Below are 139,584 nucleotides of genomic sequence, written 5' to 3'. Positions count from 1 at the left end.
ACTCCCGACTTGCTGCCCCTTGCCCCCGGGTTGTGTGGCAGGGGGTGGGTATGTGGGGCACGGGGGACCCCAAGCAGCCCCTCGCACACTGGATCTCTGCCAGCCTGCAAGGGAAAACCCACATTTTTCTCCTTTAAAGGAGAATCCATTTTTAAAGTTTATTTGCAACCCTTTCATATATTTCTTGCGACTCATTTTTGGGTCCCAACCCACGGGTTGTGAAACGCTGCCCTAAAGCACATCCCCATACAAAATAAATAGCTGCTCATTTCCCCAGAGTTTCACTGGTCCTGTTTCCCCAGCTGGCCAAGCTGGGTCCACTTCCCCAGCTGCCACGATAGTCCAGATTCTGCGCTAAATCATTTCTGCCCTCATTTGAACCTCATTTGAAGTTCAAGCCGTGCTGAGCGTTGTCAGGACATACGTGGCAGGTCAGAGGTAACATTTCAGTTCCCTGATCAGTCACCACTGCTGGGTTGTGCAGACACATCTGGGACACACAAAGCCACAACTGGCTTGCTGGCATCATGTCCAGGTACATCCCACTTTCACTCGGGGTCTGCAGAAAATTCTCCCAGAAAGCACCGTGGAGCATTTCTAGAGCAGCACAGCTGATGACAGTGCTGCGAGTCACAGGACATGACTCCAGACTTCCCGGTGCCAGGAACACACAATACAGACATGGCCAACCTGTAGCACACGTACTAGGGCAGCCTGTATGCACATGGCAGACCAGAGAGGGGACAGGCAGCATTGCAATGGGGCAGGGGGCACAGGGCAGGGTTCTGTTCAGCCCATTGGGAAGGTAAGAGCTGTCTGAATCCAGGCTTGGGATTTTGACTACCCTCAAAAAATAGGCCCCATTCTGCTCTGTGATTTCAGTGCTGATCAGTCTTTGATAAAAGATGCTTTCAGAGAGGAGAGAGAAAAAAAATATATATAAAAATCAGAAAGCAAGAGACCATGGAGATAGAAAGCATATATATAAATCAGAATGCACAAACTGTTCCAGGACTGTACTGGATTTGTGTGGACACACAGAGGGTCTAAGAGCAGTAGCCGGTTGCTCCCTCTCGTGGCCAGTCTGGGAAGCAGTCCAAAAGCACGAAGCTAATTCCCCGTTTCCTAGAACTAGCTGGAGTTTTGTTTAGGTGCCTCCTCTATTGCTTATGCTTCCCAGTGCCCAAGGAGTGATCCTCCTTCTTAAGGAGATGAAGCCTGAACAATGAGGTTATGAGCCACCATCATCTTCCTATTCAGTTCACAAGAAAGAAACAAGAATAGATCTAGAGCTATACAAGAGATGCTACATGATAACTTTACTGGTCCATCTATTGACGCTTCCCTTCGCCTTGATAGATGGCATGAAGAACAGACTCCCTCCCCCCATCCTCCCACCCCGCTTTCTGTGCATGTCTGTATATATAAGCACCTAGGACAACCCACACCCTTTCTTGGCTGAAGTCTCTAGTTTAATCACAGGGAGCTAGACTTCTCTAAAACTCTGACCTTATAACTGAACAGCAGCCCGTCCCTTCAAAACCAGATGTAGCCAACACCCATAAATGAAAGGGTGCAGGTGGTAAGGTGCACAGTTGATAGCCCAGAATTCACAAGTTTGAGGCCCTAGCGGGGCTCAAGGGCAGGCCCTGTCAGATTCCAACTAATTTGCAAATTCTGCTAAATACCTTGTCACAAGAAGAGTAAATAAAAAGATATTTTGCATCCAAAATGTATTTTCAATGCAACAAGGAGACATGACATCAACAGATGGGCACATGGACAAGAATGGAAAGAAGCACCAAAACAGCAGACATGGGCAAGCAGAAAGGAGGAGGACCCCCCTCAGTCTCTTGATTCCAAACATACCGATGGAAGAACCTAGTATATCAAAGTTTAATGGGGAAAAAAAGCAAGCAGCAAGCAAGGATCATTGTTCCCAAATTGCCTATCAGACCACAACAGTAACAGAGACCTGGGATACTTCCTTCCTTTTCCTAGAAAGGAAGAGGTATATTGTGTGCTTGACTCATCTGTTTTCCTTTTCCCCCTCCAGGTGGATCTTCAAGTACCTAGAAGGTGATTTGAATCCCACACAGTCTTGTGAACCTAAAATGTCTTTGAATAGAGGAAAGAGTATTCTCACATTACCCTTTCCTGCACAAGGACAGGTGTTCTTCCAATGAAGATGTGGACAGATCATTCAAGAAAAGGAAGAGACTAAAGGCTTGTTTATACTGGGAAGCTGAACTGAATTATGCAATAGCATGAATTTAAAGCATGATAACTGCCTGGTTCAGATTAGTTCCCCAGTTGGACTCTCATTCTGCACGTGGAGTGCCTGTCTGTTTTAGATTAACCCACTTCCAAAATGGGCCAAGTAAGCACACTTTAGAGAGTGGACGCACAAATGCTTGAAGGTTTCAGACAAAGGACAGCTTCTGGTTGTTCTGCTATGTGTGAACAAGCTGAGAACCATTCAGATGCAGCAAACTCACTCCAACTTTAATCCTGGGTGAAGGAGTTTCCCTTTTGCTAGGGCTGTCTCCTGTAGGCAGCTGAAGTATGTTCTTAGGTACATAGCTCTATGGAATAGCTATTCGGGGCTCTTCCTCTGTGTAGACAAGGCCTATGCAAAGAAATTTGGTCCAAGAGAAGGGGGACAGAGCGGGGGACAAGGTCTGCTCTGCACCTGAACATTTTTTCCATCATAAGCGTGTCAATTTGTGGCATGAAAAAGGTCACAGATGAACCCTCAGCAATGCTAGTAAGAGCCTTGATGTAAATGCAAGTATTCTGAACAACAAAAAAGCCCTTATGTCAGTATATACCATTCAGGAAGCTGTATCGAAGAGCGTTCCTGAGTACTATCATCAAAGTTTCCATCCCAAACAACAGCCAGAGCGAGATGATTTAGAGACACTGCAAAGAATAAAAAAAGGCAGCTTATGTTCTGAAAAACACAACTATGCTTGCAGAACAGGAACCATCACGTTAGCGATGAACCGAAAAGTGTAAGGTAACATAACTCCCACTGCACTGACGTGGACTTTTCTGGGAAGGGTACAAAAGGTAGTATTTAAAGCTTTGGAGGTCACCTTGTTTTCAGAACAAGCCATGCATGGTGTTATATTAACGCTTTACTAAAAACAGCTTTGGCTCCTACACGTCTACAATACAAGCGCAGTTTAATTATTTTCACTTTATCCCACTGAGACACCGCAGTAGCAAAAACACTCATTAAGCACAACCCACACGGAAGCAATTGCCCCTTTGTCTGGGGCGTGATGGTCCACTGGTCTTGCATTGGGAATGATTTGGCCTGGGGAATAATGGTAGACAAGATTGTTCTTGTTCAGTCGCAACGTGGCAATGAGCAGCACAGAGTGGGGTTTTTTGCCCCCCTCACCAGAACTTGCTGGGCTGGTATGTTTTATAAACTGTTGCTTCCCTCCACTTTCATTGAGTCCTGTTAATATTTAATTGGAGACTTCTCTGGAACCTAAGCAGATGGTTCTTGTTACTGAGCTTGGGAGAAAGGATTAATTAGAAACTGGCAGATGTCAGCTAAACGGGAAAAGCGCTTAATAAATAAGTAATCAGGTAAGGAGGGGTATTGGAGAGGCCAGAGCTGGCTCAGCTCTATCCAGTGCAGGAAGAATGGGGCACAGTAGAGGAACCCCAGCAAGGTCCTTCCAAAACTTGGGCATAAATGACCTGAGCCAGAAACTTGTGAGAAGTGGCTTCAAGCATAATACAACAGCAAATCATGCAGTCATAGAGAAGTGGGGCTGGAAGGGACCTCCAGAGGTCATCTAGTCCAACCCCTTGCCTGGGGCAGGATCATCCCTATCCAAACCACCCTGTACAAATCCATAATCTAAACTCTACATAAGATTACCTCCTTTGTGGCCACTCCTGCCTCCAGTGAGGGGCTCGGGCTCTTGAAGACATCTGCTGTAGAGCTCACAATCCAGGCTTCTCGGCTTCATTATCTACCGGGCGGAGGGAGTCACATTACCCCAGGCTGGAATGATGAAAACTGGTGATTTCAAATTACTGATCTGAAAATCAGCAAAATGGGAACCCTCAAATGTTAGTAACTGGCTTTGATTTATACATTAGTTATTTTTCCAAAGAAAGGTTGATTCTCTTTGGTTGCTATCATATGGGACTTCTCCTCCACCCAGCCAGGAGGATATGCTGCATCTAAGCCATTTGTTTAAGCAATTATAGCTTAATACACATGTAAATCCGTTTCATTTTTATGTTTTAAGATGTTAGAAAGTAATTCTGTTTCTTAATTATTCTAGTACCAAACGTTTTACTTGCAATGTGGAAAGCTGCTTTTGGGATGCAAAAATACCCAAAAAGAGCATTTTCAAATTATTTCATTAGTTAACTAAGACTACATTTAATGTTTCAACAATTTTTTTTATGCATCCAACACACCATTTAAAATGCATGTAATAAACAAAGGAAACGTTATCTCAACTTAAGGAAGTGAACTGTTTCAGGTCACAATGCCCTTTGAGATTTCTGAAACAGTAAACCTCATCTTTTTACACCTCATTTTTTCCATGGATTGCAATGAGCTTTCAAATGTTGTTCAACTTTAAAATGTACAAATCAGCACCTTGAACATATTGAACAGAAAAGAAGGGAAGAGTCTCTCTGCCACTGCAAAAAAGAGTCTGATGCTGTGAAAAGCTAGTTTAAAACTTCAGGCAGCTCAGGTGCCAAGTGCTTCCAGCGGGTCAGTGGTTTCTCTTTAACCTCTCAGCACCCGAAGAAACATGTACTGTTTGAATGTTTTGCATTGAGCTTCAAGGATTGTGTTAGGTTATAACAGACGTTGGCCTTCCTCCATGTGGTCAATTTACATTTTTAAAAGAATTTCTGTTTTAAATGAAATGTATGTGAACAAAATTCCATTTAAATACAGTATAATTATTTTTAAAAAGCTATTTTTTTTTAATCCAACCTCAAAGAAAAGCTCTGCCTTCTACAAGCAGGGAAGCTTGGTATCTCCAGATGGAGAGTTTGCTGCAGATAGACAAAGTAAGATTACGAGTGCTTCCTGCAGCTTTATTCCTTTGAGGTCTCATATAGGGGGGAGAAGGGGGCTTTCAGGGCCACCAATCTGTCTGGAAAGCCATGATACACACTTGGCCTCTTTTATTGTTGTGAAACTTGGGCTTCTCTGCAGATTTCCATCAGCCTTGGACAGCTGCCATCAGACACATCTGAGGCAAATACTGGGAACTTGCTGGCGGCTTTGGCCGTCCAACAACAGGGTCCTACATGGAGCCAAGTCATTGCACCTGGAAGCAATGATCCATATGGCCAGGGCATATGGATCGTGTGTGTGATGGCAGGTACCCAAAGTACTTGCATGTTCTGATGACAGACAGCAGTAGAGGTAGACCTGCATTGAACATGTTGGGCTCCCTCGGGTCTGCCTCAACAGCTGGCAGGCACTGGCATCTGATCACAGCACTTGGCATTTACTGGCTGGACAAGTGCATCTGCAGGCAGTTGCTGAGAGATGCAGACATAGAGATCTTCAGCACCATCATTACTGGTGAAGAGGACCAGTCAGTTATCCACCTAAAGCATGAGACGCCATTCCCTTTGCTTTCAGAGAACAGGCCCATGCATACTCACTTAAGCGCATCCTTTTCATTTTGGCTTTGCACCTGTACCCGTTCTGTTTGCTTGTGTGCGCGCATGTACAATTGCCACGTGTGCATGTATCTGCATGTGTGCACATGTAACCTCATATGCACAAACTCATACCTCCCTCCATCAACACATGTACTACTTGCAAAGACTCCTCACCCGACGGCACGTAAAGACATCATTCCTGATTCTAAAGAGAAGCCCAAGGCATGGAAGACCATGATGACAAGGTCTGTTTTTAGTTGGTATACAGGATGGGCAGAATCTGTAGGATTCTCTTTTTTATCTACTAGTGATAGACAAGCAAGAAATGTAGACATGTGGAGGGCCCTGTCCTTGAAGCATGCTTCGAAAAGCAGAGAGCAGCCAGTTCATGACAACCCAGATAGAGTCTAGGTTACTATTGCTACAGAGAGCCAGGGAGCACATTGCCTCAGCAGTGATCGCTGTGGTATGCTGTTATAATGCCTGCAGGGAAGTGTCAAGGTTTATTTGGGGAACAGGATGGCTGCTGTTTCAGGCCAAGTTTCTCGCAACATCAAGGGGAAACTTGGGGTTTGTTTACAGGGCCTAATTATAGCCATTTGGTGCCGTCAGACTGGGAGAGGTGAAGGATACACCGGGGTCAGGGGTGTAGTAAATAGATGAGATGGATGGAGTTTGCAGTTAAACAGCAATGTCAGTGCTCTGAGAGAATACATGTGGGGATGGACCTCCGCTCTCCTCCGCTGCCGTCAGGAAAGGAGATGGCCCCAGTATTGTATGAATAGGGTCCAGAGTAAGAGATAACTCATAGGTGATATATGGGAGTAAGCTTTGAAGGCAGGAATTCAACCCAGGAGCAAACTGGCAAGTGGCTGAGAAATGAGCCACTCTTTGGTTCTACTAGGTGAGCTGCAGAGAGGAGAGAAACCAAGGGCTGGGAGGAGGAGGAGACGGCCATGAAATACAACTTCCCTAGCCCATCAAAACGGACAGTACTTAAAAATAGAGGCCCTTAAACAAATCAAGTGGTGGCATGTGCCAGCAGAAGAAATACGAGTCCTCTCTGGCTGCAGTCGAAGGGCTGTGGGGGCTGCTCCATGTGCAACCCAGGCATCTTCCAGGCTTTGGGTCCCTGCTGTTAACATGAATTGGATGAGAACCAAGACTCCTCCAGCTCCAGAGGCACAGGGCTCTTCTGGATGGGCCACGCCTGCTACGTGCTGGCCAGGAGCTCAACAGGATGGGCCGCTAGCATGCTTGGCTCTTGGTTCAGCCGTGTCCCCTAGAGTTGGAAGTCACACCCAGGTTTTCTGCTACACAGGCCTCATGGAGGAGCAGCGCCGCTTCACTCCATTCTCCCCCCGTGGCATAGACAGGGACCCACCATGACTCAAGCTCGGTCAATCCATGGAAGGGTTTCCAATGTGGAGGCCTCTTTCCTGGCCATGTGTTGGTGACCTTCTTCCTTCAAAACAACTCAAGATTGGGACCTCAGGGCGCTGATTCTTCATGGCTGGCCCCTTGAAAAACAGCGCTCCCCTGCCCTACCAGAAGTACCAGCTAGTTTGAATCATTACTGAGTGGACAGAAAGGAAGGCTCAGAATATAACTATCCCCAAACCACTCTTGAGTGCTGGGCTGCCGAACACCTGCCAGATCTGTAGGCATCTCAGCTATCAGCTTACACAACCGCGTTACACCAGCTATCATTGCTGCTGCGTGACGCACAGAAGGAAGGATGCTGCTAGGGGGTGGGGGAAGTATCATGTGACTTGGGGACTATAATTTTTCTTGGCTCCGTTTAGACACCAGATGACAGCGTCAGCAAACCTGAAACAGGCATGCGCACGTACGCTCACTTGCGCACAGTTGCGCATAGCCTGGATTTTTAAGTGTGTGGTCAGCCACCACTGGCCCAGACTTTTCAGATGAGCTCAAATTCTCATTTGGGGACCTATATAGAGGGCCAAGATTTTCCAAAAAAACCTTGAGTACCCAAAGTGTAGACTCTGGGCCCTGGAGAATGGGACCCCTAGCATGCACAGCGTCTTGCCCACCTTTAGAGGAAGTAACAGAGAACTTTCTTTAAGCATGTTCAGTGCACCTAACTGATCCATCAGCACATGGATTACATTTTGAACTGTTTTCAGCTTGCACGGTAGCCCAGGGCAAGTAGCTTCCTACTGCGCTAACATTTTTCCCATCTGGAAATGGTGAATGAGTCACGCACAACCCGACTCTTCCAATATGGTCTAATAAAGTTCCTTAAAACACAAGCAGACAGGTTTCCATCTGCCCGATACTGTTCCCACCTTGGATTTTTTCTTTTTTGGAGAAAGGAGGCTTTGCTAATAAGGCTTTTCTCATCACTGCCTTGCCAATATCCTCTGGTATTTTTTTTTAATCTATTTGATCTTTGTAATTTTCTCTTAGATATTTCTGGGGGGAAAAAGCAACATATAGTTGTCTTTAACTATATGGGGTCCTATAGCAGCAATGTTTGGTTTCTGATTCTAGTATGCTGGTGAGTGATCAGACCAATTGATCACACCCGCAGACGTTGAGACAGCCTGATTTATTAGGTGTTGGAAATACGGAACAGATCAGTCCTAGACTATGAATTGCGTGACACAGAACAATAATCATTGTCCCCATGTTCAGCGTTCTTTGTTCTCTAAATATCATTCGGCTCCTGTTCTTTTAGGAAGTGTACTAGCCTTTCAATCACCGTCCTTCCCACAACTTTCCACCATGCTGCCCCATTAAGGGCTGAATTCATGACCTCATTAAAATCCCGATGCAAGATAACACTCCCCTCCCTAAATCTTTTGAAAACTCTCAAAACCTGTAAAAAGAAAGAAAGAGCCAAACCTGGTTGGGGACATACAGCTACTGTTAAGTTTCCTTTTAGATATCCTTGGATCAAAAGGTACCTACCACGATGTCTTCTACTGTCCTGTCCTAACACCAAAGGAATAATGTTTAGCTATTAAACGTCACCACTGCTTTTCTATTTGACTGTCCCGAGGAGCAACATGGTAGCTGTGCCCATGTTGTTTTCAGATATTTTGTGCGTTTGGTCTGCATGTTTTTTGTAAAAGCACAAGGATAGGTCTCTCTCCTTTTACTGCTTGCAAAACCCTCTATTTTTAAACAGGCCTTTTAACACAGATGGAAATCATTTTTACTGGCTCACCCATTCCTCCACACCTTACCAATCTGCATCCTTTTTATTCTTTTAGTCCTCTCAGTAACATTGCATGCTGTGAGCCAAAGCCTTACTGACATTCTTGAGAGCTGTTTCCAAGATCGGCGATAATAGTAAGTATAGTCAGGGGAAGCTAGTGGCTGGGTTATAAACACAGCAAATTAGGTGTGCTGTGAGGCAAGGAAAGCCTGAAAGACACTGCCTTGTACTCCTCTAGATAGCTGCATGTAGCTTTGGGCTCTGACTGGTAAAAAAAAAAAAAAGAAATCAAAGGAGGGCTGAATAGTTAAACCATTTAAATCATTACTGTAACAAGTGCAGTCAGCAATGCGTGTTTGCATGAATGCTCTGGGCACATTCATTTTAACTAGTCTACTCCCTTGAAATTCAATAAGGGTCATTAATGCAGGGGTTGGGGAAGCAGAAACACTTCTCCGTACCAGGACACATTGCATGAGAGTCATTTTCCAGAAGTGATCAGCTCTGGACAGATAAGGGCAAAGCTGAAGGGGACAACTGCAACCAGCAAGGGGCAGTGACTATAAGTCACACCTGTGACCTTAAAAGCTGTACCAATGTTTCTCATACCTTGCCTTGGCACAGCTCCAATATACTGCTTCGAGCCTGCAGCTCTCGTGTTGGAGCCCCCTGGGTCCCGTGCCAGTAAGACTTAACTTGTGACCTGCTAGGCAATAGATTGGAACTCCTTTGAAGAGTAGGTGGGCTTCTCAGGCAGGCAGGCCCCTCTCCTCTGGGTACCTAGGTTTGAACTTCTACTCTTTGCCATCCTTGGGATTTCCAGGAGCTCTCCAATTTTGCATGGAGTTTGCCAACCTAGGTAGGACCCGATCTTCTCAAGTCAACATAAATGGCTAGAAGTAGAGAACATCCTTTTGAGCCTTCTTTACACAGCACCAGGGATCCTGGTTTTGTCTAATAAAAAAATCCCCATGTTTTGGATATAAAAATGTAACCCAAAACCCACATTTTTCCATGATTAAAATGAAACCCCACTTACACACACACACACACACACACACACAGATTCATAGATGTGAACATTGGAAGGGACCTCAGTAGGTCATCGAGTCTGATCCCCTGCCCTGGGCAGGAAAGAGCGCTGGGGTCAGATGACCCCAGCTAGGTGTTTGTCCAGTCTCCAGTCCATCTACACACACACACACACACACACACACACACACACACAGGCAACCCTCGCTTAGCGCTCTTAATTTGTTCCTAAGAAAACGAGCATTAAACAAAAATGAGCGTTAAGCAAAACCGAAAATATTTGATGACCCAAGACGATGAGCACAACATGGTGACAGCAAGCATTATAACAAAACTCGCTAAGCCTGAAGAGGAATCAGGTATCAATTTAAAATGAGTGTTATAATGAAATAGCGCTAAGTGAAACAGCGTTAAGCAGGGGTTGCCTGTATAGTGGCATTTGATTCTAAATCACAGAAAAATGTGGATTTGGGGTTACTTTTTTATATGCGAAAAATGGAGATTTTTGTTTTCTATCAGAGAAAACCAGGATCCCTGCACATTAGAAAGAAAAAGAACGGTCAAGCTGATTGCCCACCAGTCACCCCCGTATGAACACATGCTGGCCAGTTTTAAAAGCTATTCCCTAGCTCCACCAAAAGTCAGCTACTTCTAAAAAGATTGTAGAGAATTTGGGCTGAGGTTATCCAGTGCAATCCCCTGCTCGAGAAAGAATCATCCCTCATTAATTCAGAGGAATTGCAACTGGGAAGGAGGGATTCAGTTTAAACAGCTAGAGAGCAGAGCACTTCTCCAGAAGCAGCTCGCAGTGAGCGCTGCTCTAGAGATCCAATTATCCAGCACTGGCTTGTAGCACTTGACTTCCAGAATCCTTAATCTCGACTGAGCTCCATTGCTAATTGGGTGGGACTTTGGGAAAACCCTGCTTTGTGTCTTATTTAGCTCAGCATGACAAGCGTGCACCAAGCAGAAATCTTGGAAGAACACCATGTTCCCAAGCTGGCCTCTCCTGGCTGAGTAGATGCAATCCCTTGGCTGGCCAAGGACCATTTCAATATTTGCTTTCACTGCGACTCCCCTGAACACCCGGTAGATGGTGCTACGGGTAAAGGGAATAATTTCTTTGCACATGCAGGTCCCACCAGCAGGCTGGAGGATTGCACTGAAGACAGCTGTCACTTGATTGCATTCGAAACATCCTTCCAATAATTCACACACCATCTTCACAAAAGACGACCCAGGTAGCAGAGCTTGGGAACTGAAACACATTTCTAGAAACTTATTTATTTAAAAGGGTGGGCTACTGTTTAAGTGATGCTCCCTCTATCTTTTGGAATATCAATTCCTACACAGCTTGTGTTAACATGGGTGACACGGGTGTGGTATTAGGATCAACAGAAGACCTAACACAAAGGATGGTACATAAATTAAAATAATAAGCTCTTAATTAGTGCCATTTAACTTCAGGAAACTGTGTGTGAGCTGGAACATCTTTGGAAGCAATCCAATAATGTGTGTTATTTGAATGTATTGCATGCATGTGACCCTAGAATCAATGCTTATTATACTTTACAATGACCTAATCAAAACATAAAAGGCAACAGGTTAAAACACATGCACCATGGCTCCTGTCAATGTACTGCAAGGGGAGGAAAAAACCAAAAAGCCATGCAGAAGATGAGAGGGTTACACAGGCCCGCAGATTAGAGGGGGGCTATTTTTGAATGAATTAGTCAACTGGCTTTTCCTTCCAATTGATTTTTCTTTTTTGTAAAAGCCCACCAATATCAAAATGTAACAATACTGACCAGCTAAAGAAGAAATACACTTTTGTTAACTCTTTTCCTCTCTTTCCCACTTTTCCAATCCTTTGGGAGAAAAAGGGGAAACTGAAAAGCTGCGGGGTGCAGGGAAAACACAAAAATCACAAAAAAACCCCAAAAAACCTTTTCTGTATTGAAAACGGGTGTTTTTTTCTAAACTTGTATAACTAACACCAATCCGAGCAGTTGTTTTTTGCTTTTTTGGGGGGTGAGGAGGGATGGATTTGATAAGCTTTTTCCCCCTGGAGTTTTGCTCAAGCATTAGAAATGGTGTATGACAAGGACATGCCTGGTTCCTTTATAGTGCCCCTTCAGCTGAGCAGGTACAAGAGCCCCGCCACAAGCACAGTCCTTAAGAAGTTCAAGGTTTTCTAGTCATCATCTTGAGACTTTATTTTTGCACCAGCCACCCCTCTGAGTCACCAGTGTTTTGCCAGCCAAGTGACTGGGAAGGTCACAGTCCTATTCAATAGATATCAAGGGCAACCAGCACAGTTTCATTAAGGGCAGGTCCTGTCAGACCAACCTGATTGCCTTTTACGATCAGGTCACAAAAGCCTTGGATACAAGTGTCGCTGTGGATGTAGTCTTTCTGGACTTCAGCAAGGCCTTTGACACTGTCTCCCACCCCATCCTCATTAAAAAACTAGGCGACTGCAGCATCAATACCTACACGGTCAGATGGATTGCGAATTGGCTGAAGGGTCGTACTCAGAGGGTGGTGGTGGACGGGTCATATTCGACCTGGGGGGAAGTGGGCAGCGGAGTCCCCCAGGGCTCGGTCCTTGGGCCCGCGCTGTTCAATTTCTTTATCAGCGATTTGGATGACAGAGTGAAAAGCAATCTGTTCAAATTTGCTAGTGATACCAAAATGTGGGGTGAGGTGGGCATGTTAGCAGGGAGGGAGAGACTGCAGAGAGACCTGGATAGGTTGCAGGGGTGGGCTAACAAAAGCAGGACGCGTTTCAATACAGACAAGTGCAGGGTGCTGCACTTGGGCAGTAGTAACCGGCAGCACACTTATAAGATGGGAAACTCCCTTCTTGAGAACATGAAGGCAGAAAGGGATCTTGGAGTCATTATTGACTCCAGGATGAACATGGGCCGACAATGCGAGGTCACGGTCGGCAGGGCTTACCGGACCTTATCGTGCATCCACAGGTGCATCTCAAGTAGGGCCAAGGAGGTGATCCTCCCTCTCTATGTGACACTGGTCAGGCCGCAGCTGGAGTACTGTGTCCAGTTCTGGGCACCCCACTTCAAGAGGGATGTGGACAACATTGAGAGGGTCCAGAGGAGGGCCACCCGCATGATCCGGGGACAGCAGGGCAGACCCTACGAGGAGGGGCTACGGGACCTGAACCTGTTCAGTCTTCACAAGAGAAGGCTGAGGGGGAAACTGGTGACCATCTATAAACTCATTAGGGGGGACCAGAAGGGTTTGGGGAGACCTTGTTTCCCCTAGAGCCCCTGGGATAACAAGGAATAACGGCCACAAGTTGTTGGAGAGTAGGTTTAGACTAGACATCCGTAGGAACTACGTCACAGTCTGGGCAGCTAGGATCTGGAACCAACTTCCAAGGGAAGTGGTGCTGGCTCCTACCCTGGGGGTCTTTAAGAAGCGGCTTGATGCCTACCTGGCTGGGGTCATTTGAGCCCAGTTTTCTTTCTGCCCAGGCAGGGGGTCGGACTTGAAGATCTACAAGGTCCCTTCCGACCCAACTTCTATGATTCGATGATATTTCTGCTCCTTGCATACTTGAAGAGTCACTGCTTGCTCTCCTGAGAAGTTCCCCTTTCCTCGCCTCGACAAAGCCAGCCAAGTCGTGGGCTCGGCCCAGAGAATGGTCAGCTGGGTTCTCACTGTGATGTCAGATACAGAGAATCTAGCTGGAGAGTCAGACCCCGGAGCAAGTGGGTGACCCTGGCAGACGGTCAAAGCATCTTTCTAGTCGGAAACTGAACAATTTTGAGCCTGAAGCGCTTAGTAAATATGTAACTCCGCTTTACAGATGTGGGCCAGGCATTGTTTTCATTCACCCCACCGGGACAAGCAGGGACACGGACGTTACAGAGAGGCAAATCCAGCCGTAAACACTGAGCTTTGAATTTTTTTTTGCAAAGTCTGGCCAATCTGTAGTAGTTAATTAGGAGACAAAAAAAAAAGAAGGAAGATAAGTTGTACTTCAGGGTATAATCCAGTCACCAGTTGATGAGGGTAAGGAAGAAACTTTCCCAACAGGCAGGTTGCATTGATCGTCTAGTAGGGAGTGTCTTACATTTCCCCGTTTTGTACTGCTTCTGGCCATTTAAGAGCTAGACAGCCCCTTAACGTGATCCAGTCTAGCATGACTTAAGTACTACTGTCCCATTAACGCAAACGTATTTTGCCTATAAATAGATTTGGCTCAATGGATGGCAACGTTACATTGATCCTAAGGTGAATTCCTCACCCTCGTTGCTTGTTTCAAGTTCATTCTTCCAGCCCTGCTACATAAGGCCCACGTTGCAGATGAGTAGTTGTGGTTAAATGTTGGAGGGCAATCCTTTCTACAGTGCCTTTCACTGGAAAGCATTTCACAATCAGTGTGTAAACCCCATCAGCGACACGTAGCTACCTCTGCAGCGTAGGATAGTGGCTGACCATACACAATGGGTGAAATTTCAGCTAGACATATGGGAAGATACCTGTGCCTTTTATGGAAAGAGCCATGAGATCATTATGTCTCGATTTTTAGCCGGGTTGTCATGTGGTTTCTAATATTTTTGTAACCGATTCAGTTGGAGGGACCCCCAAAGCACCAATCTTTACTAAACGAATGGTTGAATTCTCAGGGAATGAATCGTGAGAGCTGCCTGTTTGGGATTTAACAGCGGAATGGCTCACGTGCTCTATAGAAGGGAGCCGTTTCTGTATTTCTAAGTAGTTACTACGGCAAGGGCTTATAATTGGGAAATTCCAGGAGTAATGCAACTTGCTGTTCACTCTGCTTTGCACACATGGCTCTTTACAGCAGCAAGGTTTCTGTATCCTAGCTGCAAATGAGAAGTATGAATTAGTCAAACAGAACATGTGCTTCAAAAATACCAGCTTAGATAACCCTGGTGAATCCTTGTGATTCCACAAACAAACATCACTTTGATTGCAAAATCTGCCCCTCCATTTAGACATTTCTGCAAAACCCTACACACCAGCTGGCAAAGGTGCACCAATCTGAGATCAACAGCAGTTCTGTGTGGGTGTGGAGAGGTATAAAGAAAGAAAGACAGAGCCCAGGCAAATGCTGGGTACGGATCAGCAGCCACAGGCACGTGCCAAGCATCCAGAACCTAGACCAGAGCATCTGCAGCCGGCATGGGGCAGGCCATCATTTGGGCTGGTAAGTTTGACGCTAGAGCTGGATTTGTGGGACTGACCAGGACTGTTGGTTGTTACTGGATTTGCATACAAGACTGTATAATGCCTTCTGCAATCAGGAAGGCAAAAGATGTCAATTTATGCAAATATTAGTCTTCAAAAGAAACTATACCCGCTACTCAAAAGTTGGCCATAGAAAGTTGCAATGGTCCGACAGCTACTGCTATTCCAGGGGCTGTGCCAGGATGCGTTTCTGTAGCAGTGTTGGTGGAAAGAGGATGAATGTCATTCATGGGAGGCAAGGAGTATTATCCCCAGAGTTTCAGATGGAGAGACTGAGGCCACTTAGTGAAGAGACCTCTCTGAAAGCCAAAGAGGGAGACAAGGGATGGAGCTACACGTCCCCATCTCCTAGTCTGCTGCTCGCAACCTAAATAATTTAAAATAATAATAATAATAATAATAATCTTCAAGCACCCGGGATGAATTAAGAGGCACATGTTCCGCATGGCTATAACTGTGCTGCAGAAAGGTGCTCCTATGTGTCAATTGAGCTATAACTTGCTGCTGTGGGCCACCTAAAGGACTGAAGCTTGTGGTAGTTTCTAGTTTTATGTTTGTGGTGCAGTAGTGCTTAAGGGCTCCAATCATGAAGCAAGGCTCTATGATATCAGGCACTGCATGTCAGTACCAAACAGAGAGATCCCTTTCCCCAGAAGATTCACCCTCGAGGGTTTTAAATACAAGAAGCAACATGGAAACACGTGGGAGCCCAGGGACAGGACAGAGTTGCACAAGTCAGTCCGTGGTCTGAGTGGGAATTTGCCCTGGTTTGGGTTTGTAACCCATTACAGAGCACACATCTGTGTCCATTAGGTTACGAAAAGCTTTAAGCATCTTTGCAGAAGGGGAGTTCCTGCATTTCTATGTTTTTATCCTCAATGTCGTACTCATTGCTGTTCATGAACTTGAGAGACAGGAAGCTTGTGGACCGGGAAGGATCATTAAATAACCAGTTTTTTCTATTCTTGTGTAGGCTTAGCAGTCTTGCTGCTTCTGCAGTGTGGTAAGTACTCTTCTCCTAATCACCTGTTTTCTAGAGGTTCATAGGAATCTGTGTGCTGGGTAGGAAAAAAACATCCGTCCTTTTAGGGAGCAGGATAAGGCTCAGCTGGAATTCTGGAACAAAGGAGAAGTAATGGCCACTATCCTTCCTCGCGGGCAGGAAAGGAATTGGAAGACATAAGTCCCAGTCCCAACCTTTCTGTCCCAATAGCAACCCAGTAATGGCCAGTGTGGACTCAAGAACAGGAACACTGTCCAGTACAACCTCAAAAAAGAGTCTGGGGGAGCCCTTATCTCCAGTCACTTGGAGGCAGGCATTGCATTTTAAGTTAATCCTTTCACTCAACCTCTCTTAGCTTCTGAAGAACCTCATTCCTGTCTCCGCAGGCTCTGCTTGCAAGCTGGTGTGTTATTTCACCAACTGGTCCCAGTACAGACCTGCCCAGGGGCGTTTCTTCCCCGAGAACATTGACACCAACCTGTGCACTCATCTCATTTATGCCTTTGCTGGCATGAATGAGAACAGGATCACCACCATCGAGTGGAATGATGAGCAGTTCTACAAGACTTTCAATGGACTAAAAAGCAAGTGAGTAAACTGAGAGGGGCCTGTTCCTAGAGCTGAGGTCTCATAGCAATCAAATGCAGCCTCTTATATCAAAATAGTAGTGTGGAGACGGTTAGGATACATGCCTGGAGGTCAAACTAGTCTTCTTTTCATCATCACCGAGGAAGAAAACTCCCCTGGAATCATCTTGTGTTCAATGCCCCGCAAGACAAAACCCAATCCACCCGTGATGCAGAAATCTTGGATTGGCTAGCTTATCTTCATAAGTAGAGTGAGATGTGACATCTCTCTTTGAAGACTCCCCAAAACCTGGCTCAGACAAGGACAGAAAACAGGTTTTCAGGGTTAAGTGAAGGAGAATATAAGCAGCTAAACTAGAGCCAGAAAGTGCACCATTTGATGTCTTGGCCCATGGTTTTTGGGAAAGGTCCTTAAACTTCAGGGACGTCCCAAGTTCTGCTCCTTCAACTTGATCCGTAGCAAGTCTAGATGGAAAGGTGTGAGGGTGTTTCCATTCCAGAATGAGAGAGACCTTTCCCCCACTTGTACAAAGAGGAATGCTTCCAAGCCCAGATGTAAAAAAGTATTTTGAAGCAGAACGTCTTTCTGTTCTTGTAACACGGTTTTCCTCCTACCCAGGAACCCCAGCCTGAAGACCCTTTTGTCCATCGGGGGATGGAATTTTGGCTCCCAAAAGTAAGACAAAATATTTGCTTTCTAAATGCACAAATGCATAGAAAAGTGTGATGCCAAAAAAATCTCTGACATATCCAGGGAAGTCAGAACAGTAGGACATCGAAAGAATATGAGTGTCTTGTATATAGTCCACAAAATGATTTTTTCTCTTAGGTGTTTATATAAGTCTCCCATAGCTGTAAGGTGTGAGCATCTCAGACTCAACAATACAATACCTTGGTCCTCAACGTCTCTGATAGGGCACTAGCTACTATTCCCATTTTACAGAGATGGCAGCAATTGCCAGAGCGAAGCAGCATCGATAAGGGTCACAGAGACAGCAGGGAGCTGAGCCTGGTTCTCCTACATCCTAGGCTCCTTGCCCCAACCTCAGTGCTGGACTTTAAAGCCCTGTGTCTAGGGGTTTCCAGTACCTGGGTGCATCTCATGGAGTTTAAATAAGAGCATGCTATAGCACAGGGGTGGGCAAAATGCAGCCCTCAGGCCAGATGCGGCCCGCCAGGCCATTTTTTCCAGCCTCTAAAAAATTTAGAAAATTAATATTTATCGGCTCCTGGCTGCCTGTCATGCAGCCCTTGATGTCTTGCCAAAACTCAGTAAGTGGTCCTCTGCCCGAAATAATTGCCTGCCCCTGCTATAGCAGGAATCAATACAGCCGCTCCTGTCATACACTGGGGTGAAATTAAGTTAACTACATGGATGTTCCCAGGCTTTTGTCTTTGGGCACTTAGACCCTAGTGGGCTACAAGGCTGTCACAGTTAAGAATTGCCCCCAGAGTTTCCTTGTTTCTCACGAGGAGACAGCTTTGGCAGCTGGAATTTCAACGCCGGCGTGTTTGTTACTCAAAACTGAAGCATAAGTTTTCTGGGAGATTTTCTCTGTGATTATTGTTCTAGCTCAAGTGAAGTTCTGGGTAAAATGACAATGACCTCTCTGGTGGGAGTCATGTAAAATGACGTTTTAAGGGCAATCTTAAATCGAGAGAGCACTAATCCTTGGCAATTGCTTCCCACAATCATTTGTAAAGCTTTAAACCTGGAGCTCTCCATGAAAATTTCCTCCAAAAAACAATATTTGAGGCAGTGCTTTTAAGTAAGAGATTAACCTTCAGTCTATGCTGTATATACAGAGCAGGACGGTGAGGAAGAGAGAATCCCTGAAAACAAACGGGGGCTATTGCACTTTTCCAGTCAAGCAGTTACATATGTCCTTACAAGACTAGAGCAGTACAGGCATCTCCATGGTCTCTTTGAAGGTGGGGGACACCCCAGTGCTGGGAGACAGGAGACAGTAGGTGTTTATTCTCAGCTCTGCCACTGGCTTGCTGTATAACCTTGGGCGAGTCACCTAATTTCCTCTTTTTAAAATGGTGTTAATAATCCCCTAGGTCAGAAATCAGCTATAGGAGGTGCTCTGACATCCTGGTGAAAAACACCACTGAAATGCCTGTAATACATATATGTCAGATGCTGTTTGGCAACCAATAGTCTGGAGAAGCAGAGCAAAACTCGAATACAACGCAGATCAGCTAAACATTGATTTGCCCCGCGTAGGGAGGCATACAGCTTTTATATCAGCACTGAGCAGGACTCTGGGTGCACACATTTCCTCCTAGCTGTATTTGGCCTTCTTTGCAGCCACAGACTAGATCCAGCCCCTGTGACAGACTATCAGCTACTGCCTTCCTGCTGCTGACTGGCCAACTTTCATGCTAGGTTCTCCACCATGGTGTCCACTCCTGCCACCCGTTGGACATTCATCCTCTCTGTGCTTCAGTTCCTGCGCCAGTATGGCTTCGACGGCCTGGACATAGACTGGGAGTATCCGGCAGCGAGAGGAAGCCCTCCTGAGGATAAACAGCGTTTCACGGCTCTAGTCCAGGTGTGGCATGCCTCAGGAGCGCAGCCCCCTCTCTCCAGGGTCTGGCAGGAGGAGTAAGGAAATAGGAAATGAGCCTAGGCTGCATCTGCAAACACTGCAGCATGCAGGGTAGAAGCTGGTGAGGGGTGGAGGAACCTTGTGATAGGAGCTAGAGGTGCTGTAGAGACAGAGCCAATGTGCAACTGAAAATTTCCATTAGAGAGGTGGAATAGAGCAAAACCAGCCTTTGGCGACCTGGATGGAGGCTTTCATCCAAGCTTTGGGCTCATCTCCAGCTTGGCCATCCTGAAGAATGGAAGAGGTTGTTTGAGAGGCATATGGGTAAGGCCAGGCTAGGATTGGCCTTCCTAGCCTGTGGTGCCTGGATCCCCTTTTAGAGACATCCCACTCAGGTGACAGCAGGGATCGTAAGGCCCAGGGCATCAAAACTCTGACCAGCCACTTTACTTTTGTGCTTCCTGGGGTCCGACTTGTCTTTTAGCACTGTCAAGGACAGCATGGTCCCCATGTGAAATCATTCAAGGCTTGGCCCTGAATATATGAATTAATTGGAGAGACCCCAAACTACCAGCCTGATCAGGAACTTACTGGAGTTGTGCATCTCTTATGGATGGGCAGCCCCTCTTTAGTTTAAAACTGACCTTTTTTAAAGCAAATTGAAGGCTCAGTTAATGCATTGATGCTTACTTCCTTCTGTTCTGACCCAAAGGAAATGGCTAAAGAATTCACGGAGGAAGGGAAGAGGACACAGAAAGAGAGGCTGCTGTTGACTGCTGCTGTGGCTGCTGGGAGGGAAAAGATCAATGCAGGCTACGAAGTCAGCGACATCCTAAAGTGAGTCTTGTCCAGCCACACTATGCTATAGAATAGCCGTTTTCAATCTTTTTTCATTTCCGGACCCCTAAAAAATTTTGAATGGAGGTGCGGACCCCTTTGAATTGTAAGTGTGGGTATTCGAATACTTTTGATTGATCATAGTCATCTTTTACGGACCCCTTAGATATAGTCTCTGGGTGCCCAGGGGTCTGTGGACCGGAGGCTGAAACCCACTGCCAGTGCCATACCTAGACTCCTGGTGGCCCTGGGCAAACTTTGCCAGAGATGATGATGATGATGATGATGATGATAGTAAGTGGACAACAGGGAAAAAAAAATACTATTTTTGGCCCCTTATCTGTCCAAGGCCCAGACTGCTGCCCAGTTTGCCCATGCCCGTGTCCGGCTCTGCCCACTGCCTTAGAGTACAGTTAAGCCACGTGGTCACATGCTATTACCCAGGCTTCTCCGTGCCCTTTACACTAGGTACAGAGAAAATATCATCTTGTTTTCTGTTCTCCTTTTTAAAGAGAACTGGATTTTATCAACCTCATGACCTATGACTTCCATGGCTCCTGGGAGCATACCACAGGCCACGTCAGTCCTCTCTACAAAGGAAACAATGAGACAGGACCTGCCGAATACAGTAACACTGTAAGCAACAAAGAACTTTTGCAGGTGGCTTTCACCTCTCAGATCCATAGTGCTCAGCTAGAGGAGATGACTGCAGAGGCATCTTTCCCAAAATGAGCCTGCATTTACCATCTAAACCCCTTGTGCAGGTTGGGGGAGTGGGGTCCAAACCCTGGACAACAAGTGCTGAAATTGCTTGCAAAGCCATAGAGGGAGAAAATTTTAGCTTGGATGCAGCCTCTTGGGAAACATTAAATGTGATAAAGAATAGTGGGTAATAGTTACTAAGTCACTTTCTCTCACCATATCTACATCACCATTACCGGGTATTCCAGCAAAAATACAGAACCGTTCACACAAAGTTATTGGGTGTATTCAATCACATCATTGACAGTGGTGTTGTATTCCTGAGAAACCAACAGGGAAACCGAGTTCCTTATACCCCATGGAAGAGCAGAGGACGTTATGGGAAGACTTAATATCTGGCTACATAGGGAGCGGGCAAAGAGGGGGAAGAAGTTGGTTTGGAAAAACCCGTTTATGCCCTGGCAAAGTGTTTAGGCTTTTAACAAGAAACTGGAGTTAGAAGTCACATAGCTACAGGATGGCCCATATTCTGCAGGGAAAGCAAGCCAGATAATTGTGAAAAGGGTACAGATTATAGGTAAAGATGCAGAGGGCATATTCCCATAAAACCCACGTAACTGGCTCGCTGCATGGGCAGACTTCAGGTCTGGTAGCAGGAGAGTGGAAGGTTCCAGGGAAGCTCAAGACATCTAGCTCTGTTAGTCAAGATGCAAAATTACCATCCTTTCCACCTGTCCTGTAAAATGTAGTCACCACCAGGTCTGATTGCAAAGGGAAGGCAAACCAACTCTCCTCTCGTATAGGATGCTGCCGTGAAAAACTGGATAAGCAAGGGGGCCCCAGCTGAGAAGATCATCATGGGGATCCCCACCTACGGGCGGGGTTTCACCCTCTCTTCCTCGGACTCGGATGTTGGCGCACCTACTTCTGGGCCTTCAACTGCAGGCACTTTCACACGGGAGGCAGGATTCTTGGCCTACTATGAGGTGTGGTGCATTTCGCTTTCCTCTTTGTAAATGCTCCTGTTTCTATCGTGATTTGCACATGTTGCTGGGAATTGTTGAATCGACTCCCCTGCTCTACAGCAATCTAATGTTTGTAACCCTCAGAACATAAAGCTTCAAGACTATTACATTTCCCCTTCTTTGTCCTAGCTCACCCAGATTTCACTCTCTCTTCCCATGTCTCTCTCTTTTTTCCTCCCCAGATCTGTACTTTTCTGAAAGGTGCCACCACCAAAAGGATTAAGGATCAGAAGGTGCCTTATTCCTTCAAGGACAAGGAATGGGTGGGATATGATGACATGGAGAGCATTACAACTAAAGTAAGTAGTTCCTATAGATTTTCCTGTAGATGCACAATGTGGCAGGGAGACCCTGAGTTTCTGAACCTTCCTGTAGTTCAGAGAAGTGGGCTCACCTTTACCTCTTACCTTAAATTTCTGTAGAAAAGGCTTTGCCCTTCCTACCAGACATCTGATATTTTCATTGCACTTTACCAAAATCAAAACAGCCTGCCTGTTTCCTGGTAGGGTTCGGATGATCTCACTTTGCAGATGAGGAACTTGAGGCACAGAGAAGGGATGTGACTGGCCTGACATCACTGCAAGAACTGAGAATAGCAGTAAGATTTCAGGGGTGGCCACAAAACAGAAATGGAGTCTGGTAGCTAATGCCCAAGTGAGAGTATGCGTCTCTTCAGCATGTAACCCACAGACCAAGGACAGAACGGAGAGGTTTCTTCTGCTCCCAGCTTCTCCTGGACGTGGCTCTAAAAAGTGAAACTTAGTGGTAGGCACCTGGCATCTTGCACTGTCATGCAAAAAATATCATCCAGTGTGGGAGCACCCAAACCTGGAAGGGATTCGTGCCCTAATGAGGCTTCCTGGATCTGAGAGAATTGGCACATTGAGCAAGTGCAGGTCGCTTCTCCCACCTATCTCCTAGCCAGTAATTACTTGGGAATGGCAATAGGACCCTTCTAGAGCTATCACAGCTTGCAGAGGCCTAACAAAGATGAAATGGCATCACACCTGCCTCCCCGCAGCACCAGAGTTCATATTACGTGTGGGTTTTCCCCTCTCCTAGGTTCAGTACCTAAAGAACAACAGTCTGGGAGGTGCCATGATTTGGGCTCTTGACCTGGATGACTTCAGTGGCTCTTTCTGCAATCAAGGAGCATACCCTCTTCTAAACACCCTGAAGAAATTGGGATGTGGTGAGGAATGAGTGAATCATTTGTTATACGTACGGGCTGAACTTTTCTGACCCATGTGTCTTCTGCTATTGGGAAAGAGGTTTGTGCTGTTGGAAGGAAAGAAAGAAGTACAAACGTTGTGCAACAACAACAACCCCAGTCCCTTCTGATCAGTCACAAGAGTCTTCAAGGAAACAGTAAAAGCAACACACTTGCATAATACATTTTGTCTTTTTCTTTTTTTTTTGTAAAAATATGTCTCTCTCTCATTCATATATATATCTACGCTCTAACCTATTACATCCGAAAAGGATTAATCCTATCTCGTTACAGAAAAACTGCACCCACGCCCCCGCGCACCCGTACAAAGGCCTGCTGGCCACCTGTACCCATTACAATATCCGCATAATACATGACCTTTTTTTGTTTAAATGACCACATGCAGCTGGTAGCTTCCTCTTTTGTAAGAGCTCAAAGGCTACAGAGGCATCTCTGCTGCAGTGTCCAGCGTAAAGGGAGAGGAGCCTTGGACACAAAAAACATGCCCGAAAAAAATGATCTAAGCCTTGCATTGGATTACAACATAGGTTAGGCCTCTTAAAATCATTCACACGTGCTGGATATCTTGGAGGTGGGCTTTCTTTTTGTTTAATTTCCCAGGCTGCTGAGCATCAGAGCTTTGCATCTTGTTACTCAAGCCTGATTTGCTTGAAAAGTCACACTTCAAAACAGTGTCACCTCTCTGCATTAATGTCCTCTTCTCTGTTTCGCCAGTCCTCCATGACCACCAGGCTTTGGCCACAGAATACATCATGTAATTTTGTCTTTGGGTTTGCTGTCACCAATGTTATTTCTGCTAATGCATTTGCAGGGATGGCACAACCAACAGCTGCTTCCACCACTGCAAGGATGGCACAATCAACAGCTGCTTCAACCACTGCAAGGATGGCACGATCAACGGCTGCTTCAACCAGCACCAACCTCAAAACAACTCCTCGGCCTGTTCCAGCCTCCAAGTTTTGCCTTAATAAGGATGATGGCATCTATCCTGTCCCAGAGGATAACACCAAGTTTTACATCTGTGCCAACAGGGCCACCTTCAGAATGTCCTGTCCTGATGGACTGGTTTATAATGGCACATGCAAGTGTTGCAACTGGCCTTAAATCCTCCAGGGAAAAAGAAAAGCTTCAAAAACATTTCCACAGGAAGCTAAATGAAAGGTAGATTCAGAGTCTCTTCTGTATCCTCTCAGTGCTTCTGAGATCAGTAACACAGATTTCCACCTTCTTCACTACCTTTGCTCAGTTTCTCTTTGGCCTGCAACCATTACAGTGATACACATCAGAGCTGAGGAGAAGGGATAGAAGAAAAGTCTTCGCACCTCTCAGCATGTCTGGTGGGTTTTCAAACTGATGAATGAATCTTTCTTCATTTGCCATGGCCTATATTAGCCTTTCACTTCATCCCTCGGGCCTGATTTCAAGTGTGTGCACCCCAATAAAACCATAAACTTTCATTTGCAAGCAACAGCAGTAAGGTTTTTTTGGTGGTGTTCTTGTTCTACTGGGCAGAAAGTGTCAAGTGAGAATGGGAGGAATGGGATTTGTGGGATCTCCTCTTATCAGGAGTTGGACACTTGATCTAATGCACAATACAATAAAGCCTTGCGTGTGATCACAACTCCATCTTGTCCTTCCTGCAGTGGCCACAGAGACCAGAGTGCGTCTGTAGAACATGTGCAGATCTGGCATTGGGGTAATTTTGTGCTACACAAGCGGTTTCTCCCTCTTACTCAGGACAGTTCAATTCAGATATGTTATATGTTTTTCCAATCAGGACAGCTCCCCAAAACAAAAGACAATTCCTGGAGTCCACACTCCATTACAGAGACACTCAACCCAACAAGGTGCACCCACAAAACATGGACATCCTTTATGCTGGACAGTCAGAATATATCCCAGTACAGGCCCACGCAGGATGTGTAAATAGCCACTGAACCTTTCTAGGTGCTCACAGCCAAAGTCCTGGAAACTAAGGGTAAATCACTGCTTTAGGATCATCAGGGATAAATATATTGGCAGGTGGAATAAATGGGTTTACTGTCACAGAAGATTAGAGTCACTGGAGAATGCAGGGGGGGAGTGATGTACTATGGGGACTGGGAGTGGACCTGCTTGAGTTATGGAGTGCAAGAGCAACTTTAGGAAAATGTCTAATCTAGTGCCCAGACCATTAACACCACTAAGCACATTGGGACCAAAAAGAAAAGGATTGTGAGACTTAAAGATGCGGAGAGAGTCAATAAGAGGGGAGGGGGGAGAAATCAGGATTTTGTGGTCAATTTTCCAGTAAGAGGAAATGAAAACACTGAGCATGGGAAGGGGCAGCTGGGTGTGACTAGGTGTTTGCATTAGACTATCATTTCCTCTCTATTTTGTCCTTTGTAAAGAGGAATTCACACCCACAGATCACAACAAAGAGCAGATGTGAAAGTCCCTTATTTGGGTTTGTTTCTCACCCTTCTAGAGTAGCATGACTTCTCATTGTTGAGTTGATTGTGCATTTAAACCAGACATTAATGCTTAAGGCATCTCTGAGCCATGTTACAACCCATTCCTTAAGTGCTGAAGCTGCTCAGACCTTTGGGTTTGGTTTCTCCAGATCCCACAGGGACCTTGCCCTGGCCCTTTTATGGATTTATGGGTTCTGAAAACTTCTGGTGCCGTCCAGGGGTGCATTCCCCAAACACAGGCACTGCAGGAGATAACCACTACGTGCGCTTTCATCTGCCATCCATGCACTTCATAGCCATTCATGAACCAAGTCCTTTTTACTGCTCTGTAAGACACAAGTCCCATTTTACAGCTGGCACCTCAGGAGCAGAGAGGCTGTCAAGTGACTTGCCACAGTCAAACTGGGAATCGGGGAGAGTCAAGCCAGTTAACACTATCCCCTTTGTGAAATGCTCACTAAAGCAGAAGCCACATAAACTTGTCTGAACCTGAACACTCTTCAGTCCGGCACTGGTATGGTGCAATGCTGAAAGAGTCAAGCCTCAAGATTAAGCACATCTTTATAGTGTAATAAAATTAAATTTGAAGAGCTCTTGCTGTACACCTTGAGGAGCAGGAATACAACTAAATAAATGTGTTCGAGGTGCCAACTTCCTTTACCAGGCACCAGGGAGAAACAAAGCCAAGTGTCTGGATGTGAAAGCATGCAGGTGCACAGTTCACACTAACGCTGTACAATAATAATCCCATTTCCTCCCAGCCACATCCTTAAAGTGAATGAGACCCTTGTCCTTTACTTAATTAAAAAGGCCTGCTGTGGTCTTGTTAAATCCAGGTGATTGTTCTAGTGGACAGGTATGAAAGGAGGATGAAGAACGGGGACTAGCTATTCTGCAATACTGTTTCCTTTGTGTCAGACTGATTAGTGAGCACTGCTATTCAAGGCAGCATAGAATGAGCCCTTTTTGGCTTAGTAAGACTGGGTCTGGTTTATTAAAGTTTAATGACTCTTGTACGGCCTGTCATTGAATGGGCCCTAGTCTGTTTTTTTGGGAAATGAGTGATAGCATATGTGCCGGTGAAGTGCTGATCATCAACATGGCTCCGGGGCGGATTATATTTTTGCATTCTCACTTGTTAATGAATTGTGACAAAGTCCATCCATATTCAAGCCAGTCCTAAACCAGAGGTAACTAAGGATGCTTAAAACTAATTTGTCATGGTGGGAAAAGCAGAAACTTTGCTGAAAAACAGCAAGAAAACTTGCAGACAGTCACTTGACTTTTGTGCCTCTCTCCCATACTTTAGCAGGGTTGGTACCAATGACAAGACAATAGCGGTGAAGGTGAGTGTTGGCAAACTGCTCTGAGAGCCTCACATGGAAAGCAACAGAATAGGGCCAGTGTCAGAGGTAGGTGTATGAAATAGTAATGGGTGTTATTTGCTCTGGTGGGGGGGGGGGAATCACAAATAATACCTGTAAAATTCTGCTGTGCACCCTCTCAATTTGCATCATGATACTGTTTCTTTCCCTCCCCTGCCCAGTGAAAAATGCTAGGGCAAAATTCCTCCTGGCCTCCTATTCACTACCACTCGTGTGCTCCAACCTGGAGAACTGATGAAACATGGCATCACCGAGGGACAGTGGGGAGGGGGCAGAGCTGGGACGTCTCTACCCATTGCAGCAACCTCCAGACAGATCCCCAGGGACAAGGTTTAAGAGAAAACCCAGGAGTTTCAAAAGGGATCCAAAGCACTCAACTCCAAGTCATACGTCAACTTCTGAGAGTGCCTAAGAAGGATAGGTCATTGGATGGGTCATGTCATGAAATCCACTGCAAGGTTTTTATACCTTCCTCTAAGATACCTAGTTAGAAGCTGCTATCATAAAGACAGGATCCTGAAGTAGATAAGAATTGACACTACTGGATTAGGCCAGCATCCTAGGCTAACTATGATAGTCAGATGGATTGCTTGCTTGTATTCTTTAGGGACTAACCTCTGAATTTAAGGAGGAATCTCAGGAAACTAGAAAAAGAGGGCAGCTGAATGCTGCAGTGTGAGCTGGAAGGAGACGTACCGAAGAAGATGACAACAATATCCATTTACACAGCATTTTTAAAAGGCTCTGGAAACCAAATATTGCCTAATGAAGAAGACATTATTAGCCTAGAACTGTGCGAGATGTGGGCTCTGATCCCAAACTCGCCACTGGCCTTCAGGGTAACATTAGGCAAGTCATTTCACCTCTCTACCTCAAGTTCCTGCATCTACAAAATGGAGAGAATGACTGACCTCCGTTGTGAAGTTCTCAAGTTATATACTACCAGTAGTTATTGTCTGGAAAAGGCTTGTGTGTCAGCTTTGTTGCATTGCTCTTCTCATTAGAGGAGTGGAACATGCTTAGTTTTTCTTAAAAAACAAAAAACTTATGAACTGGCCCAGATGGCTTCAAGATTTCGCTTTGACACTGGCTGATGCATCTAGAAATGCAACTTTCAGAGCTCCAGAAATGTGACCTAGAAATAAGTTTTAGTAGGAAAGAGGCAGGGTTTTTTGGGTAAATCTGATATTTTTTATTAGATCAACTCAAATGGTTGGAAATATTCTTCTTTGCAAGCTTTTGGGTACAAATATCCTTCATCAGGCTGAGGAAGCATCTGCAGTTGGTATGCATTCTTGTAGCCTGAATGTGCAGCACCAGACTGCTAAGGTAGCATTCCCCCAACTACTCTGATGCAAGCAACATTGACATCTACTGGTGGGTCACTTTAATTCCTTATAAATGCATCTGTATCATTTCTTATAATATGTAGCAGGAAACAAGGGAGGTGGGAGATTTGGGTTAGGTATAAAAGGAGTGCTGCAGTCCAAGAAGGAAAAGAAAACCTCTAGGGATAATACTGTTTTGCATCAGAAGAAAGTGACTCTGAATTTTCATCGTTATCATAGCATCACTTATTCAGTGTTTCCATAGGTTTGATGGAAAACAGGTTACTCCTTCCCCACACACATGCGCTCTGTTAAGCAAATGACAAGCCTGAAATCTCTATGGGGAATTTCTCTTTGCCCCTAATATTCCATGTGAACCAATGTATTGCAAATACCTTGCCTGCTTTGTCAAAATATCCCCCTTGATTTAAGCTGCCTCTCTATTGTATTTGGACTCTTATTTTGCCTTCTGCAGTGGTGTGGAGAGTTTCTTATTTTCAGCAGGCATTTTAAATGCAAACCCAGGAGCCACAGACAGAAGAGCAGCCCCATTCTTTTAACTCTCAGAATCAAAGGATCCTTGGAAGTGATGCAGAACTCCCTATGCCTACCTTGGCAAAGGCAGGGACTGCTCTGTGATTTCATCTTCAATGCCATCCACCTCTTTGCTAGAAGTGTTATAGAGAGTTATAACCTCTAGTGATTTTGTACCAGCCTACATTTTTCCCCCTACTCCTGATGTGTGAGATAAAGAGAAAGGCCCCAGAACAGACAAATACTGAGCTTCTACAGCTGCTAATCAGAGTCAAGCTCTTAAAAAAAGAAAATGCCTGACCACAACTGACTACTCACTCCTACTTGAAGCTGCATGCCATGTTGCTGCGGGAAGCTTAGCTTCCCAGTGCCCTCTCTCTAGGTTTCCTTAGCAGACTACTTAGATGAGGAAGAAAGGGCAGATAGGGCAAGGGAAGCAGTTTTTAAGGACTCCTCATTGCACATGCCCAGCTTCTTCACTAATCACATCTCCCACCCTGCTTGATCAGAGCCTCCCTTGGCACCTGGATCATTACTCATTAGACCCTACCACAGATGCATCTTGTTAGCTTGGCAAGCCCTCCCTGGAGCAGGAACAGAGCAGAAGTGGGGGAAAGTAAATTTAAAGGAATAGCATTTCCCCACTGAAAGGTCAGAGTAGGTATGGGCCAAAGGCACAACGTGCCATGCCTAGCACAGAATCCACATTTGGCCTCTAGTCACCATCATAATATATGAAAGTGTTTCTGAAAGTAACAGCAGTTTTGAAATGAAATCATTTTGTGTGCAATGATCATTTACTGAACCACATCGTGCCTTGACATAGTGGTGAATGATGGGTATGTTTGCTGATGCGCCAGCAGCGTTTTCCGCTCTGGTGAAGTTTCCCACTCACCCACTACGCACAAAGTGACTTAATTTTGAAACTGCTGTTACTTTCTGAAACACCCTTGTGAGCAGTAAGTGGCGATAATAAGAATAAGTCACCTGCTGCTTTCCAGGACTTTTGCAAGCCCTAAACTGCATGCAGGAAATGCCAAGATGCTTCCAGGGGATGTTCCTAAAAATGGATTGTTTGGAAGGTTTTCGGGGGAAGAGCTTTCACGTGCTAAACATATATGAGCCTGCCCCTGCTCAGCCTGGATATTCTGTAGAGAAGATATGTGAAATATCTCACACTCCCTTTTGAGCTAATTTGGAAAACAGAGTAAGGGAAATTCTGCTCTCAGCTTGCCTGGGTGTGAATCCAGGTTACCTTAAATGGATCTATAGGCCATGTTCAGTGTAACTAGGGTGAGCTTTGGCAAAAGGATGTAAAAGCCTGCCAGGAGGTCTTCAGAAATGCCTTTCAGAGCCTTGCACTGGAAAGCCAGTTAACTGGGAAGTGGAGTGTGTCTTGTCTCTCTGACGCTTTCAAACTGCTGCGTTCCTAAAGCCAAGGCAAACCTCAGAAGACAGGTACCAGTGTATAATGGAAAGTGAAAGGCCACTAGCAAATGCTGATCAAAAAGCTTGGATACTGTCTCGTCCCTGAAAACTGGCAAAGCATAGCAGTGTATCCAAGAACCCACATGAGAGGGGTAGTTACTGTGTCTGGTGCTGCTGATCAGAAGGTCTGAAGTTATGTGTATGTGTATGCACACAACCGCAGCCCCTTTGATCAGCAGCACCAAGTGCACCACCCCAAATATATGCAAACAGGGACTAGGTTACTGAGCAAGACTGGGGAATATATATATATATATATATGATTTAAGACATGATGGATGGGTTTGGGACACCTGTGCTGATCAGGAGCTATTTTCCTGGCTCTCTGCGCTCTTTTCTCTGTTAACAGGGCAAAATGCATTCATGAAAGCAAAATTAATGACCAGGTGATGTTGTTGTTGTTATTTCATTTGGAAATCATTCACAAATCGGTGTCATTACTAGTGAAAGCATTCAATATACACACTTATTCATTATACTCTGACTGATTGTTTGTGAACTTCAGGTTATGTCCAAACTCTCCCAAGTCTTTAAAAAAAAGGTATTTCTAACAATTAACTGAATCAGCATCAGCCAGCTGATCCAAAGCACTGGCTGATTAGTGTTGTCTGCTATTTTTGACACAGTATTCTGCTTACAGTAATGATGCTGCAGAGAAAGATGAAATACTGGGGCAGATTTTCAGAAAAGTTCAAGAGCAGCTGGTTGAGCTGAAATGCATGTGTTAATGGATCTTTATGTGCAATTGCAATTGTAAATTAAGCTCTGCGTAATTCCCCTGCCTCCACTCCCAGCATAGTTAATATTATGTAAAAATAGTCACCTGAAGGGCTAGATTTTCAGCTAGTGTAATTTGGTGCACTCTACTGATTCCAGTGGAGCTGTTTTCATGTAGAAAATGGTCTGAAAAAAACTAGGGCTGTCTTCTTATTGTTCCTCAGAGCCCAGGAAAGCTGGACTCACATAATCTTTCCCACTTAATTCCTTTGTAATTCTATTGACATCAATGCCTGGCCAAAACAGTCAAAGATGTGATTCTCATGATGCTATCTTAGTCAACCACCTGCTACACAAATATGGAAATACATACATAACAGGTATAAATTAAAGGGTTTTTCTGTAGGGAAAGTATTTCTGATCTGCTTATAATGTGCATGAAGTGGCATTGGTTGAAAATGTTTCTATAGAACCAGTTTCCATGAGACAATGCTTATTGGACAAAATTGAAACATTTTGTTTCATAAGGTCAAAATGTTTTGTTTCAGCTTTATCATTTAAAATTGTCGAGGCAGATTAGATTATAAAAGTTGACTCAATATAAAAGTCAAAATAAGGTCAAAAGTAAATATTCTGACCTCACTGAAATGATAAGTTTTGACACTGTTGTTTTGAAGTTTCTAAGTTGAAATATTTTAGAATTTTCATTTTATGGAAGAGTCTGAAATGTTGGGATATTATTGCAATTTAGGATAACAGGGAATTCTGGATTCTTGGAAACCCTTTTTTTATCGCATCTAACTGTTAGCTTCTGTTCGCATTTATAGTTTCATATTCCTCACTTATAATGAATCAAAAGAGCTCCCCTTGGCCTGAAATTTCTCATTCTTTGAGTTTTGTTGGAGGAGATTTGGGAGGAGTGGAGGGCTGGGGGAGAAGGGCAAGGAATGTTCAACCAAGCAAGTTACTCGTGATTTATGGGTCTTAGAAGGATTAGCAGCCTTTCCCTTGTCGATAATGGTTCCATAGCTTTTCTAACACCAGCGTTACTCAATAAAGCAAAAACCCAAAGCCTTTTGTACAAGCAAAATTCTTGCAAATGTATTCATTGGAGAGTTTTGCAGCATCCATTCTGCAGAGAAGTTCACAAATTTGCTGTTTTGTTTGGACTCAGAACAAACATTTTGGGGAGGGGAATGTACAATATTCCACACCGTGCCTCCTGCTCCACCTCAATTTATTTCCAAAGCAGCTGACAATCTGCAGTACTGCAGATGACACAGAGAGGTGTGGAGTTGCAGACACTTTGGAGGGCAGGACTGAGATTTTGAATGACCTGGATAAACTGGAGAAATGGTCCAAAATCAATCGGATGCAATTCAACAAAGACAAGTGCAAAGTCCAGCCCTTGGGATGGGATCATTGCATGCACAAATAGAGACTGGGGAAGAACTGGCTAGGCTGCAGTACTTCAGAGAAGGACCCAGTGGTTACAGAGCCAATTCTGTGCTCTTGTTGCAAAAATCCCAGTGGCATAGTGGGTTACATTTACAGGAGTTTCACTTGCAAATCAAGAGAAATAATTCTCAATAGGAGGGTGGTGAAGCACTGGAACAGGTAACCCAGAGAGGTGGTGGCTTCCCAATCCTTGGAGGTTTTTAAGACCAGGCTAGACAAAGCCTTGGCTGGGATGATGTAGTTGGGGCTGGTCCTGCTTTGAGCAGGGGGTTGGACTAGATGTGACCTCCTGAGGTCCCTTCAACCCTCATTTTCTATGATCCCATGATTCTGCCCTATTCGGTACTGGTGAGGCCTCACCTGGAGGATGGTGTCCAGTTCTGGGCCCCACCGTCCAAGAAGACTGTGGACAGAGTCCATTAGAGAGCAACACAAGTGAAGGCCCAGCAAACATGACTTATGAGGAAAGGCTGAAAGAGCTATGGCTATTTAGTTTAGAGAAGAAAAAGATGGAGAGGAGATTTGATAACAGTCTTCAAATACCAGAAGGGTCATTATACAAAGGACTGGAAATTTTCAAGAGCAGGCTATAAAAACACTTGATGGGGATGGTTTAAGGCATGGTAGTTATGGACCTTTATAGACTAACTAAGATACAGGTAGAGCACACAAGCTTTCCTGAACCCAAGTTCATTTAATCAGATGGATGGAAAGCAAGGATGAGCAGAAAGCGAAGTGTAAGAAGGAGAGATGGGATGCTTTAGTTGGGGCTGGTCCTGCCTTGAGCAGTAGGTTGGATGGCATGACCTCCTGAGGTCCCTTCCAACCTTATGATTATATAATACCTCTAATTCAAGGGTTTTTTTCTGGGAGTTTTTCCCTACTCTTCCTCCTTCCCTATATCAGGTTCCATACTTGAAAAAGAACAAGCTGAGAAGAGCCATGGTTTGGAAAATGGGCCTGGATGACCTTGCCGGTTCTTTCTGTGTGCAGAAGAAACCATGTCCTCTGAAAGGGGCTGTGAAAGCAGATCTGAGGTCTAGCAAACAAGCCAGCAGAGTCTGAAAGCTGTGAATATACCTACAGAAAGATGGGTGCGTACACTGGCTCCCGCTGAAGTCAAGAAGAAACGAACATATGTACGCGAAGGCAAAGTTCAGCCCTGTAATTTTAACTTTTCAAGGATGGAAATGGATGTTAAATGAACCACTGATCTTTCCCAGTCTAGCCTGGGGAAATGGTTTGATTGAACTGCTGTCAAGTCCTCCATAATTAAAATATATTTCCCAGATCCCACAGCAGAAGTCCAGCCTTCCCTGCCTTTCTCCTGCAGCACAAAACCACTTACGAGCTGTCTGAAAAAAATGTACAGCACTTGAAAAATGGCTAGACATTCTGCCTCCTTAATTACACCAAAGCAGAGTGGCATACATTTTAAATCAGCACAGGGTGTCCATGTATCAGCAGATGATCTGCACATTCCTTTTATTCTATGATTAGCAATAATAATACTTTGCCTCCAGATAGCTGCTTCTATTCGAGGATCTCAAAGAGCCTTACAAGCATTCATACATTCAAGCCCTCCAATGGCTTTGTGCTGAGTGAAATGTCCATTTTACAGATGAGTAAAATAAGACCAAGAAGGGCAAACTGCGCTTGCATTTACTTCTGTACCTAGAAGAGCCTGAAGATATATTTTAGGCCAAAGAGTTTCATAGTTTCATAGTAGCTAGGGTCAGGAGGGACCTGAACGGATCATCTAGCCTGACCCCCTGGGGATTAAGGTATAATCGTGCTCTTGAAGTTGGCCCATCCCCAAGAAGGGGAAATAAGACCCCAAATGGTGTTACCAATTGCCAATATTTGGTGTCTCCATTTACTATATAAACAGCCATACACCTCCAGCACACCTTCCCAAGGCTGAACAACAAGGATTTAATGCCGGCTGCCATCCAAATGAGCAGCTCAAGGAATACACAGCATAAAAAGTGACTGAAAGAAAAGAAAATATGGTCAGTCGCCGCTACATATAGACCTTCTGTCTTCCTTCCACCAATACATGACTGCTATGTAGTGCGACCATGACTCCCTCCATATGGGGCCTCACCAGGGCCAACATTCAGGTTTCCTCTCCTCGGTGACCTTAGCGAGTTGTACCTTGAACTGTGTAAAGCTGCAACAGGAGATTGGAAAGGCAATCATGGCATGGTGATATCATGCACCTACACAATATTTTTCTCATGGCCAAGAGTGGAATTACCCTTTGTCCATCTCAAATGCTGGGGACAATGTGACCCTGAAAAGCAGAGTTGGGGAATCAGATGTAAATAGAGCAGGGAATACCCAGCTCTATAAACATAAGCCCGTTCAAACCTACAGCCATCTGGTTATCACACCCCAAGTCCCATTATTTTCACCCTATGCAAGCATCTAGTCACCAGAGCTATGTAAAGTTATTCCATGACTGCTATTATAACTTCATCTTTTTCAAGGTCTTCTGCTTAACCTGTTCATGAAACATTCAGTAGGAGGTTTCCAAGGACAAAGTAGTGACTAGAGTTCCCTTGCCCCAGTCTGGCTCCGTCAGGAGCATTGGCTATATAATCTGTCCTCTCCTTTTACCAACAGAGCAGTTAGCAAGCCAGTGGTAAAAGCTGGGGTATGGCTCTGCACACACAGTGCCCCAAAAGATCTCCACGGGAGTTGCCCATTAGTAAGCTGCAACCCATTTCAGAGAAGCTTTGTCACACTCACTTCATTTATAGTTTACTTATAGTCTATCAGGTAGTCTGCTCAAATATTTAATAGACATGCTCCACATACCCACACGTGCTTGGCACTCCAACTGTGGAGTAAACCAGTTTATATCAACACCAGTATCCGTGGAAAATATAACCCCACTTTGGATGTGCTAGGAACAGTGATACTGCACTGAGCCATCGTGTTGCTCAAAATGACCCACCTGTTTAATTTTCTTGAAAGACGGGACAGAGTCACCAAAGGCCTTTGCAAAAGGAAGGGCACCAAGTTGGCATCATTTCACAGCTGCCGCTGTGATTCTGCTGGAAGCTATGCCCGACAGTCAGGTTAGCATCAGCTTAGTTCCCCACGTGCAGAGAAACGCATGGCAAACATTAAGCAAGATCACGGAGAGCAAGGGGAGCAGAGCTGGCAGAACGTCTGCTCTCTGGGACGCTCCGACATGTGTTGTTCCAAATCAGGACAAAACCAAAAACATCCAAAATTTTCCTGGAAGGAAAAATGTTCAAGACATCCCATTTAGACCAATCAAAACATTTATTCCAATTGCAATTACAAATAATTAAAGCCTGCCATTCCAATCAAGTCAACAGGCTTGTTCTTCCCCCATTTCATTTTCAAATTAAATTTGGTTAAAATCAGCAGGCTCCCACCAGAAGTGGCCATTTCAGTGAATTAGCAAACAGTTCTGCTGTCAGGATATCAGTCATTCTCCCCCTCCCCTGTTTGCCACTCGTGGTTTGGATGGGGATCACGGGGGCTAGAAGACCTCTGGACCTCCCTTCCAGCCCTACTTCTCCATGACTATATATGATTCCTGAAGTCCCTTGATATAAAGAGCCCCAAATTAAATAATGGGGAAAAGGAAAGAAAGAGTAAGTTTAGGAAAGGACCAGGCTGTTGTATTCTTCCTCCTCTTTTAAAATAGGCTTGTGGAGCTCCTAGCAATACCCTTTGTCCTGCATTACATAATAGTCTCACCCCTAGCAATACAGTGGCAAGCTCCATGCTGTTCCACACCCTTTGGTGGTTATGAAGGTTTTCTTACACAATAGCATGTCCTGTAAATATCCAGTGAAAGGATTAAATATTCTTCTGGGGCAACGAGGGAAACAGCCAATGCTTCCCTTTCAATCAGAGCCTTCTTATCCAGCAGCCTTGATTTGGGCTGATAGAAAATAAAGATAGTATTCAGAGCAGAAATCGGCTGGTGGCATGAGGTCTCTATTTTGGCTTAGTCCACCTGAAATTACAGATTAACTTTATGTTTAACGTATAGGATGGCGACGTGCACTGGTGTCACATGTGCAGCGGAGGAGGAACAGGACTTGCCCTATAAAAGCAAGGCAAGCGATGCATAGCGCCAGTACACAGGCACCAAAATGGGCAAGCTTCTGCTTCTGACTGGTAAGTACAGGGAGCAGCAGATCCTCAGTTTCTTCTCCCCCTAGGTCTCTAAAGAAGTAGAATATTTCCTGTCATGATACAGCTGCCTTTTCCTGCCTTTTCTGTCCATCTATCATCCTATATCATCTCCTCTCCCTATTTCATATTTCCCTAGATATCATCACCCACCATCTCCCTAGATATTTTCATCTCTCAAAAGACTTACCTATATAAATACTCATCACACTACTATTCAAGGTCATACATTGTTTTTCAGCAAGGGATGGGAGGGGTTTGAAGAGGAGGTAGCACCTTATGAATAAAAATGTTACTCTTAATTCTTATTCTTTTTATTAAAGAAAAGCCCTACACAGCTCATGGCAACTCTGGGTTATTGTGGATCCAGAAGATAATGGCTGGATCATAGTGCAGGTTATGTGGAACAAAAAAAATGAAAGCCATACCTAATAAGATCCAGAGCAGCATCAGTTTTAGTTATGGATATGTCCTATATTGGTCCACATCAGAGTTTATGGACCCAGTTTTACCCTCGCTTACCAAACTGCTACTGCCACAGACAGAGATGAGACTTCTTCAGTTCAGACTCCCCTAATCAGCTGGTCTTGATGGCTGAGCAACGAATGATGGAGCTTCTCTTTTCCTTCGACAGGTCTGGCCGTTCTGCTGCAGCTGCAGCTGGGTAAGTCCGATGTCTTTTTAATAGTAGTTTCATGTTTGAATCACAGGAGCTTAAGTCACATAGCTCAGCCTGCTTCCTTGGTTGTTTACTAATCAAGTCATGCTGCTGTGATCTTCTCCTTCCCAATTCTAGCCTCATCCACCAACATTGTGTGTTACTTCACCAACTGGTGCCAGTACCGGCCTGGAATTGCACGTTACATGCCAGAAGATGTTGACCCATGCCTGTGTACTCACATTATCTATGCCTTCGCCGGCATGCAAAACAACCAGATCCAGACCATCGAACCAAATGATGTGGCCCTCTACGCTGGCGTCAATGGACTCAAGAGCTAGTAAGTCGCATTTTGCTTGATGAGTTTCTCAGTCGACAATGCTGATGATCATCAATTGAAGCTAAGGGCTGGGTTATCCCACCGAGCTTTGTAGATTAGCTTAACCTGCCATGTAAGCCATGCAAAGATAACCTTACAATCACCAAGAGATTAGGACAGAAATTGGAAGGTAACTACAACTTAGAAATCTGCTCTCAGATATCCCTGTGCGATTACACTGATTTTAGTGAGGTTCAGTGGAAGCCACTAAGAACAAAAATGATCCCACTGTGTCCAAACGACTTCGAGTAACAACTATGATGAGCTTACTCACTCTTCTTCTTTTAATGACATTTCAAAATCACTTCTCTGCAGCAATCCGGACCTGAAAACCCTGCTGTCTGTTGGAGGCTGGAATTTCGGTACCCAAAAGTAAGGCCCCAATAGACGGTTTGAAGTTCTTCTTTCTCTATCCTTTTTTTGTCTCACCCTTTCCCACTAACTCCTACATCCTGGCCTGTATCTGGACACAGACCATTCAGCTAGCCAAGACCTTCCTACATGCCTGCCCCTAAACTTGGAGCAGCGTTGTCCAGGGAGCAAAGAACGAGACACCTCGCTGTGCTAGTCACAGCCAAATGGCAAAGTGATTCTGCAAGGGTTTAGGTTGTAGCCGTGTTGGTCTAAGGATATAGGCAGACAAGGTTCCTTGGGTAAATCTGATATCTTTTATTAGACCAACCCAAATGTTGGTCTAATATAAAGATATAAAGTGATTCTGTGCACTCATTTTGTCAACTGATCTGAAGCCCCTAACCACTTAATATGCTTCACTAATGGGTTTTCAGAAGAATTTGAATTTGGGACTTGTATTACTGACCTCTGCCGCTGGAGTTATAGGACCTTTATTAGCTGGATACACTGAATAGCTTGGTTTCCTCTGTATGGACCAGCTATTGGAGCTCATAACGCATTTAGAAACACACTACATCATACTTTGTGGCCATTTCACATGTCTGCTAGTCACCATTTATCCCCATTTTCATCACTTATAGGTTTTCCACCATGGTTTCCAATGCTCAGAACCGGCAGACCTTCATCCAGTCCGCCATCACTTTCCTTCGCAAGTACAGCTTTGATGGTCTGGACATTGACTGGGAATATCCTGGTAACAGAGGCAGCCCCGCTGATACTCAGCAGCTCTTCACTGTCTTGCTGAAGGTCAGCCTTTCTTGTATGCTAAGCTTTCATCCCAGGGACCAGGGCATCGTAGCTAGCAAGCGATATACTAGCTCATATGAACTATGCCACTAAAGTACATAGATACACATGGAGTTTGTTATGTAGCCTTTCTGCAAGGATACTGCCCTCTTACAGGAAAAGAGCATTGTTATAGTGCCAGGGATGTATTTTGCAGTATGAAGGATATTGCTCACTTTACATCATTCAAACCTGACTTGCTCCTACCATTATAAATGTATTTCTCATACTTAATAACGCTGGAAATACTGAATCCTAAAAAACAGAGGTTTATGGCAATGCTGTTTATTTAACCAAACAAAAAAAAGAATTCCAAACTATTAAAATCTTTCTACTTTATTTTTTCATCACGGGTTCTTTAGTATGAGACATGGTCCCATGTTAGAGAGCATTGGTCCTTTCGAGTCACTCAGAGAGTAGGTCAGGAATTCAAACTGTGATAATCAGTGTCTTGGGCAATATTTTGGAAAGCAGAACACGTATCCAAATATATCCACTGGTAGGACAAATATTTAATGGGTTGGGTAATGTTTTTCCTTCAAAATGTTTTCACTCTTTATCACGGCCCTTGGAGTGTGAAATCTGGTGACCATTGGCCTCTGCTCCGAACTGAGAGCCAAGACCGACGTGTTGTGTATTCCAGGAAATGTATGAAGCTTTCGAGGCAGAGGCTACAAAGAGCAACAAACCCAGGCTGCTGATCTCTGCCGCAGTGTCTGCTGGTGTGGGCACCATTGAAACTGCCTATCAGATCCCTCAGATGTCCAAGTAAGTGTGTCAGTAAGTTTCTAAACCAAGGGGGAACCAAAGAAGGGAAACTGAGGCAGCAGAAGCCAAGGGATAACAAACACTTGACAAAAATAATAAGTGTTTTGCAACTACATACAGCCAGGACGGTCATCTTGCCGGAGTCACTTGACCCCAGTTGTCTTTTCCTGCCTAGTGCAGGGGAACTGGACCCAATGATCTACAAGGTCCCTTCCACCCCCTAGCAATCTATGAATCTATGAAACCGTGAGTCCCAGCCAGCTCTTGCAGACCGAAGACAATAGCAATAAATGGGGTTTATCAATGGGAAGATTCTACACATCGTTTCAATGGAGGATATTAACAGGTTACGTGGGCTAGAATTAGCCAACCAAGAACTTCACACTGTCACTTCAACCCCTTGCTGTTACCTCATTTGCAAGTCTCTCTGCCTTTGCAGCATGCAAATAATGGTCACTTTTCACCACTAAAGTGAAACAGCAAAATGTTCCTGTTGTCTCATACATGCAGCTCATGATTTCCCAGGCTCAGTCACTTTCTCAGCCCAATTCTGTGCCAGCTTTCCCCCTTAGCAAAAGCCTGTTGGCATCACATAATTATGCCAGGGACATGTCTGACCCTTCTCATCCAGCCACACATTTTGCATTGCTCTGAAGTGTTAGTCATACAGCTGCGTGGGAGCCCTGACACCATGAGGGATGGTTGAGCACGTCAGATGGATGCTGCAGTCCATGTGTTGGGTAAATGGATGGATAACGAAACCCCTAGATTGATACCCATGGTCACTTGGTTTTCCTCAAAGGTACATGGACCTGATCAATGTGATGACCTACGACCTGAGGGGCTCCTGGGAAGGCTTCACAGGGGAGAACAGCCCTCTCTATGCAGGTCCTGCTGACCAGGGCTCATACATTTACTTCAATGTGGTGAGTAGCGTAGGCATTGTGCCATCACTTCATGCCACTGGGGCAGGGATGTGGTGGCTGGGATGCTCGGGCTCTATCCAGCTCCCTGCCTGGCTCACAATGCTGTCTCCTCTAGAACTACTCCATGAATTACTGGAAGGACAACGGTGCTCCCGCTGAGAAGCTGATGGTTGGATTCGGGGCTTATGCCCGCACCTTCACACTCAGCAACCCCTCTAACCATGGCCTGGCAGCTCCAACCGCTGGCCCAGGCGCAGCAGGAGAATACACCCAGTCAGCCGGGACCCTAGCCTACTTTGAGGTAAAGCTCCCTGAAAGCTTTCTTCCAAAATTGTTTTAAGAGGTAGAGATGCCCAGAAAGGATGGCACAAGGATGTTTTACAACCTGCTTGAGCATTGGAAACCAGAGCCAAAACCTAGCTACCCTGCAGGGTTTTCATTCTGAGGAGTTCAGCCCATTTTCACAGCGGCCTGGCAGTCCCCCATGGTGTGCAACCAGGATGAAAATGCTTATGCTTTGAAGTTGTTTGGGACAGGGGGCATCTTTCTGTTATCTGTGGGCACCTCTACATGTCTCCAAAAGGAAGTACTAAAGCATGGCGCAGTAACAATGTCACCTTATGGCAACATGTAGACGCACCCAGTAAGTACAGCACACAGGGGGGACCTGATCCGTGGCTGGGGCTTCTAGATATTGCTGTAGCACAAATAATTCATAATAATAATAATAGTAGTGTCCAATCTTGATGCACACAACAAAGACTATAGGGAACTATGGAACGATCTACTAAGGGACAAATCCCATTGATTGAGATCTCCAAACACTGGGTGGGGTGAAAAAAACAGGGCCAGCAGTTTTTAAGACATAAAATGCAATACTAGTGATATTACATTCTGACTCATGATGGCTTCCTATAGTCATGATGATATTTGCAGCTGACTTCTCTGATCATTCCTGATCATGGAAACTAGCCCTTGTCGGAGCAGTGTGTCTTAGGCCAGACAGGCCAGGGTCAATCCAGAATGCGCGAGGAGATGTATTAATGCTCTGCTACAGGCGTGACTTCCCTGAGCTGTCTTAACAAGCACTTTTTATGTCCCAGGTCTGCCAGTTCCTGAAAAGTGGGGCTACCACAGTGTGGAATGCTCCTCAGGAGACCCCGTATTCCTACAAAGGAAATCAGTGGATCGGCTATGACAACCCGAAGAGCTTTGCCATCAAGGTGAACCATTTTCTATATCCTCTTTGTGTTTTTAGGTGCAGCATTCACTGTACATCAATAATGTATTGAGGTAAAGTGCACCATTCACATAGAATATGTATTGCTCTAGTTCACTCTGAACCTCATCCAAAGACAAAAGAAGTCAACCAGAGCCCACAGGAGGCTTCAGTTCAGGTCTTGTGCTGGCTCTTGCCTCACTGACTGCTTGAGGGCTTTTAGTCCTGCTGATACAATAGGGACCACTCATGGTCACAATGACTGCAAAGTCTTCAGATTAGGTGTACATGCAGCATGAAGGAATGCAGAGGATGCCTAAGACACCTAAAAACCTTTACACCATCTGTTACAACTCTGTCTTGCATGATTGTCCTTCACAGGCTAAGTGGCTGCTGGAGAACAAGTTTGGAGGTGCCATGGTTTGGGCTATTGACCTGGATGACTTCCTCGGCACGTTCTGTGGGGAAGGCAAATACCCTCTGATGAATTCCTTGAAATCTGCCCTTGGCGTCACCACCCCCAGTAAGTAAATACACACAGCCCCCAGGCCTGGAGAGAGCTGCCCGGCAGCCCTCAGCTCATCCTGACCCACCTCTTCTGCTTCAGCTGCGGCAGCCTCCTCCTCTTTGGCCAGTCTCACACCCACCAGGCCCCTCCGGCCAACTCAAAAGGCTGCAGCCCATGGGCCTTTTCCTAGCTTATCATTTGGATGATATCAGTCTCTTCCCCAAGCCCCTCACCTATCTTTCCCTTCTCTGCTGCATCATGTTCTAGCTTATCTGCATCGTTATGGCTCATTGCAGCACTGCTTTCTGCCCACTTACTGCCCTCGTATCTTATTTGGTGCTCCTTGGTTCTGCCCATGATGACACCTCGCTCCCAGCCCACACACTTGCCACATGCACCTTTGCACGTCTTTCTCTTCGACACAGATCACTTCTCCAAGCAAGTCTGTTCACCTTCTGCCCTGCCCTCCACCACCCCTCTCCTCTCAGCATTGCCTCGAGCTTAGAAACCGGCACATTTTGATCCCTGTCCTTTGCATTTGCTTCTTCCAGACTGCAAGGTTCCAGCCACCACTCTTGGCACTGCTGCTAACCAGCCAGCCAAGCCAGCTACAGCTGCTCCCCCTGCCCCTGCTACCACCTCTGGTGGCAAACCAAGCTCTGGTGGCAAACCAAGCTCTGGTGGCAGCCCAAGCGGTGGCAACAGCAACTTCTGTGCTGGCAAGGCCAGTGGCCTCTACCCAGATCCCACCGATAAGAACAGCTTCTACAACTGCGTGAATGGAAGGACCTTCCAGGAGCACTGTGCGAATGGCCTGGTCTTTGACACCAGCTGCTCCTGCTGCAACTGGGCATGAACACAACAGCCACTGGACCCACTTCCACCCAATAGATACCGACAACGTAGTCAAAAGCATGATAAATAAATGTGCATTGCATTAAAATGGTCTCTCTCTCTCTTACTGAATATTCCCAGATGGGGTGCACTGGGGTGACTGAGTTGCCCAAGGTTTCAAAGCCAACTCTCAGATTGGGCAGCCTTTCTTCTAACAGCTTTGCAAATAGTGTTTGCAAAGCAAGAGTGGATTCAGGAGCTGAAATGAAAGTGAGAAACTGCTTCCCTTCCTGAGATGGGTGTTTAATAAATGGCAATATGGGCTAAGGGATAGAGCACTGGCCCAAGAGCTGGGATTTCTAACTTCAGTGAGATTCAGAGTCATTATTGTGCTCATATTGGGCTGGATGCAGGGAACCTGTCAGGACAAGTCCAGAATAAGACTCCGATTTATGTCTTTGGATCCATAGTGAAACATCTTAATCCCTTTGCCATTGCACAGCAAGAAATAACTGGGGGAATCTGGATGCTGGTCTGGTTAGTCATCTCTTCTTCACAGCTCGTGTCCATCTATTACCAGTAATTACTGTGCACGCATTAGTAACGATATTGCACATCCCTTGTTCTCTGCATGTCATTATTTCTTTTGGGAGGAAAACAAGCGTTCAAATCAAGCATGTGCTGTCTTTTTGTCCCTGTCCACCAGCTGTATAACCAGTGCCTGAATCCCGGCTGAGACCTCTAAGGGGAAGTTTATATTGCATTGTATCCCCACACCCTGGCTCACAACTTGTGAGCTTGAGACAAGTAAGCTCACCACGAGTTGTCCAAACTGTCTTGCCTTACATATGCTACCCACTAGGCACCCACGTCTTTACTGTCACTCCTGGTACGCTTCAAGCCCTAGGCTCTGGGGGCAGAGAGAGGGGTACACAACAGGTTTCCTGGCTGGCCTCTAGTTGGTCTGGTTCCTCTACATATTGTGGAGCCTTTCTAAGTGTGTGGTGCACCACAGGATAACACATTTTTCCTAAACAGCTTTCAGGGTGGAAGCCATTTTAATCTGTTATCATCATAAGTGTTCTGGCAGCACTTCTGTGCATTTTTACAGTGGGTGAAGCTATACGTGCTCATAGCCTGCCCTCCTGAAGTGAGTCAGCTGTACTGGGCACTACTCCCCGATTCTGCAGGCCCTGGTGAACCTCCAAGCTGGCTGGTCTGGAAGTTTAGTTACAGAGATGGACCTGCATAACTTGACTCACCAACTAGCTTCTGCTGCATAATACATTTGCAAGCATCCCCTCCCGAGAGAGAATAAAAATCAGGAAAATGATCAATCAACTCCTGAAGTAAGCTGGGGTGAAAGGTAGCTCCAAACGTACCCCCTCCTTCCCTTGCCAACAAAGGACCACAGGCTTCCTACGAAAGGTTAGAGGAAGAAAGGCGGTGGACTTGGTCAAGGGGGTTGTTTTCATTTTATGTATACAGGAAACGTACAGGATTAGGAGGACTAGAGCAATTCCTCATAGACTTGTGCCCAAAAGCTTGCAAAGAAATTTGTTCCAACTACTCAGTTGGTCTAATAAAAGAGATCACATCTACCCAAAGGAGCTTGCCTACCTAGGTCCTTAGACCAACACGGCTACAACCAAAAATCCTCCTTACAGACACGTACATAAATCACCCCACCAAATACCCTAGGAAATCTTCCACTGAAAAGCTCTAGTGAGGAATACGACAATGCTTGTAGCGCTGAGAACGGTTCCACATTAGACAGAGCACAGTTCACAAGCAATACAGAAACCCACTTTTAGCTTGGTCTCGTAGAACTGGAATCCACAGACAGTGCTTTGGCCAGAAAGGGTTAAATAATAAGGGGCATTGCTGTAATCTAGTCATAGAAAACTCAGATGCTTTCCTTTGCATGCCCATGCCACCCCAGTCCCCACATCATTTGCTGAAATGATGCAAATATTCCATAGGTGGGTGTGACAGATTCGTGACGATGATTTATGATAGTAATGATCACTGCAAAGCACTGAAGGCTTTGACACCAAATGGTTGCCTTGTGCCTGAAATTTTTCACTGTTTGGCAGCTCCTTTTAAAAACACATGGCTCAAATAAAGGCATAACTGTGGAAAGGCAGGAAGAGAAAGCTACAGGGAACTGCAGGAGTGGTGTCTGCTCTCTAGCCCTGTTGCTCCCAGCTGTGCTACACTGACACTGCAAAGTGGGCAGAACAAAGGGAGATACAGCTTAGCCCAGGTATGTACCAAAACCAGCTCAGGCCTTGCAAACTCAGGCCATACTCCTCACAAAACATAAAAGTTTTGTGGCTTTTGGGAACCAGGTGTCATGTACAGGAGGGTGAACATACAGATAGCTTGCACCACGACATAATAATAAGCAGCCAAGCTTTGCATTCACTCTTATTCAGATTACTGGTGTAGCTTAGTTCTCATTTGCTTTCCCAACCCCAGGTATGAATACTTTTTAAAGGGAACATGTGAGTGCTCAGGTTGCTTTAAGAACCACATTCCCTGAGACAGATTCCTCCACAGACTCCCCAAACCATGAAGCCTGGCAGTCGGTGCTCAGAAGAACCCATCACCTGGACCAGGGAAGGCCTTACATCAGGACTGAGGTGTAGTCACACAACTGTGTGCTCACCCCAGTTTAGCAGATTAGATGACATAAATGTAATTTATAGTCATAGAATCAGATTAGAAGGGACGTCAGGAGGTCACATCTAGTCCAACCCCCTGCTCAAAGCAGGACCAGCCCCAACTACATCATCTCAGCCAGGGCTTTGTTGAGCTAGGCCTTAACAACGTCCAAGGATGGAGAGCCCACCACGTCTCTAGGAAGCCCGCTGCAGTGCTTCACCATCCTTCTAGCAAGAAAGTTTTTCCTAATATCCAACTTAAACTTCCCTTGCTGCAACTTGAGCCCATTGCTCCTTGTTCGGTCATCTGCCACCGCTGAGATCAGTCTAGCTCCATTCTTCTTTAAACACCCCCTTCAGGTAGTTAAAGGCTGCTATTAAATTCCCCACCCCTGCCTCCATTCTTCTCTTCTGCTGACTAAATAAGCAGACCAAATAACCCCAAACCATTTTCATTGCCCTCTGCAGGACTCGCTTCCAACTTGTCCACATCCCTTCTGCAGTGGGGGGTCCAAAACTGGACACAGTACTACAGAGGCAAAATAGAAGGGAATAATTACTTCCTTTGATCTGTTGGGAATGCTCCTACTAATGCAGCCCAGTATGCCAGCAACACGGGCACACTGCTGACTCATGTTCAGCTTATTGTCCACTGTCACCCCCAGGTCCTTTTCTGCAGAGCTGTTGCCCAGCCAGTTGATCCCCAGCCTGTCCTGGTGTATGGGATTATTCTGTCCTAAGTGCAAGACTTTGAATTTGTCCTTATTGAATCTCAGCTTCCTAGGAAAGGGATAAATTGGATGAAGTTCACTCTCTCTACAGAGCAGCTGCTATTTATTATGGGAGGTATGGCTGGAAAGATCTAAGGGTCATCCTTAACGTAGTAATGCAGAGCTCAGTAAATGCAGGTCCATATGAAGCACCCCATGACTGCCTAATCTGAAGATTTCATGGTCACTAATATATTCAGATGAGGCAGATGGGGGACTTTGCACTTGTACTTGTTGAACCTTGTGAGATTTCTTTTGGCCCAATCCTCTAATTTGTGTGGGTCACTCTGAATCCTAGCCCTACCCCCCAGCGTACTGTAAATTTAGGAAATTACCAGGCTGCTGTATTCTTTCTCCTCTTTTAAAATAGGCTTGTGGAGCTCCTGGCAACACTTTGTCCTGCATTACATAATAGTCTCACCCCTAGCAATACAGTGGCAAGCTCCATGCTGTTCCACACCCTTTGGTGGTTATGAAGGTTTTCTTACATAATAGCATGTCCTGTAAATATCCAGCGAAAGGATTAAATATTCTTCTGGGGCAACGAGGGAAACAGACAATGCTTCCCTTTCAATCAGAGCCCACTTATCCAGCAGCCTTGATTCGGGCTGATAGAAAATAAAGATAGTATTCAGAGTAGAAGTTGGCTGGCGGCATGAGGTCTCTATTTTGGCTTAGTCCACCTGAAATTACAGATTAACTTTATGTTTAACGTATAGGATGGCGACGTGCACTGGTGTCACATGTGCAGCGGAGGAGGAGCAGGACTTGCCCTATAAAAGCAAGGCAAGCGATGCATAGCGCCAGTACACAGGCACCAAAATGGGCAAGCTTCTGCTTCTGACTGGTAAGTACAGGGAGCAGCAGATCCTCAGTTTCTTCTCCCCCTAGGTCTCTAAAGAAGTAGAATATTTCCTGTCATGATACAGCTGCCTTTTCCTGCCTTTTCTGTCCATCTATCATCCTATATCATCTCCTCTCCCTATTTCATATTTCCCTAGATATCATCACCCACCATCTCCCTAGATATTTTCATCTCTCAAACGACTTACCTATATAAATACTCATCACACTACTATTCAAGGTCATACATTGTTTTTCAGCAAGGGATGGGAGGGGTTTGAAGAGGAGGTAGCACCCTATGAAATAAAATATTGTTCTTAATTCTTATTCTTTTTATTAAAGAAAAGACCTACACAGCTCATGGCAACTCTGGGTTATTGTGTATCCAGCAGATAATGGCTGGAGCATACTGCAGGTTATATGGAATAAATAAAATGAGAAGCATATCTAATAAGATCGAGAGCAGCATCAGTTTTAGTTATGGATATGTCCTGTATTAGGGAATGATTGGTCCACATCAGAGTTTATGGACCCACTTTTGCCCTTGCTTACCAAACGGCTAGTGCCACCGACAGAGATGAGACTTCTTAAATTCAGGCTCCCTAAGACAAAGCAGCCCAAACTGAAGCGTGATGAGTTTGGAGCATAGTGGAAATGAATTACACTTCGGAACTTAGCTGCAAGTCCGAGGAGGCCAATACTTCTTTCAGGTACACAAGTTTATATAGGAGCAATGGAGATATTGAAAAACAGGTGTTTATACTGGGACAAGAGTGCCAAGGATTCGAAGGAGAGAGTCAATTGCTGCTACCCAAGGAGGTGGGAAGACATCATAGATTAATTACATTTAACTTTCCCTCCAGGCCTATTTGGACGCATCTCTGAACTCAGGCCGTGCTTGAGTTGCAATACATGATCTCAGGATGCACTCCGAAGTGTTTGGCATTCAGGAGGTTTGATGTGTGGGGAGCCTGGAAGGAAATGGAAATGTCATGTCACAAACAGTGGGAAAGGAAGCTAGAAATGGGTAGGCAGTCTATTGTCTGAGCAACAAGCCCAGGGAAAGAGCACAAAAAGCTTCAAGTGCTCCTCACAGCTTGACTGTGATGAGCTTCCAACAAACTAACAGGGGTAGGAGCAGCAACAGCTGGTCTTGATGGCTGAGCAACGAATGATGGAGCTTCTCTTTTCCTTCGACAGGTCTGGCCGTTCTGCTGCAGCTGCAGCTGGGTAAGTCCAGATGTCTTTTTAATAGTAGTTTCATGTTTGAATCACAGGAGCTTAAGTCACATAGCTCAGCCTGCTTCCTTGGTTGTTTACTAATCAAGGCATGCTGCTGTGATCTTCTCCTTCCCAATTCTAGCCTCATCCACCAACATTGTGTGTTACTTCACCAACTGGTGCCAGTACCGGCCTGGAATTGCACGTTACATGCCAGAAGATGTTGACCCATGCCTGTGTACTCACATTATCTATGCCTTTGCTGGCATGCAAAGCAACCAGATCCAGACCATCGAATGGAACGACGTGGCCCTCTACGCTGGCGTCAATGGACTCAAGAGCTAGTAAGTCTCATTTTGTTTGATGAGTTTCTCAGTCGACAATGCTGATGATCATCAATTGTAGTTAAGGGCTGGGTTATCCCACTGAGCTTTGTAGACTAGATTAATCTGTTACATAAGCCATGCAAAGGTAACCTTACACCCAGCACTGAGGAGGCAAACGTTCAATACTGGACACAACAGTGGCCAAGAGATTAGGACAGGAAGTGGAAGGTAACTACAACTTAGAAATCTGCTCTCAGATATCCCTGTGCACTTCCACTGATTTTAGTGAGGTTCAGTGGAAGCCACTAAGAACAAAAATGATCCCACTGTGTCCAAATGACTTCGAGTAACAACTATGATGAGCTTGCTCACTCTTCTTCTTTTAATGACATTTCAAAATCACTTCTCTGCAGCAATCCGGACCTGAAAACCCTGCTGTCTGTTGGAGGCTGGAATTTCGGTACCCAACAGTAAGGCTCCCGTGGACGGTCTGAAGTTCTTCTTTCCCTTTCCTTTTTTCGTCTCACTCTTTCCTGCTAACTCCTACTTCCTGGCCTGTAGCTGGACACAAACCATTCAGCTAGCCAAGGCCCTCCTACATGCCTGCCCCAAAACGTGGAGCAGTGTTGTCCAGGGAGCAGGGGCACAAAGAACGAGACACCTTGCTGTGCTAGGCACAGCCGAATGGCAAAGTGGTTCTGTGTCCAACCAGGGCTCCGCTATGCTCAGTCCCTTCTGTAGTGGGCAGGAAAAGGATTAAGGAAAAGTTGTTGGAAAGCCCTCAACATTAAGCTCTTCACTCATTCTTTGTCAACTGATCTGAAGCCCCTAACCACTTAATATGCTTCACTAGCTGGCTTTGAATTTGGGATTTTCATTACTGACCTCGGCCGATAGAGTTCTAGGACCTTTATAAGACAGATACAATGAGTAGCTTGGTTTCCGCTGTATGGACCAGCTATTGGAGCTCATAACACATTTAGAAACACACTACATCATACTTTGTGGCCATTTCAGAGGTCCAATAGTCACCATTTATCTCCATTTTGATCACTTATAGGTTTTCCACCATGGTTTCCACTGCTCAGAACCGGCAGACCTTCATCCAGTCTGCCATCACTTTCCTTCGCAAGTATGGTTTTGATGGTCTCGACATTGACTGGGAATATCCTGGTAACAGAGGCAGCCCTGCTGATACTCAACAGCTCTTCACTGTCTTGATGCAGGTCAGCCTTTTTTATCATTAAGCTTTCATCCCGGTGACCAGGCCATCATAGCTAGCAAGCGATACAGTAGCTCATATAACCTATGACACTAAAGTAAAGAGATGCACATGGAGTTTGTTATGTAGCCTATCTGCAAAGATACTGCCCTCTTACAGGCATTGTTTTAGTGCCAGAAATGTATTTTGCAGTATGAAGGATATTGCTCACTTTATATCATTCAAACCTGACCCTGTCCTACCATTAAAAATGTATTTCTCATACTAAATTACACTGGAAATACTGAATCCTAAAAAAACGAGATTTCAAAGCAATGCAGTTTATTAAAATCTTTCTATTTTATTTTTCCTTCATGGGTGCTTCATTTTGAGACATGGTCCCATGTTAGAGAGCATTGGTCCTTTCAAGTCACTCAGAGAGCAGGTCAGGAATTCAAACTGTGATAATCAGTGTCTCGGATAATATTTTGGAAAGCAGAACACGTATCCAAATATATCCACTGGTAGGACAAATATTTAATGGGTTGGGTAATGTTTTTCCTTCAAAATGTTTTCACTCTTTATCACGGCCCTTGGAGTGTGAAATCTGGTTACCATTGGCCTCTGCTCCGAACTGAGAGCCAAGACCGACGTGTTGTGTATTCCAGGAAATGTATGAAGCTTTCGAGGCAGAGGTTACAAAGAGCAACAAACCCAGGCTGCTGATCTCTGCCGCAGTGTCTGCTGGCCTGGGCACCATTGAAACTGCCTATCAGATCCCTCAGATGTCCAAGTAAGTGTGTCAGTAAGTTTCTAAACCAAGGGGGAACCAAAGAAAAGAAAAGAAGGCAGCAGAAAGCACGGGAGAGGAGACACTCAAAACAGATAATTAATGGTTTGCAACTATTATACAACTTCTGTCAGGGAGTCCCAGCCAGCTCTTGCAGACTGAAGACAGTAGCAGTAAATTGGGTTTGTCAATGGGAAGATTCTACACATCATTTAAATGGAGGATAGGACTAGGTCGCATGGGCTAGAATTGGCCATCCAAAAATTTCACACCTTCACTTCAACCCTTTGACATTATCTCATTTGCAAATCTCTCTGCCTTTGCACCTTGCAAATAATGGTCACTTTTCACCTCGAAAGCAAAACAGCAAAATGTTCCTGTTCTCCAATACATGGTAGCTCATGGGTGTTTGTACACGTTTTGGGTTGTTTAGATACACATCACAAAACCACACCACGCTCAGTCACTTTCTCAGCCCAATTCTGTGCCAGCTTTCCCCCTTGGCAAAAGCCAGTTGGCTTCACATAATTATGCCAGGGACATGTCTGACCCTTCTGATCCTGCCACACATTTTGCATTGCTCTGAAGTGTTAGTCATACAGCTGCGTGGGAGCCCTGACACCATGAGGGATGGTTGAGCACGTCAGATGGATGCTGAAGTCCATGTGTTGGGTAAATGGATGGAAAACGAAACCCCTAGATTGATACCCATGGTCACTTGGTTTTGCTCAAAGGTACATGGACCTGATCAATGTGATGACCTACGACCTGAGGGGCTCCTGGGAAGGCTTCACAGGGGAGAACAGCCCTCTCTATGCAGGTCCTGCTGACCAGGGCTCATACATTTACTTCAATGTGGTGAGTAGTGTAGGCATTGTGCCATCACTTCATGCCACTGGGGCAGGGATGTGGTGGCTGGGATGCTCGGGCTCTATCCAGCTCCCTGCCTGGCTCACAATGCTGTCTCCTCTAGAACTACTCCATGAATTACTGGAAGGACCACGGTGCTCCCGCTGAGAAGCTGATGGTTGGATTTGGAGCTTATGCCCGCACCTTCACACTCAGCAACCCCTCTAACCATGGCCTGGCAGCTCCGACATCTGGCCCAGGCGCAGCAGGAGAATACACCCAGTCAGCCGGGACCCTAGCCTACTTTGAGGTAAAGCTCCCTGAAAGTCTGCTTCTAAAATAGTTCTAAGAGGTAGAGATGCCCAGAAAGAATGGCACAAGGATGTTTTACAACCTGCTTGAGCACTGGAAACCAGAGCCAAAACCTAGCTACCCTGCAGGGTCTTCATTCTGAGGAGTTCAGACCATTTTCACAGGGGCCTGGCAATCTCCTGTGGTGTGCAACCAGGATAGCTACAGGACGCCAGATCAGCGTGACTTCCCTGAGCTGTCTTAACAAGCACTTTTTATGTCCCAGGTCTGCCAGTTCCTGAAAAGTGGGGCTACCACAGTGTGGAACGCTCCTCAGGAGACCCCGTATTCCTACAAAGGAAATCAGTGGATTGGCTATGACAACCCGAAGAGCTTTGCCATCAAGGTGAACCATTTTCTATATCCTCTTTGTGTTTTTAGGCGCAGCTTTCGCTGCCATTTCAGGCTTCTTCCAGGGTTCCAGGATTCTTCTGTTCTAGCCCCCGCAGGCGAAAATAGTACGTGTTCCACATAGTACTTCTGCCATGACCTGCAGGAAAGGACATTATCCACTGAGATATAAATGAAGGCCCCTCTCCATTTAGTTACTCCTCACAGGACTGGATGTGATCAAAAAGCCCTGCTATTCCTTGCAGGTTCTTCTGCTAAGGCAGGAAAGACTGGGGAATATCAGCACTGTACATCAATAATGTATTGGGGTAAAGTGCACCATTCACATAGAATATGTATTGCTCTAGTTCACTCTGAACCTCATCCAAAGACAAAAGAAGTCAACCAGAGCCCACAGGAGGCTTCAGTTCAGGTCTTGTGCTGGCTCTTGCCTCACTGACTGCTTGAGGGCTTTTAGTCCTGCTGATACAATAGGGACCACTCATGGTCACAATGACTGCAAAGTCTTCAGATTCGGTGTACATGCAGCATGAAGGAATGCAGAGGATGCCTAAGACACCTAAAAACCTTTACACCATCTGTTACAACTCTGTCTTGCATGATTGTCCTTCACAGGCTAAGTGGCTGCTGGAGAACAAGTTTGGAGGTGCCATGGTTTGGGCTATTGACCTGGATGACTTCCTTGGCACGTTCTGTGGGGAAGGCAAATACCCTCTGATGAATTCCTTGAAATCTGCCCTTGGCGTCACCACCCCCAGTAAGTAAACACACACAGCCCCCAGGCCTGGAGAGAGCTGCCCGGCAGCCCTCAGCTCGTCCTGACCCACCTCTTCTGCTTCAGCTGCGGCAGCCTCCTCCTCTTCGGCCAGTCTCACACCCACCAGGCCCCTCCAGCCAACTCAAAAGGCTGCAGCCCATGGGCTTTTTCCTAGCTTATCATTCGAATGATATCAGTCTCTTCCCCAAGCCCCTCACCTATCTTTCCCTTCTCTGCTGCATCATGTTCTAGCTTATCTGCATCGTTATGGCTCATTGCAGCACTGCTTTCTGCCCACTTACTGCCCTCGTATCTTATTTGGTGCTCCTTGGTTCTGCCCAGGATGCCACTCTCCCTCCCGGCCCACACACTTACCACATGCACCTTTGCACGTCTTTCCCTTGGGCACAGATCACTTCTCCAGGCAAGTCTGTTCAGCTCCTGCCCTGCCATCCACCACCCCTCTCCTTTCAGCATTGCCTCAGGCTTAGAAACCAGCACATTTTAATCCCTGTCCTTTGCATTTGCTTCTTCCAGACTGCAAGGTTCCAGCCACCACTCTTGGCACTGCTGCTAACCAGCCAGCCAAGCCAACCACAGCTGCCCCTGCTACCAAAAGCACTGAAAGCTCGGGTGGCAAACCAAGCTCTAGTGAAAAACCAAGCTCTGGTGGCAAACCAAGCTCTGGTGGCAGCCCAAGTGGTGGCAACAGCAACTTCTGTGCTGGCAAGGCCAGTGGCCTCTACCCAGATCCCACCGATAAGAACAGCTTCTATAACTGCGTGAATGGAAGGACCTTCCAGGAGAACTGTGCGAATGGCCTGGTCTTCGACACCAGCTGCTCCTGCTGCAACTGGGCATGAACACAACAGCCACTGGACCCACTTCCACCCAATAGATACTTACAATGTAGTCAAGAGCATGATAAATAAATGTGCATTGCATTAAAATGGTCTCTCTCTCCTGCTGGATATTCCCAGATGGGGTGCACTGGGGGGACTGAGTTGCCCAAGGGTTCAAACCCAACTCTCTGATTGGGCAGTCATTCTCCTAACAGCTTTGCCAATAATTTTTGCAAAGGAAGAGTAGATACAGGAGCTGAAATGAAAGTGGGAAAGCGTGTCCCTTCCTGAGAAGGGAATGTGATGGGTGCTTTATGAGTGGCAATATGGGCTAAGGGATAGAGCACTGACCCAAGAGCTGGGACTTCTGACTTCAGTGAGATTCAGAGTCATTATTGTGCTCTCCTGCCTATTCTGGACACCAGTTCCAAAGACTGCCCACCAATAAAATGGGTCATCCAAGCTCTGAGCCTAGATGACTATCAGCCATCAAGTTAGCATGATTAAGTCACACTATAGCCAACAGTAGCCAACAGCATCCAAAGGAGTCATGTGGTTACCATTTCATCTGGTTGCCTTTGCTTCCCCAGGCTGAATGACTAGCTGTCCATTTACAGCTGGGCTGGATGCAGGGAGGCTGTCAGGACAAGACCAGAGTAAGAGTCCAATTTATGTCTTTGGATCCATAGTGAGACATCTTAACCCCTTTGCCATTGCACACCAAGAAATAACTGGAAGAATCTGGATGCTGATCTGGTTAGTCATCTGTTCTTCACAGCTTGTGTCCATCTATTACCAGTAATTACTGTGCATGCATTAGTAACGATATTGCACATCCCTTGTTCTCTGCATGTCACTATTTCTTTTGGGAGGAAACCAAGAGTTCAAATCAAGCACATGCTGCTTTTTTGTCCCTGTCCAGCTGTACATTAAATTCCTGAGTCCCAACTGAGACCTCTAAGGGGAAGTTTAAATTTATATTGCATTGTATCCCCATACCCTGGCTCACAACTTGTGAGCTTGAGACAAGTAAGTTCACCACCAGTTGTCCAAATTGTCTTGCCTTACATATGCTACCCACTAGGCACCCACGTCTTTACTCCTAGTACACTTCAGATCTTGGTCCTGGCAGGGGCACACAACAAGTTTTCTGGTGCCACACATTGTGGAGCCTTTTGAGGTGTGTAGTGCATCACAGGACAACACATTTTCCAAAACATTTTTCCTAAATGGCTTTCCAAATGGAAGCCGTTTTAATCTATTATCATATGAGGCTGTTCTGGCTGCACTTCTGTGCATTTCATAGTGGGTGAAGCTACACATGCTTATAGTTTGCCTTCCTGAAGTGAGACACCTGTACTGGGCACTACTCCCCGATTCTGCAGGACCTGGTGGACCTCAGAGCCGGCTGGTCTGGAATTTAGTTATATAGACAGACCTGCAAAGTTTGCTTTACCAAGTGATTGGACTCACCAACTACAGTTTCTGCTGCACAATACATTTGCAAGCATCCCCTCTCAAGAGAGAATAAAAATCAGGGAAAAGATCAACTCCTGAAGAAAGCCAGAGATGATTTGTAGCTCCAAATTTACCCCATCCTTCCCTTGCTAACAAAGGACCACGAGCTTCCTACAAAAGATAGAGGAAGAAATGCAGCAAGGGGGTTGTTTTCAGTGTATGTGTCTAGGAAACTTAAAGGATTAGGAAGACTAGAGCAACTCCTCACAGAAACACATGTAAATCACCTTACCAATTACCCCAGAAAATCTTCCACTGAAAAGATCTATTAAGGAATACACCAATGTTTCCATCACTGAAAACGGTTCCACGTTAATCCAAGCCGAGAAGGCTCAAGTGGCAGAGCCAGAGACCTGCAGACCCTGTTTGCGAGTGGATGTGCTGGGGTGGGGAGACAGTCCTGCAAGGGAGTGGGCCGAGAGAAAACAAACCAGCACTGCCATGTGAAGGGACATCTAATCACTAGTGTTTGCAGTAAGTGTATTTTCAGAAGGAAACTGATTAAGAGAACAATCTGCCAATAAGGGAAACAACAGGGAGCCTATTGCCTGCAGCAGCTGTTCAGAGCCTGTTTCTCTGTGTTACCAGGAAGGAGTCCACTTTCCCCAGAGCAGCAGAAGCCTTGCCTCCACCATCTAGTGGTGGATCATAGTTAAAGCTGTGTTGCCATTTATTGTTATGGGAGGTAGATTGTGACCAGAAGGAAACCAATTGGGTTATGGGGTGGAAACTGTTTTAAAGGCTTATAACAAGTTGAATTTAATTACTGAGGTTGTTTAACACAAGTGGGACCACCCAATGTGCTGGAATTATCCAGCTAATGTGGTAGTTGTAAATTTTATCTAAACTGATAGTTTTATTAACTATTGTTAATATATTTTTTATTTAGTATTTTTTCTGTATATAAATTGGTTGTGTATAAAAAAGAATAACATGTTCATTGGGTTCAAAGCGAGATCCTGGGCAGTAAGGGTGAGGCACACACCTCTTCACGGGACACTTCAGTCACTAGTCTGCCTAAGGGGCTCCTAGGGCTACTGGCATCCTGAGGACCCAAAATCCAGCGTACCATCCAGCTTTAGCGTGCCAGTATGGGTTACAGACAGAACACAGTTCACGAGCAATACAGAAACCTACTTTTAGCTTGGTCTCATAGAACTGGAACCCATAGACAGTGCTTTTTCAGGAAAGGTTTAAATAGTCATAAAAACCTTATTTGCTCTCCTTTTTCATGTTCTTGTGACAAGGTATTTAGTAGATTGTGCCAATTTGATGGCATCTGACAGGGCCACCCTTGAGCGCTTCTGCTATGGCCTTGAACTTGTGACCTCTGGGATATCAACTGTGCAACTTAGCCCCCACCTCATTTGCTAAAATGTTGTAAGGATTCCTGAGATGGATGTGGTAGATTAGTGACAGTGATTTGTGATAGTAATGATCACTGCAAAGCACTGAAGGCTATGAAATACCAAGTGGCTGGCTTGTGGCTGTTATTTTTCTCTGTTTGGCAGCTCCTTTTAAAAACACATGGTCCAAATAAAGGCATGACTGTAGAAAGGCAGGAAGAGAGAGCTACAGGGAATTGCAGGAGCGGTGTCTGCTCTCTAGCCCTGTTGCTCCCAGCTGTGCTACACTGACACTGCAAAGTAGGCAGAAGAAAGGGAGATACAGCTTAGCCCAGGTATGTACCAAAACCAGCTCAGGCCTTGCAAGCTCAGGCCATACTCCTCACAAGACATAAAGGCTTATGGCTTTTGGGAACCCTGTGCCATGTACAGGAGGCTGAACACACAGCTAGCTTGCACCATGACACGATAGTAAGAGCCTATGCTTTGCATTCACTCTTCTTGGGATTACTGCTGTAGCTGTGATCATAATACAGTGCTTTACCAAACACAGTTGTGGATAATTTTTAAAGGGAACATGTGAGTGCTCAAGTTGCTTTAAGAACCACATTCCCTGAGACAGATTCCTCCACAGACTCCCCAAACCATGAAGCCTGGCAGTCGGTGCTCAGAAGAACCCATCACCTGGACCAGGGAAGGCCTTACATCAAGACTGAGGTATAGTCACACAACTGTGTGTTCACCCCAGTTTAGCAGATTAGATGACATATATGTAATTTATAGTCATAGAATCAGGTTGGAAGGGACCTCTGGAGGTGACATCTAGTCCAACCCCCTGCTCAAAGCAGGACCAGCTCCAACTAGATCATCCCAGCCAGGGCTTTGTTGAGCCAGGCCTTAACAACTTCCAAGATGGAAAGTCCACCATGTCTCTAGGAAACCCACTGCAGTGCTTCACCACCCTCCTAGTGACTTTTTTTCCCCCTAATATCCAATCTAAACTGCCTTGCTGCAAATGGTGACCATTGCTCCTTATTCTGTCATCTGCCACCACTGGGAACAGTCCAGCTCCATCTTTTTTGGATCCACCCTGCAGGTAGTTGAAGGCTGCTATTAAATCCCGCTTCATTCTCCTCTTCTACAGACTAAATAACCCTCAGTCTCTCCTCATAAGCCATGTGCCTCAGCCCCTGAACCATTTTTGTTGCCCTTTGCTGGACTCTTTCTAACTTATCCACATCCCTTCTGTAGTGGGGGGGGGGGGGACAAAACTGGACACAGGACTCCAGATGTGGCCTCACCAGTGCTGAATAGAAGGGAATAATTACTTTCCCTAATCTGTTGGCAACGTTCCTACTAATGCAGCCCAGTATGCCATTAGAGTTCTTGGCAACAAGGGCACACTGTTGGCACATGTTCAGCTTATTGTCCGCTGTCACCCCCAAGTCCTTTTCTGCAGAGCTGCTGCCCAGCCAGCCAGCCCCCAACCTCTCCTGGTGCATGGGGTTGTTCTGTCTTAAGTGCAGGACTTTGAACTTGTCATTATTGAATCTCAGCTTGCTAGGAAAGAGGTCAGTTGGATGAAGTTCACTCTCTCTACAGAGCACATGTTATGTATTATGGAAGGTATGGCTGGAAAGATCAAAGGGTCATCCTCAATGTTGTAATGCAGAACTCAGTAGATGCAGGTCCATATGAAACACCCCATGACTGTCTGATCTGAGCATCTCATGGTCACTAATATATTCAGATGAGGCAGATGGGGGACTTTGCACTTGTCCTTGTTGAACCTTGTGAGATTTCTTTTGGCCCAATCCTCCAGTTTGTCTAGGTCACCCTGAATCCTAGCCCTACCCTCCCACATATCTAGTACTCCCCCAGCTTGGTGTCATCCACAGACTTGCTGAGAGTGCAATCCATCCCACCTCCCAGATCGTTAATGAGAATATTGGATAAAACTGTCCCCAGGAGTGACCGCGTGGGGCACTCCACTTGATACCAGCTTCCAATCAGACATTGAGCCATTGATCACTACCCATCCATACTGACAATCCAGCTACAGCTTTCTATCCAAATTATTAAAATTATGCTCATTTTATACCACCTCTCCACTGTACCAAAAGATGTACAGGGGCCCAAGCATAAATGGGACTCTAACACTAAATCTGCCAGGACAGGGGTTGGCAATGTTTTCCTGCGGGGGGCTGGAATGACTCAGTTGGGGTTGGAGATGGGTGGCCAGTAAGACCAGGCTGGTGTCACCACTCCTCCCTGCAGCCCAGCTGCAGCTCAAGGGGGAGAAAGCCCCCTTCCACTGGAGGCCTTGCCATGGACAGAAGCCACAGGCACCAAACTATGGCACAGCACAGGCTCTGCCCCGAATGCCACTGGCTCCACAAGCCAGATCCAAAGGCATCATGGGCTGGTCCTGGCCTGTGGGCTGTGGGTTGCAGACTCCTGTTCTCTCTTCAATAATTCTCTGCTACAAACCTAAAATGCACCAACATCACCTTCAAATGTATATCTTGGCTTTAAATTCTGACCTTCCAGAGCCAGGAAAACAAGGTGCCATGTCCCTATGTAGACTTCAGAGAACTATGCCTTTACTGCTTTGATTGACCTTTACATTTCACGTCATGTAGCTTTCTACAATGTGCTGACTAATCTCAACAACAAGGGCAAGCTGGTCAAAAGCTACCTATAGAAAGCAATAGACCTTATATAGTAAAGATATTAAGGTCATTAAGGTTGGAGTTATCCGAAGTCTTTGGAAAGCTTTTGTTACACTATCACCTGAAGAGCATGTTAGAAACGTATTTCCAGCGATATCTTCTCCCCTTAAAGGTGTGAATATCTTATCTGTTACATAAAATAAATTAAACGGGTCATATAGGTCACAGAAATCTCTTCTTGAAACGACCTAATTATTTTTCCCAAGGATCCCATAAAAATTAAGTCTAGGTGACCTGGTGGTAATTTCCCTTCTTTTTACCAGTTGCTACAAAATACTTCTGAGTACAGTGATGGAGGGTATCTCTGCTGGTTTTCTTTGTTGGTCACATTAATGTGATGTACTCAACATATATTCACAAAGAGTTGTGGTCAGTCGAAGTACACATTTTCTTGGAAAAATCAATTTGTCCTGAACAATTCTGCTCAACTCTACTGGTAATGTATGAGCATGGCAAAAACAAGGACAAACACTTCTTTGAATAGGACATGTTGGGACAATGCTTTAAGTTGGGGTCTGAAAGTCCGAGCTCTTTGCCAGTGTGAATAGACAAGACTCCACAGAAGTCAAGGGACCCACATGTGTCTTATACACTGCACAGTGGGTCATACATAACGTGAGAGATTTAGGTCCCCATATTTTACAAACCAAACCAGCTCCTTACAAAGGAAACACTTTACAGAGAGGCTACCATTGCAGCTGGCATCATAGCCAGGGGCACACACACTGGTTGCCTTGGTCTCATCTTTCCTGAAACACCTGCTTCACCCTCCAAGCTTCATGCAGGAAGCTACAAGCCCTATTTGCGCTGCTCCCAAAACCAGCAGCCTGACTACTGTCTTTTCCCAGCTCTGGCCCTGATTTTCTAGTGTTTTCTCACATTGAATGACTCCTGTGACCTCTCTGACAGCCTTCCAGTGGCCTGTGTGAAATGATTTAGTACGTTATAACCCATTTCTTATTCCCTATCACACAAGTACTATCATGACTGGAGTTAAATGAAACTTCACTGGCTGCTTGGAGGACAGCGGCTAAAGACTGAATAGGTCTTTGTATCTGAATTAGGATGATGAAAAGCCTCCAGTGAGGAAGATATATAATATGTCTCTGAACTGGGTCATGTCTAGGGACTGAGAAAATCTACATCCAGGAAATGCTTGATGTGGGGAGACATGTGGAGGAAGGAATAAAGCCTGAATGTTGCGCTGTCTTCATGGGCTCTCGTTTAGTGCTTGAATACTGCACTGTATCCTCACGCTGTTAATGGACAGCTTGAAGAACATCACTGAACCATACCACTTGTCCAAAAGGACATTCATAGTGTTATCTTTCAATGTCTGTTCCTCTGTTAAGGTTTGCAAAGGAGCTCCCCTGCCTTCAGTGAAGTTATTTTGGATTCCTGTAACCTGAGCAAGAAGAGCATCGGGCTGTAGAACCTGGATCCTCAAAGACGTTTAGGCATTTTATTCTTGATCACTGCCTTTGCTAAGCAAGGTTAATCCTGATCATCCCAATTAACCACATTTCTGTCAGTAGACTTCTTAGAGTTGCTTCCACCTTGATCTAGAGGTAACGGCCTTTACAACGGTGACAAGAAACCTTACGTAAGCATATTATATAATACGCTCTCTGCCACCCTTGTAATGCGGCAAATCACGATGCAAGAACAATAGATACACACATGTAACTTTTAATCTATAATATACTATAATATTTACCACTGTAACCAACATGCCAAGAACAGTGTTACTATAATCTTCCATCCATATCCAACAGTGCCTTCAAAACAGAAAGATTGATAAAGCTATTTTTCTAGATTCAAATTCTTAACTGAGTCCACTGTATCAGCATCTATTTTTCAATATGTTCTTATCTTCATCACATGCTTACCTTCATCAAATACCACAATCTTCCTTTATCTTTCATGATAGAGGAACTGCACACAGTGGAGAGAAACTTGCAGTATAAAAAGCAGCGAGAGGCAGCATTGGATCAGTACACAGGCAAAGATGGCAAAGTTGTTCCTTCTCACAGGTAAGTCCCGCTCTGAAACTTTACTATATTGATTTGTGACTAGTGGTCTTTGAACAGCTGATCTTTCAGTTTGGTGGGCAACCCAAAAAAAATCATTAAACATATATTTTTTTAGGTTGACCTCAAATGAAAAATGCAGTTCCTTATGACAAAATGAAGAACACAGCAAATTTGGGCCGAGTGAAATGTTCTCTTTGACAAAAAATGTCATTTTCATTTAGGCATTTTTGTTACTGTTATTGTTACATGTAGCTCAATTCAGAACTGAAACTTCATATTGGACTGCAAACTTCAAATAAATCTCTTTTTTTTGTCCAAATTTCTGTATCAGTTTCAAAATAGTTTTGCTGTCCCAGAATTTCTTTTTTTTTGATGAATACATTATTTTCAGACACAGAAAAATTCACCTATTCCTTTTGCAATCTCTTTCAAAATTTAAGACAAAAAGGATTGTAATGTCTTTGTAAATAATAGTAAGTAGTTTCAGGAACATGGTTACATGTGGGTTAAATACAGCAGAACACTTTGAAACATTAAGGAAAGCTGTGTTTTATTATTTTTTTTACGCACAAAATATTTGCCTTAAGATAGAGTCTTAAATGCTTTCGCAGTTAATGTTGAATATAATTAATGTATTTTACTCCATTCAGAAATAGCAAAGGAGAGAGAGAGAAAGCATGAAACTCTTGGAGACAAGCGCCCAAACACACACATGCACAGTGAGGGAGGGAGGGAGGGAGAATACAGGAGAGATGATATATGAAGTTGTGCCGCTCACAGCAGGCCTCTGAAAATGCTGGCTTGCTTTCTGAATTGTTCAGGGTTCCCAAGCTTTAAGTGCAAGACTGAATCTGGCTGTTGCAATGCCTTTTGCACAGACAATAAGGCTATGTCTAGACTGCTTTCTTGGTCTAGTAATCCTGGCAGATTGGGTTTGCAACGCACTCTTAATGTGGATGCAGCTGGAACCAGCAAAACTGCGCTTTGCACTGCCACAGACATTACTTGTGCACAACCCAGTCTTGCTGGTTTGCCTGAATCAGCTCTGCTGGACAAGGGTCCTACTTCCTTATATTGTGACAATGGCCATTTGTAACATAGCCATGGCCCAAATTTGCGTTCAGGCCTTGGCCTCGAGTCTAAGAGCAAGATCCACCGATTCTCAGAGCACTTTCCTTGCCAGCTCCACCCCCAGCTTATTGGGGAGATAGTTTAGGTTGAGCTTTGGGCAAAAAGTTACAAATATTCAGATATATAATATCCATTTTCTAGATATTAGAAGGAGGGGGCATGTATTAGCAGTGAGTTAGGGTGTTTACGTAGATGTAGTTTATTACTTTAAATATGAATAAATTAACACAATATTAATCATTCTATTCTTGATAGCTGGGATACCTGCCAAAAAGATTTTATGTTAATTAAGGCAGCAATCTCTGAACTGCTGAATTGTAGATTACTGCAGAGTGATCTGAGCATTCACAAGAAGTCATTAAGTCAAAGACAAGATGACTTCCTCCCCATTACAGTAGTCAAACACTCTTGGCATCAGAGGACAGAGGATGCTGTACCAGCTGCACTGAACCCACTCAAAGGTGGCATGTTTCTAGGAATAACAATCTTATTCTTTTTTCCTTCCTAGGCTTGGTCCTGCTGCTGAATGCACAGATAGGTATGTGCTTTATTCAGATACAAATCTATTTATTCTTGTTCACCCTTGGGAAACGGCAGCTGTAGTAATATATTTGCATTATTTTACTTTATACTTTTATTATCTAAGCACGGTATGTAAAAGATTGCATTACATAGATGGATGGACAGGCAGCTCTAGAAAGGGCTATTGAACAGAATGGTTGGAGATGTTTCCTTTGGTATTTCAAACCAATAATGGAGGATACTAAATAGAGGATAGGTCACTCTAGAGCAGGGGTGGGCAAAATCTGGCCCGCGGGTCAGATGCAACCTGCCAGGCCATTCTATCCAGTCCACGGGGCCCCTAAAAAATTTAGAAAATGAATAGTTATCTGCCCCTAGCTTGCCCTCGACAGCATGCCAAAACTCAGTAAGGGGCCCTCCACCTGAAATAATTGTCCCCCCTGCTCTGGGGATATCCAGTTCAATGCTGTCCCCTCTATAGCATCCTTTTTTTGCCACTGTCAGAGACCAAATACTGGGATAGATTGGTCTGACCTAGCATGGTTATGTTCTTATGACAGACACACCTGATTTAGCCTGTTAGACACTTCTTAGGCCACAAATGTATACCACTGGTCAGTTTAAATCATTGCTCCCAAGATGGTCCATTTTACTTCAGTAAATACATATACAGCCCACCCCACTGGATTTATCTTGGAATACAACAAAATAAGTTGCTGAGGAAATCATATCAGTAAGTATAAGAAAATCATATACTAGGATTTATCAATGCCTCCACTGAATGTAGTTATGGGAACCCCACATCAGGCTTGTAAAGAGATGGGGACTTCATTTTGTTTGGATGTTCATGTCAAACTTCCCTCCTGCTCTTCCCTGCAGGCTCTGCCTATGTGCTTTCATGCTATTTCACCAACTGGGGCCAATATAGACCTAGCCCAGGGAAATACTTCCCAAAGGACATTGACCCATGCCTGTGTACTCACCTGCTCTATGCCTTTGCTGGAATGACCAACAATGAGATTGCAACCATCGAGTGGAATGACGTGACCCTTTACAAATCTTTCAATGACCTGAAAAACCAGTAGGTATCTAGAATAGAGGGGAATCCATTGCCCTGCTTCCAACTACAAGTTAAAAATTAGAAAAACAGCTCTCCTGTACAGACTAATACTACCCACCTACTGATCACTGGAGTTCATCTCTTGTAACAGCTCTCCTGTACCATAATGAGCCAAGGCTAAAGCACTGTGCACAATACAACTCTCTGCCCCTTCCTGCCAAACACAGCTTGCAAGTCTAGAGCAAGAGCTTTCTTCTCCATGAGAAGCAAGAAGGAGCAGACAGTGAAGATGAGAGTACATCAGGTTACCTGCATTGAGTGACTATGCACTTAAAATTACAGCTAGCTTTGCCCTTGTGCCACATAACAAAGGGGAATACAGACCAAGGTGGGTAGTACAGGCACTGCATTTTAAGTGCCGCATGATGGTAATCGTTTGTATCAGTCCATCCAATGAGATGCAAAAGAGGCTCTGGTATATTTATTTTGCTCGGAAACTCATGCTTTACCCTTCTTTTCCAGGAACTCCGAGCTGAAGACTCTCCTGTCCATCGGAGGCTGGAATTTTGGAACAGCACCGTAAGCCCAAACCACCCCCTTCCCCTGGCTGCATCCTCCTATGGCTGCGACTGCAGGAAACAACCAGCAGCCACTTCCCCTGACTCTCGTCTCCCCTGCTGCCCTAGATTCACAGCCATGGTGGCCAGTTCTGCCAACCGCCAGACCTTCATTAACTCCGTTATCAGTTTCCTGCGCGAGTATGAATTTGATGGGCTGGACATTGACTGGGAATACCCTGGCTCCAGAGGCAGCCCTTCTGTGGACAAGGAACTCTTCACCGTGCTGGTCAAGGTAAGGAGGAAACTAAGTATTTGCTGAGGGGTCACCAGTTGGAAGATCACTTGGAATGACCAACTAGATAATGCACAGCAGGCAAGAAATCCTTTGCTGGCTGGATCAGAAATAACCTGGAGTCAAAGAAATCTGCTGATTTCAGATAAGAGACATGTCTCCTTTTCATGCGAGTACCAGCGGGAAAGGTATCGCCTCAATTTCAGGGCAGCATAATTCACTATGTTACAATATATATATATATCCCCAGCCAATATGTATGCTGGCTGGGCCAAAACATGGGATGCTCAACCTAAGATAGCTGAAAGCATTGACCAGCATAATTTTGGGACAGTCTTCAATGAGGAGTCTCATCAGTGGAGGGATAAAAAGCTTCCTCCCATGGGCAATCAAATGACCTGAGTTCCTCCCCACTCCATCTCATCTCCCTGCATGCAGACAGCTTTCTTTTGGTTGGAAAGGTTGTGCAGGTCCTCAAGAATCTGAACTGGAGATAGGGGAAGGGAGTCCGGGCTGCCTGAGCCCCCTCTATTTAGAAAGGTCAGGATGCAGGAGTCTCAGTCTGGGGGTTTCCAACAGCCAAGTGTGTCCTTGCCTTTCCTTAGGAATTGCTGGAAGCCTTCGAGCAAGAAGCCAAGAAAGTTAACAAACCAAGACTCCTGGTCACTGCTGCTGTTGCTGCAGGGCTTTCCAACATCGAGGCTGGCTACCAGATTGCTGAGCTGGGCCAGTGAGTACTCTGCTTTCACATGGTGGTGTCCTCTGCCTTCTAGTAATACTGGGCACTTTTCTCCATGAACAACAAATACCAGGTGCATAGCATCTCCGCAGCATGGGTCCATAGGCCAGAATTCAACCTGGTTTTATAACACTGTCATCTAGTAGAAGGCAAGAGTGCATCTCTGATGCGAGATGGGACAGATCAACCCCTGGTCTTGTCGGTGCACTGTCCCTGTGAAGATCTGTGCTCTACCACCTGGTTGTAGCATTCCTCAGCACTAGAGTTTAAATCTCAGCCCATCGCAGGGGTGTCCAAAGCCCAGAGGAGGACAAAGTTGTTACGCGGGAAGCTTGGTGAGGAAGATGTGCGTGCAGGACTCCAGAAAGCAGGAAGTGGGAGTATGACCTGTATTACCCCATAGAGACAGCACTAAAGGGGCAGTGAGCTGTTCCAAGGGTTAAAAAGAATTGGAGATTGATATTCACACTGCTCCCCAACAGGTACCTTGACTTCTTCCATGTGATGACATATGACTTCCATGGCTCTTGGGATGGATTCACTGGAGAGAACAGCCCTCTCTACAAAGGACCAGCTGACAAAGGCAGCTATGTCTACTTCAATGTGGTAAGTGCATCTTGAGAGCTTGGGGACTCGGACCAATAGAGGCTGCAATGAGGCAGCCCTGAAGACATACAGAGGGGTGAGCTCTGGTGTGTCATTGGACAAATCTCTGCAGAGGTCTGGACTCACCTGTTGTTTTACAGGACTATGCTATGAACTACTGGAAGAGCAATGGTGCCCCCGCTGAGAAGCTCGTTGTTGGATTCCCAACCTACGGCCACACCTTCATGCTGAGAGATGCCTCCGACACCGCCGTTGGCGCCCCAATAAATGGACCTGGGCCTGCTGGACCATACACAAGACAGTCTGGCTTCCTGGCTTACTATGAGGTGTGTGCTCCATCAACAATGAACCGCAAACACCTACAGAGACCTCACAGGAGTTGTAATGGGTTGAAGTTGTGCTTTACATATCACTTCTTAAATCCTCATGCCTTCCCCTTTTCTTAGATCTGCACCTTCCTGAAGAACGGAGCCACCCAGGTTTGGTACACCCCTCAGGATGTGCCCTATGCTTACAAGGGTGATGAGTGGTTGGGCTATGACAACCAGAAGAGCTTTGAGATCAAGGTAAGTCTGGACTCTCTGCAGTAATCTAACCAGAGCTATTTCAGCTCATTTTACAGTACTGTCTGGACTCATGTTGGCTTCTGTCCTGGCACTTAACAGATTGAATGGCTGAAGAAGAGCGGATTTGGAGGTGCTGTGGTTTGGTCCCTTGACCTGGATGACTTCACTGGCACTTTCTGCGGCGAGGGCAAATACCCCTTGATCACCACCCTGAAGACTGGTCTGGGACTGCAGAGCTCTAGTGAGTAGCTCCAGGAATTACAGGATTCACAGCCTCTCCCAAGATCTAGATAAGAAATGAAGGGCAAGAAGAGGTGTATAAATGTTCTTCTCAATCTGATACAGTGGGACCCACGACCACCACATACTCAAGAGTAGTAAATTAAATCAGGGAGCATCCAGAGCTCTTTATTGTAGAGCCCTTCTATCCAGCTTCTCTGTGCACGTGTCAGACGCTTAGGTATAAAGTCAGTCTTTACATGGCATGAGAGAATCACTCCAAAAAACTTTTCATCCTCTGAGACCCAGCTCAGCTCAAATGCAGTTGAGTATCAGGTGACACATTTTTCATTTTTATGAGACATTGTCAAAAATTAAGAACATTTTGTAGTTCAACATGATTAGGATTAGATGGGAGCTCACAGACCTGAGTCAAGGCTGAGACGCCCCAGTTGAACTGTGTGGAGGACACGGGATTGGCACCTAGAACATGGTGCAGGTGAGGACAGAGATGAACTGGCAGAGAAATGCTGGGTTTGAAAGAGCTGAGATTAGCATACAAGGAGTTTGTCCTCCCGCAGAGCTGAGAGGTTATAATAGTGTAATGTGGGTGGGGATTTAGGTTTGGAGTCATTGCAGATCAGCACTGAGACGTAATGCTAAAGAGCACTGAGACTGAATTGAACATCAGAGCATAGATGTTAAAGACTCCCTGTGGAAACCTTAGCTAGAGCCCAGCCAGAGGCAAAGATCTGCCTCTGAATAAGCTTTTGGATGCTTAGGACTTGACACAGGATCCAGATCTGAACACCATAGCCTGGATTCATTATTATGGTGGATCTTCTTACTAAACAGAGAAGAAACTGTCTTGAACGGGGGGGTTGGACTCGATTCCCTTTTGCAGCCCCATCTACCCTATTTATATATGATTCCAAGAATCAGAAACCTACATCAGAACTTATTCAGACCTTATTCAGTACAAATTTAGGAATTAAAATCAGTGGCTTGGTTATCCATGCATGAACGGTAGGTCTGTGGGAAGTTAGGTAGATATCCAGTTAGGCGCACACACGGATAGACCAGCTGTCTTGAACCCAGCACAAACATAGCCCGACTAAAGTTAAACCATGTCTCCTTTTCTTTCAGCCTGCAAGCCCCCAGCTCAGCCCCTTCCTCCGGTCACCAAGCCTCCCAGTACTAGTGCCAGCGGCAGTGGCAGCGGTAGTGGCAGTGGCAGTGGCAGCGGCAGCTCTGGTGGAAGCCCAGGCAGCGGCTCTGGAGGCAGTGGCTTCTGTGCCGGCAAAGCCAGTGGCCTCTACCCAGACCCCACCAACAAGAACAGCTTCTACAACTGCGTGAATGGGGAAACCTACCAAGAGAACTGCAGCTCCGGTCTTGTCTTTGATACCAGCTGCTCCTGCTGCAACTGGGCGTGAACAGAGCAGGGATAAAAAAAAGTAACCGGTCCAATCTGACTGAGATTAGAGTAAATAGAAAATAAAATAAAGCATTCAGCAAAATCAGCAGCTGTTTACCTTGTGGTCTTCTTATTCACCTGGGTTTCATTGCTCCCTTCTGCCACAGTGCTGTGTGCTTTGGTGGAGGTTACACTTGGAAAAGGGTAGACCTGGATTTAACCACTGAACATCAGTAGCTTCAGGCCTGAGGGGGATTTGGATTCCACATCCTAATTCAAGAGTGAGAGTTCCCAAGAGACCTGGAACCTAAACCCAAGCTCAATTAAGTATTACTAGGCAATTTGGGGATATTGTCAATTTAGTGACTAATCCCACTGGCTTCCCTGTCCCTGAGCACAGCATAACGGGCTTAAAAGTCTGTGGTGGTCCCTGGATGTGTGGCCACTCCTTTTCCAGGAGCGAACCTTTTCCAGTCCCCAGAGTGCAGCTCTTTCCAGTCACCAGCATGTGCGTCCATGTCTCTTGGGGATGAGCCCCACTGTTTAGTCATTTTCTAGTTGGGTCTCTATGACCCACCCCTTGCCAGCAGCACAACTACTGACCTATGCAGACTTCTCTTTGGGAGCCTGTGAACAATAGCAGTATGCAGCGATACAGAAGCAGTGTCTTTACAATGATGAATGATTGTCAGCAGGAGCACCACAGTCCAAGGAGTTGATTTTAAACAGCACTACTATGTCCCAAGTAATAGCACTGAGGAATAGCCTCCTCATAGATATTATCCTAACTATGGTGCTTGCTGGGTACATATATACAGAAACTGAAGTTCTAGTGTCTGGGAAACTTTTCAGGGCCAACAGAGGTCATTTTGTGACTTAAGCAACTAAACTGTACCTAAGTCATACCTGGGACTTTCTGGCCCTAAGTGACATGTCTGATATTTCATAGCAATCCACAGTACAGCAGGGGACAGAACCTGGGTCTCTTAAGACTCAGGCTATCCTCCTAACCCAGCTGGCAATAAATCACCGTGTTCTCCTGCTGGTATGCTGTAATATGGCAAGACATCACAGTCTTGATACGAACAACACTGATACATGTGACAGTGGAGCCCAGAGAAACTAAACTCAGTTTTCTTGCTCCAAAGAACTCCAGGGGAAACCCTGTCTTTGATTTTGCATTACATGGGTTTCCTACCAGAGCTAAGGTTGCAGGTGGTCTTGAAAACTGAAAGCAAATCTCAGATCAATTTGAAAAGGGTATTTCTTTTTAATGGTGTCTTGTGACAGTCAGGCCCAGGCTCCCCCAAGGTTTGATAATCCTGTGGGGGGACCATTTGGCTCTTGTCCTAGGAGTTCCTCTTCGCTCTAGGCTTCATTAGAAAAGCATCATCCAATCTCAGTATATGCACATGGCTATGGCAACTCATCTCTCTACCAGCTGGAAGATGTTGGTATTGGGAGAGTTAATTGATGGGGGAACAAATGAACCCGGGCAAGTCACCAGCTGATTTTGCTTTATTACTTATAGACCACCATGTGGTACAGCCTTAGCTAAGTATGAGTGGTCATAACCCCGTTGACTTCAGTGGAGATACACAGATTCATTCCACTTGAAGGATTCGGCTGAGGAACATGCTCTTAGCTCTTGCCTTGAAGAGCTTACAAACCAACAGAGACAGGACCCACAAAATTCAGGTCCAGAGCTCAATTTCAAGTGTTTTTTTAATGAGATAACAAGTTTAGTTGGTAAGTTTATACTGTTGATGCTAAACCTTTAAGATCTGTGTAAAGCAGTAATATTGGTACCATGTGACATTTTGATTAAGAAACTGGAATGATAGAAAATCACTCCATCATGCATCAATTGGATTTAAAGCCACTTAGTCTCAGCAAGAGAAATCATCATGGAGTGGCTAAGTCTGTAGCGGGGTCCCACAGTAATTGGTTCATCCAGGGCTGAATTAATGCATAGGCAAACAGGGTACATGCCCAGGGCCCTAAGTGACAAAGTTGTGCATATTTTACATATTATAATTATTGAGTGGAAAAAAAAAGTAATATAAAGATTTCATCTTCACCTGGGGGCCCACGAGTTTGCCTAGGGCCCACTAAAGTGTTAATCCGGCCCTGGGTTCGGCTACTTACTATTTGAATCAAGGGCCTGGAAGAAAGTATAAAACTCTTATAGGTAAAGTTTGTAGACAACACAAAAACTGGAGAGCAGTAACAAGCAAGACAGACCACTGATGTAGACTGCTTGATGAGCTGGGCAAGCAAGCAGTATGTTTCCCAGTGTAACGTGTCCAGAAACAAAGAGTGCAGGCCAGATGTCCTGGGGGAGGGATTACCCCAAGAAGCAGCATGCTGAAAAAGACTTGGGGGTGACAGCAGATGAGCAGCTGGACAGTAAGGCTGTGCAAAACAGAAGCATTCTGTTTCGACCAGCGTTTCGACATTTTGACAGGAAAGTGTTTCGTTTTGACTTGTGTTTCAAGTTGAAATGGCTGTTCCATTTCGTTCCGTCAAAACATTTTGCCGTTTCGACCCTGTTTCGACGTTTCGCCCATAGGATATAATGGGGAAGGTCAAGACAGGTTAAAACTTTGTAGTTTCTGGCCTGATTTGGACAAAACTTGCAGAAATGTTAGCCCCTTCTGCGGGCATAAAGTGCGCCAAGTGTCAAGAAGATAGATGAAGGGAGTTAGAAGTTTCAAGAAGATATATGAAACTATGAAACTATGAGTTCAGAGAAACTGCGCCCCAAAATCCTGGAAGCAAATCTTTTGTCACATGTATGTGTTCAGCCACAGTAGGGTCAAAACTGCAGGGGTGGTGGCCCCTGCTGAGGCCACAAAGCCTGCCAAGTTTCAAGGTGATAGGTGCAGGGGCTTGGGGAGAACTGCACGTCAAGCTGTGACAGGCAAAACTCGTGACACAGCTAACAGTGTGCGTGTTAAGGTGCAACGGGCTGAAAACTGCAGGGGTGGTGGCCCCTGCTCAGGCCACAAAGCCTGCCAGTTCCCCCTGAACCCCTCTACTGATCTTCTTGAAACTTGGCCTGCTTTATGCCCTCAGAAGGGGTTACCATTTCTGCAAGTTTTATCCAAATATGGCCAGAAATGACAAAGTCATAGACTGTTTTTGACCTTCCCCATTATAACCTACGGGTGAAAAGGGGAAACATTTGGACTTGCCTCGTTTTGTTTTGAGGCTGTTTCGACCATATCTTGTTTCATTTCAATGTTGCTGTTTCAACCTCAAAACAGGTTGAAACAGCAAAACTGGTGGTGAAATCTTGCACAGCCCTACTGGACAGGAATTCCCTATGTCGCGTCATTTCCAAAACAGGTGATATTAGTGTCTCCTTCTTGGATGGGGCAGCAGAGATCTTCATTTGGATCTGGAAATTCAACCACTGGCTCATTGGTGCTCTGCACTAGTGAACCCCATTATGGGGGCCAACCCTACTCATTTCTAATCCTTTTTATAGCAGGAGCAATAGCACGCAGACTGGCTACCTTGACTCCTCCACTGCAGTCTTCTCAACAACAACATGAAAGTACCTCTATGAAACAACTAAGGTCATTAAGGCTGAGATTTTTCCAATGTCCTTTGCACTGCTTTTGTTATCATATCACCCGAGGAACATGATGGAAATTTTTTTCCAGAGAGCTCTGCTTTCTTTAATGCTCTGCCATATCTCATCCACTATATAAAAATAATTCCAGAGGATCACCTAGGTCATATTAATCTACTCTCGAGTGGTATGAGATACAAGCTACTTTGAAATGACCTTGGTATTTGCTCCTCAGGGCCTCATGGACATAGTCTAGGTTACCTGGTGGTAATTCTTCTTCCTTTCCTTCTAACAGAAACTATAAAATGTTTCTTGCCATAGAGCTTCAGTGTTTCCAGACTATATTTTTCCACCATCATTTTCACAAATATAAGTAAATATGTCCAATTAGAGCTCTGCAAATAATCCATGCTTCACGGCAACCAAAAAGAAAAACTGGAATTTTCCCACTGAAACAAAAAGCCGAAGAACAAAATTCGCTCTCCAATTAAGCTTTTCATTTTCAACACTTTCTAACCATATTTATAGCACACTTAGACACATTTTCATTTAAAAAAAACCCACATTCTTACAACATAAAACATCCGCACCATTGTGAAACGCATCAACATGAAATATTAAAAACATTTCCAGGGGATTTTTTCAGGTTTTCTTAGACACAACAAGCTGACCAGTTCTACCTGGATTCACCTGGTGTTCAGTCATTCAAAATGAGCATTTTTCAGGGACAGTTTCACATGAAAAATGCACTCTGGCTGCTTGGAACAGCAAGACCAAGGATCGAGTGCTGCAGTTTCTGCTATGAGGTGACTTTATCCTGTCTAGCAGCAGGCTGCAGTGTGTAGGGACCTAGAGAGCACTACATTCAGCACACGTGTGATGAGGAAGGAGAATATGTGTAGCATCATCATGATGTTTCTTTCTCGTTAGTGCCTTCCCTGAATGCTCCCCTCTCATTGCTAGTAGCTTGCTTTCAAAAATAACACTGAACCGTGTCGGCAGAATGGCATACCATTCACTTCTACTTTGCCCTGCCACATCCAAAGCAGGCTCAGGAACATATTTATTTCAAAACAAGACTTTCTAGCATATTTAGCCTAAAGACAAACCCTAGGTCTGGATAGCAAGGGCCTCATTCATCTAGGCTTTCCACCAGTTTGGCAGGAAGGTGGCTCCCTTGATTTCATTGAAGTTATTCTGGCCTTGCGCAGTCCAACTGAGCAGAGGAAGAGACCCCAAGTCTTGGATCTTCAAATGCTCTAAGCCACTTCACTCTTCACGACGGCCTTCACTGAGCTGGAATAACATTTAATGGCTGTGATTACTGAAAGCAAATCTCAGATCAACTTAAAAAGGTCTTTTTTACTGTTGTCTTGTGACAGTCAAGCCCAGGCTCCTCCAAGGTTTGATGATCCTGTGGGAGGACCGTTTGCTCTTGTCCCGCGAGTCCTTCTTAGTTCTAGGCTTCATTAGAAAAGCATCATCCAATTCCAGGATATGCACATGGCTATGGCAACTCATTTCTCTACCACCTGATTAGCCGAAGTCCTGCCAGTAACACTCCTATCCAGGTTTCCTCCTCGAATCATAACAACCTCCCTTCACAAAGGTGACCAAATCCTTGTCGAAGCCCATTACATAATGCATTTGCCACCACTGTACACATAGCATCACAATGAGCAGTTTATATAGCAAACACATACATTACTCTGCAATCTATAACATAACACTAAACCTATCAGCAGAACCAACTTTCCAAATGACACTATCGTTACAACCCATTTCTACCTGCGGCCCAGCTACACCTTAAGATAGAAAGATTGATAACACTGTTTTCTTTGACCTGGGTTTGTAAGCAGGTCCATTGTACCTGCATGTAGTTTTTAGTGTGTTATATGACGCTTATCTTCATCAAATACTGCAATCTTCACATGTCCTTTGTGATATGGAAAAAAACACGCAAGCAAGGGAAGCATAAGGTATAAAAATCAGAAAGAGGCAGCACTGGATCAGCACACGGGCAAAGATGGCGAAGCTGATCCTTCTCACTGGTAAGTTCAGCTCTGCAACTTTCTTATACTGGTTTCTGAGCAGTGCTATGTGGAAAATGGATTTTTTTTAGCTTAGAGGCCAAAGCCAAAAATAGCTAAACAAAAATTATTTTGGGGTGACTTGAAATAAAAAAATTGTTTTTGGTTTATCTCACCAAAATATTTCATTTTGTTTTCAGGCGTTTGTGATTTAAAACTTGTTTGATTTCAAAGTAGAAGATCAGTTTGAAAAGACAATTTGAAAAACGTTACATTTTGAAATCCTTGGATTTTTTATTATTTTTCAAGGATGGCGCTATGCCAAATGGCATGCAAATTCACACACCCTTTTTACTGCCCCAGAACTTCATTTTTTTTACTACTACTTTAAACCATCTAATCTTAGTATAACTTCTTCAAAATGTCTTAGCTTTCGTTTTCACAGACATTAGGGCTGGAAGGGACCTCGGGAGATCATCGAGTCCAGCCCCCTGCCCCAAGGGCAGGAAGTCAGCTGGGGTCAAAGGATCCCAGCAAGTATGCATGTAAAGAGTTACTCTAGCTTCTTTTCTACCTTGGAGAACTCAGAACAGCAGCAGAGTCTCCCAATGCCTGAAGAAGGGCGTTTGTGCTAGAAAACTTGCAAAGAACATTTTTCCAGCTATTTAGTTGGTCTAATGAAAGATATCACATCTACCCAAAGAACCTTGCCTGCCTAGGTCCTTAGACCAACACGGCTACAACCAACACCCCTGCTACGTCTTTTATTCATTAATCGGCAGACATTTAGAAGGAGTGGTTAGCATATTATTATTAGAGGGCGAGGAGCCTTATATAAACTTCCTTGATTATGGTAAATCTAAAAAAAACCCAGACAAAATAAGAATTATTGTTTTTGAAGACAGGGATATTGGCCCCAAGAATCCTATTATCATTAAAGTAGCAGTCTCAGTGCGTGTCCAGCGATTGCTAAATTGTAAAATACAGTAGCAGGACATGATGACACAAAAGCTGCATTTCCCATAAAAAGAATCAATACGCTCGCTACCATGGTATCCCACCGTGCCTGAGATATTGTGTGAGTTGGCATCACTAGAGAGTTGCATGTTTCCAGGTTTAATATTCTAATTATTCTCTTTCTCTCTAAAGGTTTGGTGTTCCTGTTGAATGCACAAATAGGTATGTGCTCCTATTCACATACAAATCTCATTTTATAATAATATTTTAGTTCATTCTTTTAGAGAACTTATAATAGGATTACATAGACAGAAGCATAGACAGACAGACCTTTCTAAAGGCAAATATTTTTCAATTGACTCCATGCTATTTTTAGAGGTAAAGTATTTCTGGTATGCAAAATTGGTACTAAAACCCCAGACAAGTCATATGCTTTTTATAAGGCACTAGAGTACTGAATATTTTCCTCCTAAGGAAGTTCAAGATAAAGTAATCCAAGAAGTGAGTATCACGACAAACTAGAAAGGGCTTTTAAAAATCTCTGATGGCTTCAGTCATTTCTGTATTGTATTGCAGAACCGACACAAGTAATCTACCATTTGGAAAAAAATATAGACTGCATTTTCTGACTCTCAGACATGCGGTAGAGCTGAACAAATTGTAAAGCACGAGTCTTAGTTTATGCAATAGGTGTCTCAAGTCAAATGTTTAATAAAGTAAAAAAGTAGAAGAAAAATTAAATAAAACATTTCCTTGGATCGCCAACTCACTAGGTGCATCTACACGTGACGCTACGTCACCGTAACAACACGCTATGGCAACGTAGTGTCTGCGGGCAAAAACCGTGATGCCGCAGCTATCTTGCCATAGCAATGCGCTCTGTATAGTGCATTGTTACAGCAATGAGGTGGCTAAAAGTCACCGTCCGCTGGTGGCACGGTGCAGTACGGGCAGTTCCTGCACCATCTTTTAGTACTTCCAAAAGGTTTCTAAATGATGGTGCAATAACAACAGTGTCCTAGGGCACATGTAGATGTGCCCATAATGGATGAAACATCCATGTTAAACTATTGGGGATTTCTTGGAACATAAAGAAATGTTGCACCGGTCAGGTAGTACCAGCTCCTCTAAACCATGTCCATATTAGTTTAATGAATTTGTCATGCAACCCAGGTCATGAGTCCAAAAAAACAGGACCGTGAAAATCAAGTGCTTGGGTCCAACTGGTATTTATTCCCTCTTGAGTAAAGGTAGGGGAATGCACACCAGGTTTTTAAAGAGATGGAGGCTATTATTTTATTTGGATTTTCACATCAAACTTCCCTCCCGCTCTTCCCTGCAGGCTCTGCCTATGTGCTTTCATGCTATTTCTCCAACTGGGGCCAATACAGACAAGGCCCAGGGAAATACCTCCCAAAGGACATTGACCCATGCCTGTGTACTCACCTGCTCTATGCCTTTGCTGGAATGACCAACAATGAGATCACAACCATCGAGTGGAACGACGTGACCCTTTACCAATCCTTCAATGGCCTGAAAAACCAGTAGGTATCTAAAGTAAAAGGGAATCCAATATCCTGCTTCTTACAAGTTATTAAGTCACAAAATAAACAGCTCTCCTGTACATAGCAATACTATCTACCATGGGAGCTGTCTCCATCAGGAGGTTGGAGAGAGAGGCAGAAAAGAAGAGAGTACATCAGGGCACCGGTACTGATCCACCATGCACTCAAGTGAGCTAGTCTTGCCTTGTCCCTCATGCCAACATAACCAGGGAAGAGTCTAAAGAGGGTAGTAAGTCATGTTTTTAAGGGCAGCACAAGAGTAGTCATTTATGTTGGTCTATCCAATGAGATGCAAAAGAAGCTGATACATCTTCAAGAGGAGACTAGACAGTCACCTTGCTGGGGTCACCTGCCCCCCAGTTATCTTTCCTGCTTGGTGCAGGGGGCTGGACCCGATGATCTTCCGAGGTCCCTTCCAGCCTTACAATCTATGAATCTATTAACTCTGAAACCCATGTGTGATGGGACCCCAAGTCATCCAATGCCATGAAGGTACAAACTCCATGTAAGTGAGATACCCAGTTACAGGACACTAAATATAGGAATAAAATAAACCCACACTTTAATAGTTAGAGAAAACACAGAAACGGAACTGGGAAAGACAGAATATAATATAAAGATATAAAACATGCTATCGCCTAGCACTTTTCACTCTCACCCCTGGCTAGGGCTTACTTTACAGCCCACAGGTAGTTCCAGTGGCAGGCAACAGTCCTCACCATCTCTGCAGTGAGCTCCTCCTCTTCCCCAGAGGTCTCGGCTTCTTTGCTTCCCCCAGCAGGTTACCTCTGCCCCGCTGCTCTGGGCTTCTCTGCTGCAGTCCCCATGTGGCAGACTCTCTGTCTCCACTCTTGGGGCTTCACGCTGGCAGGCTCCCCTGGATCCAGCAGCCTGGCAGGCACTCACGCACGCAGGCACACATGGGCACGTGCATCCTTCAGTTCTGTGGCATACACCTCCTTCCAACTCCACCCCCCCCAACTCTAGAAAGAGCCGGAGGTCTCAGGACCATGCCAAGAAAATAGTGCAATTATCCAGGCTACACTCAACCCCTCTGCAATTCAGCCCTTAATGCTTTTCCTGCCAGAAAAAAAACCTATCCAAAGAAAACCTTTCAATTTGTAACATCCAAACAAACTATACAATCATATAAATGTCACACCGTGCTTTATCCTTCCTTTCTAGGAACTCCAACCTGAAGACTCTCCTGTCCATCGGAGGCTGGAATTTTGGAACAGCAAAGTAAGTCCAAACCATCCCCTTCCCCTGGCTGCATCCTCCTATGGCTGCGACTGCAGGAAACAACCAGCAGCCACTTCCCCTGACTCTCGTCTCCCCTGCTGCCCTAGATTCACAGCCATGGTGGCCAGTTCTGCCAACCGCCAGACCTTCATTAACTCCGCTATCAAATTCCTGCGCCAGTATGGTTTTGACGGGCTGGACATTGACTGGGAATACCCTGGCGCCAGAGGCAGCCCAGCTCAGGACAAGCAACTCTTCACCGTGCTGATTAAGGTACTGAGGAAACTAGATGTTTGCTGAGGGATTGCTACTAGCTGGACAATCATCGGGAATGACCAACTAGATAATGCACAGCAGGCACGAAACCCGTTGCTGGCTAGATCAGAAATAATCTGGAGTCAAAGAAATCTGCTGATTTCAGATAAGAGACGTCTCCTTTTCATGCGAGTACCAGCGGGAAAGGTATTGCTTTAAGTTCAGGGCAGCATAATTCACTGTGATACAATATATATATCCCCAGCCAATATGTATGCTGGCTGGGCCAAAATATGGGATGCTCAACCTAAGACAGCTGAAAGCATTGACCAGCATAATTTTGGGACAGTCTTCAATGAAGAGCCTCCTTCAGTGGAGGGATAAAAACCTTCCTCCCGTGGGCAGTCAAATGTCCTGAGTTCCTCCCCACTCCATCTCATCTCCCTGCATGCAGACAGCTTTCTTTTGGTTGGAAAGGTTGTGCAGGTCCTCAAGAATGTGAATTGGAGATAGGGGAAGGGAGTCCAGGTCGTCTGAGTCAGAGTGCGGGAGTCTCAGTCTGGGGGTTTCCAACAGCTAAGTGTTTCCTTGCCTTTCCTTAGGAAATACTGGAAGCCTTCGAGCAGGAAGCCAAGCAAGTTAACAAACCAAGACTCCTGATCACTGCTGCTGTTGCTGGAGGGCTTTCCAACATTCAGGGTGGCTACCAGATTGCTGAGCTGGGCCAGTGAGTACTGTGCTTTCCCATGGTGTGCTTTTAGAAAAGCTGGCCACTTCTCATCCCTAGTAGCAAACCCAAAGCATAGCAGTACCTTACCACAGGTATGCAGGCCAGAATTCAACCTGTTTTTATAGGGGGTGTAGCCGTGTTGGTCTAAGGACATAGGCAGACAAGGTTCCTTGGGTGAATTTGATATCTTTTATTAGACCAACCCAAATGGTTGGAGAATAGTTATTAAGCAAGCTTTCGGGTTCAAAAACCCTTCGTCAGGCTAAGGAAGCTTCAGCAGTTGGTGTGTGCTCTTCCTGTCGACGTTGAGTTTGGCTTCTTTCTTTTTCATAAGCATTGTGACTAGTAGGAGGCAGAATTCTGCTTGGTGTGTGATAGGCACAGTCTAGTTCAAAAAATAAATGAATTATAAGGGAGACACCAACACAAGGATCTCCATCCAGACACTGGAAATCATTGGGTTGTCTACAGTCTTGTCTATGCGCTTCGTCTGAAGGGTTAGATACTTGATCCATGCATTACCACCTGGCTTTAAGCATTCCTCAGGACTCAGATTTCAATCTCAGTCTATCACTGGCATGTACAAGACCCAAAGAGGGGCACCAATGTCATGCAAAAGAGATGGTGAAGAAGCCATGCATGCAGGAAGTGGGAACATGACCTGCATCACCCCAAGGAGCCAGAGGTTCAAAATGCACTGTGGATGGACGTTCACACTGCTCCCCCACAGGTACCTTGACTACTTCCATGTGATGACATATGACTTCCATGGCTCTTGGGAAGGATACACTGGAGAGAACAGCCCTCTCTACCGAGGACCTGCTGACCAAGGCAGCTACATCTACTACAATGTGGTAAGTGCATCTTGAGACCTTGGGGACAGAGACCAGTAAAGTCTACAACGAAGAAAGCTTGGAGAAATGCACAGTGGTGAGCACTGATGTTTCAGCTGACAAATCTCTGGGGAGGCCTTGATTCACCTGTTGTTTTCCAGGAGTCTGCTATGAATTACTGGAAGAGCAATGGTGCGCCCGCTGAGAAGCTCGTTGTTGGATTCCCAGCCTACGGACACACCTACCTCCTGAGCAACCCCTCCAACACTGCCGTTGGTGCTCCGACATCAGGACCTGGGCCTGCTGGACCGTACACAAAGCAAACCGGCTTCCTGGCTTACTATGAGGTGTGTGCTCCACCAGATCACACAGGCATTGACCACGGTTCTAACATGAGAGCTGCTGAGTAAATCAAAGCAACTGTAATGGTTGGAAGGTGCTGGACTTTACAAGGCATTTCTTAAAACATCACGTCTTCTCCTTTTCTTAGATCTGCACCTTCCTGAAGAACGGAGCCACCCAGGCTTGGGACACCCCTCAGGATGTGCCCTACGCTTACAGCGGCAATGAGTGGCTGGGCTATGACAACCAGAAGAGCTTTCAGATCAAGGTAAGTCTTGACTCTTCACAGCAAACTAACCAGAGATATTTCAGCTCATTTTACAGTACTGTCTAGACTGACGTTGGCTTCTGTCCTGGCACCTAACAGGTTGATTGGTTGAAGAAGAACAACTTTGGAGGCGCTATGGTTTGGACCCTCGACCTGGATGACTTTACTGGCAGTTTCTGTGGCCAGGGCAAATACCCCTTGATCACCACCCTGAAGAACAGCCTGGGGCTGCAGAGCTCTGGTGAGTATTAGAAAATTCACCACATTTCCCAAGACCTAGATGATAAAGAGAAAGTGAGAAGAAGTGTATAAATGTTGTTTCCAACCTGATGCAGTGCACCTATAATAGCCACACTGTCAGGAGTAACAAGATAGAGACAAGAGACTATCTAGGGCTCTGGCAGAGCCAGGTGGAAAATGTAGGTTTATGAAAACAGGAATTGTCACAGGTCAGGGGCAGGGCACATTGGTAAAGGATTGTCATGCACCTTGAGAGCAGCACAGCGAAGTGGCATTATTAGAATTACACGAGATCCTAGGACTGGAAATGAAGTGGCTGCTGGTGATCTGGCCTCAGGTGTAGTTGTGTAGGACTTTGAGAGTCCAGATGCATCGCTGGTAAAAAAAAATCTCTGTAAAAGCCACTGGAGATTGACCCGAACAAAGATCTGTTCTCCGGATAAATGTTGGGAAGAGTCTGGATCATGAACATAAGTCTGCATCTACATCCGAATGCCATAGCCTGTGTGTTCCTCTTTATACTGGATGACCAGGAACCAGAATCTGAGTTTAGCCCAACTTTGAGGAGCATGAAATCAGGAGCTGAAATTCAGGACTTGGATCTCAATCTGTGCACAAATAGTTGGTACTGTGGTTGCCGAGGGGTGGGAGCGGGGGGTATTTAGAGACAAGCAGAGGGTGTATAGGATGGTTTGGATAGGGATGATCCTGCCTTAGGCAGGGGATTGGACTAGATGACCTATGGAGGTCCCTTCCAGTCCTGGTTCCCTATGGTTTTATGATCATCCCAAACCAAGAACAATAAAGAGTGAACCGAGGACTCCTGAACATTATCTGCTTTTATTTCAGGCTGCTCAGCCCCTGCTCAGCCCCTTCCTCCAGTCACTCAGGCCCCCAGCAGCGGAAGTGGCAGCGGCAGTGGCAGCGGGAGCTCTGGTGGCAGTGGCTTCTGCACTGGCAGGGCTAATGGCCTTTACCCAGACCAAAGTGACCAGAACAGCTTCTACCAGTGCTTGAATGGGCAAACCTATCTCCAGCATTGCCAGGCCGGTCTTGTCTTTGATGCCAGCTGCTCCTGCTGCACCTGGGCATGAGTGGATCAGGATTGCGAAATAACTAATTAACTGTTCTAATCCGATTGAGATTATAGCAAGTAGTAAGGATGAAATAAAATAATCTGCATAATCAATAACTGTGCACACTGTGGTTTGTTAACTCATCTGGGATTTCTTTGGGCTCCAGGGGCAGTGACTGGCATCAAGTTCTGTGTATTCCCCCACTATCCCATTTATAATTTGAACCAGCAAACCCCACTTACAGCCCTTACCCATAGCCTATTCCTCATCCCATGGTAGCCAGTCCTTGAAGTCAACTGACTTCAGACTAACATTGCTAACTACATCAGTCACTGAAGTCAGTCACAACTACCCTTTGACTTCAAGGAGAATTGTGAATAAAGCAGATCATCAGCCAAGTTATTGAGTTCAGGATAATCTCTGGTTTCCCTTGTATCAACCGTCGCACTCTAATGATGATATCTGCTCTATACATTCTCTCTAGTAGGAGTCAACAGATCAATCCATTAATAAATCACTCAAACTAAAACATACATTTTAATTAGGGCTGTTTGATGTATAAGCATTGCAGTATGAGAACCTGTGCACTGCAAAGTTGGTGTTTATATTGTACACTACTCTCTTAGGTCTCCACTTTCCACAGTTTCAGGAGTATTTGCTAGAGAGGTAGAAAAGGGTGTCTACTGTACTACGAGGAAAGGATAGAGAGGTCCACCACTATCAATCCACCAGCTCTCCATTCAGGTCTCTTTGGTGATATGGTGGCTGTGTTATAGAGGGGAAGCAGACAGTATAACACGAAGAGAGAGATTCAATTGGATCATTTTGCAGGGAAGCCATGGCCAGCCTGATTCTTTTTACCAGTTAATCCATGCTTATTACTGTGCCAGTGCACAAGCTTATTCCTATGGGAACTGTGCAGCCATGTTCCAGACTTCTGTAGGCGCAGCTCTGTTCTGCAAAATTAATCTGGATATAATTGTGCCTTACATGGCACTTATTCTGCACTGCAATGAAGTATGTCCTGAACAGCAGATTTACCATACTAAAACAAGCCGTTTAGTCCAGCTAACCTAGCACTTGGCCTACATCAGTGGACAATAATTGTTACATTAGAAGAAACTCAAAGAACCTGCCAACAATGCACCCACCAATTGAACAACCCTGTGTAAAGGTAGGAAATGTCTCCCAGACCACATACTGCCTCCCTTTAGTGCCCCGACACATGATGTTTCATCTCTCCTATCTTTAGTACTACATCTTTGTTGGTTGATTATCTTTAAATCCAGCTATAGCATGCGATTCAATGATCAGCAAACAAAGCATGCTAAAATCCATCCCTGAATATGTACAACATTCATTAATAAATTGCAATGTTTGGCTGTTTGTAGGGTAAATGCTTTGGAAAGAGCTTAGTCATGAGTGCAATATAGCACATTGTGACCAGAGCTGGTCTGAGACTTTCTCTTTCCATGCAAGCAAGCTGTCTGCACAGTTTTCACTTTAACTTGGGTAATTTCTTTTAGTTTCTTTCCCCCTTCAAAGCTCTGATGCTCTTGCTGAAGGCTCATCTGGCTGAAAACTCTTCTCATCTGATTTTGTCCTTTCCCTAGACACTGAATTTTTTCCCCCCTTTCAAGATCAGACTTGTACTATCCCCTGCCCATCAACTAAGCCCTGTGCAATTGTACATCTGAGGCTCACCTGAAACAGGTCCAAGCAAAGCTATAACAGTCTCATCTACATCCCACTTGCAAAGCCTCCTTTCTCAGCAGCAGGCAGTGGCTGAATAAGCAGTGGGTGCAAGGGGACTTGTGAACAAACAGAGCTGCAAATTCAGCAGTCTGCTCACCTGGGCTAGTGAAAGGCCCTTTGAGATGATCAGACAAGGCGAGGTTAATTAAACTGTTAGGGAGTGGAGTGTGTGTGTGTGAGCTAGAGCAGGCAGGAGTTATTAGGGGAAGACAACAGGCCCCCACAAGACTTACGCCCCCCACTAGCCATGCCCATCCCTAGCACAGTGCAACAATCTGTTCCCTGGAGATGAGTCAGAGCCCCTCTACATGAAACACAGGACTATCAGGACCCCTGATGGCTTGGGGCAGTGCAAGAGGTTGGGTCAGCTGCATCAAGGGGCAAAGCAGCTCATCCCATGGGTGTGCTAGTATCTCCACACCAGCAGGAACTGCGCAGTGCCAGGTGCAGGGGATAGCAGGATCAGCCCCTGCAGCTGCAAAAGCAAGAGCTCAAGGGGAAGCCCTGGGGGAGCCATTGCCATTGCCTACAAGCAACTGCCTACACCAAGCCTTCCTTTCACAGGGCTCGTGGCATCGCTGCAGTGACCGCCTCTTGAAAGCTCCGGGATGACATCACATCAAAGCCACGCCCCCACACATCCATGGCAACCATGCATACACACAGCTGGCAGCATGATCTGGGAGTGGGAGCTGACAGGTGAGTAGGAGCTGGGTGTTGCAGAGCTGGGCATGGCCGCGCTGGGTGGTCCCCCAGGCTGGGCAGGGATGCACATGCAACCCCAGGCGGCAGCCAAGGCAAGCGGTGCCTGCCCAACCCCAAATACAAACCCCAAAGGAATAGCCAGAAGCAGGACGTGTGCCCTGCCTTAGCTGGGGGATTATGGGGTGTTTGCTCCCTGGGGAAGAAGGGGAGCTACCATGCCAGCACCAAGGACAAATCGCTGCCTGTGCGCTGCAGCGGGTGCCCACGGCCTTACTCTAATGCACGTCCTCGCTCTTCCTGTCCCCTGTAGACGTGCAGAAGCGGAACTCCTTTGGATCATGTCAGGACAGGAACATTTTCCCCCTTCACTATGCTCGAGACAGGCTGGGGAACCATCTGGTGCCCATCAGAGGAGAGCCCTGGCGGGGGCCAGGCTGTTACAAAAGCGATGAGGTGAGTCGACTCCGGGTCTCGGCACCGTACCTCTGCTTAGTGAGGGACTTCCCAGCCTGGAAGACTCACTGTCCAAACAGGCAAGAGTATCATTTGTAAAGTGATCTAGGAGCCAAAATCCAATTTTCCAGAGTCCCTTCAGACCTGCACTACGATGTAGGCAGATGCCTAATGGGCTTCCCAGATGAATCTGAGCAAGTGTTAATGAAAAACAATGGCATCAAAGCTTGCACAGTTCTCATTTGTTCCTGAAAAGTTCACTCAAGAAAAACCAAAGGCAGGATTATTTTTCCCATTTTACAGATAAGGAAACTGAGGCATGCAAAGAAATGACATCACCTCTACAGTTATCATATGTCTGAGTTCTCCCCGACATGGCCTCTTTTTGGGTCCTCCCATATCTGTCCGGATGGATTTTTAAAATATCAAGTGTCCAGGATGTTGCTTTGCTTCTGCTCAGCATCAGTTTTTCACCCTGCACTTGTGGGCTTGCCCCAGCCGGGAGCTGCTTGGGGCTGGGGTGAGTGGTGGGAGGGGAGTGAAGGCAGGGGCATCATGTGCACCTCCGTGCCACCCTGACACCTGCAGGCAGGTAAGTCTGTGGGGGGTTGGGGGGATTGGAGGGCCAGGGCTGGGGACTGTGGGGGTGTGGGTGTCTGAGTGGGGGGATGGGTGTGCAAGGGGAGTGAGTGCCTAAGGTGTCCAGGGGCGGGAAGGCAGGGGAGGTGCCTGCCCCTCCAGCAGGGGAAGGAGGTGTGGGGAGGAGTGGTCTTTGGGGGCAGCAGAGCTGGGTGGGGCAGGGGGCTGTGGGTAAGGAATGAGGGGCAACAGCAGGGCTGGGGGGGGTCAAGCGGCTGAGGGTCAAGATTAAGGGGCACTGGCAGGGCTGGGGGGCTATGGCTTACGAGTGAGGGGCACCAGGGAGGTGGGGGACTGTGGGTGAGGAGCACGGGGCACAGGCAGTGCCAGGGGGTTGTGGGGCTGGAGTGAGGGGTATCAGCAGGGAAGGGGGAGGCTGCAGGTTGGGAGTACGAGGCACCAGCATGATCTGGGGGTGGGGTACTGTGGGTCGGGAGTGAAGGGCAGCAGGGCTGGCAGTGGGGGGCTGTGACTTGGGAGTGGTAGGGCACAGGCATATCATTGCCCCCAACAGGTGTCCTCTTATTTTAAACTGGAAATAGGGTAAACCTTGCACCTCCCCTCTGTCAGTCTGTGCCACAGCCAGGCACTAAACCCAGATCTCTCCAGCGTGCCACTCAGATGCTGAAGTGGCAAGACTATCCTTGCTCCTGCAAATAAGAGAATTAGAAAGAGGCCTTCCGTTTATGAAAAAGACTAACCGTGGCTAGAGCTTTGCATGGTCACATACAAACGTGGATGGTATCTGGAATGGACTGAGCTTTTAGCTTTACTTTAGTAGCCAATGGCCCAAGATCCCAATGCATATCAACTAGGCTTGAATGGTACTGAGTGAGCACGCATCTACCTTTCGTGCACAGAAAAACACCATGGTGTACTCCTTGACTCGTAAACCTGAGAGCAACAAGGGTTATGTGATAGGAGCAAGGACATCCCTTCGTTTCGCACCAGATTCCAAGGTAAGTCGTGCTTTCTCTATTTTCCTTCAACGCTATGCTGTCAGTGCTTTGGGCTGGCTAAAACACACGGGCCTTGTAATTGCACAGTAACAGCCAGAGGTATGTCTGTCCAATTTTTATCACAGTACAGAATTTTATTGCAGTAACATTTTAGGGTGTTCTTGTTCGTTTGTTTTTAATCATTTGATCCCTTCTAAATAGAGCAAGCATCCCGACCCTGGAGCATACCAGTCATCGTGGAGCAAACCCCGAAAGTTTCAGCCTGCGTATGCCCCCTTTTCTATCAAGACACCACGATTCCCAAAGAAGATCCTGGATAAAGAACTTTTCCCTGGGTACAGTAAATCGGTTTCTCATTCCATTAGTAACAAGGTTAAAAAAAACCCAGCATAGACCTAAACAGGGACGTTTTCAACGGCACAATCATGCGAGCGTGCAGGTTCCTCACTGCCCTTTATAACTTTGAAAACCACCCTTGGAAGGTACAGTAGAACCTCTCCTTGTGAGGTTCTAATAACGCCAAGAAAGGATAAATCAACCCGACTTACTCTGAAAAGAAAACTGCCAAAGTGAAACCCTTATCAATCTTCAGCAGAGAATGTAGCATAAAGGCCCAATCAATGGATTGCTAAAAACCTGAGTTTAAATGTTAAGGGTCTGATGTCCCTTTGCTTTTCACTTACTGGAGTTTTTTAAACCTAAATTGATCACTGAAATGTATGCAAAGTGCTTCAGTTCTGGCATTTTGCTCCCTCTTTTTCCCCAGTATAAATGAAATGCACAAAGTGCAAAGCAGAGGAGAAGCAGACTCAAATTCTTTCTTTCATAAAATAAAATGTAAGTGTTGGTCCAACCACAGGACTAAGCTACTCCACATTTTGGCACAGGCCAGTAAAACTCCAGTCCAGATTGGGATCGGAATAGATGTTCCCTGTTCGATAGACTTTAATGCTATGGAGCATTATGGAGGGCACCAGTTCTATGTGGCAGGCTTGTGTCTTATGATTCACCCTCCCTGAAGAGTTACGAACTACCCATGTTCACACAAAAAACAAATAGTAAGGTTATGGTGAACTGAAAAAAAATCACTTCTGGAAACAGGAGCACAGTGCAACAGAAAAGGATGAAAATTAAAACTAACAGGCTTACATATTGCCATGGACAAAGCAAGCCTTTGTCAGGTTTGTATCTGCAATCTCTGAAGAAACTGTTTGATTTTTTAAATATGATTATTTAGACTCTATTTAGACAGTGAAAATGTTCATAGCACCAAACAGATCCTCTCTCATGCATTTCACACATCATTCTTTTGTGGGCCATTGTTTTCACATGTGACTTTAAAATCATCATCTGCAAACATCTTCCCACTATGGATTTGCTGCAGGGATCCCCTTTTATTGAAGCATTTGCAATGTCCAAATGAAATTGAAATGAGATTTACTGAGCCTGCCTAAAAGATTGGGTTAAATATATAAAAGGAGGGATGTATCCAGGGACTTCCTCATGGCTACTCAAGATTTCCTAAAGCAGGTTATATGCAAATCTGCCAAGGGATTCACATGGCACTTCTCTTCGAAGTGTAAACTCGACTGCTGAAATGAGAGGTGTTTTGCATCCATCTTCTTTCAGACCAGGAACTTATGAAGCAGACAAGCAACCGCACAAGAAAATCACTTGGCCCATGAAGTTTGGTTCCCCAGACTGGTCGTTAGTACCAGTGCCAGAGCAGAGGACTTTGAGAACGGAGGTACAGCATTCGGGAGCTACTCTCTGCACTTGAGATAAAAGACGTGGTTGATCAGGTTATCAGACAGAGGAAATCATATGGATACTTAGTCAGATGAATGCCGGCCTTCCTTATCCTTTCCCCGGTAGCTTGCATACATACCTCGGTACGCAGGAACTCAATGAGGGAATGCTGACGCTAGTGACACCGTTTGTGAGAATATATCATTTTTAATGACTTTCATCAGAAGGTTTCTTAAGTCCAGGATGGGGTTTCTGGTCAAAATGAGGGAGACTCAGCACAGGCCCTAACCCCAAGCCCCCCCACCCCAAATGAGTGCCTTCCCAAGCTATTGGTTTATTCTAGTGTCTCTCCATCCTAATTTTTTTTTTTAATCTGTTTTATCCCACAATGAAATGGGACCATTTTGAAATTCCCAAATCTGTATGGAGCAGGTAGACTTGTTTCCTGCTGAGTACTTGTATGATATTAAAAAACTGTACACCATGCCGCATACGCTGCGTGCAAAAACAAGAGGAAAAATTCTAGACATCCAAGCCCTCAAGAGCTTAGAAGCAAGGGAAGGAAGCAGGAACTGCTAATGCAGTTGTCGTTAAGATATGCATGGACTAACTAATGAAAAATATACCTGGGGAAAGTACACTAGGTTAACATAGGGTAGGGTAATCCCAGAGGAACATGCACGCATGATATGTGCACCTTGCCTTTTATTGACTCTTCCATGTAAAGGATAACAACCTACCACTGCTAACTACAACTAATAGTTAACCTTGTAGCTCAGCTGGTAGAGGTCCCCTAAGGACTCGGGCTGAGGCTTTGTAAATTTGCTTATTGCTTTCAGTGCTATTTCATAACCTAGCGTTTTAAAAATGCTGATGTATCTCAATATTTTATTTCTTTTAATTTTAGTTCATTACAGATAAAGAATTCAGGAAACATCGGAACCGACTGGCCTACCTGAGCTTATACTACAGCTGAATAGCTTCTTACTCAGAGCATCTCCTCCTCACCCTTCCAGTTAAATCTCGCAAGCCTGTTTTTAGCTCTTCTCCCATGGACTGTTTCCCTGAATACAGCATCAGACTTCTTCCCGAGACACTGGTCAACCTTTCCATTTGTGCATCTTCAGGGTTATTCTGCTTTTTAAAAATTGCTCCTTGTCAAGTGTAGACCATTCTCCAACATCTTTGTGTGTGTAGTGGGTGCGAGAGATGGAGATTGGTAGTGGAAAGATCGCTGACTCCACCTGCCAGCGGCAGATGGTTCTGTTCACCTATTAACCGCGATGCTCCCGGTTATGTCCCACTGGACTCACTGTTCAGAGAGGCATAAGCTTTCATAGGCAATGGCATACTTCAGCTTCGGTTGAAGTCTCTGTGGTGCCACTCTGCTCTGCCTTCACACTAACACAGCAATCTGTCTCTTTCCATGCAAGGACAGAAACCAGTTTTACTTCAGAATAGCTTTTCCTAATTCAAATCAGATGCACAGAGGAGCTCCATTCTCTTTGGCCCTGAGAGCTTGATCTCCTAACCCCCGCTAGTCTGGGAAGCGAAACAAGGGATTGCTGTGCTTAATCAGAACAGCAGCCTGTCCAACAACCTGTTCTCAGCAGTAACTTAGGCCAGTCACTTCAAAGATACAAGAATCCCTGTAGTAGGCTCTGATGAAATAACAAAATGGCTTTTGTTTCTCGTGGAAAAAGAGCAGAAAGGAATTCACCCTGTGCAGTCATCGCAGGCTCTCAGGAGGGATTCAGGAGCTGTCACCTTGCTCTAGGTTGCATTTATTAGTGATGGAAAGCAATTCAAGGGTGTTTCCTACAGGAGGTTACAGCATTTTCGGAGACACTTTAAACCACAGTTCCAAGGGCCCATCCAATGCAAGCCCAACACTCAGCAAGGATACAATACAGAAACGGGGGTAGCCAGAGTGATTTAATTTAATGAGACAGAATCAGAAGCTTTTAACATGGCTCCATCTCTAGATATCTGAAACTTCAGGGGCGGTCAGCATTTTGTTGTGGCCTGTTCTGGAGCCAGGGGCTAGCTGGGAAGTTCAAGTCCACATCAAGAGTTTGAAAGTTTGGGGAGGAAATGGTTTGTTTCTAGGCCTGTCGTGTCATATTGTATATATTTTTTAAATTATCTCTGGTTTCTGAGAGTGTTAATTCATAGCCTGTAGCAGCATTTGAACCTGGGACCAGATCAGAGTGAATGCATAAGGAATGGCTGTCCTCCTACCAGTACTCAGATAGAAACTCAACCTTTCCCTTGATGCTTCATAGACTTTATCATTATTTGCAGCTATCTGGATCTAGAGAAGCAGATTAGCTAACACAGATGTTCAGTCTGCACTAGGATCTAGTATCATCTGAAGTCAAAAGAAAAACTGCCCTTGGGATGAGTCAACCTTGGTTGCATCCCTAGATAACAAATAAGGTGTTTTCCCTTTGTGGCAGTGCTCTTTCCTGGGCCAGTGATGTGGCATTCAGTTTCCAAGGACAGTCTTCAGCTTCTTTAGGAGTGGGTTGGCTCCTGCCCCACAGAAAGAGCCAGAGAAGTCATCCATGCCAAGAGCCCAAACCATGGCACCCCCATAATGCTGCTCCTTTATAAAGTTGGCCTGCAGAAAAAGAGAATAAGACTTTGTGCACAGCAGTCTGAAACTATGAAGTAGCAGTGTGCCTCAGGGAGCGATCCAGCCCTGGAGGGGGGAGAGCAGATGATACATAAAGAAGGATCATCTTTAAGGATTTATAGGCCAGGCATCAGTTAAATGTGTGCGCATAGGTCACTAAAGTCGGTTCTGCCTATGTGCGTGTGTGCCTACATGTGGAAAATCATCTTCATCTCCTATGGCAGAAGGTTGGGCATGGCGGCACCTTAGAGAATAGCTGGTTCAAAAATAGGTAAAGCTCCTCTTAAACTCCCATTAACTCCAGCCAGATTTCTATCATTAAATTACAATATAGCCCCTGCCACTGGTGATACTGGTTTTATTGCAAAATTTTCTTTAGCCCATTAGAGCAGTTTCACTTATAAAAACATACAGGAAATACCTTCTCTCTGGCTCCCTACTTCGTTCCTTCCAAGATAAGTGACAACACGATTTCATCCCTGATGGAGTCAGATCCCCAGCCAGTCTCAACTGATATATTTCCAGTGACTTCATTGGGCCACCCTGATTTACATCACCTGAGGAACCAGCTCTATGCCTTTGCCTGGAAGTTTGCATTGCTTTATCTATAGGGGGTCTTTCTGAGTGGTGCTTTTCTATTTTCCAGGCCCTCTAATGAAGGTCACACAAAAATGACAGGGACTAACCTTTATCTCAAAGCTCCTCTCGTTGTCATATCCAACCCATTCTCTGTCTTTGAAGGCATATGGGACTTTTTGTGCTTCAATCCATTTGGTGGTAGCTCCTTTTAAAAACGTGCAGACCTGCCCGGAAAAAGGATGTCATGAACAGTCGGATTCACTGTGCTAGGAAGACAGAAAATCAAAGGGATTTCGAAGCGACCGACAGCTCTATTCTTGAGCACAAATTTGTGTCATGTACAAGTACAAATACGTTCCCTATATAATGGTCATAACATGTTTACCTCAAAGTAAGCCAAGACACCAGCTGATCGGGTATAAGCACCAGGAGCACCAGGACCAGAAGCAGGAGCACCAACACCAGTATTCCCAGTAGAAAGTCGGAAAGTTCGTCCATACGTCGGAAATCCCATGAGGAGCTTCTCAGCTGGGACGCCATTGTCTTCCCAGTATTTCATAGCATAAGCCTACAGCAGTAAGAGCAGGAACAAAAAATATCTTAACTGTTGAGTGACTTAGCCTTAGACAAATACAAGACCGTGGGCCTGCTGAAGTCAGTCGAAGGACTCTGAGGTTTGGATCCAGCCCTGCACCGTTGTTTGTTCTCTTACACCATTGTAGAAGGGAACTTTGTCACTCGAGCCTTTGTACAGGGGACTGTTGTGTCCTGTGACTGAACTCCAGCTACCGTGGAAGTCGTAGGTCATCACGTTGATAAAATCGAGACTCCTGAAAACAAATAAAAATGCCACGGGAAGAAATCCAGTTCCTAAATGTTGGGAACTTTCTAGCTCTGGGGGTGCGTACGGGTCTGAAAGCACTCATGGTAATGAGGTATGGGCCTGGGGAGGTCACAGATATACATGACAAATATAGAAGTGCTTCAGAGTCATTTTCTGATACCGAATTAGAACATATAATGTAGATTTTGGTCCAAATGTAACCTTTTAGCTAACCCTCCTCTGCCGACAAACTTTAGAATGGAACTCAGATCCAAATTAACCCTGGGGGTTGAGTTAATCGAATTACTCTTTTGCATATATAGGAAAAAGGAAAACAAAGACCCAGAATAATATCAGAATATTTTACAAATTATTTTTCAGAATAATTCCCTCCTGGTGGCAGTTAGGTCTGTATGAATAAATGCAAAATACAGACAATGTGCCATGCAATCTGTAGCTTTCTGTTTATATCCTCAGAGGCAGGAAGTTGTACTGTTTTGGCTACCTTGTAGAAAATATTTGAATTACCTTCCTAGTGCAGCAGTTTCATACGCAGTATCGACGATACCTTTGACGCCTGATACAGCTGATGAAAGCAACAGCCTCGGACGTCCTGTTTGTTGACCCTCCTTGGCAAAAGCTGCTACCATTTCCTAGAAATGGGGACAAGAACAATGCCTGGGTTTGCTACCTCAGTACAAAGACTCATTTAATGGGCATGAAGGTGTTTTGTTTTTGATGTGGATATTTCCACAATCCCCATAAGGCCGCTTGTGCTTACATATCCCTTAAGGCCAAAGGAAGCTCATTTCAGGTATACCTGTTATTATGGGGGTAGACATCAGCAGCTACTTTGAACACTACAGCAACTTCAGGGAGCTCAGAATCAGACCCAAAATGCTCTTATAGAGGTTTTACCTGAACCAGGATGGTGAAGAGGTGCTTATCCTCTGGAGGACTTCCTCCGGAAGCTGGAAATTCCCAATCAAGGTCCAGCCCATCAAACTTGTGCTTGCGAAGGAAAGCAATCACTGAATCAATGAATGTTTTACGGTTGGCAGCAGAGGACACCACGGCAGTAAATCTGGAAGCATACGTTTTACTTGACAAGTGCATTATTAACCTCATCCTGGCCTTCGGTGTGTGCCAGTACTTCCAACGAGCCTGATTTTCAGCTGGTTTAAGTCAGCGTAGGATCATACCATCCGCTGCCTCTCCAGCCTTATTTCTTTGTTGATATTATGCGACCGAATTGCTTTCATTATTTCTTTCCTTCTCTTTCCTATACCTTTCCCCCCACCCTCACTCTCTTTCTCCCACACCCACGCCACTGAAGCATTGTTGCATAATGCTGTTTCAAAAGAAGCCAGCACCATACTGGCTGCATCTACACGAGACGTTTGCTGCAGTTACCTAATTAACTCCGGAGTAAGCATTTAAACCTGCAGTGCTATTAGGACAGAGTAAACGAATTAACTAACATAGGTTAGTACGTGTAAATACAAGCACTATCTGGCGGTAGAGTTTTTTACTCTGCTACAGTGAATGCGTAGATGCAGGTAGGACTGGCTGGGGCATGAGGGTGCTTCAGCGCAGGGGCTGCCTGCTGGCTAGCCCCACAATGGAGCATCCTCATGCCCCAGCCAGCCCTTCTGCAGCACGTTATGCCAGGTCGGAGTAGCTGCAGGCTGGCAGGATGCCACCCCAGGGCCCCCTGCCAGCTGGGGCAGCACTGACCTGGCTCAACACGATGTGTTCCCAGGTGCACATTCAAATGCAGAGCCCGGAAACAATAAACTCTGGTGTGATCTGCACCGGAGTTTATTGCTGTGCATTATTGTCACATGTAGATGCACCTACTGGGATATATAAACTTCAGGATTGTTTGTAAGGCATCAGAAGTAATCTTTCTACACTACTCAGCACTGGTTAGGCTTCAGCTAGAGAAGCGCATCTGATTTTGGGCACCACACTTCAAGAAAGGAGAGCAACAAAAAATGAACACAAGTGTGAAAGTCATGACCTATGAAGAAAGGTTGAAATAACAGAGTTATTTGCTCAAACAAGAGAAGGCCAAGGACAGACATGTTAGCAGTCTTCAAATGTGAAAATATACTGCAGGAAGGAAGGTTACAAACTGTTCTCCAGCTCCCCTGGAGATACAATAATGTGATTAACATGGAACAAGGGAGATCTAGGTTAGATATTAGGGAAAAAAATTAAATTGGAGGGATATTTAAGTACAGGACTGGTTTACCTATCGAAGCCATGTAACCTCTGTCATCAGAGGAAAATAATCAAATAAAAATATTAAGGTAGATACATTTCTGACAGTAATCATTTAGGTATGGGTGATTCTGCCATGAGCAGGGGGCTAAATTAGATGATATCCTGAGATTTCCTCCATCCCTGATTTTCTATTATTCTGTTACAACTCTCTCTTCATTACACAGCCATCAATTGTTAATATAATCATCAAATTACAAAAACAGGGCTTGATCACAAGTACTAAAGCCATCAGATCCAAGAGCTGATACATTTAGCTGTAAGAGAATGACAAGTCCCCCAAAGTTATTGGCACTGATTATTCTAACTACCACTGGTCTCATTAACAGGCACCAAAAAAAAGAAGGATATGAGAACCCACTTCCTCACCACCACCATCATCCCATTGAAAGATTAAAGGAAAAATGCTTACTTGTGGCTGCCAAAGTTTCCACCTCCAACAGCCAGAAGGGTGACAAGATTTTTATTTCTAGAAATCAAGGAGGGGAAATTGGAGGGGGGAAAAATAAGTGAGTTAAAATATATGCATTCTTCCTTTTTCATTTTTTTAAAATGGTATCTGCTTTATAAATGTCCCTTCTCTTCACATCCCCCTCTCTGGAATCACTACAAATCCACACCAGTCTGACGGAGGGCAGAGCACAGCCAGCTTTCTGTGCTCGTGGCACCACAGTCTGCTGGCACAAAAAACTGGACCTTGAAAATCCACTGACAATGGGTTTGAACAGAAATTTGAAACCCAACCCAGACAAACAAGCAAAAATACAATCCTACCCTCGCCCAAAATTTTGAGCTTAGTATCATACTTAGGGCCTACCTGCAACCCTACACTGAAACACATTTGAAATGCAAACTCAGTGTGAAATCGTCATATCAACCCTAAATATAGCATCTGTTAAAGTTACCTGAACCTACTGCAAAAAGATTTTTAATAATCTGTAAAGGTGAACTGCAAAGGACACAATGTTTGATTCCTGTTTTGCTATTTTCTGAGAAACAGAAGGCTGAAAAACCCCTAAAAAAGGATTATATAGGAGTTGTTTTATTTTGTTTTTTCATGGTTGTCTGTGAAGCTGCTCATCGGTTACAGAATAAATTCAGAACTCGCCTGCCCTAGGAAACTCTGTAGGTGACTCGAGTACTAGCAGGGGATTAAAACATGAGGGATCAAAGAAGATATTCCTTCATTTTTTTAAATGGCAGGGAAAGGGACTCAGACTGTATCAATTCTAGAGCTGGTGTGCTTTTGCAAACAACTTATTTAACTACTCTTTTTTTAAGGATTTTACAAACCTATCCCCAAACTACACTTCTGAGTTGTGCAAAAGTCATTCACCTAGATGCACACAAAAAAAGGAGAAGATATGGGAAAGGGAAAAAACAAGCAGTTAAAGCGTTGAAGTAAGGCTTAAGTTTATGCTTTCTTTGCATAATCTTAAGGAGGAAATAAGAGCACAAAGCCCCATAGGACTATCTAAAGGTCACTTTTAAATGAATTGGGTTTCGGGGTTTTTTTTACTCGATAGAAGTTACCGACCTGTTCTTTAGAGCATTAAACTGACTATAGAGGATTTCATCGTTCCACTCCGTAGTGGTGATCTTATGGTCCTTTATTCCAGCAAAGGAATAAATCAAGTGGGTACACAAAAATGGGTCCACATCTTCAGGAGTGTATTTAGCTGCTCCTGGCCTGAACTGAGACCAGTTGTTGAAGTAGCAAACAAGTTTGTAGGCAGAGCCTGGTTAAAAAAAAAAAAGATGGGGGTTAGCCGCAAGTATTATCACATACATAATACAATAGGTGGGTAAATATAGTGACCTAATGGGCTGGCATCCATCCCAAAAATAGCATGGCTACACAATTAGCAGGTTACAATCGATAAGCAGGGATTTCATCTGTATTCTGTGTAGTAACAACTTGCACATTAGGGCGGCAAACTAAATTTTGAAATCATGCATGGCATTCCCTGGCAACTGAGCACCAAATGGTAAATGGAGCTGCTTGATTCTCCAGATTTCTATTGGTGTTTCTGAAGGGTGACTGATTTTGTGAGAGACCGGATGCGTAGAAAGGACTCACTGGCTTCATTCAGAGAAGCTACCTGGTGCGTGTTGCTATATTTATTAATAATGTCTGTCATTTATAATGCAGACGGTGGAAACCATTTTCATATTAGATTGTAAGCGACTCAAGTGGCTTCATGCAAATCTAAAGCATAAAACATATATCAGCTCTATACCATGGAGTGGAAGTTAAAGGTACATATTGTTCATGTGGATTCACCAGGTTATTTAAAAAATTCCCCTCCCTTTATAAGCAGACAGCGTAACATTTCCCCAATCCTGAAGTCCATATTCAGAGCCTGATTTTATCCCGTACTTGTCAGTCAGAAGTAACTCCCTAGGAAGCACTGGAGTTGTACTGCGCTGAGAACCATGTCATCTGCCCCCGGGCAAAATTCTCACGAGCTTTAAAGACATTTTCCCCACATCTAGAATGAGTGAAAACTAATCGTGGACTTCAGGATTGGACCCATTTTTATTTCTATTGGTGGTCCCCAGTCACTATAAACCTGAAAAGAAAATGAGAGATTCTTACCCAGCTGCAGCAGAATGACCAAACCTGCAAACCAAAGGCAAATGCATTAGAAACCAAGTCATTCTTTGTCCTTTTCAGTAGCTCATCTTGGGTGAAATCCACTTCACAGAGGGGTCCAAATCACTTTATTCCTCTTGCACAGATTGTGCGCTCAGCTTTTGCACTTGAGTGAATGTTACGCACCAAACAAAAGCATCCCCATGCAGGAACAGGCTGGTTCACAGATGGATAAATAGATGTTTAAGGCCAGAAGAGGTCATTATGATCACATAGTCTGCCCTCTTTCATAATGCAACATTAAAAAGGCCGTGGGTTGGTTTGAATCTCATTCATACTCCTCTCTCTTAGGAAGGATTCTCCAGGCTTTAAGGGCTAACACGTCATAGAGAAAACATCAAATCTACTCACCAGCCCATACCATCATCTTCCCCATCTCCACTTCAGATGTTGGCTTCGGCGATTACCTATAAATGAAAAGAACATAGTTGTGTAGAGGGAGCTTAATAGCAACCGCGGATGCTGTTGGATAGAAAAGGTCCCAAGCAGCCGCCCATGCTCCAAGTACTTTCTGTCACGTCGTTATTCTCAAAGCAAGTCAAGGTGACCGAGTAACTAAAAAGCCTGTGCCCCTGCCCCCACACACGGTTTACACACTGCCTCTCAATGTTGCTGTCATCAGTGGAGCTAAACCAACGCCAGTAGCAGCATAAAACTTCAGAGCAGTTTCCTAGCAGGGATAACTTTGAAAATAGAAAAAACAAGGCTTGCTGCTCCGATAGTAACCATTCGAGGCCCACAGAGATGGAGGAAAGAGTGTGCCAGTTAGCCCTTGGAAAAGGTGTAATATTGACTGCAATGTAGAAGCAAGCATAAAAGTGCGCAGCGTGCAGTCATCAAAGCCTTCTCGGGATTCAGTCAACGCACTTCCTACAGATCTCTTTCTTCACCCCAACCTGTAAAATAATTCAGGCATTTTAAGTTCCTCTGCCAGCTTCCCCTTTAGCCCTTACATATATACCCATTGCCCTGATGTTCAATGCAGCTCATATAATTTAGAACTTCATTAAAACCTGTCACGGAGCCAGAGACCTGGCAGGCTCCCGGAGTAAAAGCTGGGACAGCCGTCTGCTCTTCGCTGCCTCTGTCTATTTTATGCCCTGGGTGGACATCCACGCCCATACAAATCTCCGGGCTGAGCTCACATTTAACTCTCTACTTCCTGGTTTTGTTTTTTGTCTGGAAACCCTGTGCTCAGACTCATGGATAAAAAATAAGTTGCGCCATAAACCAGCCGTTGGTTAAGCTTCCTCTAAAAGAACCACAAGCTTAGGTTAAGAGCGCTAGTTCTGATCACAATTACACCTTTTCCATGGGCTAACTGGCCCGCTCTGGTCTCCATCGCCCTTGAACTCCTTGACGCTGTCAGGAAAGAATTGAGGATGCTTTCCAGGCATACGTCACAGAGTGCAATGAGACGTGCCGTGGTGCCCTTCAATGAACATTTATTGCAGTAGCAACGATGGGCCCCAACTCAAAGAGGGTTCCCACGGAGCCGGGCACTGTCCATACTTATACGGAGAGAAGAAAGCGAGGAATTTCCGGTCTCTGACTCTCATATCTCTTCCCAGTCCAGTGTTTCGGTTACCTATTATTTTCCTTCTTCCGTTCGTATAAGAGAGTGGCCTAAAGTTTGTCCTGAAGTTTATTGCCATTTTCTTTCCTCACTGTTGTCTTGCTCCCCCAGGCAAAGCCTGCAATATATCACTCTCTCTTCACGTGGGCAACACCTTGCAGATACTTGTAGGATCTTATAACCCCCAACTTTAGTTACTGTCTATCTAGATCAGGGATGGGCAATTATTTCAGGCTTACTGAGTTTTGGCAAGCCATTGAGGGCTGCATGACAGGCAGCCAGGGGCAGATAAATATTAATTTTGTAATTTTCTTAGGGGCCCTGCGGGCCAGGTAGAATGGCCTGGTGGGCCGCATCTGACCCACGGGCTGCATTTTGCCCACCCCTGATCTAAATGCTCTCTTAATCATTGTCTATATTCCAGTCTGTCCAACATCCTGATCTTAAGAGATCCTTCTATTTGATCGCTTTGCTCCATTTCATGGTCTAAGCACACACACTCCCCCTTCTATCTGGGTGTGAGGTGCAGTTCTCTCTCACCCTTCATGGCTGTTTCTTCTTCAACCTAACCAAAAATGAGTAGAAGGGCATGGTAAGAAGCATCTGAGTGATGTTCAGAAGCAACTGAGACTTCTGGTAACATTTGCCCCCACGAGACCCAATTCCATTACTCAGTCATGCAATCTGCATGCCATCTTTTGGACCAGACCTATTGTTGGCTCCATTTAAGTCAACAGAGTTGTTCTCATTTACGCCAGCTGAGGATCTGGCCCAGTTCTTTATTAAATGGGTTTACATACTAAGTCTCAATAAATCCCCTGAATACTTTGACATCACTATTTTCTGGAGAGAATATGAGATAAAACCAGAGGGGCGTGTACCAGAGATGATAGAGACAGACAGCATAGCCAGGTTCAGAAAGGGACTGAATAAATTAATGGATACTAGACTATTAATGGCTATTAAACAGAATGGCTGGAGATGTTTCCTCTAGCATCTCTAAACCGATAATGGTGGATCCCAAGGCGGATATTGAATAGCGGATACACCACTGGAGATATTCAGCTCAGTGCTCTCCCTCTACAGCACTCATTTCTGCCGCTATCAGAGACAGAATAATGCACTAGCTGAATTGGTCTGACCCAGGATGGCACTTCTTATGTCCCCTGGGATTCTTCCTCTGCACTTAACTTTGCAGATTGCCACTCCCTTGACCGGTAACTTTACGGACTCTTTTTCCCTTTTGCCTCAGAAGTCAACACACACCTGGCACAAAAATGACCTTGTGGTTGCTTTCTTCTTCCAAGTGCTGTCAAGGCAATACAACCGGCATTAGGTTCTTCTCTCTTGAGAGATGAACACAATAATGCACAGTGCAGTAAAGGCTGAGAAAGCACAAAGGGACCGACACATTGACAGGGCCCAGCCTGTCACTCGGGAAGGTTATCAACGGAAAAACCCACAGGCGCTAATGTGGTATGATCCTACTGGGAAAGAGAACAGACATCTCCACCCTGTGCACTAGACAAACACCATATCCTCTGTCAGGCCTCCCCATAAAGCCACCTTCTTCTCAAGTCTACATCAACGATCGTAACAATGCCATTTTAAAAGAAACGAAGGAACTGCCATGTGTTTATGGGGGAGAAAATAATTTATTCCGACATTCCTACTCTAACTGCTATCTTTTTATGAACTCCTTGAGTACGTCTCCTTCCCCAAATACAGTACAAACACCAGTGCTTAAGTCCCAGTTGCATCAAAGCCAATGGGAGTTTTTCAATTGACCTGAGTGGAACCTGGATTTCACCTCAATCTACCAAAATAAGAATCCAGATTTGACTTCAGTGGTATCCTCAAGTAGAGAAAGAAGGGTGGCTGAGGCCAAACAGCTAAGAAACCACGGACCTGAAATAATCTGTCTGGGTAAACCCATCTGTAAATACAAATTCAAGTATCAGCTCTGTGGTGACAACTCTCAGACCTACCAGTCCTACCTCCTGTCCATAACAAAACCTTGGCTTGTCTCTTTGATAGCTCCTTGTGGATGTCTTGCTGTTGGTTCAAGTTCAACATAGCTAAAGCAAAGCTCTGGATCTGGTCTCCCCACAAGCTCTGTTCCTTACCTTCTTTCTTATTTGTTGTACTTAACACCACCATTCTCCTTCCTCCAAATGTCATCAGACCCTTCTCTAGCTTGGCTGTGAGGAGCTGTGCCTAGACCTTGCCAGTTCTTTCTGCAGAACATCTCTAAGGTATGACCTTTCCTAAGCCGTGTTTTATACACCCAGAATTTAAAAAAAAAACAAACCAACCCCCCCCAAAAAACCCAACTACTCATTCACCTCCTATCACAGTTATGTCAGCTTCCTTTTCTCTTCCCAAAACACACTCGCATGCATTGCAGATGCTGCTGTAAAGATCAGTCCAAGCAGCAGGCTAGAGAAATATCTCACCTTCCCTCTGCATCTCTCCATTGCCCCCTTTACTCCATCATATAAAACAATCTACCTGCCATTGCTTTCAAAGGTTCCCCACCCTTCCCTATCATCTCTGTTGACCTTAGCCAGCCAATAACCAGGTTTCATCACCCACTTGTTACACTTCCAAGCAAACATCTTGTGCTTTGTCCAAACCTGTGCCTCACATTTGGGAAAAGATCCCTGGAAACACTCAGTTCGCTCTCTCATTATTCTCTTCTAATACCTCCTTAAAAGACCTCTACGTTGCTATGTTGCTTACAAAAATCTTAACACATCGGCCGCTAGAGCACTCTAGGCTCACTGTCCATCACGGTCACTAATATTGGTTCATTTTTTCTTTGTGCTCCCCCATGCATTTAGCTGTGCCCTCTGTCTTACACGTACATTTTACCGTTGTGAAAGGCACCTCTTAGTTCTGTTTGTATCGTGCTCAGTGCGGGAGGGTCCTGATTTACGACCGGGACTCCTACTACAGTGATGCAAATAAATGCAATAAATCAATATCCTTGACAGACTGGCTAGCCAAAGCAAGATCAATGACCACATTTAACTCATTGTCAGTAATGACCACTCCAAATTCTATTTGAGAGAGAGGGAAGTGCTGTTAGGAACCTGAATTAAACACAAATTTCCTGACTGACCCATATTGACATGGTAAAATACCTCTTATGGGCAAAAGCTCAAGGACCTTCTCTGATCTGTTCACAACATGCATGTCCAATTAAGCATATTCCTTCCAATAGATACAATGCAGTGGAAGATTTTCCCTTCCATTTCCTGGCCACCCCTGTAGCAAACCCTTTGCAGCCTGCCACAACATGTACAAATTTTCTTTGTCTTCATGCAAATCCCAGTTAACAAAGCCCTACGTATATTAATTCTACTCTTTGACTAAATGCGACAGCTTCTGCTGAGCTTTTGTCCGTGACAGATGACTCATTATGCCAAAAGAAAGGGACTGCATTTTCTCTCATTTTGATCATTTTCCCAAAACATTTCCCTAAGCTCATGGTTCCTGATTATATAAAGGGTAGAATGTGTACCAAGAGCTGGAAGACATATTCTTCAGAGCAAGTTGGTGCAAGTCTTTCAGCAACAGGTGAACAATTTTTTCTTCCTGGATGCCGCGAGCAGACTTGATAAACAGGATTTTCTCAAGTGCAATATGTGCCAGTATATTCAGGTGGAACAGCTGTGAAGGGCTCCTTATATGCAAGCAGGTTGTACAGGCCCTTCTTCATGAAATCTTTCTCTGGAAAGCAGAGTCAGCTGGTTCTAAGATTTCTTTTTAGTGCCTTTTTAGCGACAAAAAAATGCCTTACACTAGACTCTCCAGCCTGAGAAAATGAATACCAAATTCTTTCTGAGAGAGGGGTATCATGAGAGACCCGATTCCCCATATATCAGTATCCAGTTTAGCTCAGTGTCACTCCTATTATCACTGTGCTTATTAATGTTTTCTCAAATGAAATGGCATGCAATTTAAATCTGTGAAAGTGGCAATAAGGGCCAAGGTGTCTTTTATGTCTATTAGGCTTCACGTGTCTTCAAATGTATCCTTCAAGATGTGGGCTGACTACTCTGAACAGGGTTGAACTCTGCACAAAGATACCTCATGTGCTGTCACACCAGCCAAGAAGGAGAATTAATCCAATGGATTTGACCTGTGGGATTTATCCATAGATCGATGGCTGGTGATAAGCACCCCAGGGTCACTATCACCTCCATGGAGATGGACACATTCCAGCTGCTGAGACATGGATCAAACTCTTCCCAACATCTGCACTATCAAATACTCCAGGCTTAGTCATACCAGCCTTTGCAAGGCAATGTGATGCAGTGATCAGGGCACTGGATAAGCCATGAGGAGAGCTATGTCTCCAGGTCTGGCACTAATCTCCTGTGACAACTTAAAAGGCTCACTTTCACTCTGTGCCTAAACCTATCTGTAAAATGGGTCTGAGGATAGTCGCTTTCCTTTTGAGACGTGCGAGTGAAAAGTACCCCTTTTAAGAGAGATGTGCTTACTATAAGAATGGAGACAGAGAAGGAAGCAGATGCGAGCTGTAGGAAGTCAACTTGAGAAGTGCCTGCCTGCCAGATTTGGTGTCAGGCGATTATGAGGTGTATGCAACTTGTGATACAATAGCGGCAAAGACATTGCAGAAATGAAACTATTATTTATTCCCATTAAAACACAGAGGAAAGACAACCAATGTATTATGCTCAATCTCTGCTTGCTGGCTTTATTTATGAGGAAAGGGAGATTCCAAAGTGGGTTTTGAGGGTTACATGATTTTAAAGACTATTGTTTGTTCTGAGCCAGAGATGGCGTTAATATTTGGGATAGTTGCAGCACGTGCAGCTCTCATCAAAGACCAGGCCTGCTTGACAGGAGAAGCTGTATGTTCTGCCCCCAGCACACATGTAGAATTTCGTACGGTCTGCCGGGTCAGCATAGGTTCCGTCTGCTTTCCCAGAACAAAACTCGCTGTTAGGCGTGGGACCAGCAGGAGGTGAAGGTGTAGGAGTTGTCGTCCCTCCACCCGTGTTGCAGGATGCGTCTTTAGGACAATCAGCAACAACTGGTTCTACAATGAATAATTCCCAATGCATTAACATCACATATGTGGACAGACTCCAAGGACATGTACATTCTCATATGGCTGACTACCTTTCTAGACCCTGTTCCCTGATTTGTAAAGACCATGCAGGATCAGAGCTGGCTGCATCAGAGATAAGAGTGCGAGTCTGCAGAGCTTCATGAAAACAATGAAGCACCAATAAATACTGGTGCTGCAGCAGACTGCCAACCTTGGCAGATCATGTGCAGAGGAGGGATGCATTGCACACTCTGAGAAGTGGGTTGCAGAACCAAAACCATCCATAACCTGATATGAGAGATTTTCATAGGGGTCAAGTGCAAACCATATTAGGTTCCAAATATGAGCTTTTGGGATAACACTTCCATCTGTACAAAGAACCTGCACAAAGACATTGTAGTGCTTAAGTTCTTCTTAATGCCTATTCTGAGAACCTAAACAAGGCTATAGTCATACCAAAAGATTGTTATGGTCATTTATGCATAGGTGACTTTCATCCAAACCATGTTCAACAGGATTAGTGAGCTTCCTAATTATACAGGCTTGAAATCAAGATCAACATCATCATACCATTTGTTTCAAGCAGTCTCTTCAGCTCAGTTATCAGAGGATATTTTCCTTCATTGCAGAAAGTGCCCAGGAAGTCATCCAGGTCAATTGTCCAGACCATGGCTCCTCCAAACTTCTTCTCCTTCAGGTACTTGACCTGACACAAACATCAAATGACTCAGTAGAGTTTCCCCAATATTTGTCTCCAAGAGTTACAACACAAACATTGAAATCAGCTACTCATTGGATCATGATACATCACAACACTTCCATGCAGGAGTGTCCCAATTCAGAAACAAATGCTTTGTGAAATAGTCACCTCATATTCACAACATGCATGAGTCTCCTAATATATTTATTTAATAAAAAACCACTCTATTGAATTAAAGCATATTCTAGCAGCAGGAGAAGAGTAAAACTACAAATTGCTTTAAAGCGTTAAAGACCTTACTTTGTGTCTGTAGCTGCAAACATTGTCAAACCCAGCCCATTCGTTCCCTTTGTAGGCGTATGGGACTTTCTGGTCATTAATCCAGCATACTGAAGCACTCCGTAGGAACGTGCAAATCTGCAGAAGAGAATGGTGTTAACATGCAACGGCCCTTGTTCAGAAGCCACAATGCAAAGGCAATGGGTCGTATCTTGTCCCTTCCTTATTCCGCTTTATGCCAGTCCAGCCACAAAAGAGACCAGTTAAATGTTAATTTGCCTCTAGAGAAGCCTATAATGATGGAGAACCAGCCCTACCCACCTCTGGCAGCCTTAGTGGTAGGATGCATGTTTGAGAGGAGGAGATGTGAACAGGTCCCTGCTTTGCTCCATCATTCCCCTGTCTGTAAAATGGCCCTTCACTTTCTACTGAAGCAAAATGCATTTTAGAACGTCCTTCCTCTACTTTGCACCAGCCACTGCTTTGGCCCAGGTAATTTGGAAGAAGAAAGGCCATGGAGACTGTGTTGTGCAGCTTCCATCGACTCACTTCCCCTTCAGAAAGTGTGCAAGATGGACCTCTTCCAGAGATCCAACCCAACAGCACCTCAACAAAAGTGATGGAAATGAAGCTGTCTGGTTGGGAACTCTACTCTGCCCTTTAACACCACCTTAAACACACTGCACCCTGCTCTACACAGGCTGCGTCCTGAACTTGAAGCAGGTTGCCCACATTTCTGTGTCACTTTAGGATGGCTGCTTGGAACTGCCAAGTGACAGAGCCAATTAGCCTACCCGCAGCTATTCCATTTCCTGTTCCGGGGGAAGAAGGGATCATTATGATCATTTTCTTCCTGTGTTTCACACCCCACATTCTGTCCTGTGTAAAAGCATTCAAACGTAGACATACCTTAAGATCAACTTTTTGCTTCTCGGCCTCTAGAAAGCTCAGATCAAGTTTAGTTTCTAATGAGATTGATGAGGGAATTGCATCAGTTTATCCCAGCTCATGCAGAAAATCTCAAGCTTTTTACCTCGTAGTAGGCCCAAAAGCCAGCCTCACGGGTGTAAGGCCCAGCAGAGCCAGCCCCAGATGCAGGCGCTCCCACAGATGTGACACTGCTGCTGAGCTTGAAGGTGCGCCCGTAGGTGGGGAGCCCCATAAGGAGCTTCTCAGCTGGGACACCCTTGTTGTTCCAGTACTCCATGGCATATTTCTATAGGGAAAGAAATGGGAAAAGGCACAATCCATGCCTGCCGCTCTGAAGAGAAGCTCTTGGGGAAAGAAAAAAGGTAGCTGCCAGTTGCCTTACACTGTTGAAATACTTCATATCACCCTGGTCAGTGGAGCCTTGATACAGGGGGCTGTTGTGTCCTGTGACCGGATCCCAGCCTCCATGGAAGTCATAGGTCATCACGCTGATGAAATCCAGGAGCCTGGTTTCAAGTCAACACAAGTTAAAATAACCATGAGGAATGAGATGGCCATTCAGACTCATCAGTCAACACACAATGGATCATCCAACATTTAGACAACGGGTCTGATCTCCATCTCCTTGTGCCTCATGCAGGCATTTATACCTGTGCAAAGAGAACGTGTGAACACTACAGTCTGCAGATCAGCAGCACTTTACACACCCTCTGTACACAGATGTAAACGATGGCACAAGGGTCAAGGCGGCAGAGTGCCCAGATATTACCATTCTATGCCCAACATGGAAACGGGCTACTTACTTCCCTATCTCAGCTATCTCATAGCCAGCATCAATGGTTCCTTTGCCGGCAGCTACTGCTGCTGTAATCAACAGTCGTGGCTTTCCAGTGCTTGTGGCTTCCGCCTTGAAGGCTTCCAGCATTTCCTGAAAAGACAGTTTAGTTGTTAGTGACTCCAGTTCAAAAACTTTTGTGCCCAGTCGTATCCATGTGGAAACATTTCAGCTGCCTCCTCCTTTCTAATAAGCTCAATAATCTTCTGAATGTTCCTTCCATGCCTAGTTGCCCCAAAAGCCCTTAAACAGAATGTCCTGAGCAAATCCCCTCGCCATATTTCTATAATTGTTTTTTTTTTTCCTCATGCTAATCATTAAAATGATATCTGCAGCCCCAGGGCAAAACCAGTGATGCGCAGCTCCATGCTCCTAGACTGCTTGGCTACATCTCAGATAAAGAATAGCTAGTGTTTCCTCACCCGAATCAAGATGGTGAAGCGATGCTTGTCTTCAGGGGGGCTGCCTCGGGAACCTGGGTATTCGAAATCCAGGTCAATCCCATCAAACTCAAATTTGCGGAGGTATGCAACCACAGAGTCAACGAAGGTCTTACGATTCGCTTGTGAGGCAACCATTTGAGTGAACCTGGGGAGAAGAGAATTATCTGGCATGAGCTCTCATCCTCTTCCCACCAACGCACAGGACTGCAGCGTTATTGTGTTCGTTTCACAAAATGATTTTTTGGATCCGTATCGTTCTAAAGCCCCAACCCCATGATAATTAACATCGTTCTTTTGGTCATTAACAATCACTATTCAATAATATTTCCCAATTCTCTTCTCCATGCATAAACGGTGCAGTTACCACTGATCTCCAGAGTATGAAGAGCACGATGCTGTTTTCATTAAAGTTTTTTCCATCCAAATCTCTACTGTTAATGTGCAGGCACTGGTTCCACCATCATTTTTTTCATCTTTCCAGTTGAGTCACAGCACCATTAATACCCTAGCAGGGCATTATTTTTACTATTTACTTGATCTAAAAACTTAAAATCAATGGAAATACTTCCATTAACGTTAACAGACTTGAGTTAATGAACAACGGGCTTTTCATCTCCATTATCATATCATCATCATATCACCAGTTTATGTTTGAGGTAACCATAATCCCTTTAGGAATTTCCACTGTTGCAGTATCTGAAGCCATGTGAAAAACCTGGATTTCAGTTCACAGGCAAGTCCAAAACACAAAAGCTAAAAAGAAAAATGTGGTTTGTTGAACTTCAAATAAAATATTCCATTTGCCTAGAAGAATTGTTTTATGTGCTTATAGTCTTCTGAAATGGAATTGGTGCAAAGTTTCAACACCAAAATGATTGTGAATGAAAAAAACAAATCAAGATTTACAAATCAAAGAATATTGAGGCATTTTTTCTGAGAGTTATCTGTGTTACTCTGACGTCAGGCAGAAGGGTGACAGGGTGGTACTTTATCAAATAACTGGCTCAGAGAGGCATACACTTTTGTAGGCTATGGCCTACTTTATGAGATGTTATGAATAGACTTGCATAAGGAAGGGATACTATGTAGGAAAAAAATTAAATTCAGAAGATGGGTGTGGGGGCTTTACTGAGAAAGGGGAGGTAGGTTGGATAACGCAATAGAAATAAACAAGGGAATAATCCCACTGAAGGATACAGGGCTTATAAAAGCTAGTTGAAGGAACAGAGTAAGAATCCATAGTCTCTGAAGACCATACGTAATGCAAAGCTTATTTTTCTAACCAGTTTGTCTCCAAGGTGCCACCCTACTCTGCCTTTGGCTTATCATTTTAAAAATGAAGAATTCTGCAAAGCTAACTGAACTTGGAAAAACAGCTACCTTATTTTTGTTATCACCATGCAATGCGCACTTGCTCTCATGAACCCTCCTGCCATCCTCCTCATGTCACTGCTTTTCTATCTGCATAATAAATCTTCACATCCAACTTCTTCCCTTACTACATTTCTAGTATCACCTGCGCCCATAGTACTGTCAATATCCAGCCTGTTCCTCGGTCCCTACCAACATTTGCATCGAGTTATCTGCAATGTCATTCGACCACGAGGAGCACAGTCCCGCGCCCACTGAAGTCAACACCCAGACCAGCACCGACCGGCTCCAGTGCAGCACTCAAAGGCTGCATGGTGCCAAGATGTTGGCATCCCCATCAGCGTAGTGATACTAAGACAAAAGGAAAAGCTCTTACATCTTCATGTCAAAGTTCCACCCTCCAATGGCCAGCAGGGTCACCAGCCTGTTGTTCCTGTGACACAAGAGAACAGAAAGCACGTTCAGCAGGAGCAGTCACCGGGTCTCTTCCAGAATCAAGCACCACCACAAATTCTTAAGTTTGGTTCGTTCTGGCTAATGTCCTTTGACATTGATACTGCAAGGGTTTCATCTCTCCACCCAGACAGAAAGCCAACCAGTGCTGGATAAATTAGCTCCCTCCAGCAGAAGTGCTGGATAAATTAGCTCCCTCCAGCAGAAGTCTTGCAGGCAGCCCCACTGAGAGGCTGCCCAGAACATCTCGTTCCCTAATGGGAAGACAGCCCAAACAACTGAACTTTGTGGCCTGTTGGGGTTTCATTCTTGATGCAATTCCTAGATATGGAAAACCTCTAAGTTTAGAGCCCCACTTTTACTCCTCTCTGTCGTCCTGCCTGCTGATGGGTGGATTGCACGATGACTGCTGATCTTCGGTGACTGTCTTCTGTCTGGTACATTAGATGGATGGACTAGCTGATGCTTTTAAGAATAGATAAGACAAACCATTGTCTGGGATGGGTTAGACAGCAATGATCCTGTCTTGAGCAGGGGTTGAAGTAAATGGCCCCAGAGGTTCTCTCTGGGTTTCCATGTAACAGTCTATGACAGGGGTCGGCAAAATGAGGCCCCCGGGCCAGATGTGGCCCACTAGGCCATTCTATCCAGCCCGTGGGGCCCCTAAAAAATTTAGAAAATTAATATTTAAGTGCCCCTGGCTGCCCGTCATGCAGCCTTCAATGGCTTGCCAAAACTCAGTAAGCAACCCTCCGTCCGAAATAATTGCCCGCCCCGGTCTATGACTTACGGAAGTAAGTAAGGACTCATCAGACTGATAAGATGGACCCCATGATGAGAGCCCTCCTGTGGTTTTGTACTGAAGAAATGCTGTACTTTTTTCCCTCCCACCCTTCCATCTAACCTATAAAAAACAAAATTCTGTCCTCTGGCACTAACAATATTTGTTTCAGACCTTGCATATTGGAAGCAACTGACCTTTTCTTCAGCGCTTGAAATTCTGGGAAGAGTCTGCTTTCATCATTCCATTCAAATGGGGCGATCTTATTTTCTTCCATCTTTGCAAAAGCATAGATCAAGTGGGTGCATAGGTAGGGGTCTATATTGTTTGGGAAGTACTTGGCAGGATCTGGTCTGTACTGAGCCCAGTTAGTGAAGTAACACACAAGTCTATAGGCAGAGCCTGGGAGAAGACAAGCAAATCAGAGTTGTTAGAGAAGGGAATGCCTATCTCTTTCCAGGTGGTGGTTTCAGGGGTTGTTGAGACTGTTACCAGCATTGGTGAGAGGGGAATCAATTTTCCAACTACAATCAGGAGTAATTCCACTGAAACCAGTGGAGGTGCAGAAGAAGATGTCAAACTAACCCTTCATAGTCCCATTTGGCTATACATTACATATAGATGCACCAGTTCTGAATGTGGATGGAAATTTTACATAGCTGTCATTCAAATGTTGTGCTTAAGCAACAATTTCCTACCAGCTTTCACATCTTTGATTCTGTCGCAAGTGCTATTCAAATATCTTCCAACCACACCTTCCACATGACAAATTAATAAACTACTGCCTAAATATTGGGCAAAATCAGGACGTTCCCTCCCACCCAGCAATAGCTCAGTATGGAATAGTTGCTCTAAATCGGGACAAGTAGGACATGCACAAAGAATAATCTTGCTTATTTAGGGACTAAATCTCAACAGGGTATGTAGATCAGCCATGCATCAACACCAGAAGCACGAGTACTGGTTCTATTGCTGCCTCTTCCTCTCTAATTCTGAGTCTTGGGGAAGACAGTTGTCTATTCTTGAATTCATTTCTACTAATTAGAAAAAGGAGGGGAGAGGGATAGAGGGAACTAAGGAACAAAATCAAAGGAATAATTGGATCAGACCCACAACTAACGTGCATCAACATTACTCATGGATGTTTTCATAGATAAATTGATTCACACCATGTAGCATATGAACTCAATGGTTCCTTAATCCATTCTTTAATTCTCCCAGTCTTTTTTCTCTCCATGTAACAAATTCCTGATATAGTCTCATTGTTGCCTGTCTACAAATACAAAAGTTGAGATATTCTTACCCAGCTGCAACTGCAGCAAAATGGCCAAGCCTGAAAAAAAAAAAAAGGAGCATGCATTAGAAATAAACTGGAATGGAGTATTTCAATGCTTAGTGAAGATAAGTAATGTCAATGACCCCACTATATAAGTTATATTGCAAGTCCCTTCTTTGCCTGTGAGACCAGCCCTCCAGCAAAGTTTTTTCATATCTGAGTCAGAAAAAGAAAGAGAGTCCAAGAGTTACTCACCCATCCACAGCAGCACCTTTCTCATCTTTCCTTTCGATGGAAGGCCACACACCTGCATAAAGACGAGAAAATGGCTGTCAAGCTACCTAAATATATGCAAAATTAAATACACAAACAGAAGGACTCATTTGTTCAAGAACAATGAAATCTCATGCCCAGCTGTTGGTGGACAGAATGTAAACCTCCTCAAGGGGCTCAGCAACGGTGTTTTCATCCTGTTTTAATTTCTCCAATTACCAGGCCTCAGGCTGCCCTTTCTTTCTACCAAAGGTAGAAGAGTCCAACATGGCAGCTAGGGCTTACCAGGCAGTCAGAAGCAGCGGCCATGCCATTTTCCTCCAGTCACATCCTTTATTCTGGACACAAGAATCAAGTTTGGGAAAAGAGCTGGAGCAAGGGACCCCCAACACTGGAATGATTCAGCTGTGGACAGCTATGTTGGATTTGGGGGCAAATTAGCCCCAGTGCAGGAAAAAAACCAGACTTCAGTGCGTCTGATCCACTGAATTAAGAGACAACATATGGAGGGGGACATGAGATGTTACTAATGGCATCTTCCTCCCTGCTCCTCCCCAACCCCTATTGCCGTGCAACCTGTTTTGACATTAACACCCACTCAGACACCCAAGGTAAACCTTAGACATGCTGACGTCAACAGCAAAACTCTTTGCCTTCAACACTACTGCCACATCACCCCAAGTACCCAGTCCTGGCTTTGCTCCCTGGTTTCTTAGACTATCCCTCTGGGATACAGCATGGTTACATAACCTTAATGACTGATCCTGCCTCAAAAACCTTGCTGTCCTTGGCAACTGGGAAAAAATACAATCAATAGGAACAGATATTGTTACCCAAAAAGTTGTATTTAGGGCATAGTCAGGGTTGAGACATGCAAGGAGAGACAAGAATTCCACTCTACAAAGCATGTTTATTAGGAAATAATGCAATGCATTAACAAACAGCGAGTTAGTTATCTTGCTAAGCAAAAGGTCCTCTCCTAGGCGTGTTGATCAGATAGCCCTTACCTTACGGTCCGTGGGACAGCAGTCTTGAAGGCACGTCTGACTGCACGCCTTATAAACTTGCCTTTTATTCACTTTACTTAATGAATCTAATGCATAAGCATGCTTTATGATAATTTCCTTATCCCTATTGGCTTTCACTCAACCCTTGTGCACTCTAACACCTGTCACTCATGCCCATACAAGGTGATACTCTGTTACATCTTTTCCACCTGATAACAAGGATAAACACTTCAGCTTAGCTTTAGTCATTACCAAGTTGGCTAATTTTGCACCATGGTTGCTTATGCAACTTGTTGCTAAACTCAGTTTTTGCTCTTGTGGTTAAGGAACGAGGAAATATGTCTGAGGGTTTCATGGTCCTCATAATGAAAGACCTTTTGGCCTATAGTTTCCTCCTTGGTGACTCTTGTATAGGGTGGTCAACATCCCTCCCAGTGCTTAGTCTCCCACAACCCCAATTCCTGTCTTACACCACCTACTAGATTGCATTCCTTAGGAGTTGGGACATAAGTTCTTCTATGGTGTGTCAAATGGCAAGGTGATTCAGCTTACCACTAAGAGTCCCTACAAAACTTATTGCAGCAACTGCTACTCTTCCATTAGCAGCCACACTCTTCTTTGCATTTGTTTCATCCAACAACACATTCGACACAAGCATGCTATCAAATATACTTTTCCTCCTACTAATTAAACTACTGGGTGCAACACCACATTCAAGATACTTGTGGCTGTGGGGGACCAAAAGCAAAACTAACGTAGCAACCATCACTGTACTACTCAAACAGCAGTGCCTATGCTGGCTTGGGCATCTCTGCAGGATGGAAGATGGGTACATCCTGAAGGACATCTTGTATAGGCAAATTGCAGGTGAGGAGAGAAGAGCAGGTTGCCCGAAATTGTGCTTCAAAGACGTCTGCAAGCAGAACATGAAGGCTTTTGGAATTGACCAAACCTTTGGAGGCCTTAGCAGGAGACAGGACAAAGTGGAGCTCCCTTCTCAATCATGGATCCAAGATCACAATGAGAAATGGTTACTTAAATGACAACAGAAATGCGACCAAAAGGAAACAGCCTGTCAGTACAGCAGCCTCTAACACCACGTATACCTGTGACCACTGTGGCAGGACCTGCAAGTCTCACATTGGTCTCTACAACCACAAGAGAAGATGCACCACCAGTCAGTAGAATAGCTGCGATATCCACTGTCACCGACTGATGAATGCATGTCATTATTAGGGAAACCATCCAAAGAATACCTTCCTCCAATGATTTTCTCCAGCCTTTTTTATTCTTTCTAAAACTCTCTGCACAGTACTTTCATCGTGATGCGCTATGACTAGTGTCTTTTTACCTAGCATCCTAACAAGACCTGCAATTCCTACGCAATAACATTTCTTTAACCTATGTTAAATTCATGCCTATAGGGGTAGGCATGACTTTTTTTTGTGTGTCATGAGAAACAGCTGATGAGTAAAAATGAATGTTGTAAAATTAAAAACACATCCCTTGATAGAAGCAACATTATATACACATATATTTAAATCCTTAAACACACTTTGGTTAAGCACTTCATATCAATAACAACCCAGCACGTCGTGTACAGACATATAGACCCTGACCCACATCCACTATTATAGCTCATAAGGGTTCATTTCAAAATAGCGCTGTCCTTCGGTTGTCTTCTGGGTAGAGGACTTCAGCTTCACACATAAATCCAAGTCCCTGTTTTATATGCATGAGTCCAAATTGACCCTATTTCCACTCATTTATTTCCATTTTCTGAGTCTGTGTCAGCAGTCTAGCGGATGCAATAGTTTCATTTTTTAATTAATGGTGCAATGGGGTAAATACGTAAGGATCTGGCTTCCGAGCTAGTAAGCACGTATGCTATAACCCTGCCAGAGGGTTGGTCATAAGGGAAACTGGCCAGCTGCCACCAGGTTTGCAATTACTTTTCCCTGCTTGCTGCCAGAAGCAGCCAAGCTGCTCACCTGGGACCCAGAGACAAAGAGTTCCTCCCAGAGTACTTGAGACAAAGTGGAAGGGTTTGATTTGGTGTATTGTTTGCTGGGGGGTAGCTTAAGGTGTGTGTTATTTGAAAGACCAGCTGAAGACATCATCAGGGGCCAAAGCCCACCTGAAAGAAGCAGCAGGCTCAGTCCACTTTACAACTCTATATCTGCACATCTAATTCAGGGAAGCACGCATGGCATGCCCAAACACCTCAAAATATTGTGGGGCTCATGACAATCCCCTACCTAGTTAAGACCTCTCGGATGCAAGAACCGAGACAGCGCCTGTTCATATTGTAGGCCAACAGGTCTTTCATTATCAGAACCGTTAAGCCATCAGCCACATTTCCTCATTCCTTAACCATAGGGGCAAGACCTGAGCTTAGCAACAGGTTACACAAACAGCCATGAGGCAAAGTTAGCAAACTTTGCAACAGCTAAGGTTTAGCTGATTTTTTAAATTCTGTTGTCAGGAAAAGATGAAGAGAGTATCATTCTGTATGGGCATGAGTGAAGTCTGTGTGGGATTGAGCAATGGTAGGGCATAGGTCAATAGACATAGGGGATTTATTAAAAGGCATACTCACACAATAGATTAAATAAGGCAAGGGTGAAGAGTGTAGTTGAACCAACCTTCAAGACTGCTGAAGTGCAAGGCTGTCTCGCGGAGCCTAAGGGCTGTCTGACCGATACTCTTAGAAGATGTCTGCTTAGCAAGGTAACTAACTCACTGCCCGTTAATGCATTGCGTTTACCTCTTAATAAATGTGCTTTATAGAGTCAAACTCCTGTGTCTCAAGTCTCAACCCTGATTACACCGTAAGCACAACTATTTGGGTAACAGTTCTAGTATTCCTGAGTGAGCAAGTCAGCGAAATGGAGAGTTGTGTATAAGAGAAGTGAAGAGGACATATAAGAGGAGTGAGAGACATAACCTTTCTCCACCAGTGTTTGCAGTCCAGCCACAGAAATTTCCCCTGCCTTCCATTATAGGCAGTTGCTGCAAAAGTGAGTGCCTCTGGTCTGGGCAAAGTTGTTTAAGGCTCCAAACCCCTATGGATAGTTACGCAATTAGTGAGATAAATGGGCAACAGGTACAAAGCCTGTTGAAAAGAAGGAAAAGCATCCTAGTCTGGCAGGGATTTGCCTATAGCAGCCAGAAAGGTTTCTGTTGCCCTGGTCACGGCTTCAGAAAGAACCCAAGTGTTGGAGGAAGAAATGGGAAGTTGAAAGATTGGAATCTGAAATTACCCACAGAAAACCAAACCCAAGGGGTTCATCTTTGAAGGATGCTATGCTGTCAGCCAACTCAAAGATCAGGGCGTCTAGGTTAGAAATGGAAGCAGAGCAAAAGAATGTGGATATGGAAAGCTGGAAGGAGAGGTGCAGAGATGCAGAAGGGACTGTGTTGGCAGATACTAGGCAGGATCGAGAGAGCAGCGGTATGATAGTGATGACGGGAAGTGGGGAAATCAGCCAACCACTCTTCACCACAAACCCATAAAAACCGCAATGGCCCCAGTAGTACAGACAGCCTCCATAAGAAGTGGTGCTGTGCAAAACAGAGGAGAAGCCAGAACCTTACAAGCTACAGAGGTTTGTACCACCATGGTTCAAATTTACTCCAGAACAGATGCAAGCAGGAGGCAAATATCTGGGTCCTTTAAATAAAGATACAGATGCAGAATGGTTGACATGGGGAAAGGATGTGTTGTACAGATGCCACACCAAATGGGTCTACAGAACTTGGCCCACCAGAGATCAAACCCAACAGCACTACAGCGGTACGACAGTGACGGAAGTGGGGCTACATCTGGTTGGGAAAGTTGCTGTGCCAGGTAACAATGCCCTAAAAACACTGCACACTGCTCTACTGGCTGCCTCCTGGATCCGAAACAGTTTGATCATCTTTGTTACTTGGGGAGGGTTGTCAAATGATGGAGGAAGTTAGCCTACCCATAGGTTGCATGAATACCCCCCAACACATCCGGCAGACTGTTTAGGGAGTAGCCCATGAAGAGTCATGTGGTGCACTTGACAGTATTTCTGCCTTCTACTTAGAAGGGAACCAGGCCTCCAGAATAGGACAGGAGACCATTTTACACAAGAGAGAGAAAAACCCAGCTCCAAACATGCTAAATCTATTACCTATAATCCCTGGGAATATATGCCTCAAAACGTCTAAATATGGGAATAATGTAGGTGATGCCAGCTGGTATACCTCCCCTGAAGTCAAATTGGTGTGATCTTCATTTACACATTGACCCCTTTAGTTCCTCTGGCATTGCAAAGGGGCTATAAGTCTGAACATGGCAGTCGGTGCAGTGACTGTATTCAGTGTGGCTCCATACCACCATTTATTTAATAAAGCAAGCAATATTCCTCTATTTAACTTACTTTCTGTGCACTAATGAACTGAGAAGGCTCTTTCAAAATGTCAAGGGCTTATCATTATCAAGAAACCAACTTGGTGATCTTGGCTACATCAAAGCTTATAAAGAAATCAGACAAATCATGTGATTCATGTAGGCAATTCATGCATTTTCATTTGGGAACAAGTGAAAAAGCTGTTGTTGGGGTTTTTTTTTAATATGACCTATCAGAGTGATATTCACCTCCATACAGAGAACAAGCAGAAAGCCTGGGTAGCACACATCCTTCATATCTATTCAAAAGACTGCAGAGGGCTTCAATAATTCATAAGCCTTCTTATGGCTCTTTCCACATGGATGTCTTTCATTGCAAGATGACTCATTTCCCAGGCCTCCTAATTCTACTACGCTAAATCCTTATTCCCATCCTCTTACCATTCATTTCAAGCAGTCTCTTCAGCTCACTTATTAGAGGATATTTTCCTTCATTACAGAACGTGCCCAGGAAGTCATCTAGGTCAGTTGCCCAGACGCTGGCTCCTCCAAAATTGTTATCCTTCAGGTACTTGACCTGCCACAAACATCAAATGACTCAATTCAGTTCCCAGAACTGTTTTCTCCAGGAGTTACAACGTGAACATTGGCATCATTAACTTGTTGGATAGTGATGCATCACAGCACTGCCAGACAGTAGTGTCCCAGCTCAAAAATTGTTGCTCTGTGATATACTCCTATCATAATCACCATAGCTTGATACAACATGTGCCTGCTAAAATATTACTTAAAAAGCATGGAATATAAGCCAACAGCAGGAAATAAGTTAAAGTCAAGATCACTTTAAAGCATTAAAGGCCTTACTTTGTGTTTGTAGCTGCAAATATTGTCAAACCCAACCCATTCATTCCCTCTGTAGGCATATGGGACTTTCTGGTCATCGATCCAATTCACCTCAGCACTGTAGGAACGTGCAAATCTGCAGAAGACAGTGGTGTTCAAAAGCAAGAGTCCTCATTCAAAAGTCAGAAGGTAAAGTCAGTGGATCTGATCCTGTTCTCCCTTTAACCTGCTTTGTGCCAATCTGATAGTGTAAGTGGTCACTTATGACTTGGTTGAAGCTGGGGTATCCTTTGGTGATGGCAGCCAGCTTCATCCTCTCCTGACAGCTGGGCGCTGTGGCCAGGACACTGCCATACTCCATCAATCCCTTGCCTGCTGGAAGGGCCCTTAGGTCTCCACTGAAGCCAAATCTAGATCTAGAACAACCTTACTCTAATTTGTACCAGGGACTCCCAAATAAAAGGAAAATCTGCCATTTGTAATTCATAAAATTATATTCCCTAGGACCTCTAATTCCAGATCATTAGACAGCCTTGGGTGTCTCCACTGAAGTCAGTGGGCCTAATTTGTATAACATGATCCCTTTTCCTCCCCCTGGCTTTGTACAGGGGCCTTAGGCCTTGGCAAATCCACATTAGCTGTTCCTGTTCATCTTGTTCTCCTGTAGCTGCTCAGAAATAAATGAGATGATCTGCTGCATACATGGTCTAGGACGTAGACAACAGCTTCTGCAGACATACCCCAGCAGGCTGAGATCAACCCACTTGTGTCATGAAAGCAAAACAGCCACAGCAGGCATGAGCTCAGCACAGACTAGAGGACCAGGAATCTAACCCAGCTTCTGTGGTGGGTTTTGCAATTCACACAGAGCTCTCTGCAGCAGTAGCTATGCTGTGTCTGCAAGCCCAGACATAAAACTTTAGATTGGGAATACAGTCTCCTTGTACTTCCAGGTCCAAAACAGGAATCTTAGCTTTAAATCATTCCATTTGCCCTGGTTCTTATACCATCTTCTCTGCAAATCCTAACTTGTAAAAGCGGCTTGCCTCATAGAAAGCCCAAAATCTGCCTCACAGGTATAGGGCCCAGAAGAGCCAGCCCCAGATGCGTCACTGCTTGTGAGCCTGAAGGTGGACCTATAGGTGGGAAAACCCACGAAGCGCTTCTCAGCTGGGACACCATTATCATGCCAGTACTCCATGGCATATTTCTGCAGACACACATGGGAAATGTTCACAGTCAGTACCTGTCACTCTCAAGAGATCCTCCTGGGGCAAAGACAGAGGGAATTTGCTGCCTGTTTCCTTACACAGTTGAAAAATATGAAGTCACCGTGGTCAGCAGAGCCTTGATATAGGGGGCTGTTGTGTCCTGTGAATGTATTCCAGCCTCCATGGAAGTCGTAGGTCATCACACTGATGACATCTAGGAGCCTGGTTTAAATTTAGCCAAAGAAACAAAACGAACAGTGAGGAATGGGATGACAAGATAGGCTCAGTCAACACTTAACAGATCATCCAATATTAATCTTTGGCAATGAGTCTCAATTTCCACCCCCTTACACCTTGCATAGCAATTTATATCCATAGCTGTTCATATCAATGGGAGTGCAAGCACAAAAATCTGAAAATCAATAGCACTTTGTATTCACTGGGTGTAAATGATAGCACAAAGTTTAGGGCAGCAGACAGCCCAGCCAGTAGCATTCAATGCACAACGTGCAAACCAAACTACTTACTTCCCTATCTCAGCAATCTCACAGCCGGCATCAATAGTGGCTTTGCCAGCAAATACTGGAGCTGTAATCAACAGCTGTGGCTTTCCAGAACTTGCAGCTTCAGCTGTAAAGGCTTCCAATATTTCCTAAAAAGAGAATTTAGTTGTTAGTCATCCTGGTCAAAATGCCATCCCTGTTCTGTTGCATCTGTGTGCAAACATTCCAGCTTCCTCCTTTTTTTCTAGTAGCTCAGTTATCTTCTGAACAATCCTTCCCCACCAAATTATCCCAGAAGACTTTAAACAGAATGCCCTAAGTAAGTCCATATACCCGATTTCTACAGTTGTCGCTTTCCAAGAGCCAAAGCGAATGATTTTCATGCTGCATCGATACCAGACCAGCCGATGCACAGTTCCAGGCTTCCAGACTGTCCGATTTCAGCTCACATAAGGCATGACTGCCAAAGTCCGACATCTCCTCACCAGAATCAAGATGGTGAAGTGATGCTTGTGCTCAGCAGGGCTTCCTCGAGATCCCGGGTATTCGAAATCCAGGTCAATCCAATCAAACCCAAATTTGCAGAGACACACAAACACAGAGCCAATGAAGGTCTTCCAAGTTCCTTGTGAGGCAACCATTTGAGTGAACCTGGGAAGTAGAGAATTAATCTTGCACTAGTGTTCATCCTCTTCTCATCAACACATAGAACTGAAGGCTCATTATGTTCGTTTCATAATGGCCTTGATCCATATAACTTAAAACCCCATTTCTGTTCACATTATAAGTGACTATACAATAAGTGTTTTCCACAAGTGCTGTTATCACAGACTTTGGGAATATGAGCACCAGTCCGTCCTCTTCCTCATACTCCTCCTTCAGCACCAACTATCTTCACCAAACTTCCTCCTATCCTGTTCCTTGCTATTATCTTGTGTGCACGGATAACAGTGTCAGATTCCTGTTTTGATCAATTTAGTCAATCAATACTCTAACCAGGTCGTTATCTTCACTGTTAGTTTGATTCAACATCTAATGAAAGCAGTGGAAGTATTCCCATTCCCACTTCTGCATCTTCATCATGTCACCATTTTATGTTTAATACAACTTTCAACCCTTTGGAAGTTCTCTCTTGGACAATGCTTAGAGCTGCGAGAGAAGTGCATCAGAAAAATTACAGAAAAATTAAATGAACAGCTACGGATATAAAATTACAGAAGCCGAGTCCTTCAATCTGAAATTATTCATTTCATTTTGATTTTTAGAATTTTTTTTAATGTTTAAAAAAATAATCATTCCAAGGGTAGTTGAAAAACCCAAAGCCATCTTAAATTGTAAAACAGAACGTATCACATTAAAACAAGAACTGAAAAAAAATTCTGAATTTGCTTAAAGGAGCAATTCTGCAAACCTATATATGAATATGTTCCTCAACCTAGGCTTCCTGAAAAAAAAATTAAATAATTTGCTGAGTTCTAGCAACATCCACCTTAGGTTTTTTTTTTTTCATAGTAATTCCCCTCCTCACCAAAAGTCTTCTTTTCTTACCATTGATGCCTCAGTTGCATATCCCCATCTCTACATTTTCATAAATGATCTCTGTATTTTGCCTTGTCCTTATTTTCTTACCAAACCTGTGTTAACAACTGCACCAACAGCATCATCTCATTCAGCCTGACATTTAGTTGGCACCATCATCTACATCCAGTCAGCTGTACCATCTTTATACCAGTCATCAAGGACCTAATTCTGTTTGCCTAAATCAGTAGGAAAGCTGTGGTTGACTTCAGTAGCAGCTGAAGGGGGCTGTTTGTTACATAGACTTGTGTGTCTTCTATAAGTGAAGGAAAAAGTTCTTACTTTTGAGTGCCAAAGGTCCACCCTCCAATGGCCAGCAGGGTGCCCAGCTTGTCATTGTTACGATACAAGAGAAGAAAAAGGAAAGGTAGGTCAGTGGAAATAGATATTTTTCTGTGTCCGAGACTCATCTTAATTGTGAACTTTTTAAAATTACAAAAATGCCATTTAGTCTTTTGTGGCTAAATTTTTGAACCCCTATCTTATGGGTTTCAGTGTTAAAGGTGTAATCACCGCCTGCCTCGTCTTCCTCCCCACCCCCCATATAAATAAACCATTTGCACTTTCACTGGACTTCTGCGATAGTCAAGTTCCAGCTAGATGCTATAAAAGTCTCAAAGACAAGTTGAAAAGCCGTGTACATCAGACTTCTGGAGTGACTCACACTTAGACCTCGTATATGGGTATCCTGTTGACACCAACAAAATGACTTGCGAGACTGGTTTCTCACTGTAAATTGAAGATGGGGATCAGCAGCTCCGCCAGGAGATGTTACTTCAATGGTGTCAGGCAGCAAACTGCTGCCTCCAGCTTTGCTGGCCTGGATCTAAAACGGCCGCTCATCAGGGCTGGGGCAACACCTGCTGCCAGCTCTTAAAGTGGCAGGCACCAACCAGATGTGCTCTGCCACCCCACTTCCCCTTTAAACTGGTTCCAGAGGGGGCGGGGGGTGGTCCCTACTCCTCTGCAAGCAAACTCCCACGGAGCTTGCAATAGCCCCACAGTGCACCCTGGTGCTCCGCCACACACCTTCCCCCTTAAAAAAATGACCCTTGGGGTATTTTCCAGCTGCCTTCACTGCTAGCTCTTCCCTAGCCAGCTGCAGTCCACGTCACGTGATGAGCACCCCAACTGTGCTCCACCACACCCTCCCATTTTGGTGCAAACTGCTTTTCCCATTAACACTCACTCAGACACCCAAATACCCAAGGTAAATCCTAGACATGTCAAAGTCAATGGCAAAACTCTGTCTTCAATCCTGCTGCCACACCATCCCAAACACCCGGTCTCCACTTTGCTCCTAGGTTTCCTAGACTAGCCTCCTGATTATAGCGAGGTTACATAGCTTTGATGGCTGATCCTGCTCCAGAAACCTCAATCCCCATGGCTCCCAGATCATCTTGGCAACTGGAAGGAAAGACAATCAATAGGATTGATATAAACAGGCGTTGTCCCAGTTCTGGCTCCTGATAGGTCCTAACCAGGCAGGGTATCAAACACCAATGCACATGGCCTTCAGAAAGTGACAAATGACCAGGAAGTTATGCACAGACTGTCACTAAAGTAAGTCAAGGCTGTTCAGCAGTGATCCCACCTGGCCTTCATAACACTCGAGAGCATGCAAGGTGATACAACACACCCTGCTTTCCTTTACCTCTGCTCGCCTCACTGCCACAAGCCAGGCCAGAGACCAGACTTGTCAACACTAAAGGAAAGTATTAAACAGTGTTAAACCAGCAAGAGAAAGTGCATAAAATCCCTTAAGGAATCATCTCTTATCAAATAGAAGCATCTATAACCAGCACTTGGCATATTTGTGAAGCTTTTCTTGGACTATTGCGCTTCTAACTCTAATGAGTTTCCCATTGGGTTCCTGTTCCATATCCTTCAGTGCAAGTTCCTCCCCGACATACAGAAATAGGATGCATTGCATGGATGCCACCCCAAATGATGGATAGAGCCATGGTCTGCAGTGAGCCCTGTTTGAAGAATAACAAAAAGAATCTGAGAGTAGCATTCGCTGCTAGGATCTCAAGGGTGTCAAAATATTCATTAGACCTCACAACTCTGTGGGAGGCAAGAAGGTGCTGTAATCCCCTTCCTTTGAATGGAGCACTCAGTTGAGAGATGAAGAGGATGAGTGCATCGGTTGGTTTAAATTCAGGAAAAATAATGATGATGAATAGGGCTGCGATCCGGACTAGTCAGTCAATACACAATGGATCATCCAACATTGAAAGAGCACACGCCAACTGAAGATGCTTCCTCAGCCTGACAAAGGGTATTTAAATGTGAAAGCTTGCTAAGAAGAATTTTTCCAACTATCTGAGTTGGTCTAATAAAAGATATCAGATTTACCTGCCTATGTCCAGCTTCAGGGAATGTAAAATATCCAAACTATTATAACGTGGAAAAGGGGTTTAAATGCAGTGTATGAGAGACCTGTAGGTTTGACTGACACTGATGCATACTTACATGAGTACCCCACTAAATAAAACATGATTACTCTTATGAGTGAAATCTCATCAGGTTGAAAAATGGAGCCCTTTAATGCAAGTATGACTATATAATATATACTATGCAATTCTTATTCTGTAGCAAAGGAATACTTTATCATATCCCTGCTGTCCTTGCATCATGTTTGATAGAAAAAAATACTACTTCAGTTTCATCTGACATAATGAGCATTTGTTTTAGATTTTGTCCATTGGGAGGAACTGTCCTTTTCTTCAATGCTTGAATTTCTGGATAGTGTCTGTGTTCGTCATTCCATTCGTAGGATCCAACACGATTTTCATTCATTGTTGCAAGGTACAGGTCAAGTGGGTGCATAGATTAGGGTCCACATTGTTTGGGAAGAATTCAGCCGGTTCTGGCCTATACTGGGCCCAGTTACTGAAGTAGCACACACGTTTGTAGCCAGGTTCTGGAAGGAGACAAGCAAATCAGAGCTAATTAGGAAATAACATGCCTGCCTCTTTCTGAGTGGTGGTCTCAAGGGTCATTGATGAGAGCAATCAGAAAACTGATTCTTCTCTCACCGGTGTTGGTAGCAATAATTTCACTGGAACCAAGCTTTGAAAGTATAAAGGAGGAAAACCCAACTTCTTTCACACATACAAATGCACCAGTTCTCAGCACAAATGGAGATTTACTCATGAATTCTGCTTATGCAATGCTGCACTGGTACTAGTATTCACTCTGGTGGCACTAACACCTGTAAATCAGTCACCTGTCCCAGTCAAGCACCTTCCCACCCCCAATCTTCCCAGTGACAAACAATTCAGGACACTGTTTTTTCTAGGTATTGCCCAAGGTCAGGGCATTCCCTTTCCACAAAGAACAGCTTGAAATGAAATATTTGCTCTAGACCAGGACAATTAGGGTTTGCACAAAGGATAATCTTGCTTACCACTATTAGAGACAAAGTCTCAGCACAAGCAGTAGATATAGCCATGGGTCAGCCCTGCAGAAGAGGATACCAGTTCTGTAGCTCCCTATTCCTCTCTAATACAGAATCTCCAGAAAGATATTCATCCATTCTTCAACTCACCGATCATTTGTTGCAGTGAGTGAAAGGCGGGGAAGAAAGAAAGGAAGACGTAAAGAACAAAGAGGAATAACTGGATTAAACCTTCAGCTGGCATGAAACCTTCTCCCTGAGATTAACATAGCTAAACTGGTTTTCACCAGCTGAAGTTTGGATGCAGCATTTTCTCCTATTCATTCTTTATTTCCTTTAGGCTTTCCTCACCTTTTCTGTCATGTAACAAAGGTTTATTGTCCTGAAGATTGATCAGCTCTATGCGAATGAAAAAAAGAGATGAGATATTCTTAACCAGTCGCAACTGCAGCAAAATTGCCAAGCCAGCAAAGGAAAAGAGACTGCATTAGGAATTAACTGAAATAGAGGTCGTTTATGCTTAATCAATCTCAGGCTAAGTAATAACTGCTTAATACACAGTGGGCGCATCTACACATTCATTAATGCGCTTTTGCTAATGCGCATTAAATTTAGTACCTCCATTGGAAAGTACTGGAAAAGGCACATTAGCCTATTTTAATGCACATTAGCAAAAGCACACTTTTTTGTGATGCTTCTCTGTGCTCATGAAAATAAGCTAATGTGCATTAAAGCACGAGTGTAGATGCACCTAGCATGACCCAAAACGGTAGTGCAATTTCTGTAGCATGTCCCTCCTTTGCCTGTGAAACCAGCCCCCCAGGGAAGTTTCCTTCATCCAGAGGAAGAAAAGAATCCAGGAGTTACACACCCCTCCACAGCAGCACCTTCTCCATCTTTCCTTCTCGAAAGATGCCTAGCCCCTGGCTCTTTGCTGGTTTATATGACAGCAGAAAGTCCCCTGATCAGCATCATAGCTGCATAAAGATGACAAAATGACTGCAAGCTACACACATAAGCAAAACAAAATGTAGAAACAGAGAAGCCCCTTTGTTCAAAGGCATTGAAGCCACAAATGACAGCAGGAGGATAAACTCTCTCAGGGCTGCTGAGTATGGAACCAAAGCTCATTCCACCCCCCATGCTCATGACCTGAAGATTATATATGGACTAATTACTAAAAGAAGCCAAGGCAATTCAGTGGTGACCCCCCTCTGCTTCTCGAAGGGCTAGGGAAGGTGCATGTGATGTGACCATCAGTCTAATGCACTTCCCTTTTTCTTTGCCTTCACTTACTCCCTTGCTGATGAACAGACTAGAGGACAGATCTGTTAGACCTTTGCAACGAAGCATTGAACAGGGGAAAGTGACTGAGCAAATATGGATACCAATCTCCAAGAAATAACCCTTGACACATGAACCTCTGCAAGCAGCACCTGTGACCTGATCGGAAGCTTCTTTCGAGAATCACGAGAAGATTTTGCATTTCAAGTGCAGTTCACCCACAGATCCCAAAGGGTCTGGAAACCTCAGAGCTTCCAGTGAGGCAAGTAAATGATGGTATTCCCTTTGAACCAAGTGGTAAGCTGAGGGACAGAGAGGATAAAATGACCTGGACCAAGTCGGCTTTGTCTCTGACTTGTAGTCTGAGAACAGAACCCAGGAGTTCTCATTCCTCGTCTCCAGCTTCAGCCTGTGAGTGGGCCCTGCTACAGGAGAGGCAAAGGGTGTAACATAAGCATGTTTTATATATTAGCCCCCTGTATGTGCTCAACAAGTGTTTAAAATCACATTTTAAATAGTCATATTTTCCTGCAGTGCTAAAAGGGGACATCTTGCCAGAACTAGGCTCTAAACTGAACCTGCTAGGTGTGTGCGTGCCTCTATATTCTCCTCACTCATTTTTCCTTCCAACCATGCCCCTGCAGATATTCAATGGCATCTGATATACAAGCAAATAATCCTGTGGGGAAAAACCTTGCTGCTATACAGAGAACCACAGCAGATGCTATGTGTCATTCAATTTAAGTCCCAGCAGCTAAAATAGTGTATAAACCTACACACTTGTCAGAAAGTAATGTGTCAGAACTGGAAAGAGGGTGTTCAATGCTATGTATGCTAGATTTAAGATGTGCATAGGCTTTGTGCTGGTCCCATCAAGCCCCTACTAACCTGTCAAGCTTATATTTCCCCTTGTTACATTAATAACTGGATCAACAGGATAAATAGGTTGAAGAGTTGTTTCTTTTTTAAAAGACTGGCATTGAAGATTCACACCTCTGAGTGGCTGCACAGAGTAATCTGATTATTACATCCAGTGATCATGTTTGAAAAATAGAGGTGGCTGGTACAAAAATGTCATTTTGTAATTTTTTTTTTTTTAATAACTAAAAAATGCCTTACCCCAAAATCTATATCATTAGAAAGCAAATAGACCAGAGAGTATCACCTTCTTGCTGAGAAATGTTTAACGAACCCTGGTAGACGTGACTGATCCCCCACTGCTTTATAGCTGTTTACCGGTGTCACTCCTACTATCATTCTTCTCATTGATACTTTCCCTGTGAAGTTATATACAATTCAAATCTTTGGAAATGAGAACCAAAGCCCAGCTGTGTCTTATGTCTGGGAGGTTTCAGCTGTCTTAAAGAAAGTTAAATTCACCTGTCATGAAATGTGCTCCAATTCACTGATTCTAGCTGCAGTGATTTGTTCTTGGAAGAAAGTTAGAGCTATGGACTACACCTCCCCAATGTGGCCTCACACCAGTTAGAAAGGGAAATAAATCAACCCTAAGGATGAGGCCTACAAAATTACAGTAGCTAATGAGCAATACTTATACCAGTATCTACAGCTGTAAGAGCTTCCATAGAGCTGTGCAAGTACTAATGTGACATGAATCAAACACATACCCTAGATGAAGCCTACACCTTGGAAAGTGCCCGACCATGCCAGATTTTGCCTAGGTTGAGAGTGTGGTGTATACTTTGTGATGCAACAGCAGAGAAGACATTATGCAAAATGACTATTTCTGTTGCTGTTAAAACAGGGTCACTAATCAAATACCACAAAGAAGAAAGACAACACACATATAATGCTCTATCCCTGCCTGCTGGCTTTATTTATAAAGATAGGGGGATTCCAGAGGGACTCGTGAGGTTACCAACGTTGCAACCTTGGGGGCTGGTGTTAATATTAGGGATAGTTGCAGCACTTGCAGATCTCATCATAGACCAGGCTACCTGCACAGGTGAAATGGTAAGAAGTGCCTGCAGCACATTGGTAGAAGGATGCCTGATCTTCAGGGTCAGCATATATGCCATCTTGTTTATCACTGCAAAATGTCTTATCACCAGGATTGACTGTTGGTTTCTCAGGTGTAGGTGGTGGAAGTGTTGTTGTAGGTGAAGAAGGATCAGTTGGATCAGGTGAAACAGGTGGATCAGGTGAAACAGGTGGAGCAGTGCCACATGAACAGCAGTCATCATCAGGGATGTCGTTATGGCAGTTTAGATCAATTGGCTCTAAAATGAACAATCATCAGTGCTTTAAGAATCACATGTTCAGACAAACCTTAACCATATACATATTCTCCTGTGGCTGGCTGTGGGCAGACTCCTGTTTCACTTAATGCCCCAAATGACAGTTTTCAAGCTGCGCAAGTAGCATTTTTGGTACATAGGGGCAAATTCTGTTACCTGTGCAAAGTGGATGTCTAACTGTCTACATGGCTACTGAGCATGTGCAGTAGGCTAGGCAGAGTCTGGGTAGGTACAGTTATGTGAACTTGACCATAAGTCCTGGAAAAACAAGGAAGAGCTCTCCTCTTTGGGCTGAACTGCTGTGCCTTGCATTTCATAGTCAATGAATAAACTGAATGAAAAGGCAGCAGGGAAGATTCTGTGCCACTGGGTCCATGCTAAAGCCCAGGACTCCTCCTCTTCCAGAGCAGCATCCATCCATCCCACTGAGCTATACCTCCTTTAAAATGCTCTCTTCCTCCTGGATACATGCATCACACCCCATCTTGGCTGCCCAAGGGCCAAGGTCAAAAGAATGGTTGGAAAAGGTAGTAGATCATACCTAACCTGTGACCTGGTGGGGTGGTTTGGGAAGTCAAAGATACGCAGGTCCAAACCCACTCTGGGTGACAGGAGGCTTAAGACCTAAGTGAGTGTCTTCACTATTCACCTATTGGGACTAAAACATGTCAAGGCTCTCCTCATTTTTCCTCTCCTCTCCCACACCGAGTCCTGGGCTTTAGCCATGCAGAATTTTGTAACTAGATTGCCCAGAAATCCTTATTCCCGTCTTCTTACCATTCGTTTCAAGGAGTCTCTTCAGCTCACTTATCAGAGGATATTTTCCTTCGTTGCAGAAAGTGCCCAGGAAATCGTCCAAGTCAATTGCCCAGACCATGGCTCCTCCAAAATTGTTTTCCTTCAAGTATTGGACCTACCACAAACATCATAAAACTACTCAAGACAGCTCTCAACTGTGTTCTCCAAGAATTTCAACACAAGTACTGAAATCATTAACTCTGTAGGGAACAAACAAGGTGTAAACCTTATTTGGGGGCATGTGGTATGCAAATAAAGATGGTACGTGTCCACATTTTAACAGGAAGAACTAAGATGCATGGGCTATAAGCCAAGTGTTTTGCAGTTGCAGAAGCAGTAAAACATACAGGTCACTTTAGAACATTAAAGCCTTACTTTGTGTCGGTAGCTGCAAAGATTGTCAAATCCAACCCACTCATTATCTTTATAGGCATATGGGACTTGCTGGTCACACATCCAACGTACTTGAGCCGTCTTCAGGAAGGTGCAAATCTGACAAAACAGCATTGTGTTTGCATGCACTGGCCCTCATTCAGAAGCCAGAATGCCAAGTCAAAGGAACAGGTCTCCTGTCCTATTTAACTTTCATTGTGCCAATCTGGTAGCATAATTAACCCTGACACTGGAGTACCCACTAGTAATGGACATCTAGACCTACCCACCTCATAAACCCAGCAGTCAGGTGTACTGCCAACAGGACGGGGTATGGCCAGGTCACCGCTATGCTCTTATCAGTCCCCTGCCTTGGAGAACTGCTCATTGATCTCCACAGAAGCAAAGAAGAGCAGACCTGTACTAATTTGCATCAGAAACTGCTTTGGACTCAGTAATTCAGAAAAAAGTGGCATAAAGTACTTTGCCTTACTTTCCCTTCAAGACAGGAGCTAAATGCAACTCCTCCAGTTGTGAAGATATAACCCAGTAGCACTATAACAGCATACCACTAGCATGGAGTGGGAACTGAACTCTCTCGCATTACAGATGAAACAAAATCTTAGGCAAGAGACAGATACCCAGCAACCAACACGCTAAATGAAAAAGCGATCAGTGACTGATACACAAGTGAATTACTATGGCATCCGCTAATGCAGTAAGGTTTAAGCTGGAAAGTTCTATTAGAGTCAACAGGCCTGATTTTCATATACAGAGTAAAGGGATCAGAGCATGCATCTAAACAATAGGCTGAAGCTTGTATAGGCATGCTCGAGCTTCTTTTAAAACTAGCTATCCTAAAATCCTGTTATTAGAGTCACCGTGGCAGCCTAGAATCAACCTATCTACCCAGCTTTTGCAGCCCCCATGGAGATCTAGGCTGCAGCAGCTACACTCATCAAAGTACCCAAGTACAGATTTACCCAGGTTTCCTTGCACCCCCAAATTTACACTGATGCATCTTAGATTGACGTGTTTTTTTGGCTCTTATTCTCATAAGTTGACACCACTTCAAGACCTGGTCCACAAAAATCCTATTTCTTCACGTTTCCTACCTCATAATATGCCCAAAAGCCAGCTTCCCGGGTGTAGGGCCCAGAAGAGCCTGCCCCAGATGCAGGAGCTCCAACACAATGGTCCGTGCCACTGATCCTGAAGGTGCGCCCATAGGTGGGGAAACCCATGATGAGCTTCTCAGGTGGAGCGCCATTGTTCTTCCAGTACTCCATGGCATATTTCTGCAGAGAGACAAAAGAAAAGACACTTGCACTCATTGCTCATCATCTCATGATCTTCTTGGGGAAGATAGTGGAGTTTACTGTCTACTTCCTTACGCAGTTGAAAAACTTGAAGTCACCCTGGTCCTTGCAGCCTTCATACAAGGGACTGTTGTGTCCTGTGACTGGATCCCAGCCTCCATGGAAATCATAGGTCATCACGCTGATGAAATCCAGGAGCCTGGTATAATTTAAGCAAAAGCAGTGATGAGGGAAGGCACTGCCATCTGGACTAGTCAGTCAACACGCAATGAACCATGCAACAATGCCCTTAGATAAGGGGCTGAATCCCTATCATTTTGTGCCTCATGCAGTTATTTGCGAAGGGAGTGCGAGTACTATAGACAGGGGTTTAGGCACACACCCATGCTGCTCAGGTGTAAATCATGGCACAAGGGTCAAGGCAGCAGAGCACCCAGGCAATAACATACTATACACAATGTGGTAACCAAGCTACTTACCCCCCTATCGCAGCAATCTCATAGCCAGCATCAATAGTTGCTTTCCCAGCAGATACTGCTGCTGTAATCAATAGACGTGGCTTGTTGGCACTTGCAGCTTCAGCTGTGAAGGCATCCAGCATTTCCTGATGAGAGAGCATGGTGTTAGTCACTCCAGTTATAAAGTTGTTCCTGTCCAGCTGTAAGTATCTATGTGGAAACATTTCATCTGCCGCCTCTTTTTCACAAGCTCCGTGATCTCCTGACTTTTGCTTCTATGTCTGGGTAGCCCAAAGCCCTTAAACCAGATGTCTTAAACAAATCCTGATACTTTATTTCTACAATTTCTGGTCTCCTGGCACTAAAGATAGACAAGCAGCATGATCATGCAGCACTAGAGCAAGAACAGCTGATGTTCAGCTCCGTGATTATCTGTCTATATGCCATAAAAAAGTAACTGAGAGAGCCCATTCGTTCCTCACTTGAATCAAGATGGTGAAGCGATGCTTGTCTTCAGGGGGGCTGCCTCGGGAACCTGGGTATTCGAAATCCAAGTCGATCCCATCAAACCCAAATTTGCGGAGGTACGCAATCACGGAGTCAATGAAGGTCTTACGATTTGCTTGTGATGCCACCATTTGAGTGAACCTGGGGAAAAGACAATTCTCAGGCAACGGTAGACAAACTGCCCGTCAATGCATACCATTGCAGATTCATCGTTTGCTTTATAAACATGACTGCCTTATCCCATACCACTCTAATTGATATCTATTTCCATGACCCAATAGCCAATACAGTCAATGGAGGACTCGCACTGTCATAAACAGACATTGCAGATGGCCTTATCTGAATTATCACATCATTGTTATGTCATTATTTTCTGTTTATTGCTACCACATTCCCATTCAAATTCCCAACTATTGCAGTTTCGAGAGTTGTGCAAAAAAAAGAAAAAGATTTTTTTGGTTTACAGGATCTTTCAGGAAAAAAAGAAAGCAAAACAAAAAATTAATCTGAAGCAAAACCTTTCATTCTGATTTTGAGCATTTGTTAAGCTTGAAAAAAAATGATAATCAAGGGTAAATGTAATCAAAATGTCACTCCCAATTGAAAAAAAAAAATCAAAACATTTTGAATGGAAATTAATTGGGATTTTTTTTTTGTTTTTAAATGATCAGTTCAGTGAAATTTAAATACATTTCACTAACCAAACCTGCACTTTTCACAGAAAAGGCTTCAAATGAAAAAATTTCCCAGCTCCAGCAACATCAACTTTATCATTTCAATAAATCTCCTGTATTTCCATCCTCACCAATCACCTTCCATTTGCATCATGGATAATACTTCATCATGTCACTTATTTCCTAGTTAAGCACCATACCCAATTTTCCCCTGTATTCTCACTAGCCTCAGAGCTATCACCAATTTTTAATCAGCTACAACTATTTGCATCCAGTATCCTTCACTACCTTTACAGCGATCATTGGCCACCCAATTTCATGCCTGCTGATATTAATAGCAAGACTCCCACTGACTCCAGAGGAGCAAGAGGAGGCTGTATATTGTCAGGCCCCTGGCATCCTCATCATCCTCGTTATTTGGCTGCAACGAAAAGAAGAGCTCTTACTTTTGAGTGCCAAAGTTCCACCCGCCGATGGCCAGCAGGGTGACCAGCTTGTCATTACTGTGACACAAGAAAAGAAAACAAAATGAATGGTCAGCAGGAGCAGTCACTTTGTGATGACTGAGCCTCTGCTCCGTTTTGAACATTTTTCAGTTTGAGAAAAATCCATTCACCCCTTCCTGGCTTATCCATCACACTAGTGCCCCAGAACCCTGCCGTGCCAAGCACGGTACTAACCCACAGCAAGAAACAGCCTAAACCTTAAAGAGTTTATGGCCCAAACAAGCAGGATGGATAAGAGATAGAACAGGGGGAGTGTTATGCATGGAAATAGTTTATGCATAATAAACAGTTTATGCATGGAAATAGGAAGCAGAGAAAGAACAAACAACTTTTGCCCCCGAGCCCCCAAGACCTGGAATAGACTCCCTCCAGATGTGGTGCGGGCACCTACTCTGCACTTATTCAAGAAACGCTTGGATGTTGATCTTGCTGGGGTCCTTTGACCCCAGCTGACTTCCTGTCCCTGGGGCGGGGGGCTGGACTTGACGATCCTCGAGGTCCCTTCCAGCCTTAATGTCTATGAAATCTATGAAACTTCTCAAAGGTCAAAAGGAGTCTGTGGCAAAACCAGGCTTTAAATCCATGTCCCTTGGGTTCGAGTTCAACGGCACACGCTCCCCTCCTCCTTGATTCAACAATTGCTTTATGCATTAATCAAAATCTTTAAACCCGAACTTGAATCCAGAGCGTCACATTCCAGCCACAGGGAACATAAATCATCCAAGCCACTATACTGTGACAGAGGAGTTTAAATGCAAGGTATGACAGACCTGCAGATCTGAGTAATGCAGATGCACACTTATATTGGTAGCCTGCTGAAGTCAACAAAATTACTTTTGCAAGCAAAGTCTCATCAAGGTTGCAAAATGGGGCCCTTAACGAAAGCACTGCTACATTCTATCTTTTATATAATTTCTGTTCTACAACAAGGAAATCCTTTATTACATCTCTTCCATTCTTATATCATAACTGATCAAAAAGACTCCTACCTCAATCTCATCCGACACCACTACTGTTTGTTTTAGGTTTCATAGTTAGTAGGGTCAGAAGGGACCTGAGCAGATCATCAAGTCTGACCCCCTGCCATGTCATGTCTTGTACTTTGGAGAGGACTGACCTTGTCTTTAGTGCTTGAAATGCTGGAAAGAGTCTGTCCTCATCATTCCATTCATAGGGTGCAATCTTATTTTCATTCATTGTTGCAAAGGCGTACATCAAGTGGGTGCATAAATGGGGGTCCACATTGTTTGGGAAGTACTTGGCAGGTTCTGGCCTATACTGGGCCCAGTTAGTGAAGTAGCACACAAGTTTGTAGGCAGAGCCTAGGAGACAAGTGAATTGGAGCAGTTTGAGAAAGCAATGCCTGTCTCCTGCATGGTGATCTTGAGAAATCATTGGGGGAGCAATCAGAAGACTGATTCTACTCCCACCAGTGTTCATACTAGTCAGGGGTAATTCCTCTTACACTATTGCAGCTCCATTGGCTTAAGAGGAAGAAAATTCAACCTCTTCCCTCACTCTTTCTGACTATGTACATAGATGCACCAGTTCTCACTATGAATGGCAGTTTAATTGAACCTAGGAATTCTGTTTATTCAATGTTGCACCCTAAACAGTATTTTTTTCACCGACACAACTATCTCCAAGTCAGTCACCTGCTCCATTTAAGCACCCTCCTGGCAAATATTTCAGGACACCATTTTTTCCTTAGGTATTACCCAAGGTCAGAGTGTTCCCTTTCCGTAAAGAACAGCTTGAAATTACATATTTGCACTAGACCAAGGGTTTTGCACAAAGGATAATCTTACTTATTTGGAGACTAAGTCTCAGCATAATTAGTAGAGAGGGCCAAGCATTACTAGTTCTGTTCCTCCCTATTCCTTCTTAATGCAGAGCTCTCCCCCACCAAAGCAACTTGCCCATTCTTCAACTCACAGATCATTTATTGCAAAATGAAAGGGAGGGAAGAAAGAAAGGGAGGAGTAAAGTATAAAAAGGAGAACAATTGGATCAGATCTTCAGCTAGTGTGAATGGACATAGCTCACTGGAGCTGACATTGCTAAACTGATTTCCACTAGCTGAAGTTTAGATCCAACGATCCCGCCAGTTCACTTAATTTCCCCCAGGCTTAACTCTCCCATTCTCTCACAGGACAAAGGCTTATTGTCCTGAATATTCATCAGCTCCACAAAGAGAAAAAGATCAGATATTCTTACCCAGCTGCAACTGCAGCAAAACGGCCAAGCCTGCAAAAGAAAAGGGCGTGCATTAGAAATAAACTGGCATAAGGTTTATCAATGCTGAATCAGTCACAGAGTACGTAATTCTACTTTCACATGGAACATGACCCCAAAACACCTGGTACCTGTCCTGTTGCAAGCCCTCTCCTGTTCCCAGCCCTGTGAGACCAGCCTTCTAGGGAAGTCTCCACAAGAGAAAAAGTCCAAAAGTTACTCACCGATCAACAGCAGCGCGTTTCTCATCTTTCCTTCCAATAAGATGCCTGCCTGGGGCTCCGTGCTGGTTTATATGACAGAGGGAAGTCCCCTTATCAGCATGGAACCCACACACCTGCAATAAAGACAACACATCAGCTGTCAAGCTACACACACAAGCAAAATTAAATATACAAATAGCAGAGCCCATTTTTCAAGGGTGGTGACACCCCAAATGCCACCAGTGAGATAAACCCTCTCAGGGCTGGGGGTGGGGAGGGCAGGGAACCACAGCCCCTTCCCCTTGGGCTCATCCCAGGAAATAGAAGGGACCCCTGAAAGCATGCAGTGAGCACCAGTCACAGGCACGCTGCACAGAGGCCAGGAGAATGCCCGGGCACACTTTGATTGAACAAAATTAATAAAAATGAGTGGGGGAAAAAAAAAAAATCACACCCATCTGGATGCACTGGTGGGGTGGAGAGCACACAGAACATGCCAGGAAAGGTTCAGCAACGGTGTCCTCATCCTCCCTTGCCTTTGGTTCATAACTAGATTTCAGGCTGCTCTAATTCATGGCAAATACCAATAATCCTAAAGCTCCAATATGGTAGCTTAAAGGATTGGGCCCTCCTTACAAACCTTATTCCCTTTGGCACCCAGGCTGATTTGGCAACAGAAGAAGGAGGATCAATAGAGTAGATACAAGTGTTAGTTCTGGCTCCTGATAGATCCCAACAGCACAGGTGTAAGATGCCAACACGTGTGACCTTCAGAGGATGACAAATGACCTATTACGTACAGACTAATTGTTGAAGGAAACCAAGGCTATTCCACAGTAACCCCACCCTGCATGTGTTATAGAGCAATGTGATGAATATTTCTAATATGTTCCCTTTTTTGCTTTTCTTATTTCTCTGGTGAAGAATGAGCCAGAGAACAGTATTGCCAGAACATAAAGGTATTGAATATATTAAGACCACTTAGGTTAAGTACAATCAAAAATCCTGAGGCTGAATCAATTCAATCTTCACAGGTTAGTCTATGGGGTATAGACTGAACCAATAAGCAAGTGAACAGACATGCATCGCCGATTCTGGAAATGCAGCCACGTGCCTGCAGTGGCTCAGGCCAGAAGCCAGGGGGGGCTAGAGCATGCCGCCCTGCTGGGCTGGAGCAGACAGCTTGGGCCAAGGCTAGCCCACCCACCCTACAAAGGGAGATGCAAAGCATCCTGGGATGCTGGGGACTGTGAATTTACTTTAATCCAGAGGGCATCTGCAACAGAAGTTCAATCAACTGATTTAACCTGAATCAGTTAAGTCTGATACTACATCCATCCAGGTTTATGGTTAACCTGTTTCAGCCATTTTGAAAGCAGTTTGTGCACTGAACTTCTGTCGTGTTAGAAATTTGAACTGGTTTCTGATCACTTATGCCAGTTTGCGTGCAACTTCTGTCCCTAGCCAAGAGAAAGCACACACGAGTCATTAAGAAATAACATTTTGTTATATATGAGCATCTGGAACTGGTACTTGTAGCACGGTGAGACACCAAGCCATGGTGTGCTCAACTCCATCACAGGTTTCCACTTTGCTGCTGTAGCATACATTTCAGTTTGAGTTTCTCCCCTCAACATGGAGGCAGACAGCACAGTATGGATACTCTTCACATGAAGGTTCAAGCCATGGACTGGAGTCTGCCCTGTTTTACATATAATGAGAAGACTTCTGAATAAAGGAGTCCCTCCAAGAATCTCCCAAGTATTAACTGAATCTCACATCTCCTTGTGAGGCGTGCAGGTATGGTTATACTCTTATTACTAAATGGTGAGCCAAGAGACAAAAGGTTGCTGGGCAAATTCAGACAGGGGCAATGCTAGGAGTGGAAGCCAAAGGTCTTAACCCTTTGGCTCTTACTGCCGAGCAAGCCCCAATTCCCGGAAAAGCAAGTAACAGCACAAGTGATTGTTACAAGTTAGGTTGTACAGTATTTTGCTGTTTAGGACAACTTTAAGCCTCTGGCTTACAAACAAATACATCTCCTAGGTACTGAACCCAGCTCTCACTAGTCCTAAAATTGTGATTTAACCATTGAACTATTCTTTTCCTCAGAGACTGATGTGAAAAGAGCACAAGTCATTGCCACACATTCATAAACCTACCCAGCCACTAACATTTTTCTGAGATACTCTTTTGTATTAGCTCATCTCCTTCAGAAAGGTCTTCAATTCATTTATTTAAAAAAAAAGCAAGTTTTTCCCCCCCTGAAAACACTACTGAAATCACCCAAATCAGCTGTTCTCCTGGGCACTGACTTTTAAGCAAAGGACCTCTGACTTCCCAGGTGTGATCCATCTGGATCTGAAGGGAGGGGCAGTGCATGAGCCTAACAAATAGGAAGAGGGAGCAAAAAGCTAGATATTTGCAAGTCTAAGGGAGCAGGGCAGCTAAACAGAGGATGATTGGGGCCCTTGAAAAGCACTATAGGGATTTCTAGAGGAAATGAAGAGTTGGGGAAGCAACAACAGCAGTAGAGGGGTTTACCTGGGGTCTTCCCTGAGCTGGATAACAGTTGGCTTGATAACTTCCCCATGGTGGAAAGCTGGAAATCTAGGAGCAGGAGGGAGTTTATCTGTGGGTTTCTTCTGGGCTGGAGATACAGGAATGGAGGAGGGCTTTTAAGGGCACTAATGTGCCTTTCTAGCCCAATGGTATTTACAGCCTCTTTATTAGACTTTATTAAACACTCTAATTAGTATTTTAAATGGAGCTTTACTTTAAAACAGTCCTTGGGGCAGAGGTTGGAGCTAAGGTTTCCTTTCCCAGATGAATGACTGACACAGGGATACAGAGCCTTGGGTTTCCATGTGATGGGCGTGGTGCTGCTCCATCCTGCCAAGATGGCAGTTCTGGCCACGCACAGAAGTAGAATCAAAGCTTCCTAAATCCTGGGGAACTCCAGTAGCAAACCAAGAAGTAGATGCCATTGTGTGCAAGTACTTTTAAGGGGCCTTAGGGATGGAGGGTGGTCTGAGGTCCAGGCACTTGGACCTGGGTGTTTGAGGGGGGGAGGGGTTCTCTTGAATCTGACAGCAAACACTGAAGAGCCAGGGCTTTAAAAGTGCTTAAGCCTCTAATTCTCAATGAAGTAAGATTCAGATTTCCAAACTCACCCTCCCAGAAGTAGCTCTAACTTGTAAAAGTTGGGACAAAATCAACTCTGGTTTGAACCACTAAAACTTGATTTGCTTTGGTTTGATACATTTGCTCTGGGTTTACACCAGTGTAACACAAGGCAGAACCCAATCAAAAGGCTTCTGTTGCAGTGCTCATGTGAAGAAAGAGCCCAATTTTGCAACCCTGTGTTATCCTGGGGGTTTCTTCCATGACACTAATAAGCCCCTTGGCTCTGAGGCTTCTCAGATCTCCATCAGTTAAGAGCAAGATTATGATGGGGGGGGGGGGGTGTTACCAGTAACCCATGTCATTTCCCACTAACAGATGTTGGTTAGTTGTCAACTAATTGGCACAGCAGCCTGGCTCCTAACTCCAAATGAATGCACTGAATGCATATTCTGGGGTAAAAACTGGTAGATGCTGCTTCTCTTTGAACTGCATAATAAAGGCAAGACAAGGAGGGGAATTGAACAAGACCAAAAAGGACCTCCAGGATCATCAGGTCCATTCCCTTGCTATTACAGACAACCCCATCATATTGTTCCTTACATAAGAGTCTAATCAGACCTGATGGCGTTAGAGCTTTGTAGCTATCATGCGATAGGGTTCCAAGGACTAAATGCAATTAATCTTGCTGGAGACTGCAAACAACTCTGGGGAGACTGCACGCACTTCACTCAGAATAGTTACTCAGGCCTCTGCCTCCACACCCTTTCTTGTTCCTCCATTTGCAAGAGAGAGGAGGTTCTGAAAAGGATGAAGCTGATGGTTTGGTAACCTTTCTGGTATGGTTGCTCAAAGCGGGAGGTGTGGTCTCATGTTTAGAACACAAGGATGAGGGATCACAAACCTTGGGTCCAATTCCTAGCTCTTCATGTGTGTACAGATAATGATAGGATAATGATACTAATGATCTACAGCTGACAAGCCCAGTGTAAGGTCCGGCTAATATCAGTACTGTTTGGTCTTTATCTTCCACCTGGGACCTGAGAGACCTTCCCAACAAAAGCTGTCAAACCTGGCATATTCTCACCAAAATTTGTTTTTAATTGCCAGTCTTTTCCAATTACAGGTTTCAATCCAAAACTCCCAATTGATTCTCCTTGCCCTCTTGCCTCCCTGGGCTGTTGTGGGGAAGGGAGCAGCTGCATACAGGGGTCACACTCACCGGTACCAACTCTCATGATCTTTGGTGTTGTTCTTAGAGTCTACACTTCAGGAATGTGACAACCTTGGCTCTTTTTAATATATATAAAAATAAAGAGCTATATTTTGTGTGTGTGTGTATATATATAAAAGAAAGAGCTAAGGTCGTCACATTTCCAAAGCACAGACTTTAAGAACAATGCCAAAAATCATAAGCTGGCAAGACTGATTGTGGATCATTTCAGAGGATGACACTTAACACTAAACTTCAGTTGTATTCCCTCATGGGATCTGCTCACACATGAGTGCAAGAGCCTTTCACTCTCTTTTGCACATCAACCAAAGGGTTTGCAGAGCAACAGACTCTTGCCTATTGTCAGACACTAAGTGACAGAAAATACCAAAGGGCTTGAGTCCCAGCTGCATTACTTCCATTCACTTGGAACCACTGGCACGACCTCACTGTAAAATTGGAATAATGCAGTAGTGAAGCAGACCCCAGGCTCAGCCCATGCTATTTGCAGGGAGACAGCCAGGTTAGCATAG

At 44.7% G+C, this 139,584-nt stretch overlaps 9 protein-coding genes and 1 pseudogene across 13 annotated transcripts; 6 read left to right on the top strand and 4 right to left on the bottom strand.

Annotated features, from left to right (window-relative positions):
* Positions 1-14,882: 14,882 nt before the first annotated feature.
* Positions 14,883-24,543, top strand: LOC102559369 (chitotriosidase-1). Of its 2 annotated transcripts, XR_009456573.1 has the most exons (12): positions 14,883-15,089; positions 16,104-16,133; positions 16,520-16,721; positions 17,340-17,396; positions 19,113-19,278; positions 19,988-20,112; positions 20,625-20,748; positions 21,618-21,800; positions 22,022-22,138; positions 22,902-23,031; positions 23,882-24,231; positions 24,344-24,543. XR_009456573.1 is itself a non-coding variant. In XM_006261221.4 (11 exons), exons 1-11 carry the CDS (start codon positions 15,065-15,067, stop codon positions 24,172-24,174), a joined length of 1,452 nt encoding a protein of 483 aa, XP_006261283.3. In that variant the 5' UTR covers positions 14,883-15,064; the 3' UTR covers positions 24,175-24,543. The 2 variants fall into 2 exon arrangements, 1 of the variants encoding a protein (XP_006261283.3); XM_006261221.4 differs by having other exon boundaries at positions 23,882-24,543.
* Positions 24,544-36,441: 11,898 nt separating this feature from the next.
* On the top strand, positions 36,442-43,175 carry LOC102567907 (acidic mammalian chitinase). The gene is made up of 11 exons (XM_059717121.1): positions 36,442-36,600; positions 37,250-37,279; positions 37,412-37,613; positions 37,968-38,024; positions 38,648-38,813; positions 39,496-39,620; positions 40,423-40,546; positions 40,662-40,847; positions 41,650-41,769; positions 42,147-42,288; positions 42,825-43,175. The coding sequence occupies exons 1-11, from the start codon at positions 36,576-36,578 to the stop codon at positions 43,127-43,129; spliced, it is 1,482 nt and encodes a 493-aa protein (XP_059573104.1). The 5' UTR covers positions 36,442-36,575; the 3' UTR covers positions 43,130-43,175.
* A 6,824-nt stretch (positions 43,176-49,999) lies between these two features.
* Positions 50,000-54,122, top strand: LOC132244741 (acidic mammalian chitinase-like). The gene is made up of 7 exons (XM_059717133.1): positions 50,000-50,159; positions 50,803-50,927; positions 51,659-51,782; positions 51,898-52,083; positions 52,351-52,470; positions 53,091-53,232; positions 53,770-54,122. Exons 1-7 carry the CDS (start codon positions 50,004-50,006, stop codon positions 54,093-54,095), a joined length of 1,179 nt encoding a protein of 392 aa, XP_059573116.1. The 5' UTR covers positions 50,000-50,003; the 3' UTR covers positions 54,096-54,122.
* Positions 54,123-61,607: 7,485 nt separating this feature from the next.
* Positions 61,608-68,874, top strand: LOC106736659 (acidic mammalian chitinase). The gene is made up of 11 exons (XM_059717081.1): positions 61,608-61,703; positions 63,343-63,372; positions 64,236-64,437; positions 64,939-64,995; positions 65,103-65,268; positions 65,874-65,998; positions 66,490-66,613; positions 66,754-66,939; positions 67,060-67,179; positions 67,279-67,420; positions 68,545-68,874. Exons 1-11 carry the CDS (start codon positions 61,679-61,681, stop codon positions 68,832-68,834), a joined length of 1,467 nt encoding a protein of 488 aa, XP_059573064.1. The 5' UTR covers positions 61,608-61,678; the 3' UTR covers positions 68,835-68,874.
* Positions 68,875-74,421: 5,547 nt separating this feature from the next.
* CHIA (chitinase acidic) lies at positions 74,422-82,012 on the top strand. Its single transcript, XM_006278760.3, has 11 exons — positions 74,422-74,446; positions 75,575-75,604; positions 76,725-76,926; positions 78,133-78,189; positions 78,297-78,462; positions 79,047-79,171; positions 79,905-80,028; positions 80,169-80,354; positions 80,498-80,617; positions 80,717-80,858; positions 81,707-82,012. Exons 1-11 carry the CDS (start codon positions 74,422-74,424, stop codon positions 81,949-81,951), a joined length of 1,422 nt encoding a protein of 473 aa, XP_006278822.1. The 3' UTR covers positions 81,952-82,012.
* Positions 82,013-84,225: 2,213 nt separating this feature from the next.
* CIMAP3 (ciliary microtubule associated protein 3) lies at positions 84,226-89,360 on the top strand. Its single transcript, XM_006278761.4, has 6 exons — positions 84,226-84,387; positions 84,704-84,846; positions 86,346-86,444; positions 86,646-86,779; positions 88,074-88,191; positions 89,101-89,360. The coding sequence occupies exons 1-6, from the start codon at positions 84,297-84,299 to the stop codon at positions 89,167-89,169; spliced, it is 654 nt and encodes a 217-aa protein (XP_006278823.2). The 5' UTR covers positions 84,226-84,296; the 3' UTR covers positions 89,170-89,360.
* Positions 89,361-90,115: 755 nt separating this feature from the next.
* LOC102563158 (acidic mammalian chitinase) lies at positions 90,116-98,279 on the bottom strand. Of its 3 annotated transcripts, none has more exons than XM_014593522.3 (11): positions 98,189-98,279; positions 97,527-97,582; positions 97,119-97,142; positions 96,057-96,258; positions 94,932-94,988; positions 93,152-93,317; positions 92,762-92,886; positions 92,123-92,240; positions 91,796-91,978; positions 91,518-91,634; positions 90,116-90,816 (listed from the first exon to the last, which is right to left on the bottom strand). In XM_014593522.3, the coding sequence occupies exons 2-11, from the start codon at positions 97,549-97,551 to the stop codon at positions 90,682-90,684; spliced, it is 1,152 nt and encodes a 383-aa protein (XP_014449008.2). In that variant the 5' UTR covers positions 97,552-97,582; positions 98,189-98,279; the 3' UTR covers positions 90,116-90,681. The 3 variants fall into 3 exon arrangements, with proteins under 3 accessions (XP_014449008.2, XP_019347073.1, XP_019347074.1); XM_019491528.2 differs by having other exon boundaries at positions 98,137-98,233; XM_019491529.2 differs by lacking the exon at positions 98,189-98,279 and adding an exon at positions 98,129-98,167.
* A 5,173-nt stretch (positions 98,280-103,452) lies between these two features.
* LOC102559828 (acidic mammalian chitinase) lies at positions 103,453-112,241 on the bottom strand. The gene is made up of 12 exons (XM_019491489.2): positions 112,186-112,241; positions 111,161-111,212; positions 110,933-110,962; positions 109,827-110,031; positions 108,772-108,828; positions 107,004-107,169; positions 106,550-106,674; positions 106,129-106,252; positions 105,850-106,032; positions 104,838-104,954; positions 104,408-104,543; positions 103,453-103,825 (listed from the first exon to the last, which is right to left on the bottom strand). Exons 2-12 carry the CDS (start codon positions 111,183-111,185, stop codon positions 103,569-103,571), a joined length of 1,425 nt encoding a protein of 474 aa, XP_019347034.1. The 5' UTR covers positions 111,186-111,212; positions 112,186-112,241; the 3' UTR covers positions 103,453-103,568.
* A 4,737-nt stretch (positions 112,242-116,978) lies between these two features.
* On the bottom strand, positions 116,979-124,258 carry LOC106738429 (acidic mammalian chitinase-like; annotated as a pseudogene).
* Positions 124,259-127,205: 2,947 nt separating this feature from the next.
* On the bottom strand, positions 127,206-138,215 carry LOC102563395 (acidic mammalian chitinase). Of its 2 annotated transcripts, XM_019491490.2 has the most exons (11): positions 134,737-138,215; positions 134,495-134,524; positions 133,395-133,599; positions 132,218-132,274; positions 131,073-131,238; positions 130,612-130,736; positions 130,208-130,331; positions 129,929-130,111; positions 128,817-128,933; positions 128,421-128,556; positions 127,206-127,625 (listed from the first exon to the last, which is right to left on the bottom strand). In XM_019491490.2, the coding sequence occupies exons 1-11, from the start codon at positions 134,759-134,761 to the stop codon at positions 127,297-127,299; spliced, it is 1,497 nt and encodes a 498-aa protein (XP_019347035.1). In that variant the 5' UTR covers positions 134,762-138,215; the 3' UTR covers positions 127,206-127,296. The 2 variants fall into 2 exon arrangements, with proteins under 2 accessions (XP_019347035.1, XP_059573641.1); XM_059717658.1 differs by lacking the exons at positions 134,495-134,524; positions 134,737-138,215 and having other exon boundaries at positions 133,395-134,483.
* Between the last annotated feature and the right edge of the window lie 1,369 nt (positions 138,216-139,584).

This window comes from Alligator mississippiensis, chromosome 14 (assembly GCF_030867095.1).
Source record: "Alligator mississippiensis isolate rAllMis1 chromosome 14, rAllMis1, whole genome shotgun sequence".
In the NCBI taxonomy this organism is placed as follows: Eukaryota; Metazoa; Chordata; order Crocodylia; family Alligatoridae; genus Alligator; species Alligator mississippiensis.
Note: the sequence above shows the minus strand (reverse complement) of the source record. Positions and strands in the feature narration are given on the sequence as shown.

What these genes read in the sequence shown, in the direction of transcription:
- LOC102563395 (XM_059717658.1), bottom strand. Translation starts at nt 133,717, where the DNA reads ATGAACACTGGTGGGAGTAGAATCAGTCTTCTGATTGCTCCCCCAATG. An exon ending in GAGATTGCTGCGATAGGGGG is followed by an intron (nt 130,332 to 130,611) that starts GTAAGTAGCTTG and finishes AAATTATACCAG; the next exon opens with GCTCCTGGATTTCATCAGCG. An exon ending in TTTGCAGCTACCGACACAAA is followed by an intron (nt 128,557 to 128,816) that starts GTAAGGCTTTAA and finishes TGTTTGTGGTAG; the next exon opens with GTCCAATACTTGAAGGAAAA.
- CHIA (XM_006278760.3), top strand. Translation starts at nt 74,422, where the DNA reads ATGGCGAAGCTGATCCTTCTCACTG. An exon ending in GAAGCTGATCCTTCTCACTG is followed by an intron (nt 74,447 to 75,574) that starts GTAAGTTCAGCT and finishes TTCTCTCTAAAG; the next exon opens with GTTTGGTGTTCCTGTTGAAT. An exon ending in CAGATTGCTGAGCTGGGCCA is followed by an intron (nt 79,172 to 79,904) that starts GTGAGTACTGTG and finishes GCTCCCCCACAG; the next exon opens with GTACCTTGACTACTTCCATG.
- LOC106736659 (XM_059717081.1), top strand. Translation starts at nt 61,679, where the DNA reads ATGGCAAAGTTGTTCCTTCTCACAG. An exon ending in GCTGCTGAATGCACAGATAG is followed by an intron (nt 63,373 to 64,235) that starts GTATGTGCTTTA and finishes TCTTCCCTGCAG; the next exon opens with GCTCTGCCTATGTGCTTTCA. An exon ending in GCTATGTCTACTTCAATGTG is followed by an intron (nt 66,614 to 66,753) that starts GTAAGTGCATCT and finishes GTTGTTTTACAG; the next exon opens with GACTATGCTATGAACTACTG.
- LOC102559828 (XM_019491489.2), bottom strand. Translation starts at nt 111,185, where the DNA reads ATGAGAAAGGTGCTGCTGTGGATGG. An exon ending in GCTTCACCATCTTGATTCGG is followed by an intron (nt 106,675 to 107,003) that starts GTGAGGAAACAC and finishes CTGTCTTTTCAG; the next exon opens with GAAATGCTGGAAGCCTTCAA. An exon ending in GAGACTGCTTGAAACAAATG is followed by an intron (nt 103,826 to 104,407) that starts GTATGATGATGT and finishes TATTCATTGTAG; the next exon opens with AACCAGTTGTTGCTGATTGT.
- LOC102563158 (XM_014593522.3), bottom strand. Translation starts at nt 97,551, where the DNA reads ATGGGGAAGATGATGGTATGGGCTG. An exon ending in TTTAATGCTCTAAAGAACAG is followed by an intron (nt 94,989 to 96,056) that starts GTCGGTAACTTC and finishes CTTGATTTCTAG; the next exon opens with AAATAAAAATCTTGTCACCC. An exon ending in GTGTCTTGGCTTACTTTGAG is followed by an intron (nt 91,635 to 91,795) that starts GTAAACATGTTA and finishes TTTTCCGGGCAG; the next exon opens with GTCTGCACGTTTTTAAAAGG.
- LOC132244741 (XM_059717133.1), top strand. Translation starts at nt 50,004, where the DNA reads ATGGTTTCCACTGCTCAGAACCGGCAGACCTTCATCCAGTCTGCCATC. An exon ending in TCTTCACTGTCTTGATGCAG is followed by an intron (nt 50,160 to 50,802) that starts GTCAGCCTTTTT and finishes TGTGTATTCCAG; the next exon opens with GAAATGTATGAAGCTTTCGA. An exon ending in CCTTGGCGTCACCACCCCCA is followed by an intron (nt 53,233 to 53,769) that starts GTAAGTAAACAC and finishes TGCTTCTTCCAG; the next exon opens with ACTGCAAGGTTCCAGCCACC.
- LOC102567907 (XM_059717121.1), top strand. Translation starts at nt 36,576, where the DNA reads ATGGGCAAGCTTCTGCTTCTGACTG. An exon ending in TGGAATTTCGGTACCCAAAA is followed by an intron (nt 38,025 to 38,647) that starts GTAAGGCCCCAA and finishes CATCACTTATAG; the next exon opens with GTTTTCCACCATGGTTTCCA. An exon ending in CATACATTTACTTCAATGTG is followed by an intron (nt 40,547 to 40,661) that starts GTGAGTAGCGTA and finishes TGTCTCCTCTAG; the next exon opens with AACTACTCCATGAATTACTG.
- LOC102559369 (XM_006261221.4), top strand. Translation starts at nt 15,065, where the DNA reads ATGGGGCAGGCCATCATTTGGGCTG. An exon ending in CTTGCTGCTTCTGCAGTGTG is followed by an intron (nt 16,134 to 16,519) that starts GTAAGTACTCTT and finishes CTGTCTCCGCAG; the next exon opens with GCTCTGCTTGCAAGCTGGTG. An exon ending in TTCAATGGACTAAAAAGCAA is followed by an intron (nt 16,722 to 17,339) that starts GTGAGTAAACTG and finishes CCTCCTACCCAG; the next exon opens with GAACCCCAGCCTGAAGACCC.
- CIMAP3 (XM_006278761.4), top strand. Translation starts at nt 84,297, where the DNA reads ATGACATCACATCAAAGCCACGCCCCCACACATCCATGGCAACCATGC. An exon ending in GCTGTTACAAAAGCGATGAG is followed by an intron (nt 84,847 to 86,345) that starts GTGAGTCGACTC and finishes TTTCGTGCACAG; the next exon opens with AAAAACACCATGGTGTACTC. An exon ending in AGAGGACTTTGAGAACGGAG is followed by an intron (nt 88,192 to 89,100) that starts GTACAGCATTCG and finishes TTTTAATTTTAG; the next exon opens with TTCATTACAGATAAAGAATT.